This window comes from Rhipicephalus sanguineus, chromosome 1 (genome assembly GCF_013339695.2).
Source record: "Rhipicephalus sanguineus isolate Rsan-2018 chromosome 1, BIME_Rsan_1.4, whole genome shotgun sequence".
In the NCBI taxonomy this organism is placed as follows: Eukaryota; Metazoa; Arthropoda; class Arachnida; order Ixodida; family Ixodidae; genus Rhipicephalus; species Rhipicephalus sanguineus.
In genome coordinates, this window is record NC_051176.1 from 18223330 (window position 1) to 18367508 (window position 144179).

The window sequence follows — 144179 nt, forward strand, 5'->3', positions numbered from 1 at the left end:
CATTGAGACTGCGCCTATGGCGAACACGGCCTCAGAGACCAGCAGTAGGCATTAATCTCAGAGGCTAGGTTGTAAGCGGCTACCAGCGCAGCGAGGAGGAGGGAGCTGGGAAGCAGCTGCTCGGCTCAGATAATAACTGCTGAGGTTTGACGACGTCCCAAAAGCACGATATGATTTTGAGAGACGCCGTAGTGTGGGGGCTCCGGAAATTTCGACCACTTGGGGCTCTTTACGTGCGCCAAAATCTAAGTATACGGCTGTGCTTTGCACCTTGCCCCCGTCAAAATGAGGTTCTCGGCTCAAGCCGCAAATTGTTTTTGCAATACAGTACATTGTCAATCTGTTTACGCGAGGTGATTCGGTTGCAGCATGCATTTCACGGACCTTTTTTCAACATTTACATCCGTAGCGCACATGATGTTGATGTTTACTTCCAGCCTTATAAATGTGAGCGAGCAGCAAATTCAGCGCGAATGTTAAAGCGCAACAGGCGTGGTCTCGGGTAGGTACATCCCACGGAAGTCCAAAAATTAACTGCTATCCAGTGATCACTAATTTTGCTTTTTCTTCGTGCTCGAATCAATATTCTCAGCCAAGAAAATCGTATTAAAATTTACGAATAATCAGGCAATACACTCTTGAGCATTTTTTCGCGATCAATAAAATAGGCACTGCAAACAAATGTAACATTGAAAACGAAAGCTCAAGGGGCTCGACCACTCACCACAAAAATATAGATTTATTTTATGTCAGTCAATAAGAAATAAAAAAATGCATGCTCACAAGGGGTACATTACAAATACAAAACAAGTTCGATATCCTGTCTATTAAGTTTTACATTGCTCCATTAGGCATTACCAACTCGCTCAAAATGCTGTTCATTTGCACTGCAATGATATTTCACATTATACTCATCATAGTTGCCACTGCTTTCGAGTATAATGACGGTGTTTGGTGCAGCTTCTCCAGCATGGTGCAGCATGGTACACCATCATTTTCCTCACCCACCATTCCCTCGCTGCTTTCCACCATTCGCGCCATAGTGGGCGCTGTCTCCTGCCCCTACCCAGTATTTTGCTACTCTCCACCATCGTCCACCATCCTTTCCACCTTACCCAGCTAACGTACACCTTGCCACCCACCACTGTCCACTATAACACCATGATTTACAGCATACCCAGCATTATTTCCACCATATCCACCACCTTTTCCAGTATCCACCATGGTAGTTTTTCCGATAGGGCGTGTGCACATTTTGGGTGAAATTGCCCTTCTGGAAGAAGTGAAACAGATCCTAGGACTTGGACCAAAATTTGCTGTGGAGCCTCGAAAAACGCCACATGAACTGCTTACGCGTGTTAGGCAAGTTGCTCAACGCATGCCGGAGCACGAATCGAATAGGTATGTTTCGGAAGGTGTGGACATTTTGTTCCGTCAAAAACCACGTCACAGTGCCGTGCAGACCAAGTCTGTAGCCTCCTTCTTGAAAGCGCAATCCCCAATGCTTTTACCTGCTGATAAAAAAGGAGGTTTTGCTGTTTTACGTTCGGGTACATTTAACGACAAAGCCACTCTGGCTATCGGCTCTGTATTCAGAAGTGACTACGGTATCTCTTTGAAGAAAGTAAAATCAGGGGGATGAAACTTCGCGGTTTTTCTGTCCCGTGACCGCAGCGATCCTAATGTTTGGGGGCTGTACTACATACGAACATGAATGAACGTTGTTGTTCCATTTTATATTAATTACAAGGTTACTTATTAACTCCCGAGTTTTTAATACGCAAATGAACCTAACGGTTGCAGTTCGAGGTTGCGAAAATACGAGCGCCACCCGGATTGTAAAACGGGAACTGCACCGTCCTATCTCTCACGGCGAAAAAGGGGTGTTTCTTGTCGCGCGCCCATGTGTGCTACGGCCTACGGTCCTTTACCATGGTAAGGTTTGTTTCAAGTAAACTAGCGAAAGCTTTGCAAGCTTCAACGAAACAGACGCATGAATGGATTCGCGCCGTTATCACAAATCGTGCTGCGCTGAGAGTGTCGAAATTCTTCAGGCCACACCGGCATAAAATTCTTTAGGATCCCGGCGGACGAAAGGTACGATATGCATGCTGCTCTCTTTGTTTTTATACGCTTGTACGGCATATCAGGATGCAGTTGCAGCAGTAGCATAAAATATTCAAGTTGTGCTTTTACTGTATGAATGCTATGTTTAGGCAATAAATCATTCAAACAAACTCTGCTCTTTATTGTCTAATTTATGTGTAGACGTAAACAAAGACATTCTTATTTAGAATAAGTGGTGCAAAAATAGGTGGATGGGTAAACCTTCATGCATCAGAACGCAACGATTGCCGTTGTGATCATGTCGCGGGTTGCGCAACAGGAAGAAGGTCACGCGCTCGCCATCTGAATACCTTCCACTCGCTCAATTTGGCTTCCTGGTGCATCCCAATTGAATTTGGTGCTAAATCAACCCCCCCCCCCCCCCACTACTCCGATCCTCAGTCCACATCAAGATGGCGTCCCCAGTGCGTGTCAGCAATGCGCCGCCATGTTTTAGTACCACCCCCAAACACCAGGCGTTCGTCCGGCGCTGCCAGCGAATATTGCGTTCCATGGATGGTATAGGAAGTTTCACCCCCCTGGTAAAATCCGAGACCAAGAGGCTTATTACTTGTCTAAACTTCGACAAGTTAGCCACGTCTGTCGAAAAATCGACAAAGCTTAGCTTAGATTTCCTTTTTACAGCTAAAACTCGCAAAGATGACTGCCCGCTGCGAGTAATCGTAACTGAAAGAGGGACCTGGCATAAATCTGTCGCCTTAAAGCAAGCTCAATCTACTAACAGTTGACGACCCCTTTCTAGTAAATAACTCGGACGTGGTAGTCAGGTTTTTAAAGCAAAACAGAAATGGCCTCGGTGCGTTTTCTGTAGACGTCAAGGATTTATATTATTCTCTGCCACATGACGACATGTTAAAATGTGTAGAAGATGCTATTCACAGTTTCAGGCCAACAGCTTTCCAGAACGCCACAGGGATCGCAAGGAGCGGATTTATGGATTTGATGACAATGTACCTAAAATCAACGGTTGTTTCGTGGGAAGGTTGCCAGTACGTACAAAAAAGCGGCGTTTGCATCGGGTCGTGCCTCGCGCCTATCCTAAGCAATATCTACCTTGCCCAAAAAGATCGCAATAGTCCGTCCAACCTTGATGTGTTCGTTGTAGAAAAAGTGTGCAGATATGTAGATGATTGTTGATTTTCATTGATTGTCCGAAAGAGTCATTTGAACAAGGTGCAGAAGAAGTCTTGAATGCCTTTAGGCAGAACCTACATCCGCTGAAGTTGACGCACGAATTCCCGAATATGGTTGCTTAAGGTTCCTGGACATCAAACTGTGCCTCTCTAGCGAACATGTATGTTGGTCTTTTGAACCGAGGAGCGGAAAACCACTTCTGCCCTCCCATTCCGCTCATTCAAAGCTAGTAAAAAGGGGAATAGCGAATGTGTGCCTGGTCAGTGCTCTTAGAAGATCGTATCCGCATTCCATGCAAAAAAGTTTTGACGCCCAGGTTAGCCGCTTGTTATCTGCAGGGTTTCGGCTGTTGCGGAAAAGCTGTTAAAACATATCAGACGTGGTGGAAATGACCATGTACCAGATGCGCCTTTTGAAAAAAAAAACTTTCCATACTTGCGTACATACGTGCTCTGTCCCATAAACTCAAGAGGGTAGAGCAACGTGCTGGTGTTAAGGTAGTGTTCTCCGCAAGTTTGCTCCAAGTGGCAGCCGTAATGGCTGTTCTATGAAACACAAAAAGCAGTTTGTGCCCTGTACGACTGGCGTGGTGTACATGATTCCTCTGTCTTGTGGGAAGAAATACGTGGGACAGACTGGTAGGTGCTTAAACGACCGTCTAAGAGAGCACCACAACAATGAGTACAACACGTTTCAAGGCCACTTGGGCATTCATTGTCGTCACTGTGGTTGCGCACCTTTCTTTAAATAAAAAGAGGTCCTGCCTAGACATAATTTGCAGTTGACACGCGAAATCCTCGAGGCAGACTTCATCAGAAAGTTAGATAGCAGATGCATCAGTTGTTCGATAGCACTTTCATCACATGAAATATATCTAACAGACTATGAATGACACGCCTTTGTGCAAAGTCGTGGTTAATGTTAAGAAAGGGAAAATAGACAGCCACCCATTTGTAGCAAGAAGCCACAAGGAAATCCACACGGATTTCGCAGAAATAAAGCCTCTTAGTTGCCCAAAACTTCGTCCTGGTCCTGGGATCGAACCCGGGACGAAGGCCTTTCCGGGGCGGTCGCTCTACCAATTGAGCTAACCAGGAAGCTAGCAATTGGCAGCGCGAGGGCGAATTCATCGACAACTCGAAGCAACTGGACACATATTGCAAATCAGTTCTGCGGAATCCCGCAAGGTGGCGGAAGGGTTCGTGCTACAAACGGGTGGTTGTCTATTTTCCGTTTCTTAACTCTTGCGCCACCTTGCGGGATTCCGCAGAACAGATTTGCAATATGTATAATGTTCGTCATTTTCCCCGGTGGTGGCTCATGTCAGCGAAGTATGTATAAATGTTCATCCCTACCTTTCTACCAATGAAGTGTTGTAAGTCAGCGCTGTGTGTGCGTCGCCCTTCCCCTTCCATGTCTTATTCCCTCCGACGTCTAACCAACAGGCCCAAGCTTCGATACTAAGGAACATTTATGCGCATAGGTGTTTAATGCGGGATTATACAGGGTGTTTCAAGAAATGTGTCCAACCTTCTCAAAAAATCAGGAAAATGCGATATTTGATTGCTGCCTTCAGAATTGGTTTTTCTGTAGTGGCAGGGGTTTTAAGATGGTTAAAGGATTTATTTGGGACTGTACTTAAAAAAGTTAAATTAATTAACTTTTTATTATTGGAGTTAGGTGGTTGTGTCAAATGGGAGAAATGAAGTTCTTCATGCCAGAAACCCAACCCAACTTTGAGATTTCGAAAAAGTAACATCTGGTAATAATTACGAAGTAATGAAATTCAACCAAATTCAATGGCGAAACCTAAACAGAAATACGGAAGAACGCAACTGCCACATTCTTCTGAGACGTGCAAAATGAGTGAATGACATTTTCTGTAGCGCTAGGCATCTTAAGATGGTTAGGGACATGATTTCAGACAGTAATTAAGAAAGTTAAATTAATTACCTTTTTAATTAGTGGAGCTAGGTGGCTGTGTCATATTGGGGAATTGAAGTTCTTCGTGCCAGAAACCCATCCCAACAATGAGATTTCGAAAAAGCGGCCTCGAGTAATAATTACAAAATGATAAAATTCAACCGAATTCGATGGCTTTCACTGTTGAAAGCCGTTGCATTTCGTTGAATTTCATTACGCCACAACAATTACTAGAGGACGCTTTTTCGAATTCTCAAAGCACGGATGGATTCCTCGCATGAACAACTTCAATTCTCCCATTTGACACAATCACCTAACTCCACTAATTAAAAAGGTAATTAATGTAACTTTCTTAATTACTGTCCTAAATGATGTCCTTAACTACCTTGAGATTCCTGCCGCTACAGAAAAAGCAATTCTGAAAACCCCGTGCCAATATCGCATTTTCCTGATTTTTTGAGAAGGTTGGACACATTTCTTGAAACACTCTGTATAGATATACATTACCAAATTCCAGAATGTATCGAGGTATCTTAAGATACAACAGGAATGTATCGTATCGCGATACAATTTCAAAGTATCTTTGCGCAGCCCTGTGTAACAGTACGCAAAGATGGAAATATACATATTGTAACGACGTGGGATCGACGAGGACACGGAGAACGATAGGCAAACACGCTTTATCTTTCAGAAACACGCTTTATCATTCATCCCCGCGATGGGCCAAAAACACTCGCGCTGCTTCGTTGCCGTCGCCACTGGCACATACGCGCGGCATTATTCCCCCTTTAAAAATAAACATCGCCCCGATGTTCAACGTTCAGAAAGCAAGGTAAAAAAAAAAGAAACTGCGCAGTTAGTCACTGCAAGTATGGCTTCATCCGAAGCACGTGAACAATTTCAAGCGAATGCTTTCGGCGCTTTGAGCTCTGAGAGCCGTCCGGAACAACCTCGTAGTTGACCTCACTGATGCGTCGGATAACTGTGTAAGGTCCGAAGTATCTTCGCAATAGCTTTTCGGAGAGCCCACGCCGACGAATAGGTGTCCAGACCCACACTTTGTCGCCCACGCTGTATGTGACGGGTCTGTGTCGGAGATTGTACTGTCTGGCGTCATAGCCTTGTTGTTGGTTGATTCGCAACCGGGCAAGTTGTCTAGCTTCTTCTGCTCGCTGTGTAAACTCTTCGGCGTCCATCTCATTATCATCATTTTCGTGAGGGAGCATTGCGTCTAATGTTGTCGTAACTTCACGGCCGTAAACGAGACTGAAGGGTGTCTTCCGAGTGGTCTCCTGACGTGCCGTGTTGTACGCGAACGTGACGTAAGGTAGAATGTCGTCCCAGTTCTTGTGCTCTACATCTACGTACATGCTTATCATGTCAGCCAGGGTCCTATTGAGACGTTCAGTCAACCCGTTGGTCTGGGGATGATACGCCGTTGTTTTCCTGTGAGCGGTACCACTGAGTCGAAAAATGGTGTCCAAAAGCTCGGCCATGAACGCAGTACCTCTGTCGCTGATAACTACTGCAGGAGCACCGTGCCTTAAAACGATGGCTTCGATAAAAAATCGCGCCGCTTCATGTGCTGTTGCCCGTCGCAAAGCGCCCGTCTCTGCGTATCGGGTGAGGTAATCTGTGGCGACGATTATCCACCTATTTTCGGCAGCAGACGTTGGGAAGGGGCCCAGAAAATCTATGCCGATTTGTGCAAATGGTGTTGTCGGCACTTGGACAGGCTGCAACAGACCGGCTGGCTTGACGGATGGCGGTTTGCGACGCTGGCAATCGAGACATGTCTGCACGTAAGTTTTTACGGCCGCAGCAAGTCTCGGCCAGTAATAGTGTTGCCCAATCCTCGCCAATGTCCGGGTGTAGCCCAAGTGACCAGCGGTCGGTTCGTTGTGGCAGGCGTGTAGGACCTCACGTCGAAGCGACGAGGGAACGACGAGTAAGTAGCTGCTGCCAGTAGGTGAGAAGTTCTTCCTATAAAGTACGTCATTGCGCAAGCAGTACGACGTCAGCCCCCTTGCGAATAATTTCGGCACGCTACTGGTTCGTCCTTCCAGGTAATGAATAAGCGGTAGCAGTTCAGGATCGTCCCGCTGCTGTTGTGAAAAAGCGGCAGTGTCAACGACGCCCAAGAAGGCCGTGTCGTCGTCGTCTTGGGCTGCTGTCTCAACAGGAGACCGAGAAAGACAGTCGGCATCGGCGTGTCGTTTTCCTGATTTGTAAGCAACAGTGAAGTCGAATTCTCGGAGCCGGAGACTCCATCGTGCGAGACGGCCGGATGGATCTTTTAGATTAATTAACCAACAGAGTGAATGGTGATCGCTGAGAACGGTGAACGAGCGGCCGTACAAATACGGACGGAATTTCAGAACTGCCCATACCATAGCGAGGCATTCTTTCTCGGTCGTAGCGTAGTTGGCTTCTGCTCGGGACAGCGTCCTACTGGCATAGGCGATCACCTTTTCACTGTTGTCCTGCCATTGTACGAGCACTGCTCCAAGACCCACGTTACTAGCGTCGGTGTGCAATATCGTCGGCGCGTCTTCATCGAAGTGGGCGAGCACGGGAGGCGTTTGCATGCGTTGACGAAGCTCGTGAAATGCCCGTTGCTGGTCTTCGCCCCATGCGAAGGGGACGTCTTCCCTGGTGAGCTGTGTCAATGGCCATGCGATGCGCGAAAAATTGGCAATAAACCGCCGATAGTAGGCACATAGTCCCAAAAAACGTCGCACTGATTTTTTGTCTGATGGGGTAGGAAATTTCGCCACGGCAGCAATCTTATTCGGATCGGGTCGGATCCCCTGGCTGCTGACGACGTGTCCGAGGAATTGAAGTTCGTGAAAGCCAAAGCGGCATTTTTCAGGTTTCAATGTAAGACCGGCAACGCGTATTGCTTCGAAAACTGCTTCCAGTCTTCTTAAGTGTTCATTGAACGTAGCAGAAAAGACAATCACGTCATCGAGGTACACCAGGCAGGTTTGCCACTTAAGTCCTGATAGTACAGTGTCCATTAGACGCTGAAACGTTGCTGGCGCCGAACACAAACCGAAAGGAAGAACCTGAAATTCATAAAGTCCGTCGGGCGTGACAAAGGCGGTCTTCTCACGGTCTCTCTCATCCACTTCAATCTGCCAGTAGCCGCTTTTCAAGTCCATTGACGAAAAGTAGCGTGCGTTTCGTAGTCTGTCCAGGGAATCATCAATGCGCGGCAGCGGATACACATCCTTCTTTGTGATCTGGTTGAGCTTCCGGTAGTCGACGCAGAAACGCAAGCTGCCGTCCTTCTTTTTTACGAGTACTACAGGCGATGCCCAAGGACTGTTAGATGGCCGAATAACGCCATCTTCCAGCATCGTTTTCACCTGCTTTTGAATTGCATCACTCTCCTTTGGGACAACACGATAAGGATTTTGCCTGATGGGTCTGGCGTCAGAATCTGTGATGATGCGGTGTTTTGTGAGCGGCGTTTGACCAACTCTTGAAGTTGATGAGAAGCAGCCGTGGAACTTGTGGATCAGCGCAAGAAGGCGGTCTCGCTCGACGGTCGATAACGTCGGACTAACGTCAACAGGTGTCGGTGTAGTGATAGGAGACGCTGCCACCTCCTCCACTAGATGGCAATCTTCAATTTGCGCGAGTTCGTCGAAATAGGCAATGGCAGTGCCTCTAACAATGTGTCGGCGTTCCTTGCTGAAATTCGTCAACAAGAGGTCAGCGCGTCCATCGATCACATTGATGACACCCCTGGCAATAGAAATGCCGCAAGTGAATGCTAGCTCATTGATGTGTTCAGCGATGCCAGTGCCGCTCTGCAGGCTCTCGCAGTGCACGGGTACGAGGCAGCAACTCCGCGGCAGCAGTATGACGTCGTCGCCGGCGATACGTAATCGAGGTCGTTGGTTTTCCTCATCATTAGCAGTGCCCCAGGTTGTAGCGAACGTTACGCTCCTGTCGCGGATGTTAATGACAGCCCCGTATTCGCGCAAGAAATCCATTCCCAATATGAGCTGTTTACAGCACTCATGAAGGATGACGAGGGTGGCGACGAAGGTGGAACCAGCGATTAAGAGTCGGGCCGTGCACTTTCCAACAGGTGTCATTAACTGACCTCCGGCAGTTCTAATATTGGGTCCGTACCATGGCATCTTTACCTTCCTTAGTCTGTCGGCTAGCTGTAGGCTTATTATGGAAAAGTGAGAGCCAGTGTCAACAAGAGCTGTCACTTGATGGCCGTCAATGTGGACGACGAGGTCAGCGCTGACGACGTCGGTTACATCGGCAGTTGGCGCATTCGTCGTATTCGTCGGTGTGCTCGTCGTCTTCGGCTTCGGCGACTTCGAGTCGTTCGACTGTAATGGGGGCTGTTCGGAATTTCGATGATTGGCAACCCCACCCCCGGAGGTCGCTGCGTCTAGTTTCCCCGTCGCGGGCTACGGGACCTGCCCCTAGTGACGTCGGCAAAACTGCGACGATTCGGTGAACTGTACCGCGCAGGAGATGGAGAACGTGATCGGGGTGTCGCTGGATTTTGTGGCGGTATGTCGAGAGGAGCATCGTTGTACGTGCGTCGACCGTCATGCGTCGCGTAATCAGGGTGGGGAGGAAATCTCGAGTATTGAGCGTCGCGATAACGGCAAACTCGATAGACGTGCCCTGCTTCGCCGCAATGGAAGCACACCGGTCGACGGTCAGCGGTACGCCACAAATCGGTTTTGCGACGCTGGTAGTTCAGTGAGGATTCTCCATTGAACCACGTTGCGGTGTTTGGATGTCGGCCATACGGCATTCTTCGTGGCGGCGAGATCGGCGAGGTTGGGAGAGTCGCCGGCGATGAGATCGGCTGTGCGAGGGTTGGTGGTGGTCTAGGCATTGGAGCCGGCGGCGTCGAAGGTGCGATGACTGGGCGTCGGACAGCATCAGCGTAAGTAAGATGCCGCGGCACATCACAATAGCCGGGCGATGAAAGAGCCTGACGGACCTCATCCCGGACAACATCAGCGACAAAAGACAATGCCGGCGCCGGTTCTGGTGGAATTAAACCAAGCTGCCGAAGCTCCTCTCGCAGAATCTCCCGGATGACTTCACGTAGAGGCTTCTCTTTGCTCGCAGTCATAAGAGAAGTACTCGCTACAGAGTTGATCATGTTGTCATGCAGGCGATACCGTTGCTGTAGAGCCCGTTCGATCGCTGTGGCTTCTTTGGTGAATTCAGCTACTGTCGTTGGTGGATTTCTCACAAGCCCAGCAAACAGTTGCTCCTTTACTCCTCGCATGAGATACCGTAACTTTCTCTCTTCCGGCATCTCGGGGTCTGCCCTACGGAAAAGACGGGCCATGTCTTCGGCGAACATAGCCACGCTCTCGTTTGGTTTTTGGATGCGGGTTTCCAGGAGACGTTGTGCACTCTCCCTTCTGTCGACACTAGTAAAAGTGTCAAGCAGCTGGGCGCGGAAGTCGTCCCAAGTAGCCAAGCTTCTTTCCCGGTTGATGTACCACGTCTGAGCGTTGTCCTTCAGGTAGAAGTAGACATTCGAAAGCTTGGCTTCTGGGGTGGCGCATTGGTTGTATTTCGCACAACGCTCGAACTGGTCCAGCCAGTCTTGGGCGTCTTCATAGGCTTCACCATGAAAGCACTCAGGAATCATAGGATTCTGCAGTGTCAGGTGCGATGGAGCTGCAGTGGCCATGGTTGAAGGAGGCAAGCGATTGCTGGAATTTTCTGACAGGGGGTTGAGCTCGGGCGCCAGGCCTAACAGACGGCGACTGAATCGGTGGACCGGTGTTTCGACGCGTGGTGGCGATTCCGGGCTCGATTGTCGGCTCCGCGAAGGAGTGCCAAGCATGAAGCTTACCCAGCACCTCCACCAGTGTAACGACGTGGGATCGACGAGGACACGGAGAACGATAGGCAAACACGCTTTATCATTCAGAGAAAACTGCCACGTCTTCTCCGTCCCCGCGATGGGCCAAAAACACTCGCGCTGCTTCGTTGCCGTCGCCACTGGCACATACGCGCGGCAATATCCTTACACTGGCATGAGAACTGCTATATTTTGATTTTAATAAAATAGTGCAAACACTGTTTCCTGTATCTCTTGAGGCATAACTATTTGTCGTGCATGAAAATCGAAGAAATTACCTTCTGCATGTAACACATATTGGTGAAAAACTGCTTGCTCAATGTAACGGCTTCTGTTTTATTATCAAAAAAAAGGTCACAGTTTCGCCGCAAGGGCGAAGCAATGAATGCGATAGCAAGAAAAGTGGCCCGTGATGGACGCGCTGCAACTACCGTGCGTCCATCACTACCCGGCAGCTACTAGACAGCTTTAATTTCACGTGCGTACGGACTTCTCATACGCAAACGTGAAAAGTACACGTAATTTACGTGCACGACATCTGAAACGCTTTTAGCTACACGTACGCGACGCGCAGTGAAAGCTACCACATAGCTCCATCTGCTGAGAATCATGAACACTGCGGTAGCTTGTTCGAGCGCCCGCGCGAGCAGACAGCGCAAGGGCAAGGCTCTCGCTGCGCAAGAAGAAGCGAGAGAGCTGGCCGACGCCTTTAAGAGCGCCCTTCGCGCTCCTAACGCCATCTCGCTGGTAATGAAGAAACGCTGATAAGCGTCTCCGTCTCGGAGGACTGCAAACGGTAAATGGTGTGTATATAACGCTCGCCGTTAGCTACCTGAGGGATGAACGCTTTATGGAGTAGTGCTTAGCGCACCGCGGTGCGCCTTCAGAGGTGGCTAGTTCGATTCCGCGCTTCGGAGGCATTTTTCTGGTTTATTTTTTTGGGGGGATATTGATGTATATATACATACTTATACATATACGCAGCATGACGGCGGCGACGGCGACAGCGACGGCAAAAATCAGCCGAGACTGTCCATATAATTGCTATCGCAATAAAAAGAGCAGATGATTTACACATTAGGACACAATGTGGAAGAGGTGACGGGCAGTTAGGCAACAAGTCATCACTCTGTTCTAACGACGATTTTGTGATATTTCATCAATCGTAGCGTAATTGAAGGTGCGTATTGTATAGGCGAACTTCAACATAATGTGCGGGTGCAAGAGGGAGTGCTACGACCAAGTTTTTCCAGCTTTGTGCCTATTTGCTATAGTCCTCATGTTTCTGTGCTATGTATGTAAAATTCTGAACCTCGAACAAGCCAAACTGTCTATGCTGTGAATATAGTATACTAGCAATTGAAACGATCCATTATTTTCTGAAGAACAGCTGTTTCATTGAGGAGGAGAGTAATACATATTTTTAAAAAATTCGTACTGCGTCATCTGTGGAAGAGGAGTGCGAAGTACATATGGAATTAACTTTTTTATTTTGTGGGACAGATGTGACTAGAATATTTGTGGATGTTGTGCTTGTCCAACGTTACTAGATTAGCCTGACATCGGGGCACGCTTTTGGCGTTCGCTTTAACGCGGTGGCGTGATGCTTAACAATAACGGTTAATTAGTAAGACAGCAGGAAGTCTGCGAGTATGAAAGCAACTAAATACAAAATATCAGCTATAGCGAACCCCTGTATGCCACGCTAAAGCACGAATTGCAAACAAGTGCTAATTGCGGAAATATATTATCCTTCAGCTGCTCAGAAGGCACTGCTGCCCCTGCGTGCAGTTAGCGACAGCAGGCACGCTTTAAATGCACCTAATGTAGGCGCGTTACAATATCCTTGTAACTGTGGCGTCTGCGTATGTAACTTTCATATGTTATGGGAGTGGCAGCCGCGCCGATACATAGAAGTGAACGATGGACACGAGCGCGCTCGCGTCTCGCGCTCAGTCGGCGTTGACACTGAGTCACTGCCGAGTCTTGTAATAAAAGACGTGTTGCTGAGTGTCTCGTCCTCGTCTCTGAGGGGTTCTGCGCGGAGGCTGGCCCAGACCCCTACAGTGCAAACACAGGCAGTCTTAGAACAGCTCAGAGCACGCTGCTGCACTGGATGCGTGCAGCCGGCGGCAGCAACTACTAAAATTTCCCCACAGCATACGCCCATGGAATGCCATGCGTTCGGCCAACTGAGGATGCCTTTGTCACGCTGGTATCCACGATTTTCGGGCGAGCGAAGCATTGTCAATATATGGAGAAGCATTCAAGAGGGTACAGGTTTATCATTTTTATAACGGCACCACATGACGAACCGAAGAATTGGGAGCCGAAGGTGTTCACTTTGGCCTGCATGACGCCCTACAATTTATGTAGTGACCTTACGTAAGCTTAAGCACAGGCCGTTGGTTCTTCTTTGAAGACGACTGGAAGCAAAAGTACTCTCAGTGAGTGGACAGTGGAATTCAGGTTGAATTATTTCGACCTTACCGCTAAATCCATCTTCGGGATGTCTGTGACTTGGAGTGATCGTGTGCATTCTCTGTCAAAAGAATAATAGTGTTAAAACCCTCAGCTATTATCTAACCCTCATGGTTGACGAGGGGCCGCTCTCCGGCCTGTTAAGAACCTGCTTGGAACTAGATCTCTGCGCGCAATGATCAAGTCAGCACGAGATCCGTGGCGTTAAAACTCAACGCCACGCACAAGTTTTGTAAAGTTTGAGGCTATCTATGACATTCAAAACTCATTGAAACAAGCGATCGAGGCACAAGAGGCTGCGATCCCGAAAATGCAGTGTGGCCAAATTTAGGTTACGCTCGAACGTGCGCGGGCGCGCTGACTTCCGCAGACGATAGTTAGCCTCTACCGGAAGTGAGTCATCTTTTTGAAATGTCGCAACAAACTTTTTCCATACTTCAGCCTGTTTATTTAACTATAGCAACTATAACACACAGTGTCAACGGGAACAAGCGCATCTGATCCAAACACCGCTCTTGATTTACGTCGGCTATTGGCCAATAAGGATTCTATGTCTCTTGCGACTCGGAAAAACAGATCCGTGACGTCAACTGACAGGCGCCCCACCGACCGACGAGAGTGAGAACCGCCCTCTGTTTAAAGAGAGGGCGCCTGAGAAAACAGCAACTTCGCGCTACGCTTGTAGCCTTTACGCGGCGCGCACGACTGCAATATTTGGCTGAGCAGATCATAGCCGTGTCAGCTTTCCGTTGGATGTGTTTTTTCAACAAGCCCAAGGGGTGCTTTATGACCCCTTTAATGCGGTCTTCTAATCAAGCTTTTTATATAGCACCAAGAGCACACAGCAACCTCGAACGCGGCCTCCGTTAGCAACACCGCGTATCGTCACGTTCGAACATTTGTGTTCTGTACATGCGAATGGCAGCAGATGGAGAGATGAGACTCGCACAGGTCACGTTTATACTACTGGCCTCGAGATTGAACAGTCGGCATCTAGCGGCGATAGCTCCGTGTGTCGTCTGCTGGCCACAACATTTCTGCATGTGTCGTCATGCACGCCTTCTAAGGGCAGCTTGTACTGTGTGTTAGCAAAGTGTCAAATGCTTGCACGTATGCCTACACGATATACACGAAGATTTCGGCTTCCGTGGCTTACATGCACTCTAAAAAGATAAGTGAGCGCAACCACGTGTCGATAGCCGTAGGCGTGATCATTGTACCGTCAATTTGCCAAAATCAGTTCGATGCGGGTGCCACTATGCCGTTGAAGTGCAGCACATGTTGCACTTGGCGTCGTTCTAAACAAAAGAAGTAACAAACGTCGATATGTGAATGCACAATTTTAGCGACCCCATCTCGTGAAAGGCTGCCGTTTTCGAAATCCTTGCAATATCGCGAAACATCAACTAGCGTCTGCAAAGGCCGATTAGAGGTACAAACAAAAATACAGGCCAAGCACAGCGGAGTGCACAAAGTTCTGCTTCCACGCAGAAATATAGTAGGCTTGCTTCTTTGTTTTTCTTTTGTAGCCGCGCGAGTGAGAAGTAAATACTTAGTTGGTTCAGGTGCTCAACAGCATTCCTATCGTAGTATGCGTACAAATTAAACAAGAAAAACATCGTGCACAGTACGAAAACGCGCGACTCTCACCAGCACCCCATTCATTGGCAGATTCTCTCACAGGTAACAGGAGTGGTAATCCGGCTTCGTGAATTAACATGGCAATGGAGAGCGTATATATTACCAATAAGCTGCAGTAAACGCCATTTAGTCGCCGACAATGTGCTCAAACCGCTCACAGCGCAGCGCGGTGTGTACATTTGCATACCCGACGGCGGCCGCCATCCACACTAACGCGGCGTAGGTGCTGCCACCCGTAGCTCGATCTTGCGGCGAATAGTCTGTTCAAATCAAAGAATCAATGCAATCTGCGCATCCAGAAGTGCGGCGCGCCTATGACTCACCTGTGCATGAGAGTCGTGCTAGGTGGCTTCCGCTCTAACCATGAGCACTTTTTCGCTGCTAATGTAAACAGTGCATATATTAGGAATTAAAAGCTCGTTCTCCTTCAACACCGTTTGACTGACCCGTAATGTCGGAATAATTGCTGAAATTTTGCCAGAAAGTTCAAGTTTTCGACCGAAAACCAGGGGGACTATTATGTGTCTATACGGGAAAGTGTGATATGCGCGGGAGAAGCTTCTCGTCACCTGAATGACCTAATGCAGTTTGGCTCGGGTGTCCATGCAATACCTCTAGAGCTGGGACAGCGTCGCCTCTTGACAGAGCTTACATTTATTCAGAAATGATCAGCAACCGTAGTGCTGCAGTCGAGAGGTATACAATGTATAGCAGGGCTCTCTAGCACGCGGCCCACGGACCTTTCGTTAGCGGCCCGGGGCTTCACACGAAATTAAAGTTTTGTGAGTTTGGCAAATAGTACTCGCATTATTATCAGGCATTTCGCAGTTATTAGGGCTTTATTCGGGTAAGAGACGGGGCTGGCATTACTTTTCTTTTTTCCGTGAGGCAGCGGATGATCACCGGGGAACGAAAAATCCGTATTTCAAAATGGGCCTCCAAATTTTAGTCATTGTTGAAATCAGTATCGATATGTTTTTCGAAACCTAACGTCAAATCCCCTTCACAAATGACCCATATGCAACGTGAGGGGAATTTTGTCCAAACACCCCCTCTTCCCCCGTCTTCACTGGCCCTTGTGGGACTAAATTTCGTGGCTACGGAGAGATCCCTGGGGTGGTAAGCTCGGTGACTTACGTAAAGCACGGACACTCCCGTAGGGCCCTAATCGATGTCTTCCGAGATTTGGGACCATAATCGCCATTAAGAAATAAATGGATAAAACTAGCAATATTTTCTTTCCGGTGCTATGATTTGAACCCACCTCCTCATGCTCCACAGGCGAGTGTCTTTACCGCTGGGCTACACTCCCATACTTGACGAATGTGAATACGCGTATATCTATTTTCAATGACAGGTTGTGCAAACACGGACACAAGAAACAAGTCAAGGCACCGCAAACGCCGACTAACAACTGCAAAGGCGGAAAAGAGAGAAGGACTGACATGACATGGAGGATTGTAAAAATGAGTAAAATTTTCGCTTGGCAAAAATTCCATGCCAAACTTCTTGGATGTGGGCGCGAAAAGACAAGGACATAGGGAACACACAATGGCGCTGCTAACACCAAAAACGTTTATTTTCATTCACCAACACGACTGATACACCCATTTTTGCACACGACATCCATGTGACCACTTGCATAAAACATGAAGAAACCAACAAAACAATCAACGGCATTACAGGGCTGATAACTTCCTATGACGAAATTGACCGCTTCTGGATCGCCGGCAACAAGACAGGCCTTAGCACATGCGCAAGCACATAGCACATGCGTGAGCCGGCGCATGCGCTGCTATGGCGCTCGACTGCTGACGCGAAGATCGCGGGATCCAATCCCGGCCGTGGCGGCTGCATTTTCGATGGAGACGAAAATGTTTGAGGCCCGTGTACTTAGATATAGGTGCACGTTCAAGAACCCCAGGTGGTCAATATTTCCGAAGCCGTCCACTACGGCATCTCTCATAATCATATCGTGGGTTTGGGACGTTAAACCCCCGATATTATTATTATTATTATTATTATTATTATTATTATTATTATTATTATTATTATTATTATTATTATTATTATTATTATTTGTAGCGGTGGTTGCATACATTCACCAAGTCTCGCCTAACCTTAAGGGAATTGCAGGCGAATCTAACACTCGTGCTAGGCTTCCCGCCGCATATAAACTGGGTCACTTTTGCAAGAAAACTAATAAGAAGTTTGTGTAGTATGCCCAAAGAAGCACGGTAAGCCATTTGTTCCATGCAAAACATGCGTCATCTACCGGATTCCTTTGTCATGCGGCCGGTTTTACATTAGGCAGACCGGCCGCTGCCTCAATGATAGGCTCAGAGAGCACAGCACAAAGTGGGCAAAAGCCCCCTCAGGGGTTCTTGGCGCTACACTGCCATAAATGCAGTGCCGACCCAATTTTGTAAAGACTGTCTTCGTCAACGTCCTCTGCTAAGTTGCACGTATCCCAACTCTGCATGTACATTAATATATGCGAAATGTGTTGTCTTGAGGTGATTCGATAGATGCAGAAGTGCGATATTTGTTTTTGGTGTAGAATTATAGCTTTCATAAACACCTTGCTTACATTGCCACGCTCGCTTCATTTGCTATGTTTGTGTGACTGGTCCGTTGCAGGTGTGATCGCTGTCTTGCGCAGGAAGCGCCAAAATGTCTGGGAACATTCCAAATTGTAGTAGGTCATTTTGTCAAGATTGTGCACATGACACGAATCGTCAAGTATATTCCAGAGCTTGTGCAACCACCAGTGATAAGCCTAGAAAGTTCGATGCATGATGTATAAAAGACGGTGCGTCCCAGCCATGATCAGTTTTATTGACGGCCGACGCTCTGCTCGCCGCTATCAGTGTACGGTGTGTATTCCTGTAGTTTGACTTTCCGTTTCCCGGCCACAAGTTCGGCCAAATAAAGAGTTTCATCTCGGGCCTGCTGCCTTCGTCGACGTCACGACCCCGTGACAATATTTTCTTTTAACATACCGGATTTCCTCTAGCCCCTTTCGAGCTGAAATTTCTGCTTGTCACAAGAAGGTAACATTTCCTTTGAAATAAATTCCAGTGGCTGCCTGATAAAAGCATTTCTGCATTTTACATGTGCTTGGAGCGAGAGATTACGCAGGTTAAGTAGACTTTGTCCAGCTTGTTGCCATACATGTAGGGAAGGGAAAGAGGGTTCCAGCTAAATCTTCCTATTACACGAGCCGTGGAGCTAAAGCTTCCTGTTAGCTACTCCTGCCAACACTGGCACTAGTTGTGAAGCTGCATTAAATGTAACCATTCATTAGCCCTAATCTCATTGTACGAGCGTCTTTGCGTTTCACACCTACTCAAGTGCGGCTGGCGTGGGCGCAATGAAACGCGGGACCTCGAGCTCATCGCGATACCTTAGCAGATCATACAAGACAAAACTGTTGAACCAGACTGCGAGCCCAGTTCATCCAACGGTATAGTTTCGACCAATGTGATTACTCACGTAATTATACGCACGATCAAACAATGGATTGAGACCACCCTCTGTTGAATATAATGGTGTGTCATTTGCCATTTAGATGGGAACTTGTCAGCTTACATTGTCGCATGTTAGTCATATACTAATTAACGATAGTTCAAGGGCTCGTTTCTTTGTTTGATACAACCTCAAAGAAAACCTTAATCGTACTGTTTTAGCTGCGTTGTAGTAGTTATGATATAATCACTAGAGTTAAGGTCCCCTATATACCTTCCCTGGCTTCATTACCTGTTGGTTTTCATATAGAAATTGTCCTTTACAATGGTTATTTAAAAGCATTGTATTGCCTTTTACTTATGTTACTCGTATCGATGTTACACACTCTGGAATAAATGGCATACAAGGAAAACAACAAAGAAGAAGTGTTTGAGTGGTGGTATCCTTGCGGGACATGGTTTGCTTTTTTGTTTCTTTTCAAACAAATTCTGGCTGGGTGTTTTGGCACACACGTGATGGACACCGGCGGAAATATGAAAATCACTGTTGAAGCTAGTAAGCACGCAAGCAGCTATGAACAGCGATGAGCTGCGCTTATAAATGTATGCAATGCGACCAGGTCGGTACCCGGATTGACCGTGCGAGTAAGACGTTTGCGCACAGCTGCACTAGTCGTTCGTGCAACTCTCCGGTGAGCCACGCATGATTATTCAACGTCCTTTTTGACGCTGCGTTCATGCAGAGACGCGTATTCTTGCAAATATCCGTAGAAATTCATGCCAAGTGCGGCTCCGTATGCCTGCAGGCTGCATGATGGGACATTGCCACTGTCTCCTTCAAGCTGAATCACGGACGCTGTGTTTACGACAGCTTGAGTCCACAGGATCAGTTTTCGTATCAGTTCATGAATGTCAGTGAAAGGGGCCTATGCATGCTGTCATCAGTTCGGTGAAAGTTATTTTTACTTAATAGTAAACAAGGACAACTTCGAGCACTGGAAGTTATTCTCAGAAGCTTACCTTTTAACAGTTACGCGTAAGAACTCGAAGATTGGATGTCTCAAGTTTACTCTAGAAGGTGCCTGTAAGTATGCACAAGGCACTGGGCGTGCTTTCAAAAATTCAACTCATTTTAGCAGAAACCGTTGTACGCTACTTTTAAGAGCATCTGACCTGCTTCTGAATGGCTAAATATGAATGTCACTTTTCTATGCTTCCTGGATGGGCGAAAAGAATCAAAAGCATAATCGATTAACAATAAACTGTGCAGGCCTTTTGTTTACCTTACAAGCCAATATTTTTCAAACACAGTAACAAGATTTGCGCAAATGTGGCATCACTACCCTGTTCATATCACGCTGCTCGAAGACTACGCTGCTATGAGAGCCCCAGTCTGTTCAGTGCTCTTGCCGTCTAAAGCGGGAACACTGAACATATATTTCGAACCCACAATATTTCGCGCTATTGCGTCTCTGGACTTGGATGCGCCGACGCACTTGATGTCAACCAATGAATCAACTAAAACCAGGGAGCAGTACAGAACCAGGAAAGGGTCCCGTGCGCTGTTACCACCTGGATGAAATCGCCTCCTCAAAAGCTGACCAAAACTGATTTATTCATGAAACAGTTGTCTGTCGATAAGTGGGCTCTCAAATGACTGTTGAAAACGCGTTTTACATCGAGAGCTTTTCGTTATGCCGTGCAGAGCCAACAGAAAACCATGAACCGGCACGCACTCTCTTCGTTTTCTCCTTCATCTTCTGCTTCGCTTTCAGAATACGTGCGCTGATTTGTTTGGCGAGGGATTCGATAACTCTGATGGTCGACAGAACGAGTACAGAGAGAGAGAATAAGAGACAACCGACTCTCACAAGTGAGGCGGTAAGCCAAAATCCGCTCCTCGTGACATTCTTACTGTGCGGCGAATTGCTGGTGGTTGTACAGTCGGTTTTGCACTCTATGGATTTCGCACCTTACGGCAGCTGGGTATTTGCGCTCTGCAAGTTGGACTTGCCACTTGAGGTGAGAGCTGTAGCTTCCTCGATGATGCCTGGGAAAATTGAGTTCTTTAAGAGGAAAGTCGTGTGTAGGAATTTGCAGCGGAAAGTAAAATTGTAGCGCTTTGCAGACGTGATCGCTCTAGCTGCGTGTTTGCGACGATAAAACCTGGTCCGGTGTAATGCACATTCATTTCGCAGTATTCTTTTTCTTTGTTATCATGTGCCAGTTGTGATCGTCTGATACCAATGATAACTTGCCGAACCACTGGGGAAGGGCCCTGAAAGCTTTTTCCTTTCTCATATATAAGCCGCTGCTCTGACAACGAAAGACGCCCTATGTGCATGATACGGGCCACAGTTTTCATCGCTATCTGTACTTGTGTCGCGGCACGTTCAGGTAAGCTGCTTTCGCGGCGATCAGAGATGAACCGTACACGACTCGCTCTGAAAGACGGGTGTCGTCGTCCCAGTGGGCGATTGCTTGGCGAATATTCGGCAACCGGAGAGCTTGCTCGCGATGCTGGCAACTGACGGGCCCCGGCGTCTCGTTTCACTTAAGACGTCGCTTCTGCCGCCTCGATTGTTGCTACGTCCGTCTGGATTTGAGGGTTTGTGGTTTCGCGGTCCCATGATGAGACCCACGGCAAGGTCTTTCGCGGCCACCAGGGGCCTCTCAATGAAGATGGACGCTCCAAGAGCCACGAAGAAGGAAAGAACGAGGGTACCCATGGCGTTGTAGAACTGCGCAGGACAAGCAGGCAATTGTTATGCACTGTGGTCTTGGATAGACCAACTGTGAAGCAAGATAGAAAGGAAGACATCATCATAAAACAACACACGCACACGAATACAAAAGAAAAAGGAAGAACCGACGACACGAGCGCTGCTCAAGAAAAGAAGATATGCTTGGAAATGACCGCCAGGTTTCTGTTCTTAGACGGGGGGAAGGAGATGAATGAAAAGAAGCAACGGAGGGGACAGGTGTCCACTTTAACAAGAGTTTACACTTTAACAGCAAGCTCGGCCGACGTTCCAGAAAACTCGGCGAGTATGCGCCGCATAAAGTGGGTATACGCTTAAGGAGCTCCTAGCATAGCATAGCCTTGCATAGTATGGTATAGCAAGGTGGAAGAGGGCAAACGAGAGTCTTGTATGGGAAAGGCGAATGAGGGTGAGGAGGAGGGCCACCAGCTTCCTTCGCACCACTAGTGCGGCCCAGTTACTTAGGAAACACAAGCCCTCATTCCAGTAACAGCATGCAGCAATAATTTGTCGGCTCTCGATACACTTGGCCGTAAGACCCGTGAATGTACGGGCACCTAGTTCACGCCGTTGCTGCAATTTGTAATTATTTGAACAGAACGTAGTCGTTATAGTTCAATAATTATTAAACTGCACTTTACACTATTGAAGTATCTTAATGCTGTCCAAGGGGTTGGGGTGATATGAAGAGAAATCCCGTGAAAAAATGTTAAAAGTGCCGCACAGCTTGTTTTCTTCGGGCTCCAATTATTTTTCATACAATCCTTTACGTTTCATCTCATTTTTAGAGGAAAGGCTAGACGCCGCATATTCAATTTCATTTTGTTCCTATTGGCTGAGAGTAGTGAAACACCGAGGCCTACTTTGTCAATCAAGAAGAAATAACCTTTTCTTCTTGCGAACGTGAATTACGCTTTCTCTTCCTAAAAGACAAATACGCCTAAAAGACAAAACGTCGTCAACAAGTAGACGCTTCTGCGCGAGCTTGCACCCCGCTGTGCATGTTTAAATTGCGCGGACGATTTGGCAGTGCCTCCGAGCGTACATGTCGACATTGAGTGTTCGCCTAATGTCAACTGCGACAAGTGCTGAGCGCTCACCATGGGCAGGAACCAGATGAGAATGCGCTCTCGTATTGTCCAGAGACGGAACCAGACGATGGGCACGTGCAGCACGTACACCGCATACGAGAGCCGACTGAGCGGGACCAGGTGGGGACTGGACAGCACGCTGTTCACCAATCCTGCGACAGGAAAATATCGGTTAGGTGACGAGAAGAAAGAACATACTAAGCGCGCACGTTAATTTTCATCAGCAAAGCATGCGCAAGGAAAAATTTAGATTTTTTGTAATAGAGGTATGGCAGCAAATAAAAAAAAGAAGAGGCAGACAGCCCCATAGTACCGCTGTAACTTTCGAGAGTTTTGTTCAGCAATGACACCTAGGACTTCTTTTAGCGACATTTATTTGACGCAACTTCTTCGCTAGACCCCAACACATGTACGAATCCTCATTTATTTGCGCAAGCGGGCAAACGGCGTTCTGTAACATTGCCATATTTCTTTCTTGTATTGATATCTCTAAATCTTATATGTATAATTTTTCTGTCTCTTAAAGTTTATGAGCAGTTGGTACAACGTGTTTGCAAAAATTATGTGAATATTGTTTTATATACGCTTATATGTGTAATTAAGGCGCCTTTTATGTTATGTAATGAGTCTTATGTTTGATTTGTACTTACTGTCGTCTTTGTGATTGCCATTGTAAAAAGACTGCTGGTCTGAACGGTTCCTTGGGCATTCTGAAGATGTCTGGAAAATCTTAGGACCCCTTAGCCTTAGCACCTCTGACTTTATAAATTATGACTTGAATTTATCTGTGAAATGGAATGCCATTACAAATTACAGATCACTTTAGAAATAAGTAGGGGGTGGCGAGATGATGCCAGGGGGGGGGGGGGTCAATGCTTACGCGTACAGCGTATCAGCCTTCATGCGACGGTGTCCTAAATGAGTTGGCGGCAGTTTTCAGAGAGCGTGCTTCGGAATCTAATGCCCCGCGGCGAACTCCACATGTGTCGTGTCTGTTCTCTCTTCCCGCAAGTGGTTTAGGTGAACTTCAATAGACCGAATCTATCAGGAAACCTTAATGTAGAGCGTTTAGGTGGCGCGTCTTCCTATTAATCAGCCCCGAAGAAGGAAAGGAAGTACACCGGCCCAAAAAAAGGTTTAAAAGAAACGACGTTTCGGCTTCCCCTTGTTCACAATGAGGCCAAACGACAAAAAGTGTCTCCTATGACACGAGTCGTGATGACACGAGTCGTGACTATTTACAAGTGTATTTACACTGATGCGTACAGCATCGATCAAGATGGAAGACAGCAGGCACAGCGGACAGGCCAGTCCTCTTCTTTGTCGTCTTCGCTCTGACCTTTGATGTGCTAGCTATGTAGCATTGCCCCCGGCGGTAAAAGCGCCGTCACTTTAAACATGGTCTTCAGAAGGCGGGCAGTATGGTTTTAGCCTAATAACGTGCACTACGTCACTGGGCGTGGTTGCCGGCAGGTTAGCCTCAGAGACGGAAACGATCTCAAGGGTGGCGTCCGTTACCTGTCGGACGATACGGTAAGGACCCAAGTACCGAGGTAACAACTTCTCGGATAAGCCAGCACGACGAATTGGGCACCACAGGTTACCTTGGGAACCGAGTGAGAAGCGTACGTCGACATGCCGGCTGTCGTAGAGGGTCTTCTGGGTTTCTTGTGAAGCCGACAGCCTAGAGCGGGCGATCTGACGCGCGTGGTCGGCACGAGCAATAGCGTCATGTGCGTACTCGCTAAGTGGGGATGCAGTAGCTGGAAGTAGGGTGTCCAGGGGTAACGTCGGATCACGGCCATAGAGCACACAAAATGGTGAATAACCGGCAGTGCCATAACGCGATGAATTGTAGGACAGTCACGTGGGGTAGCGCCAGGTTCCAGTCATGTTGGTTAGAGGAAACATACATTGCGAGCATGTCCGTGAGGGTGCGATTTAGGCACTCGGTGAGGCCGTTTGTTTGGGGATGGTAGGAAGTAGTCAACTTGTGCTCCGTTGAGGAAGAGCGCAAAATATGATCGATTACGCGTGACAAAAATGCGCGGCCGCGATCCATGAGCAATTGGCGAGGAGCTCCATGGTGTCGGATGACATCGGGGAGCAAAAAGTCGGCAACGTCTGTAGCAGTGCTGGGGAGTGCTCCAGTGATGGCATACCTGATCGCAAGGTCTACAGCGACGGCGACCCACTTGTTGCCACAGTTTGACTCGGGACAAGGACCGAGAGGGTCTACACCAACATGGAAGAAAGGTTCGGTAGGGATGGAGATCGGTTGAAGAAGTCCAGCAGAGGCTGCGGCAGGTCGCTTTTGACGTTGATATTTATCGCAGGAGGACACGTAAAGTCGAACGGACCGGGCAAGACCTTGCCAAAAGAAGCGGCGCCGAACACGGTCGTAAGTGCGAGTAAGTGCGTAAGAGGACGAGCATGCGGAGTGATGCGCCGTTAGGTTCGAGCAGTTAATGAGTGATCACAAGGAAGCATCACGACGTTGTTCGTCACCAATTTGAACTGACACATGGACATGACGCTGGGGCTAGGCTCGACGACCGATCCGTCTGGTTGGTCAACAGGGTAGCGGGACAAGCAATCGGCGTCCAGATGGAGTCGTCCAGACTTGTAGGCAACTGAGTAGGAGTACTCTTGAAGACGCAATGTCCAACGACCAACGCGTCCAGTAGGGTCCTTCAGTGAAGAAAGCCAAAAAAGCGCGTGATGATCTGTGACGACATGGAAAGTGCGGCCACGCAAGTAAGGACGGACTTTTGAAGCTACCCAGACAAGGGCAAGAGATCCGTGTTCTGTTATAGAGTAACTGCGTTCAGACTTGGAAAGAAGATGACTTGCGTGCGCAATGACACGATCAGTGCCCCGCTGAGTTCGGGCCTAAACTGCACCAATGCCGTGACCACAAGCGTCTGTACGCACTTAGGCAGGAGCGTCGGGGTCAAAATGTGCAAGTATAGGTGGCGTCGCTAAAGCGGTGAATAGCTGAGGAAAGGCGTCAGCTTGGAGAGGACCCCAACAAAACAGGACGTCTTGTTTGAGAAGGTCAGTGAGTGGGTGTGCGAACGCCGCAAAGTTCTTCACGAACCGGCGAAAGTAGGAGCACAGGCCCACGAAACTGCGAACAACCTGGACAGAGCGCCGAGCGGGGAAGTTCGGACAGCGGAAGCGTCCACACAGTAATTGGACGAAGAGCGAAGTGGCACTTGGAGGAAATGAGCTGAAGGCCAGCCCATCGGAATACTGATAGAACGGTCGAAAGGTAGGTCACAAGATTACCACGTCGTCTAAGTAGCACAAGCATGTCGACCATTTAAATCCTTGAAGCAGCGTGTCCATCATTATCTCGAAGGTTGCTGGAGCGTTGCAGAGACCGAAGGACATGACCTTGAATTGGTAAAGGCTGTCAGGGGTAACAAAGGCGGTCTTCTCACGATCGATGTTGTCTACAGCAATTTCACCTCTCGATCTCCTATCCTACGGATACGAGATCGAGAGGTGAAAAGAAGCTGGCGCCATGGAGACAGTCGAGTGCATCGTAAATGCGTGGTAGAGGGTACACGTCTGTCTTGGTAATTTTTTTCAGGTGCCGATAATCAATGCAGAAACGCCAGGAGCCGTCTTTCTTCTTTACTAATACTACGGGGGAAGCCCAAGGGCTAGATGATGGTTCGATGACGTTTTTCGTAAGCATTTTGGCCAGTTCTTGAATTACTTCTCGCTTGGCCGTGGACACGCGGCACGGTCGACGGTGAATGGGCGCAGAATCACCAGGGTTGATTCGGTGAGTGACAATCTAAGTCTGGCCCAAGGGACGATCTTGGATGTCGAAAATGTCACTCTATGAGGCCAAAACATGGCAGAGGGCATCGGCTTGGTCAGGCGAAAGGTCTGATCCAATCATATTTCGAAAAATAGCGTCGTCAGAACTGGGTAACCGTGACAATGCAGCTTGCCAGGAGTAGCAACGGCGACAACGTTGACGTCATCTGTTATGGCAGTGAGTTGGGCAAGCGACATCTGGTAGGGCAACACTGGGGGGTGAGGCCAAAATTTAGGAGCGGAAGGAACACGTAGTTATCCGCTACGGTGGGGATATAATGCGGCACAGTAACATTGCGCGTCAATTGTACTTCACTTATCAGTGTAACGGTGTAGTCGCTGTGAGGAACGGAAGGGGCCGATGACAAACACACGTCCGTGACGGCTCGAGGTGGCAGGCGTACAAAAGTGGTTGGGCTCAAGCGGCTGACGGGCTTTTCACAGTAATCTGAGAGGAGGGGAAGATCGAGGCTGACTGTACCAGAAGAACAGTTAATTAAGGCCGAGTGTGCCGAAAGGAAATGAAGGCGAAGTATGAGGTCATGAGGGCAACGAGCTAGAACGGCAAAATGAGCACGGTGTGACGACCGGAAAAGCTGACACGAGCAGTGCACATTCCGATGACTTCTACAGTACCGCCATCGGCAACACGTATTGCCTGTATTGTAGACGGCGTTATAATCTTCTGCAAACGGCGGCGTAGAGGAGCGCTCATAACAGACAGGTGCGCGCCTGTATCAACAAGGGCAGTCACAGGAACATTGTCGACTTTTACTTCAAGCAGGCTGTGGTGTGTGGGAAGCTTCAGTAGAGGATTTGCAGGCGTCAATGGTATTGCAGCTTCACCTCCATAAGCTGCAATATCTAGGTTTCCTGCCGCGAGCGTCCAGAGAAGGTTGGCGAGGAAAAGCGTCGAGGCTGCGGAGAGCGGGATTGGCGGCGTTGCGGCGACGGGAGTAGCGGCGAACGGGCGTCATTGGTCAGAGGCTAGGCTCGTGATTGGACGACGAGTAGAAATAGGAGGGTGCAACGGCTGGGCGTCTAGAGGTCGTAGGGTGCATGTAGGTAGGGAAGGTCTGGCGTGGTGGGTTTGACCAACAGCGACGGCAATAGCGAGAAACGTGCCCAGGCTGATGACAAGAAAACCAGACTGGCGGGTCGTCGGGTGTTCGCAATTCCAGAGCGTTGCGGAAGGTCAATGTAGGGGAGGATCGACGAGCGTGTCGTGGGGAGTAGGGCCGTACTTCAGGGTGAGTCAGGGAACACGCTGACGGAAGGCCGAGGTTTGCTAACTCCTGCCTCACCACAGCTTGAATGAAGGCTATCAATGGCTGTGATGGGTCAGAGGCGTGTGCTGTGAAAACCGGTGATTGAATAGGATTAGGACAGGCAGCTTCGATCGCCCGACGAGCATAGCGCGTGACGTTGTCATACGTGGGCGGCTGGCGAGCAGCTTCACACGGTGACGTTGCGGCCCTGTTGGGAAGCCGTGTGAATCTTTGAGTCATACGGCGGCTCTTGGCTTCTTCAAACCACCGGCACTCTTTGATGATTGCATCGATGGTGGCAACGTTGTTATTTACTAGAAGATTGAATGCATCGCCTGCAATGCCTTTCAGCACATGCAGTACCCGCTCGGACTCAGACATGTGCTCGGCAACCAGGCGGAAAAGGGCGATGACGTCGTGAATGCACGCGGCCTACGACTCGGTAGATGTCTCAGCTCGAGCTGCCAGTTTATTCCGCGCAGCCATCTGCCGTCCAATGGTTTTGCCAAAAAGCTCGCGTATCCTCTCTTTGAAAGATGCCCAGCTTGTAATCTCAGCTTCGTGCGTCTCGAACCACACCCGTGGCGGGCCATCGAGGTAGAACAGCACGTTGGTGAGCATGAGGTCGGGTCCCACCTATAGCTGGCGCTGATCCGTTCATAAAGATTGATTCATTTGTCGATGTCAATGCCATCCTCACCGGAAAACACACCAAGATAACGAGCAAGAGGTAGGACTACGTAGGTCGAAGTCACGGCAGGCGGCGAAGACGATGTTCCTTCAACCTGTGACATGGTCGGACCGGCGATGATACGGCCGTTTCGGAGCTTCGTGATGGGTACAGGGAACAACCAGCACCTCCACCACAAAGATGTTACCTGAAATGACAATAGGCGTGACTATTTACAAGTGTATTTACACTGATGCGTACAGCATCGATCAAGATGGAGGACAGCACGCACAGCGCGGACAGGCCAGTCCTCTTCTTTGTCCTATTCTGTACGCTCTAACAACTGATGTGCTAGCCAAGCAGCAATATGTTTCAGCACGTGACGCAAGCACTGCGCGTAGGACGACGGAAGGTTTCATCATTGCGATTCAGTGTTCGCCTTGTAGATTGTATCTCGAGCGACTCGATATACACGCGTGATTTCCACTTTCTTTCCCTCCCGATATTACTCGCATTTATCCAGTAAATGGTGTGATCAGTCATAGCTGCAGGTTCCGCCAGTGCATAAGACACCACTTTCTTCTTTTCCCCATCGTTCTGATGCTGGCGCAGGCGCTGTCTGAAGTTGCCGGTCTCTCCCATATAAACACTTTCGCAATCCGCACAGGGGATCTTGTACACAACACCAGGAAAGGCTTCCTTCGGTAGCTTGTCCTTTCCACTTACAAGTGCTTGCCTTAACTTGCGTACAGGCACGTGGGAAACTTCAACGTCGTAGCTACGCAACACGCGTGATAAGGTCTCACTTATCCCAGGCACGTAAGGAACAGGAGCGCGTTTCTTCTGTCTGACACTGCCAGGCTGGGAGGGAGCAGACAAACGATGTTCCATCGCATTAATGAGCGCTGGTGGTAACCGCACGTTGAAAGGTCCTCCCGAACTGTCTTCACATCAGCAGTCCAGTCTTCCAGATTCGTGCAAATGCGATTCGCACGGCCTAACAATGAGTCGTTGCCTCATTTTTAGGCTCATAAGTCGTCAGGATGGACAGACCTGAAGTACCTGCCAGTATGCATGCCTTTCCTACAAACGCGGAAAGATAGCACCTTATCGTTCCTTTTAACGAGAACGTCCGAGTACGGTAGCCTCTGGTCAGTTTCCAATTCTACGGTGAACTGAATGGATCTCGCTTGATTGTTTACATGTGCTGTGAATGCTTCCAAAGCAGATCGCTGGATGACACAAAAGCAATCATCAACGTAATGAAGGAAAATTTTGGACAAGGGCTGAAAGAAGCGAGAGCCCTATTTTCCAGCCATTCCATTGTCAGATTCGCCGCGGTAACCGAGACCGAGGAACCCATAGGTGAACTTGCTTGCAGGTGACCTTCTCAAAACAGAAGTAGGTGTCGGCCAGGAAAACACTGAGTAGCTTTCTCAAATCGGGGACATCAAAAGGCGATCTTTCCGCTAATTGCGGATCAGCGTGCCGAGCAGCAGCACACAACTCAACGGCGAGATCAGTGGGAATGGAAGTAAACAGGGCAACCAGGTCGAATCAAATCTCGTCTTCCTCTACGACCAGACATCTGACTTTTTGTACTTCCTCTCCTTGATAATCGCGACCAGACGGGTTTCCGTCCAACTCTCGATTTCATTTATCAGTCCTCTTTTATGGCGTGGAAATGATGACCGTCGAAAAGACGGCCGCTGATTCCCAACAACTCGGCTAAGACAACAGTCGGTTACAAGCTAAGAATACTGTCACGCGGCCATGACGGCGACAAACTGCAACCGGGATGTTAAAGAGAAAAAATTGGGCGAACTTGTGCCCCAAACCGCGGCATGGCTTGCGCCAAGCGGTGGTCACACGCGTAACAAGCCGGTAATAAACAAAAATACAAAAAGTATCCCGCGTGCAATACCTACAAGCTCCACCCGAAAATCCGCAGCGCGCTTGCCAATTGTTTATGTACGAGAGCCGTGCCAGCTGGTTTCATTTCGAACCGTAAGTATTTTGTCTCTGCTTATGTAAATACCATGCATATTGAAAACTAAAATTTGCTTGTTCCTACCTAAAACGTTACATTTGGCTAAGCAGTGATGTCAGAATCTCTGATGAAATTTCCCAGGACGTTCAAGCTTTCGAACAGCCACGCGAACGTATGTCTGCATGGGAAAATGAATCATCTGAAACACACGATAAGTGCTTGACGTAACAAAATATGCAAATGTAAGTAGATGGAGAGTCTGTGGGATGGACATCGATGGCTGTGAGTGCAGCTGCTACTTACTCCTGCGTTGCAGTGGACTATCGTTGTGTTGATATGTGTCAGCAGTATACGCAACGCGGGAGAAGAAAAAAAAGCTGTCCGTCGACTCTTCTTTGCTGCACATGTGCTTTCCCATGTAGAACTCTCTTTATAGAGTCACGGTGAATCTTTTTAGGAGAGCGTCCCAGGACTCTCCAAAGAAGAGTCAAAAGACGCCATTTTTTTTACAGTGAACGGTGACGCTTAAACAACGTGTTCGTTCAGCGAGCGATTCTGAGGGGCTTTCGACTGGTCACCCACCAAAGATTAAATGAGACGTCATTTCATGCCGCCATTATTGAATGACAGTTATAGGACCACACCTCCACGGTCGGAGATACAGGCGAACACGAGCCATGCGATGCAGATTGCCCACACGAGGCGGTGGCAAGATGCGTAGGCGGCTGACATCCACGGCGGCGGCAGGTGGTCCCCGTCGCCCCACTGTTTGGTGCAAAACAGCACAGTGGCTCCCGCTACGAACACTGCAATCCACGCGGCTCCCTGACACGCCTGCGGTATCGGAATAAACGAAAGCAGTTAGATCTCTCACAAACTAAACGTCTCTAGACGTCTCCCTTAACGACTTCTTTTTCTACACGAACGCATATATGCCTATCCTAGATATACACTCATCGAGCATTGTCCGTCTTTCAAGTAGCATGATTTGAGACAGAATATTCAAGCATTGCAAAAAGTTTTGCTGCGCTTACAATGGCATTCACACTTAGGATGCAGGATGTGAGAAGAAAATTTGTATTGGCACTAACAAGGCGCTTTGTTGGGCTAGTTGGTTATGATCCATGAGACTGTTTGGCGTAGCGCACACCCACAAGGACAAAGAAGGACACACACACACACAGCGCTAACTTTCAACTAATGGTTTTATTTTTGATCACACGTGTCCTTTTTATACAGCAAACAGGCGATCGATAAAACCAAGAAAACATGTATTAGTACAGCATTGACCGCGTGCACGTCATCACTGATCACATCTGCACCCACCTTCTTCAAAGCGACATTTCAAGATACCTCTTTTCTTTATCGGACAAACCTAAAGAAGGCGCACTCACGCATTTTTCTTTCACTTTTTCAATTTCAAATGCCTCGATTATTTCCCGGGTTGTTTTGTCTCGAGCCCTATATAGAATACGAGTGTTCGCAAACTCTGGAACGCAACCACACCTTTGGCAGTGAATGCCCAGGTGGCCAGACACAGCTTTGTTGACATTATACGAGTGTTCTCTGAGTCTCTGGTTTACACACCTTCCGGTTTGGCCAATATAGACGCGTTCACACGTGAGAGGAATAGAATACACTACTCTTTCACTGCAATTTACAAACTTTTCGCGGTGCTTGATTGTGCACTCGCGCTTCTCTTTGCTGTCCGCATTAACCTTTTTGCACATCCTTTGCAGACGTTCGGGGGCGGAAAAAACTACGTCCGCACCGGACTTTCTCGCTATCCTGCGCAAATTATGCGATATGGCGTGCATGTAGGGCACCACCGCAACCTTGGTTGCCTTAGTGGCGGCTGTCTGATTACTGGTGTTCGCTCTTTCTTTTTTTCTGATATTTTCGGCGACGGCGGTTAACAGGCGCAGGGGATAGCCAGAATCAATTAAACGTTTAGCCTGGGCCCACAAGCTCGCTTCAAGCTTGTGCCGGCACGATTTCATCAGTGAACTCTGAAAACATGAACTTATAACAGCACGCTTTACCAACTTTGAGTGCGCAGATGTAAACGAAAGTACAGGCTTATTTCCTCGCGGTTCATAACCCCAACACACACCTGTTGACGAAAAATACAACCCGAGGTCTAAAAATCTTATGAAGTTGTCTTTTGGTACTTCATGCGTCAAGGCCAGAGGAGATAACTCAGTCGTGAACATGTTAAGCGTTCCTGAAACGACCGCGTCAAAACTGTTAGGTTCATTATTACAAACGATTAAGTAGTCATCTACATATCTAAAAACAGCAACAACATCCGTGTGCTTTACACGTGCGTCGAGAACTTGGTTACGCTTTGCTAAAAACAGATCACTCAAATATGGAGCGATGCAGGAACCTATACAAATGCCATTTCTTTGTTTCACAATGTTTCCATCCCACGTCGCATATGTCGAGTTTAGATAAAAGGAAAGAAGTTCTAAAAACTGTTCACACGACACCCCGGCAGCATTTTGGAATTGAATAGCTCCTAGTCTGTCGATACCCTCGGACACACACGCCACCAAATCGGTCTGAGGAAGGCTGTAATAAAGATCCTTAACGTCGATGGAAAATGCCAAAAGGTTTGCGCTTTGCTTGTCTTTGAAAAAATCTAACACTTGTTCCGATTTGTTTACCAAAAATGGGTCGTTAAGGGGTATCAACTTCAAGTACTTTTGTAAAAACACTGCTAAGCACTTCTGCCAGGATTCATTCTCGGAGATGATCACTCGGAATGGGCAAGCAAGTTTATGCGTTTTGGCACTGAAGAAGATTTCTAGTTCCGTTTTTTTCTTCTTCTCCATCAACTTGGCAATGCCATCAAGACTAAAACTCTTGCATAGCTTTTTAGCGGCCGACCGCACTTTTTCCAAAGAAACATCACTGTGAATATCAAAAACAGAACCAATGGCATCCGACGCTTTCTCCTGATACATAGATTTAGGCATCACCGCAAAACCGCCGTCTTTATCGGCCGGTAACAATGCAAGCGAGTTGTCCTTCAAGTACTTCACTGTCCCCGATACGGAAAACTTCCCGCGCGGAGGGCGGCCACGCATCAGTACGTCGACACCTTCGGATACACACCTGTCAACGTCGTCTTCAGGGACCTGTTTCGACACCTGCCGAACCATCCCCAAAAGTTCCGGGCCGGACTTGCGTGGCTCGACGGCGAACTTCGGTCCACACTTCAGCACCTGCTGCACCTTCTCTGGTAAGGTCACGTCACCCACAAGGTGAAGAGGGTTCGATGGAACAGCTGACTTCTTCTGTACTTGTAGCCTTAGCCCCGGTAGGACTTGCTGCCAAAGGAATTCTGTCGTTCGGTCAGCCAGTCTTGAATATTCTCGCCCGTCCTTGCAAGTTGCTCGTGGCCCCAGCAGTAGTCTCAGCTGATCTCTGTACAAGCGAGTTTGCCTTTGCCACTCGGATCGCATAACTTTGCAAATCCGAACACCGTGGTTGAGAGAGGGTAAGCAGTAGCCGAATAGTGCCATCACTTCAGGGGGTAACACTTTGCGCCGTATGCAGAAACCAAGCGTCCGGGCTCTGCAGGCCGCAATCGCGATCAGCGGGACGATGCGGCATGGGTCGGTGCTGTACCACAACCATGGGTCGGTGCTGTAGAGCCCGGACGCTTGGTTTCTGCATACGGCGCAAAGTGTTACCCCCTGAAGTGATGGCACTATTCGGCTACTGCTTACCCTCTCTCAACCACGGTGTTCGGATTTGCAAAGTTATGCGATCCGAGTGGCAAAGGCAAACTCGCTTGTACAGAGATCAGCTGAGACTACTGCTGGGGCCACGAGCAACTTGCAAGGACGGGCGAGAATATTCAAGACTGGCTGACCGAACGACAGAATTCCTTTGGCAGCAAGTCCTACCGGGGCTAAGGCTACAAGTACAGAAGAAGTCAGCTGTTCCATCGAACCCTCTTCACCTTGTGGGTGACGTGACCTTACCAGAGAAGGTGCAGCAGGTGCTGAAGTGTGGACCGAAGTTCGCCGTCGAGCCACGCAAGTCCGGCCCGGAACTTTTGGGGATGGTTCGGCAGGTGTCGAAACAGGTCCCTGAAGACGACGTTGACAGGTGTGTATCCGAAGGCGTCGACGTACTGATGCGTGGCCGCCCTCCGCGCGGGAAGTTTTCCGTATCGGGGACAGTGAAGTACTTGAAGGACAACTCGCTTGCATTGTTACCGGCCGATAAAGACGGCGGTTTTGCGGTGATGCCTAAATCTATGTATCAGGAGAAAGCGTCGGATGCCATTGGTTCTGTTTTTGATATTCACAGTGATGTTTCTTTGGAAAAAGTGCGGTCGGCCGCTAAAAAGCTATGCAAGAGTTTTAGTCTTGATGGCATTGCCAAGTTGATGGAGAAGAAGAAAAAAACGGAACTAGAAATCTTCTTCAGTGCCAAAACGCATAAACTTGCTTGCCCATTCCGAGTGATCATCTCCGAGAATGAATCCTGGCAGAAGTGCTTAGCAGTGTTTTTACAAAAGTACTTGAAGTTGATACCCCTTAACGACCCATTTTTGGTAAACAAATCGGAACAAGTGTTAGATTTTTTCAAAGACAAGCAAAGCGCAAACCTTTTGGCATTTTCCATCGACGTTAAGGATCTTTATTACAGCCTTCCTCAGACCGATTTGGTGGCGTGTGTGTCCGAGGGTATCGACAGACTAGGAGCTATTCAATTCCAAAATGCTGCCGGGGTGTCGTGTGAACAGTTTTTAGAACTTCTTTCCTTTTATCTAAACTCGACATATGCGACGTGGGATGGAAACATTGTGAAACAAAGAAATGGCATTTGTATAGGTTCCTGCATCGCTCCATATTTGAGTGATCTGTTTTTAGCAAAGCGTAACCAAGTTCTCGACGCACGTGTAAAGCACACGGATGTTGTTGCTGTTTTTAGATATGTAGATGACTACCTAATCGTTTGTAATAATGAACCTAACAGTTTTGACGCGGTCGTTTCAGGAACGCTTAACATGTTCACGACTGAGTTATCTCCTCTGGCCTTGACGCATGAAGTACCAAAAGACAACTTCATAAGATTTTTAGACCTCGGGTTGTATTTTTCGTCAACAGGTGTGTGTTGGGGTTATGAACCGCGAGGAAATAAGCCTGTACTTTCGTTTACATCTGCGCACTCAAAGTTGGTAAAGCGTGCTGTTATAAGTTCATGTTTTCAGAGTTCACTGATGAAATCGTGCCGGCACAAGCTTGAAGCGAGCTTGTGGGCCCAGGCTAAACGTTTAATTGATTCTGGCTATCCCCTGCGCCTGTTAACCGCCGTCGCCGAAAATATCAGAAAAAAAGAAAGAGCGAACACCAGTAATCAGACAGCCGCCACTAAGGCAACCAAGGTTGCGGTGGTGCCCTACATGCACGCCATATCGCATAATTTGCGCAGGATAGCGAGAAAGTCCGGTGCGGACGTAGTTTTTTCCGCTCCCGAACGTCTGCAAAGGATGTGCAAAAAGGTTAATGCGGACAGCAAAGAGAAGCGCGAGTGCACAATCAAGCACCGCGAAAAGTTTGTAAATTGCAGTGAAAGAGTAGTGTATTCTATTCCTCTCACGTGTGAACGCGTCTATATTGGCCAAACCGGAAGGTGTGTAAACCAGAGACTCAGAGAACACTCGTATAATGTCAACAAAGCTGTGTCTGGCCACCTGGGCATTCACTGCCAAAGGTGTGGTTGCGTTCCAGAGTTTGCGAACACTCGTATTCTATATAGGGCTCGAGACAAAACAACCCGGGAAATAATCGAGGCATTTGAAATTGAAAAAGTGAAAGAAAAATGCGTGAGTGCGCCTTCTTTAGGTTTGTCCGATAAAGAAAAGAGGTATCTTGAAATGTCGCTTTGAAGAAGGTGGGTGCAGATGTGATCAGTGATGACGTGCACGCGGTCAATGCTGTACTAATACATGTTTTCTTGGTTTTATCGATCGCCTGTTTGCTGTATAAAAAGGACACGTGTGATCAAAAATAAAACCATTAGTTGAAAGTTAGCGCTGTGTGTGTGTGTGTCCTTCTTTGTCCTTGTGGGTGTGCGCTACGCCAAACAGTCTCATGGCACTAACAAGTTTTTAGGCCGAGTAGATTGTGTTTCGGCTACGACAGTGATACGCCTGCTTGTTAAGGTGGTGGTTCCACTACCACCATCTTGCCAATAGTTCGAAAAACGACAACAGACGACGCCACTCATCCACGTTTGCAGAAAGCGAGAAAATTGCGCGCGCAAGTATGGTCAGCGTCGCCTCGCGCGTGTTTTATATGTTATATGTCGCGCTAGGTGACGGAAATCGGCCAACAAAAAGCAAGGAGCACAAACGCGGACGGCGTCTTTCACCTACAATCGGGGCCAACTGTTGGCGTCGTTTCAATGACATGACGATAAGTGCCCCAGTTTGTAAGGACAAACGCTCGCTTCCTATTGCAGGCCTTGAGAAAGGACAGCGCAGCGTCTAAATACAATCGCTTGAGAATAAAAGAAAAAAAAAACACGCACACACACGCACACTGGTGCGTACAACAGCGTGCACTCACACACGCACACACACACGCTCTCACCCACACGCACGCGCTACGCTCTCACTAACGCACTCACTCACATAATATAATGTGCCTCAGTGAAATAGTATTGAACAAAACATCAATGAAACGCTTCGCAGCGTTTCAGTGGAAGTGCACGGCCGCTCCTAAAACAATCATTTTGGTTCATTTTAGCGACCGTGCCAGTGACTTTTATAGCATCGCGCGAGCGCATGTCTTTTGTGTGTGTGTGTGTGGGGGGGGGGGGGGGGGCGTGCTTTTGCTTATTACAATTGGAGGAGGAAAAAATGGACAGACAGATTTCAGCAAATTATAATTCGAGAGTTATCTGCGAAATTTCATCCTCTCAAACTGCAATAAACGGTTACCAAAATAAAGTACATCTTGATGATCAGTTGAACACATGAATACCACTAATTACCGGAGTTAGAACCTCCTAGAACACATGCTTCTGCCAGCGAGACGTCTGACAATGAATGCGTTTGCGTGAGGAAGAAGACAATGATTTTTCCATGTGAGTCATGATTTTTTTTCTCTTGGGAACAGTAATAAACCAAGATGGTTTGTGCGTTGGAGGGCAAGACACCCCGTTATTTTCGTCTCTTTGTTCTCATTTGTAACCTTTCGCGACGCTGTGCAGGCGCGTTCGTGGTCGTCTCGCACGAGCGTTTACAACGATGAAAGCCAGGCGCAAGACGCGCATAGTCACACATACTGCTGACTGAACTTCTTGTACAGCTTCCACAGCGTTGCATATATTTTATGAAACTGAGTATAGGTACATCGGCCAGCGTAGGCGTGCACACGAGGGGGCTGGGCGCCCCCCCCCCCCTTGGGAGGGAGAGAATACAACATTTATTGGTAGAAATAAGTCGCTATTGGGGGTGGGCCTCCTAGTCCGGAAGACCATTGGCTCTTGCCGCCGCCCGGGCACGACGGTCGACCAGGGCTTGTTGCTGCACTGGGTCAGAGCTGGACAGGGTCGCCTTGGGGGCTTAAATGACCGGTCATGTAGGCTTTTACAGAATCCAGTTTTTATTTATGCTTGTTCTATAAAAGCATGAATACACTTATTTGTTGTGGAAAGCTGTGGTTTTCCTTTATTTTGACTTACAGGCACCATCGACAAGTTTTCCATTTAGGTTGCCGCAAAAGTTTTTCAACAAAATGTTCGTCAGTAGCATATGTATCGGCACTGTTTTGTTCATGTGGCCAATCTCACGTGCGTCTAAGTCAGGTTATTCTTCGTTGACCAGACATTGCACTGTCCGCCTTGTACTTTGCTACGAACTAGTTATTCCGATCATTAGTAGTAGTTCTGGCTACGCAGCAAGCCGCTTTACGACAAAGTAGCAGTGCCCAACAGCGTTATCACTAGGTAGAGTAGTCCTCCTCAGTCGAACTGTTTCCTGACACCGTAGCGCTCATTAGTGGCAAAGACAGTATCCGAAGTGAGTGCGTCTTTTCACAAAGCACAATATAACTTTTCCAGGGTCCCGTACATTGAATATTCTGCCACGTTGACTAGAACGTTCTACATCTTCAACAAAGTCTCGCTTCTGTCGCATCGTTGCAACTAGGATGTAATTACCTGATTGGGTACAACTTACCACTACTGGTCAGTGGAAGTTGTCGGCACAGTGCTCGACAGGCATACTTTGAAAATTCCGGCAATGACAAGCTTTCATACGTTCACCATCGTGTCCCCTTTGAAGCGGCGCTACATACGTATCATTCACACGGCATGTCAGCGTCCTTCCTTTCACAATTTCGAACCTCACAGGCACGAAAACACTCAAAGGAACGCGCAAAACACGAGCAGCTGAACCACAGAGAGATGCACATTACTAAAGACGTGCCGGGGAACACTGGTTCTAAGAACGCGTGACGAACGCGCAATCTTCCTGCATACCGAAACCATTTGCCGCTTGATGAGACCGCCCCACCTGCTGACGTGGGGCGAGTGGAAAGGGTTTATCACTAAGCCCTCCTCCTTTTACGGTTGGCGTTTGTTACGCGCGGCGACTAGACTTAGCTAGTGAAGCAAACTATGAGGCCTGGAGATATAATTCATGCCTGTTCTACCCGTTTTATTATGTTTAATTGCGCCACTTTTGGCGAACGCTTGAACTCGCATAAAGCAACTTGATGTTTCATTTCATAGATGGAGCTACCACCAAAAAACGCCTGTGAGACTTATGATTCATTGAAAATATTTGTTTGAAGCACTGAGTGGTCAAGTTAGTGAGCACAAGTAGATAAAAGACACAATATGCATCTACTAATGTGCAATACTCGTTGGCAATTAGCGTCTAAAAGAAAAAAAAAGCGAGTTTCTACGGGACTGGTCAGCCCGACAATTACGTAAATTCACTGCTGTCTTGCAGGTTCCCTAATAAAGATAAAGGAATTTTCTCTTCATAGAATCATAGAAAGGGCCTTGCTTCTTCATTATGTAGAAGTTCACAGTATCAGCTTGTATAGTTTTGTCGCTTCATCGGTAATGCGTGACCAAGTACAGCCATAAACTGCCGCATTGACACAATAATAATTCATCAAGTTTTCGTCAGACCACAAAGCAACTTCGCATGCAAAATAAGTGTAATGTAGTCTACGTAGCTACTAAATATTATCGTTCTGCTTTGAAAAGTAAAAAAGATATTCTCACAAAAACTTTTAATATTTTGCCCATTTTCATTGGAGCGTAAATAAATTACTAATTATTTTATGGCTAATATCTCTTCATAAAAACCTTAAACAGCACTTCTTCTAAAGGCACGGTAAATTTGGTCTTGTTATGTTGAACAGTTTCGCCGTACTGGCAGTACAACGGCGGCTTGTACAACGAAAATGCCTTTTGTTGCTCACACTATTTTCATTGCTATTAGGTAACGCTTCCGAACAGGCATTAACACCAGGTGTCATTAGAAAGCGGAGATCATAAGCTTTCTGAATTATTACAATTAATATTTATTTGTCAAGCGCAGCGAGCACAGTGCATCCGCAAACAATGCGTAAAATGCGGAGGGGGGTTCGCCGGAGTGGGACCGCCACCTTAAGTAGTTTTCGACTTTTGATGTCAGCCTTTAGCGAACGGTGTTATAGCAGGGGGTGGAAACTCCCTATACCTCCCATGGGACGCGCTCTCGCATGCTGATACGCTGCGGCAGCGCCGCTTCCACTATTGGCGGCTGCCGGGTATCCAACTAATATAATTCACAAACAAACCATTTCTTTCATAAAGTCACTGGTGAGGTCCTCAAATAGAGGGAAATGGGGCGAATCCCACAGGAGGAGGGTTGCCGCGGAAGCTCTCCTTTCCCACTTCGCATGCAAGCGGAATGTGTTCGTGCTCTTTTGCAGGCCCGCTGGCCGCTTAGGCGACGCGGCCATTCATTAAATTTAGTTACCTATGTTTTAATTTGCTCATGTGTTGAAAAGTAGATAAACTAAAGCCGACCGATTTCTCAATAAAACAAAGCTCGATCAACAAAAGTAAAATTTAAATACGTTTTTTTCTTTGTTAGTCGCTCGTTTCGTATTAAAAAAGAGACATACAGGTAGCGTGGAAGTGTCAATCTGAAAAAGCAGCTTTAATTGACAACTGAAATATGCACATAATGAGCAAACATTGAACCGAGAATATTGGAACCAATGTGAAAATTAATAACAGTCACGAGCTGCCCACCTGGTTCTTGACTCTATCCCGTCGGTTATGACGGTGCACACATTTTTCTTACAGAACTTGAGTACCAAACAAAAAAGAAGTTCAGGGGAAGATGAAGGCGTGAAGAGATGAGAAATCGTTGAACTGGAAATGTCGCTGGAGGCAATGTTTCGGCAAGTTGACTTGTCTTCGTCAGAGCAGCAGCATTGCCTTCACGAAGAAGAAAAGTCCGCTTGTCGAAACGTTGGCTCCAGCGACATTCCCTGTTAAACGATTTCTTAAAGCATCAGTGAGTCCATCACATGTATTTCACTGACAGTATTATAAGTAAAGGCCCACAAAGGTTTAAACTGACTACATGCATTTACATGAACAGGAAGGAACTACATTTATCAGTAAAAGATCAACAAACTGTGTAGGCTAACCAACACGCATTCAAGCCTTTCATTAAACGTATTTTCCCGCAGCAGTTAGGCTGTCGTGATTACGAATTAGTCTAGCCACACTGCGCTTATATCAGTCCACTCAGGCATTCAGAGTTTACTCATGTACTCACGTAAAATGAATACCTGCTTAAATAATAGACCCAAATACTTGTGCTCACCCATTGTCTCTAGGAGACCTGAAAAACCTTCGCGGAACTGGGAATACCTCGGTTAACACACCACAGACCGCGCAAAACATGTGATCCCCAGATTCGCCTAATGCATGGCTCACAACGCGGCTTCCGTTCGCTGCTAGCCACATCAGGCCTCGGAAAGTCTCAAGTTCCAGCCATTGCCGAAGGGGGGCGAAAAAATCGACCCCGTCGCAGCTAAAAAAAAACCATACTGGCTCCGTTGAAATCTGCCCTCTGGGACGCCAAAAAATCCGCCAGAGGCGCCGTAATAAAAGCTATATTTAAGAGAAATACAGCTATCATTTCCGCATAAAAGTTCTTTTTCATGCGTAACTGAATGTAATGTTTAAATTTCTTGCACGCTCTTGTGAGGAGTAAATTTGTTGTTTAGTTATTGCAAACATGGACTGCCACTGGCTTCCACCCTGGATTTCTCGATTCAAACGTTTTGGCTCGAGATTTTCGGTCCCGGTGACACGTTCGGCCACGACTTTGTAAGCTGCGGTGCAAACTTTGTAAGCCGTGGTCCAATGCTTATGGTGTTCGCCAGCTGACCCGAAAGTCGTGACTTAATAGCGTCTGAGGAGACCGCAGTTAGATGAAGGCGAAAATCTGCAGGTCCATGTATACTCTAAAGGTACACACTGAAGACCTCCAGGTGGTCGAAATTGCCAGAGCCCTCAACTACGGTGTCCCCTATAATGACATCGTGGTTTTGGAACGTAAAACCCTAGAAATTATTACTTTACTTTATTAGCTGCAACACTGCAGTGTGAGCAGCATTGTAGGGCAACATGAGTTTAAGTGTTATTGAAGCGGTAGGTTGAAGTTGAGAGAGAGTGACGTTCGCTGTGAATGGCATTAAATTTGCCGAGCGACAGGCGTACAAGTTTCTGAGGTCTTACGAGCCAAAACATAGCCGCTGTAGTGGAAGGCTCCCAAAATTTTCACCATATTGGGTTTTTTTGCCGTGCACTAGCGCATGCGCAAGTGTCTCTGACGTTTCGCCTCCATCGTAATGCGAAGGCTTAGTAGTGTGGTAAACTCTAGGTAGAGTTGGGTCGGTCAACACGGCAGCTCTTGGCTGAGCCCCACAGCAACGCTGTCGTCTTCATCCAATCGGCGTAATTTCGTTGCCCGCGCCAGAGCGACATTCCCATACTCGTGACCATATCAAAATGGCGCTGGCTCTGCTACACACACGCTCATTAATGAAAACGTAGAAATTTGCAAAAACGTCTCTGGTGGTCGGCAACACCCGGCTGTCCCACCCCTACTATCAGGCACCTGAATGCTTGCTTCACTCCACTAGGGGTAATTTTGTATATTTAATGACTGGCACGTATGTATGCCATGTTAGGGAAGATCAAATGTAGCCTAATGTGGGTTATGTCTTGATACGAATGATGGAATAATAAATATAACCGTGGTTAATAAACTTCGCCATGTGTTCTTGAATATTACGAAAGTTTGCGTGCCGTTTTTATTTTTGAGGTTAAGTAGTGTATCGGTGGTGTGTCCATGTACAGCAGACGTTCCGCAAGGTAGAGGTACAGCGGCAGCCGTGAATTGGCATATTTGCCAATGTGACCGCCGTTGAATACTGGGCATCGCCATGGCAGCGCTGACTATCTCTGCCTTGTCGCTTACCGCTGACGGCCAGCGCGCGGTAACGAGAAAGCGGTCCGCCGCTGTGACTAGTGACGAAGCGCAAAAAGTGCGCCGCTGCGCTTCGCGTGCTGCAGATAACGCGCAGCATGTGCGCAGTTATCGTCCGATGGTTGGCAGCTGGTTTGATGCTCCCCGTTTTCTTGCAAATTCTATTGTTAATGTTGTGTAAAATACGCATGAAGGTTTTTTAATTCACCGATGTAATCAAATTGCAATTATGGTGGGCAGTCGCTATGGTGCTGTATGGTGCCGCAGGAGCTCTGACACCGGTGAAGGCATCTGTTTCCACAGGTTCCCCGACGATGGCAGGTACACATACTTTCAAGCTCAGCGTTTTTCTTTCTGCTGTGTGACCGTAACATATCACACTTCGGTGTTCTCGCTTTTGAGTTGTACGTGGACCTAGCTGCGTGTGTTTCCCGAGTATTTTCGAGTTCCTGTATGTGTTAACGAGCACGGGCCATTTTTTTTTCTAATAAGCGGCTCAGCCTTGTGTGACAGTCTGAAGTGATAATATTTCTCTTTGCTATCCCACTCCTTCTTGATCTGCTTGTCATGTGGTGAATGCCGTGGGAATAGCCTTTTGACATGACCATTCCCTTCTCAAGTTATGAGAGGATAGGTAGCCTATTTACGCACTCCGAAACAGGCGCGTCTAGTAGGATTTCCCACAGCACCTCTTGCAGATGTTGCACTGGTGTGTTTATCAGCTGTGGTTTTCTCCTTTGTGCACTGGAACCGAGACCAGCACACACGCTTAGATAGTCAAAAGTGTGTAAATTTAATTGCCGCGTGAACGAAAACACCCTCAGACGTTGCAGGCGTAACGTGAACCTCATGAAATGGGCCATGCTTGTTTGCTAAAACGTCAGCCAAGCAGGAGAGATTCATCAGTGGTCCCCAAAATAAAACAAATGTGAGCATTTTCAGCGCATAGTATATTTCCTTTTTTTATGCGTAGACATTTATTTGTTGAAACTTGCATTCTGATGTTTTCATCCATATCCAATGTTTTGCAGTTATGTACGTTAGCATAAATCCTGCACATGTGCTAGGGCTCGTGCTTTCTGTGCGCACATTGTTTTTCGTCACTAATTGTGTGCTGATGCTTTTGCGATCACTGTGGTCTATTTCTGTATATTTGTATTTATCGTGCACGTGTTAAAATGCTCATGTTTTCTGCCACTGTGTAGACATCCGCTTTATTGTGATTTCTTTGCGTGAACCCGCTTAGTGTTCTCAGCCTGACCGCAATATGTTGTAATAACAACAAACCCAGGGGTTTTCAGGCGTATTCGCTGAAAACAAGTACTGAAGCTGCAGCAAAAAAAAAATTCTCGGGCTTTACGTTTGTCCTACAATACAAGTTGGTTACTGTGAGCGCTAGCTGATGGTGGAAACGGGCAACACACGCCGTCTAATTTGTTTTGTCTCTTATTTGAAGTACGGCGAAGGCTAGTCGTTTACGAGCTCACGATGTCTCAACAAGGGACTTTTACCGCTTGCTCACTGTCAATAAAGATTATCGTTCATTCTCACTCGTGAATGGTTCTTACTGGTGCCAGTTGCCAATGTATGCCTTTCGGTTCCATGTAACCTTCGTACTCACAGGTACTGCGTTCCGAAGGGCGCTTTGTCGTGCGGCTGGGCGTATGGACGCGCTTAAAACAAGCGGGCGAAAGATAACGAGACATCCGTAGCCCTACGCGAGTCCCGGCCTCTTTCTTCCACTTCTGTTTAAAAAAGATAGCTGCAGAATAAAGAACAAGCCGAGGTACCCGCGTATGCGCATACGCACCCGGTACGGAATAAAAAAGGCAGCCATTTGCTTTTTTCTACCTAAAAAAACAATAAATTTTGTTATCCGCTTCCTGTTTACGCAGCGCCATCTCTTGGGTGCCCTCGGTAGTTCCATGCGCTACCGCTGCTTATCTGTCGTACCGTTGTCAAGGCTACAGTTTCCCTTCTCTAAAGTGGTTCTTTATTCTATGGCCACATCACATGTCTTATCTTTCTCTTATTCATTCTTGGCACGCCAACCAAGCGAGAAAACCCAGCGCGATCCAACTTGTGATATCGCTAAGGGCGAGTGGAGTCGAACTCAAGTCAACCAGTTTTCGCGCCTCGCCCGCTTTAAAATTCACTATTTAAGAAATAAGAGCGAAAATAAACAAAAAACGAGTTCTTTAAAGTTCAATCAAATTTCTCTATTTGTAAAAACTCGTGAAACACTATAAATTGGAACATCCACTTCGTTCAACCAGCACGCTTGTTCCTTGAAACAGAAGCAGGTGCTCAGTTTCCCGGGCATGGTTATAGCGCGAATGCGTAGGGGACGCCTTCTTTGTACACACCGCAACGTCTCCTATTCAGGCAACAGAACGATCTTTCGGCCTCGTTTTCACGCATGAATCTGCATTAGCTCATCTTGTTATGATTATACGTGACGGGGGAAACGAGGGTTCGCATGTTCCCTGAGGTGCGAAATGCTCACCTTACGTATGGCGTGTATCGATAAGCGTGTATTGTTAGAATATGAGCGTAGCGTGCCTTATAATTACTGCTGTTTGCTTTGGCGTGAGGGTCCACAGTTTCTTTCGTACGATTTCTACGCAGCTTCCCAAAGAGGCTGCTGTCTCACATGCGTCACGCAGTTCCTACGATCAAGGCCAGCAGGTGGCAAGAAAATTATTTCTCACTATAGCGAAACCACGACGGTATTACATTCTATTAGAACAAGCGGCGAGAGCGGGATTGAAAAGATTAGAGAGGGACTGTTCACCAATCGCATTTTAACGCGATGGCGTTAGAGAGCTCGTTTCGCAGAAATGCCACCGTCGGTGTCGGCGTCGCTTGTGAGCGAAAAATCGTCCGCGACCGAAGAATCGAGAGATGCAAATAAAATAAACAATAAAAATATTCGGTCCCATTGAGGATCGAACCCTGGCCAATTGCGTGGCAAGCAGGTGTCCTACCACAAAGCCACGATGTTATTTATGAGCGAATATGCAGGCATATACAGAAAGCGCCCATTCAATGCTTCTGGGTGATTCCACGTAAGATCGAACAAATGATGGCTGGTGGACCTCATAATTTATTTGAAAATTTTATATATTATTGCCTGATGAGTGGACAGAAGAGATCCGCAATTTGTTTTGCCGCCAAAAATTTTTTCGAAGCACATGAAATCAATAATAACGAAGAGGTGGAGTGGAGCGCTCATCCGCTCTGCTGTTTTGGCCAAATTTCATCATAAATTGCACAAAGTATAATAAAGTTAGGCAGCTAAAATTTTTTTACTTGAATATATGCATGCTTTTGCTTCTGCTCAGGTATTTTTAGTTTTTAAATGTAGTGTAGATGTTTCTATAACAAACCTCACAATTGGCCCAGGAGACGTTAATTTCCTTATTTCGAAGGTCTTTATCTCAAAAATGCCTTGTGGCAGAACGACAAAAGTTCCGCATTACGTTCTTCGCATGCTTATGTACCAAACTGCCGAACCTTATATTTACGTAACTTTTTAGTAAAGAGATTCTTGGACTTAGGCTTTCCTTTTCGAGTAACCATATATGTTGGAGATATGAGCCTCGTGCGGAAAAATCTTTGCTGCCTTTTGCCTCTGCACACAGCAAGCTTGTCAAGCGCGGAATTGCTCGTGCCTGTCTACACAACGCCTTGACCAAGTCCTGCTACCATTCGATGCAAGAAAGCTTCTGCGGGCAGATTGCTCTCTTGAAGGCAGCTGGTTATCCACGTCAGCTGCTGGTATCTGTTTCAGAGAAGCTCCGAAAGTGTTCGAAGAACAGTGACCCGTGCACTGATTCGCAGGCAGCAGTTCGTAAGAAGGTGGCTGTGATTCCATACCTGCATGGTATATCGCACAATCTGAAAAAGATTGGTCAAAGAGCGGGGATAACAGTTGTGTTTTCAGCGCCTAATAAGTTGTCGCAGTTATGTGCCAGAACGAGTCCGGTAGGAGGGCTTTCCAACAGCTGCAAAATTAGGCACCGAAGTGAACTGGTCGAATGTCTGAAAGGCGTAGTGTATCACATACCTTTGTCTTGTGGTCAAAGTTACGTCGGACAGACAGGCAGATGCCTGAATGTGAGATTGCTCGAGCACAATCATAAAGTGAAAAAAGGTGGTGATGGTTTCTTGGCGGCTCATTGCACGGAATGTACATGCGTGCCTTTATATGACAGTACAACAGTGTTGGCATCTCACCCTAAGGATAGCACCAGGCTCATCATTGAGGCGGCAGCGATTGCTAATGGAAGCTGCATCAGCAAGCCATCCATCGCACTAACAAAAAAGGAACTAGATTACCTAAATTCACCCGCACGTGTAGGTCCTGCGTAGTTTTGCTGCTTTTTATTTATTTAAGTGGCCCCTTTTGCGTTGACTGATATCTGTGTAATCACATGTGACAGGTAAAAATGAGTGTGTTGCTTTAATAAACGATAGTTGGAAGTTAGCGCTTGTCCTCGTCGTTTCTTTGTCCGCTGTGCTCGTTTTGCGCTAAAGTTTTAGCATTCTGGCTACGACCATGCTGGGAATGATTGGAAAATGATCGAATCCTGTTAACAGCGTCAGCAGGCCTAGCAACGTAATCGTGGCTTCTCTAGAGCCGAATTCATACTCTAGATGATTTTCCATGGCACATTAATATGACAATGTTTTGCTGTAGTTAGGTTCAATAGTCGCTGCCATCCTGTAGCTATCGAAGCGCTATTGATAAGTATATTAATTTAGAACATTAATGTACTTATGCAAAGTTAAGTGTACCGGAAATGAAATTACCAGCACTCATCGACATACGCGTTCGAAGGTGCAGACATTTTCATAATTATTATACACATGTTCGGAATGCAAATACACGAACTGGATGCAAGTAACGTTGCGTTGCAAGAACACGTCACACTTGAGCCGCCTGGAACCAAAACGGAAGCCACGCTCCAATATATTGACACGGGGTCGTTGAAACCCTTTATTTGGCCGCTGTCTGAGATCATACCCTTTATTTGGCAGAACTTCTGGCCGGGAAACGGAAAGTCAAACAACAGCAATACACACTGTACTACACTGATAGCGGGGAACAGAGCGCCGGCCGTCCATTATACTGCTCTGCGGTAAGGCGCGTCGGTATTCGTACATGCAGCAGCATCGAACATTCGAGCCTTATCGCAGGTGGCCGCGTTAGTTCGAGAATAATCTCAACTGTTCGCGTTTGCGCGCTCAAGCCATAAGAAGATTCTAAGATAATTTGGAAGGTTCCCAGACATACGGGCGTAGCTTCAGGAAGACGGCGGCTTCGCGTGCAACGGACTAGTTACATAAAAATGACAAAAAGAAGCACGCGTGGCATTGCCCCCTCTGAAACAGGATCAGTCGCGATGCTCGTAACAGAACATGAAAGGGGGGAAAACAAGTGCATACACAAATAAAGCACAATGATAAAGAAAAAAGAAGTCCTAAGGTTCGCTAACGCGCATAAAAGGCTTAAGTCGCACGACATGCACGACTTCGGGAGGTGCGCGGCGCCGCTGAGAATTCGTGATGCTGTCCGGGATGACCTCGTAGTCTAGAGCGCCGAGATGTCGAAGAATCTTGTATGGTCCGAAGTATCGCCTAAGAAGTTTTTCACCAAGTCCACGTCGGCGTATCGGCGTCCAGACCCAAACCCGGTCGCCGGGCTGGTATTCAACGAAGCATCGTCAAAGATTGTAACGGCGGCTGTCGGTCGCCTGCTGATTCTTGATGCGTAGGCGGGCGAGTTGTCGCGCTTCTTCGGCGCGCTGAAGGTAGGCAGTCACGTCGACGTTTTCTTCGTCGGTGACGTTGCGTAGCATGGCATCGAGCGTCGTTGCCGGGTTCCTTCCGTATACCAACTCATATGGCGTCATCTGCGTCGTTTCTTGCACTGCCGTGTTGTATGCGAAGTTCACGTACGGAAGGATGGCATCCCACGCCTTGCGTTCGACGTCGACGAACGTGGCCAGCATGTCGGCAATGGCCTTATAAAACGCTCGGTGAAGCCATTGGTCTGTGGGTCCGCTGTATTTCAAGATCGCCTGAGTAAGGTCAGCGGTAAAGGCCGTACCTCTGTCGGTGATGACGCCTTCTGGGGCACCATGACGCAGGACGATGCTCTCAACGAAAAACTTGGCTACCCCGGTGGCGCTGCCTTTGAGCAGGGCCCTTTTTTCGGCGTAGCGGGTGAGGTAGTCGGTAGCTGCGACGATCCACTTGTTTCCGACAGTCGACGTCGGGAACGGCCCCACTAAGTCCATAGATATCTGCTTGAATGGTCGGCGAGGTGGTGGTTGCAGAAGTCCTGCTGGCCTTGTCGGCGGTGTCTTGCGTCGCTGACAGTCCCGGCAAGTCCTCACGTAGCGAGCGACGTCGGCAGTAAGGCGTGGCCAGTAGCACTTGTATCCTCGCGAGCGTGCGCGAAAAGCAGAGGTGGCCAGCCGTCGGGTCATCGTGCAGGGCCTGCGGAACCTCTGGTCGCAGTGCCGAAGGTACAACGATTAGGTAGTTGGCCCCGGCAGGAGACAAGTCCTTATTTATGAGGACGTAATTTTTCAAGAGAAATGACGAGAAACTTTGCCGGAATACTTTCGGAACAACGGCGGTCCTTCCTTTGAGGTATTCCACAAGGCCCCTGAGATACGGGTCGGCTTGCTGTCCTTCAGCGAAGTCGTCGGCACTTATGGTTGCCAAGAAACAGTCATCATCGTGGTCGTCCTGCGGCGGTGAGTCGACGGGGGCACGAGACAGAAAGTCGGCGCAGGAGGGTTTTCCTCCGGACTTGTAAACGACGGTAACGTCGAATTCTTGAAGCCTTAGGCTCCACCGTGCGAGGCGACCTGAAGGATCGTTCAAGTTAGCTAGCCAACACAAGGCGTGATGGTCGCTCACAGCGTTGAAGGGCCTGCCTTAGAGGTAAGGGCGAAACTTGGATGTAGCCCAGATGATGGCAAGGCACTGCTTTTCTGTTGTTGAAAAGTTGGCTTCCGCCTTGGATAGCGACCGGCTAGCATAATCGATACCCCTTTCCAGTCCGGCCGTCCTCTGCACAAGGACGGCGCCGAGTCGTGTGCTGCTTGCGTCGGTCTGTCTTTCTGTGTTGGCGTTATCATCGAAATGCGCAAGTATCGGATGCTTCAGCAGGCGTCGTTTCAGTTCTTGAAATGCCTTGACTTGCGCCGTTTCGAACTTGAACTCCACGTAGCTCTTCGTGAGATGAGTTAGTGTCTCCCCAATCCGTGAAAATTGATGATGAAGCGTCTGTAATAGGCGCACAATCCGAGAAATTGGCGTACGGCCTTGTTGTCGGTGGGCGCCGGGAAGGCAGCGATGGCAGTCTTTTTCCGCGGGTCGGGGCCAACTCCACATTTGCTAATGACGTGGGCCAGGAACAGGAGCTCCTCGTACACGAAACGGCACTTTTCTGGCTTCAGGGTGAGTTCGGACGTCTTGATTGCTTGAAGAACAGCTTCAAGGCGCCGGAGCTGTTCGTCGAAGTTTGAGGCAAACAAAACGACGTCGTCCAAGTACACAAGGCACGTCTGCCACTTCAAGCCAGCCAGTATTGTATCCATAAGGCGTTGGAAAGTAGCAGGTGCCGTGCAAAGACCAAAAGGCATGACCTTGAACTCGAACAGGCCGTCCGGTGTTATAAAGGCAGTCTTTTTTCGGTGTCTCTCATCGACATCCATTTGCCAGTAGCCGGTCTTGAGGTCCATCGACGAAAAATACTTCGCGTTGTGGAGTCGATCCAGGGCGTCGTCTATCCGTGGGAGAGGGTACACGTCCTTCTTTGTGATTTTGCTCAGGCGAGGATAATCGACGCAGAAACGTAGGGTCTCATCCGTCTTCTTCAATAACACCACGGGAGACGCCCGCGGACTCTTGGACGCCTGGATGATGTCGTCGCGTAGCATTTCGTCGACTTCTTTCTTAAAGGCTTCCCGTTCCCGCGTCGAAACCTGGTAGGGACTCTGACGGAGAGGTAGAGCGTTTTCTTCTGTTATAATGCGGTGCTTAGTAAGGGGCATTTGTCGGACCCTCGATGACGACGAGAAACAGTCCTTGTATTCCTGCATAATGCGTCGAAGCTGTCGCTGTTGGCGAGCGGGAAGACTTGGGTTTACGTCGAATGGTGGCTCAGGTATTGCGGTCGTCGTCGTAGCTTCGTCAGAATCTGAAAAGGCAAACGCATCGCTGGCGGCCAAGATTCCTTCGATGTATGCAATCGTCGTGCCCCTGCTAAAGTGTCTGTATTCTTGGCTGAAGTTCGGTAGCATCACGCTTCCTTTTCCTTCATGCAACCGAGCAATGCCTCTTGCGACGCAAATATCACGGTCTAGCAGCAAACGCTGATCGCTCTCGATGACACCTTCTGTGTCTTCAGCTTTTACGTTGCTGACCGTAATTATGACGCTGGAGCGAGGAGGAATGGTAACTTGATCCTCCAGCATGTTCAGCGCATCTTGACATGGATTCGTATACGGCGGTGTCGTTTTCTCCGACGATAGGGTTATCGACTAGGTTCTTACGTCGATGACAGTGCCAAGATTCTTTAAGAAGTCCATGCCAAGTATGACATCCCTGGAACAGTGTTGCAAGATTACAAAACTCGCAGTGTACGTGCGATTATTGATTGTGACTCTTGCTGTGGAGACTCCAGACGGCGTTATTAGATGGCCTCCAGCGGCATGGATTTAGAGGCCTTCCCAAGCAGTCTTAACTTTCTTCAACTTCGCGGCGAAGGGCCCACTGACGACGGAATATTCGGCTCTAGTATTGACGAGAGCTGTGACTCTGTGGCCGTCGATAAGAAAGTCGAGGTCGCTAGTTCGTCGTCTTGCGTTGCGGTTAGATTGTGGCGTCCGATCACAGCTGCGTCGGTTTGTTCCGCTGCTTCCATGTCGCGTCGTCAGATATTCGGTGCGCGAGGTTTCATCGTCAGGAGTCTGTCTGGTTCGCGTCGTCTTCTGAAGGTTTCGTCGCGGCGCCATCGTCGTCGGCGGAGGATCTTCGGTAGTTCGTCGTACAGCAACCGCACGTACATCGGTTACTGCTCTTAGTTTTCCGGATATGGGCTCGCGGAACGGCCCCGGTTAGGGCCGCTGTGCTGCTGTCGTGACCGATGGGACCGGTAGCGTCCAGGCAACGGCAAACGCGACGTACGTCGAGGTGCCCATTAGTTGGCGCCAAGTAGTCGGTGATGTCGCGTGGCAGCTAACCACGCTGTGGAGGCGGTGCGTTGACGGCGAAGCCACGTAGTCCCATCTGACGGTACTGGCAGTGGCGGTAGGTGTGGCCGGCTTCCCCGCAGTGATGGCAGAGTGGTCGGTTGTCAGGGGCACGCCAAACTTCAGTTGTCCTCGGCGTGTAGCGTTGGCCGACAGGCGGGTCGTATGGCGTCGGTGTTGGCGGCGGCATCTGGCGACGGTGCTGCGGCTGTGCGGCGTGTTGAGGTGGGCGTGGAGGGGGGCGGTGCGTCGGGCTGTAGCAGTGTAGCTCAAGGCTTGCGGCTGAGGCTGTGGTGGTTCGGGGACCCTAAGTGACTGCTGAAGTTCTTCACAAACGATTTCGGCTATCGAATCCACCTGAGGTAGCGATCTGGGGAACATCTTATGCAGCTCCTCACGCACGAACGCTCTGATCGTCTCGCGGAGGTCGTTGGTTCCCAGCGCTTGAACATACCCGCAGCTCGACGTGGGCATGCGGCGTTAACATTGCCCACTGCGGATTTCTAGTGCCTTTTCAATTGTGGTGGCCTCCGAAAGGAATTCCGAGACCGTCTTCGGCGGGTTGCGCACAAGTCCGGCGAAAAGTTCTTCCTTCACTCCCCGCATCAGGAAGGGAACTTTCTTTTCTTCGGACATGGCGGGGTCGGCATGGCAAAATATGAGAGTCATTTCTTCGGTGTGCAGTCCGATGTTGTCATTGGGTAGCTGCACACGGGACTCCAGAAGGGGTTGAGCCCTTTCTTTCCGGATGACGCTCGCGAAGGTGTTCAGAAATACGGTGCGGAAGAAGTCCCGTGATGTTATCGTGGACTCTCGATTCTCGAACCAGGTCCTTCCGCCATCTTCAAGGGCCAAGTAGACATGGCGTAGCTTCTCGTCGCAGTCCCATTTGTTGAACGTGGAGACCCGGTCGTATGCCTCCAGCCAGCTTTCTGGATCCTCGCATGGTGATCCGCGGAATGTCGGCGGCTCCCTCGATTGATGCATGACGACCGCTGTAGGCACCACAGCAGCTCTCATTGTGGCTGTTGTCTTCTTCGTTGTGATCCTGGTCTTGTGCGGTAGGGGTCCGTATTTGGGGGGGGGGTGTAGTCCTTTCAGTCTGTGGCTGGCTCGATCAACTGTCGATGATGGTGTCGGTGTCTTCTTCGCTACGTGGGCTGGGTTCACGGCTTATGGGGGCGTCCGGAACATGAACGAGCCGCACCTCCACCAGATGTCACGGGGTCGTGACGACGACAAAGGCGGCAGCTGGTGTGTCTCAGATGAAACCCATCATTTGGCCGAACTTGTGGCCGGGAAACAGCAATACACACTACACTGATAGCGGCGAACAGAGCGCTGGCCGTCGATATACTGCTCTGCGGTAAGGCGCGTCGGCATTTTTACATACAGCATCGAACATTCGAACATTATCGCTGGTGGCCGCGTAAGTTCGAGAATAATCTCAACTGTTCTCATTTGCGCGCTCAAGCCATAAGGAGATTCTAAGATAATCTGGAAGGTTCCCAGACATAAGGGCGCGGCTTGCGCAAGGCGGCGGCTACGCATGCAACGAACTAGTTACATAAAAACGACAAAAAGGAGCGCGCGAGGCAATATCAATGTAGAACGAGGCAATCATCGAAATATTTTAGCATCACATTTCACTGTAGTAGCTTGAGAATAAACTCTCATTGGTTAGAAACTCTCTCGACTTCAGACTGTTCGCATCTAGGTGAGCGTGTGCGGGCCTGTAGTGATGCGAGATGCAAGCCACCACAGTCCATAATAAGAAATGGCGAGTTTCTTCGAACGCGACGCGGAAGAGGAGGAGAAGGATGCTCGCCTTGTTCGAGTGGATAGCAACTACTTTAATCCATGCGGTTCCTTGTGTACAGAGTTTGCAATCCGAATCCTGAAAGCTTCTTCATCTCAATTGACTTTTTTAGGCGAACATATTCCTTGGTGCTTCCAACATCGCACGCTGATCGGAGGGCTTCAAACACTAAAAGCTTATTTAACATTTTTTGACCTAGTTCAAGCTGTAAAGGGGAAGGCCGGAAGTTCATGTGCGTTCAGCCGATGGTGAAAACGGGACGTGAAAATATTCTGTGTTGAATTCGGCATACTAAGTTTGCTGTTTCATCTCGAATATCTGTATTTGATTCAGTTAATAAATTTCACTATTCGCACACTCCTACCTCATGTTTTCAAGCGGGACGCAACACAGGTCAAAAAGGAAGGAAAACGCATAAATTCACGTGTTCGTTCTTGCATGTTTTGTTCGCTGTATGAATCCTGCTACACCTCAGCAGCTGCGGTCGCATAATACCGTTTGGCTCTACGTCAACTTTCTTCCTGACCAGAGCGAACAGTACTTAGCAGAGCAGGCATTTCCAGTGTTTAGCCAAAAACAAATATATCAAACAACACTTGAGTCAATACAACAATGTCTAAGATGCCAAACTTAGAACATATCCAACAGACAATACCTAAGGCAAGTAAAATGCTGTTTTTTTATTCGCAGAAATTATAAATCAGCGTCCAAAGATGTTAAAGAAACACTATACTTTTTACATGTTAGGTCTATCCTTGATTACGCCTCTATGATTTGGGACGCTTATCAGGACTATTGGATGCAGGTTATAGAAAAACTTCACTTCAAAATCAGGCTGCACAATTCGTCTCCAGTAACTACAGCCCTTTTCGAAGTGTCACTAAATTAAAGGCATCGCTGGGCTCGGAAACGTCGACAAGAAGAAGAAAAAACTTAAGACTCAAATTCTTTCGCCGTATCTTTTATGTTCAAACAGGCATTGACAGTTGCACCTACCTGGCAGAACCGTCCTATGTTTCGACTAGGCACGAGCACTCCAAGAAAGTACGCACATACAACTGTAATACAAACCATTTTCCCAAATCTTTTTTCCCACAAACTGTACGAGACTGGAACGTGTTACCGGAAGAGTGTGTTTTTGTATTCCCTATTGTGATTGTGTTTAGAACAATGTATATTGCCCTAGTTCTGTCTGAGCTTTCTTTTATCTTTCAAAATGTTAACCTACTGTCTCATTCATCTTGTTTACCTTGATGTTAACCATGTTTTGTATATTTTTTCTTTATCACTGCAAAACGTGTAGCACATGGTACTCAAACTGTCTCCCCTGCAATAATGCCTACGAGGCAACGCAGCCATTCTGCAAATAAAAAAAACTGTCCCATCTTTCTGTATAAATATCGGAAGTATCGCACAACCTTCTCCGGTATGGTCTTGTGGGAACAAAAGGCTAGAAGCAAGCAAACATTTATTTGCAGGGTAACTAAGCTGATGTCGTAGCCATGATACCCAAGATTTTCTGTCTCTACGTCTTTTTCTGCGGACCGAAGCCCACTGTCCACTACAGCGCTATCGCATGTCCGATGTCCACTACATGGCTCCCCCCCCCCTAGCGATGAAAGGCACTGCCGTCGAGTGGTTTAGTTGCTTGAGATGGCGTTGCCAGCGTCCACGTGAGCTGGCTTCAAACGGTCTACAGAGACCGTCTCTTCGCGTTCGTTAAGAAGGATAGTGAAGTACTTAGGCTCGCGCTTGAGGAATTTAAAAGAACCGTCGTAAGGTGTCTGTAACGGAGCATGAGTAGCACCGTGACGGATGAAGACATGGCTGGTATGGAGTAATGATGGCCTCATATAAACGGCCTGGCAATGATGACGCAACGGCGGTGGTACAACAGTAGCCATAGTAGTTCTCAGGCGGTCGGCGTAAAAGTGTAGCTCAGCTGATGTCGGTTCTGCCGCAAAGAATTCGCCGGGTACGCGAAGTGTCGTGCCGAAAACCAGCTCTGCGGATGAGCACTGTGTGCCTTCTTTCACTGCAGTGCGAATACCTAGAAGAACCAGAGGCAGCCGCTTTGTCTATGAAATTGTTGAGTCTTGCGCACGCAGTGATGCCTCCAGTTAACGGTAGAAGCGTTCCACCATGGCGTTCGACCTGCGTGGGAAGGTGTAGTTCGTATGTGTGTTACGCATAGAAGGCGGGAGAGAGCCTGGAAAAGGGACGATTCCAATTGTCTCCCTCGGTCTGTCGTTTTGGTGAGTGGCACGCCATAACGAGCGACCCAGGTGTACACAAGAGTCTGTGCAACAGATTCTGCAGCGACGTTGCTTAGCGGCGTTGCTTCCGTCCAGCGGGTAAAGCGGTCGATAAAAGTGAGTATGTAACGTTGGTTCGCGGAAGGTGGTAGCGGACCTACAATCTCGACGTGAACATGGACAAAACGAACGTCTGGTGGTGGAAAATGACCCCGCGCGCTCATGGTGTGTCTGTTGACCTTGGCACGCTGGCACTGGATGCACGACCGCGCCCAGCAACGGACATCAGCATTCATACGGGGCCAAAGGTAGCGGGAGGTGACAATATATTGTGTAGCTCGCACTCCTGGGTGTGGTAATGAGTGTAGAGCGTCGAAAACTTGTCGTCGGAATTGTTGCGGGACGAACGGTCGAGGCCGTCTTGTAGACACGTCGCAACTCACGGTATAGTCACAGCCAGGTAGTAAGACCTCTTCGAAGCGCAGGGAGTTGTTCGCAGTTCGGAGGGCCGGAAGTTCGGGGTCTGTGCATTGAGCAGCAGTTATGCGCATGAAATCGATGCCTGAACGAGGTGCTGAAGTTGCGTTGATGTGAATCCGTGACAGGGCGTCAGCCACGGGATTGTTGGAACCACTGATATGTCGAATGTCGGTAGTGAACTCGGCAATATAGGCAAGCTGGCGAATTTCGCTTGGCCTGTGAGAGGAACTGTTGGAAGTAATAGCATAAATCAGTGGCTTCTCGTCGGTGAGAATAAAGAACCGGCGATCTTCGAGCTTGTGATAGAAGTGGCGGACTGCGAGGTAGATTGCCAGGAGTTCGCGTCCGAAAGTGCTGTAGCGAGTTTTTTGGACGGCCAACTTCCTCGTGAAGAAATATATGGGCTGCCAAGCCTTGTCGACCAGCTGTTGCAGAACAGCGCCAAGAGCAACGTCGGAAATTAGCGCATCTGGTTTCGGGTGCACGCGAAGAGTGGCGAAAGCACTTCCGGCAGCACTCGTCTATAGCATAGACGTGTTGGCTTGGGGTTTTCCAGAGAGCAGACTATGCAGTGGCTGCAAGATTGAAGCACAATGGGGAATGAAAAGGCGGTAGTAATTGATGAGGCCAAGGAATTCCCGCAATTTATTTGTGGTCGACGGTTGTGGGTAATCTTTAATGACTTGAACGCAGAGTGAGACGGGCTGAATGCCACGTTGATCAAATCGATGCCTGAGGAAATCAAGGGAACCGACGCCAAACTCGCTCTTCGAGACGTTGATAACGAGCCGTATTGACGGAGACGTTCGAAGGCCTTACGCAGGTCCGATTCATGTTCGGCAACAGATCGGCTGAAAACGAGGATGTCGTCTAAATAGACGAAACAACAAGTCAGCCCACGTAATACTTGGTCAACGAATATCTGAAATGTTTAGGTAGCATTCCGGAGGCCGACTGGCATGCGGACGTATTCAAACATGCCTAATGGTGCGATGATTGCGGGTTTAGGAATGTCAGAAGGCTCTACAGGAATCTGATGGTGAGCGTTAACTAGATCCACTTTGCTGAATATGCAGCAACCATGAAGCGAAGCGGTGAAGTCGTGAATGTGGGGAATAGGGTACCTGTCGGGAATCGTAACTTTGTTTAACACGCGGTAATCCCCGCATGGCCTCCAATCGCCTGTCTTCTTTGGAACCATGTGTAAAGCGGACGCCCAAGAGCTAGCGGAAGGACTAACGAAACCCAACTCGAACATGTGATCGAATTCCTGTTTTGCAATATTCAGGTGGTCAGGTGCTAAGCGGCGGGGTCGGGCATATACTGTTGGTCCTTTAGTGAGAATGAGGTGCTTGACAGCGGCCCGTGCAGGATTTTGCAATCTGGTGATGGGGGTTGACATAGCTCTGGGAATTCTTGTAGGATGGTAGACCAAGGTGCCGTGGGCTTGTAGGAGACGCAAGGGCGGTGCAGTTGTGGTGATGCCTTTTACCGACAGGTTGGTCGTGCAGTCGAGAAGGCGGCATTGGCGTAAGTTGACAACCAAGTTTAACTTGCACAACAAATCGGCACCGATGATCGGCCCGCGGACGTCAGCGACGGTGAATAGCCATCGAAAGGGACTCTGCAGCACGAGATGAAGAGTCACTGATTTCTGGCTATACGTTCTAATAACATAACCATTGACCGCAGTGAGAAAGGATGTGTCGTGGCGATGTCGTCTTCGGTCTTCGAAGGTAGGCGGAAGCACACAAATTTCTGCGCCATTGTCTACAAGGTAGGGAACTTTCGTTAAGCGGCCGGTGACACAAAAGACGGCTTGACGTAGGGCCGGCAGCACTTGCCGTGATCAGTGACTGGCCCGACCGTTTCCCGAAAAGTTCCATGGTGGACGGCAATGACGTGCACGAGTGCCGTATCTGGCGTGTTAACAACAAATGGAGGCATCTGAATAGCGGGAGTTGCTTTGATTGGGCGTGCGATGACGTGACTGGTCTCTACCCGCAGAGAAGCGCAAGGCTCAGTAGTGAGGTGATCCACTTGCGAAACGCACAGCTTGCGAAGCAAGCTGTGCGTTTGAGGCGCTGAGTTCGTCAAACTGTAAGTGCGACTGACTCGAGACTGGCGCATTACCACGGTCGACGGCAGGCACGAGAGGATGGGGAGTATCCATGATCTGGTCTGCCGTTGTTGCTAAGTCCTCAGTGGACGTTGTCGCAGGTGAGACGCCTAAAATCATTCGCACCTGATTCGGTAGACGCTGGAGGAAGAGCTCGCGGACGATTTTCGAGTCCGTCTAAGTTGGAGGGCCGCCGAGTAGCTGGGTCATGCGGCGGAGCAGCTCGGTCGGCTTTCTGTCGCCAAGTTCCTCCGATGGTAGGAGCTGCGTCGCGTCTCGGAGTCCGTCATGCGTCGTAGTATATCCCATTTCAGGGTGTCGTACGGGTCGTCGGAACTTGGGGCTAGCAAAACGTCGCGGATAAAGCTGTGGTGGTCGGTCTGAGGTCACTCACGACATAATCGTTCTTGGCCGTCTGCGAAGCGATGCGGTGGCGGCGGAACTGCGCTTCGATGTGGATAAACCAGAGCTCACTATCTGCGGGCCAGAACTCGGGAAGCTTGAGTGTGGTGATGGAAGGTGTTGCATTTTCTTGGAATTCTTGGGAGTTCGGATCCATGGCGTCGAAGAGAAGCACCGGGACGGCGATGCGTGAAGCGTCCGGGTCACCAACTTGTGGGAAAGAAAGGCTTGAAGCAAGCAAACATTTATTTGCAGGGTAACTAAGCTGATGTCACAGCCACGATGCTCGAGCTGTTGTTGTTGTGCCCTCTGCCACATTGCTCATACCCACTCCGGTGGATTGGCCAAGAATTGATAAAAATTATTTTCAGTATTGAATGCTCATGGCAATAAAAATAAATAAATAAATAAATAAATAAATAAATAAATAAACAAACGTACGCAACAAGGAAAGAGTGCAATAATTGTTTTCCAAACATTCAGATGAGACACAATAACCGTTGTCCAGAATAGAAATTAGAATAAGAATAGTAATAATAACAGTAATAATAAAAATAATAATAAAAAGAAAACTTTTGCTCTTTCTATTATGAGACCTGTTATAAAAGTGGCAATTTTAAGTGTAATCGTTTTGTTTTTTGACGCTGTTTCCACACGGCCCCAACGTGTTCCTGTGGCTGAAGCCCAGAGCTGAAGTACCGAAGGTAAGCGCATTGTCATCATATCCAGCTTTTGTGGACACATCACAGCCAGCGCCCCTGGCGGCCCCGGCGCGAAGCTAGCGCGTTTTCAATGGAACTGGCGAGTTTTTCCCGAATAATTAAGTGTAGAGGGTGAATGGTGAAAAACGCAGACCACAGGGCGCTTCTGGGAACCTAAACGCACGAGAGGACTGCAGCGATCACGTTGCAGTAAGCTTCAATGTTGTTCCCAGAGCAGTTAAAAATTGTACAATGGGAGTCTATGGAAACGGCGAAAAATGTGGCCTATTTTTCGAGACAAAAACGGTCACTGTCGTAAAGCTAAGCAAGTTATGTTAATGGTCAGGAAATCACATGTAGTCCTGACACTCAGCTTTCGTTTCAAGCCATTCTCAACTTGCCGCAATTGGCATAACATTGTTCCCTAACGCGTTTTTTGAAGCGCGGTCGTTCAAATGTTTGTGGTAAATTGATAAACCCTTGCTTACCACAGGCGAGAAGGTGTCCACCGTGGGCGAGCGAGCTAATCGCTCAAGTTCAGAGCGCGGCATCACCACGCCGTCATCGGTTCGATTCCGGGCGACGGATCAGCATTTTTTTTTTTCAGCCCGTGACTTAGTTCCACAGCTTCGCACAGGATGTCACCGCCGAATAAAAAAAAAAGCTTTCGTTTCGGTTTCTGTTCTTGACTGTAATCTTGAGCTGCCGTTTCTTTTTCTCTTTATTATATGAGTTTTTTAGTGTATGTTTAAACACTCCACGCGTATCACATCGTTCTGATCTACATTTGTAATTCATACTTTATTCTTTTATAAACGTCCTAAGGAACAGAACGCCCGATCAAGTTATGGTGAACAAAGCTCTTTCGAACTTTTGTACGCGTATTGTGGTGGAAACTTATTTCTCCCTTCTCCTGATGTCGTTACGATCTTCTCAGGTACCTACAATTCACCAACGTAAAGGAAGCGAGCTAAAGTTTGACAAGCGAGGCATAGTAATTAAATGACAAAGTTAGACGTTTTTGCAGTTGCTTTTTACTTTAGGGCTAACGCAAGCGTCTGTCGTAATCTTAACGAACGAAGGGGAATTTTTCGAGGGGTTCTTTTTTTTTTGTTAGACACTACTAATGAAACCAACAGATAATTAAACCAATCAAAGAATAGGAAAAAATTATTTGTTCGTTTTCAAACACCAGTGCAATGATTTCGCCCTAACTTAAATGAAATCAAAATCGCTATCTCGACAAGCATCAGCGGACGGCTCATATACCCTTCTACATGCTGCGCTCTCAACTCGAAGAGACTGTGCGAAATCCCCTTTCCTACCTGGAGTGGCTGTGTTCTCTTACAGCACCATTTTGTAGAGTTACGCGAGACTGGATCTAGAAGAGTTAGCTGCCAGCTTTACTTCATTTGTTGCTATCGCACTCATTGCATCGCCCTTGTGGTGAAACTGGGATTTTTATTCATCTCTTGTCATATCTATCGCCCTACGTGAACAGAAAAAAACCAGCATGCCTTCTCCTTTAACATCACAAAGCACTGTGCGCTGCATCGGATAGGTCCGTATGATATGACGTGTGTGGATCAAAGCTTTCCGGAAGTCCAGGGACTGGTGCTCCCAGTTACAAAACGAAAATCCTGTGATTCAGCAGCTTTTCGCATGCACTCGGAGCCCACCTCAACGTACCGCAATAATATGCCATTTTAAACATCTGTAAATGAAAATGTGCGCAGCATGTACTGGTTTCGCAAGGCAGGAACCGAAAGTGGAGCTAGCGTTCGACCTAGCTTCTTCTAAGGTTTTGCTAGTAATACCAAGCTATTGCTAGAGGTGCAAAGTTTTTGCTAGTATAGTATTATAGGATATGGCTAGGCTTGGATTATCTATTCTTCTCAGGTTTCGGTCGGTTCCCCAGACTACGCACTTGTTGCGTGGTTCTGAAGGGGAAATGTCGCGTCACTAGTAGTTCCGTGATGGGATATTCGACATGTGAGAGAGAAAGTACACCTTTATTAGAGTCCAGTGCAGACGCTGAGGTTGCCCCGCGCCACCCGGTTGTTCCGAAGTTCTTGGCACCAACACGTCACGTCAATAGTTACGTGACGTTACGAGAATTTAGTGGCGAGACTAATTACGTGATTTTACGTGATTTTAGTCACGTGGCTCGTTGTTACGTGATTGTAGTCACATAAGTAGATGTGCGATGTTACGTGATTTTGGTCACGCGAGAATTGCAGGCCTGGTGTACAAAAAATTCGGACGAAACAACATCCCATCATGGATATCACATATATTTTACGATCACAAGAAATTCACTTTCGTTGCTCGAAAGAGCAAGCGAAGCTGCACTCGTGCACTTTTTATCACGTTTCAAAATTGTTTGGGCTTCTACGATGTTTTCAGGAATTTTGTATGCTTCATTTGCTCTATTCTTTTTTATTTCCTGAAGAGTGCATATATATTGCTGTAAGTTTGAAAATATAGTCAGTTGTAAGTTCAGCGCTGTGTGTGTTTTCCAATGTCGTCCTCGTTCCTTGCGCTGTGAAACATCGAATTATGGTCTACAGCGCATTTTTGCAAACAGAAGGCAGCTGTTTTCACTTTTGCATTCCGTTCCTGCTCTTTGGAAGGTGGGGACAGTTGCAAGGAGCGTTGCAAGGAGAGTTTGACCGTAGTAGCTTTATAATAGCTATCCTATCACGGGCTAGCCGACGCGCGCTGTGGCTGAATGCGTTGATCATCCGTGCTGGCTGTTTGCGCGCAATCGCTGGGGCCTGGGTTCGAATCCCAATGCGTTTTTTTCTTCTCTTTTTTCGTCTCTTTCAGAATTGCTTATGTTTGCCGCGGTGGTACAGCGGTTAGGGTGCTCGGCTGCTGACCCAAAGGGCACAGGTTTGACGGCGGCTCCAGCATTTTTGAACAAGGCGAAAATGCTAGAGGCTCGTGTACTTGGTTTTAGATGCACGTTACGAACCTGAAGTGGTCGAAATTTCCGCAGCCCTCCTCTACGGCACGCCTCATAAACATATTATGGTTTGGGCACGTAGAACTCAAGCAATTATTATTACTAGTACAACGCTGCTGAAGATTTAGTTGCTTGTTTTTTCGCTGGAGCATTGTACCCAAGATATTTGCTGCAGTTTCGGTTTCGCTTTTGGAAATGGAGCAAGTAAACTTCTAATGTTTTATTTTTTATTACCACGCAACCCATTACTTAATAACGAAGAAAAGGAACCCAGATTTTAGTTAACCTGAACCGTAAGAAGGCAATAAAAAACGAAACCAAGGCAAGCATGAGGGCAGTCATTTGTAATATAATGAAGCGTTTTAAAGAAGTACTCTACTATAAGAAACGACGCAGAAACGTAACCAGTAATAGTAGACCCAACGCAAAGCTTGTATTGTTGAATCGTCGCCTTTTTTCTACAGGAGCAGCGTTCTCTGCTTCTGCAAGTAGTGCCGCTCTCTTGCATTACATTTACTTCCCCTCCGAAAAAGAGCCGTCCCTGGCTAATTACGGACAGCTGCACAGTGACAATGAGGCTTTAGCAGGTCCATATGCACAACCTCACGACTCGACATTGTTTGATTACAATAAGTCTCAAGCGACTTGACGCTTGCTTGTTCGCCTCAGGTTTATGACTAACGTGTCGGTAATGCACTATATATATATATATATATATATATATATATATATATATATATATATATATATGGGTCATTCCATATCAAGTGTACTTGGTAAATTTTCGACCATATCCGATCATGCTGAAATAAATTGGGCTGGTATGTGTGAACGTCAGAAGTAGTTATTGCGGCGTTATATTTCGGGAAAAAAGTTTGTGTTGCCTAGAGGGCGCTTCGAACTTGGGGCAGGGTAGTGAAACTGTGTCGTACATAACAATTTATATAAAATTACTGGTTTGAGGTATTACGACGAAACAACATTTTTCTTAACTTCAAGGCGCTGCTCTTTCATGACTATGATAGTTTATTTCTTTTTGTTTCAACTTTCATTATTTTTGGCCTTGACGAAAAGTGGCAAGATGCTCCATGCTTAGCATGTTTTAGAAAGAGCACCAATTTTTCCGCGAGTAATATATTCACATTGCGGGCTTTGTAGGTTCATGTAGTAAGGGATAAAAATACTGCGGGATCGAAAGAAGAAGAAACCTTGCCACAATATTGTCACGTGGTCGTGACGTCGACGAAGACAGCAGTCGGCGTTTGCAGAATGAAACTGTTTATTTGGCCGAACTTGTGGCCGGGAAAATGAGAACCGGAACTACAGCAATACACGCTGTACAATGATAGCGGCGAACAGGACGTCGTCCGTCGATCAACTGACAAGCGGTCAAACGCGTCGGCTTTTATACAGGCGCTATGGAACTTTCCAGCAATATCTCTGGTGGCGGCGTTATCTCTCGACAAAGCTGGAACATTCGCGTGCGGCGCGCAATCTTAACAAAACGATCTACCAAAATCGTGAAGCTTCTCGAACACTGCTTCGGGGCCAGCGTCGAGCGTTGATAACCGTCCTTGCTGGTCAAACTCGAACACATCAAAATAAAAGAAGAAGCGGGCGTGGCAATATTGTGACAAATTTGGGAAAAATAGCGTTCAGACCCATAATGCGGCTTCATTTTCACAATGTAGCGGTTCAAGTAAAAATGTAACTTTTACATCGTTGTGTAGTATGCTTTGTGGGTGACGTACAGGAAGTTTGAAAAGAGTAGTTTTTGTTTTAGGCGAGAAAAAATTTTTTTAGCTGAACAACCACATGGTCGTACGAAGTTTTCCTTTGCCTGGCCTTCACTGCACAGCACGTCAGCGCAGGGTTCCAGCAGGTGCTTTTTCGCAGCAAATAATGCAAGTCATACAATTGCTTGCCACTTGTTTTAGTAATACTGCTCTATGTAACGTAAAAATGGCAATAGTGCTAAAATTATGGAATGGTACTGCCCCCTTGGACCAGCAAAGGGCAGGTAATATTCAACCGCTTCACCGTCCAAAGGGGCAGAATTATAAGGATGTCAATGGCCTGCAGAGAAGTTCTAGGGCGTCGTGTTTGGCTTCTGGTAATTAAGATACATGGTCTTACGTAATAATTAACGGCATAATTAAGCTAGAGTTTACTAAAGTTTTTTATGATCTTTCAGGTATAGGGCACGCGTTGCCTTATATCTGAAAGATCATAAAAACAACTGAAGTAAGCTATAGCTTTGTTATGCCGTTAATTGTTACGTAAGACCATGTATTTTAATTACCAGAAGCCAAACACGACGCCATAGTCATGGAGTAGCAGCGCCTTGAAATGAAGAAAAAAGTTGTTTGGTCGTAATTACTCAAACCAGTAATTTTATATAAATTGTTATGTACGACACAGTTTCACTTCCGTGCCCCAAGTTCGAAGCGCCCTCTAGGCAACACAAAATTTTTCCCCGAAATATAACGCTGCAATAAATAATTCTGACGTTCACACATACCAGCCCAATTTATTTCAGCATGATCGGAGATGGTCGGAAATTTAAGAGGTACACTTGATATAGAATGACCGATATATATATATATATATATATATATATATATATATATATATATATATATATATATAGATATATATATATATATATATATATATGCACGCGCTGCTCCTAAGATCATCACGGTCTTTTGTACCTCTGTGCTCATTAAACACCTCCTTTAAACCTTTCCTGCGCTCGCAACTATATATATATATATACATATATATATATATATATATATATATATATATATATATATATATTATTCTCTCTACACACACACACACACACACACATATATATATATATATATATATATATATATATATATATATATATATATATATATAATGTGTGTGTGTGCGTGTGTGTGTGTGTGTGTGTGTGTGTGTGTGTGTGTGTGTGTGTGTGTGTGTGTAGAGAGAATAATGCCTTGCGGGTAGCACTCATTAAAAAAAGAAAAGATGCCTTTACTAACGTTTCAGCCGTGACACCGCCTACGTAGGTCAGTGTCTTGCGAAGCCCATGCCACAGCCCAAACGTTATGGAATGGATTTTTTCCGGTTTTTGATGTGTGCTACCTGGAAGTTCATTCAATGTAGAAAGCGCCGCGCGCATGCGCCGTTGCTCGACATGCGTTCACTAGTAGTCGCGAAGGCAACGCCACCTCTCAACGTCAACTCCTTTTACTCTTTTATAAGCACAGAACAAATCGAGAATGCCTAATAACGTGCGGATTAATTTTAAACGCATTTTTTTCTTTAGTAAATAGCAGCGGACTGCGTACAGCATTCTGCACATCTCATTCGTGCACTATGAAGGCTTGCCCGTCAGGCAACGCGACATGCCGTTGTGACTTTCAAAGAGCAATTCAACAATACAAATCCTAATCATATGGGGAAAAAAAGCTCGTTTATGTCACTGTAATTCACAGCCAGGGTCTTGTGACACATTTCGATCGGTTGTCAGTCCCTTTAAGAAAGCACATTGCGAATATATGATTGACTAAGTATTTACTCTAAAAAGGGGTGACCTCACTAATGCTCACCCCATGTTCCACGATCCCAAATATTTGTCCATAAGTAAATATTGAGAAGGTTATTGTGTACACATATTGCAACTTCCTCACTATCAAGGAGGTAATTTCCGCGTCACTACAAAATCTGCCCTAAATGGTGGCTCTGCGCTGTACAGAACACGTGTGTGCTGTACAGCGCAGAGCCACCATTTAGGGCAGATTTAGGGCCTAATCTAAGAAAAAAAAAATAACATGTTATCAGATTGACAGGAATTCAATTCTTCGACCTATTTCCACTCAGACAAAGTTGAGAGGGAATACCACGTCTAGAGGGTGTTTTCTAAAACGCGTGCATCTATGATAGCACTGTGCTATCGATGCGCATTAACCAGACTTCACATCTCTCTGCACATATCCCTATTATTAAACTCGAGGCTACATGCCAGTTATCGTGTCTTCTGAAATATTATTAATTTTTCCTAGTCGCTTTTGCGCGTATTTCTATTGCAACTTTTAGGTTGCATTATATATTTCTTGAATTATGTATTTCTTACTATCCATTTTACTATGATTTCCTTATCTACAACAGAGACAAAACTACCCGATACAGTGGAAGGGACTTTCAAGGTGGGCCTACACGTTTGAGCCAAAAAAGAATCCTAACCAGGAATGTCCTCGCAGCTTTGACATTCCTATCAAGCCAGAAGATTCCAGGATTCACCACGCGGCTGATATTTTGCATCATGTAGTACAAAAAAAAAGCTCCGGTTTTGAAGACCCTCGAGCGGAGCTGTAATCATTCTATTCGACATGGGTCATTTTCCGTTGGGCTTTCAGAGGAAGAAGACTACTGCTTGAAAAGCAGTAGATATTAAGGGAAAAAGCAGATTTCGCTAGGCTTTATCTGGCTGAAGGCTGGTATTTGTCAGTCATTGCTACGAGCGAAAAACTACTAATCAAAATTCCTGTGCACATAAACACCATCGTTCTCTTAAGGGAACCTCCTAGAAAGAAAGGCTTAAGATTTCCTTTGGAACGCCTGCACATCTTCGTGGCAACAGAAGGAGCACCACTCACAACTGAAGGAATTTTCATATGCTGGGTAAACGAAAGAAGGGGGAATTAAAGGGTTCGCTTTTCTCTGATGTGTCTTGTGACCCGTTGTTGAGCAAGTCAAATGCGTTTTGTATTCTACATCAGGAGTGATACAGAATAAAAAAGTGATTTTGAGAGATTGTAGGAATAGTTACTATATTATGTTGCAATAACAATCGTTGTTGTCAGCTCAAAAACGCCAAACTTCGCTCTTCTGAATTTCTTCGTGCTGATCAAAGTGGACGATTGGCCCAGTAGGTGATTCATGATCGGCTTTGTGCTTGCTGTAGTGCAAAGTTGAAAGAGACTGCGCCTACAGAACATGAAAGGAGAGCTTCAGGAGAACTTCCAGCCCATTAGAGTAACCTATTGGTGTATCTGCGCCAACAGGATTCAAGACAATCACCTGCAGCATATGAGTCAGTCGACCGTGAGAAAAAAAGAAAAAAAGAAAGAAAAAGAAGAAATGCAATTAGGATAGATAAGTGCCTTTTTTAGCGGGATAGACGGCAGATCTAGAGATTATTACACAACACGTCAGTCGGATATGTTCTACTATACTTTCATACCTAACAAAAAAACTAACCAAGTTCACATTTTCCGGTGTACAAGATCATCTTTCAACAACTGTATCATTTTTGGACACCCGCTTACACGGCTCCAAGCCTGCGGTGGCAGCCACAGTTCAATAAGAGCTAAATGAAAACAAATAAAAACTACCTTTAACTTCCTTCTTTTTACTCTCATTCCTAGCGTTCTCAAACTTATCCAGTTCTAATTTGAGGTAACGCAAGGTGCAAACGAGCATCACCCAAGTGGTACACCAAAGGAAATTCGGTTTATTATGCAACCACAATATCCTGTTCGTACCCAAACATAATGGTTCCCGCTAGCTGAAAAAAGCAACTCGGAAAGCAGCATGCTGCTCCAATATCCCACCGGTACGGCAGCGCAAGAAGCTAAACAAACAAACAAACAAACAAACAAACAAACAAATAAAAACACTATTCTCTTCATGCATCGCGGGCGCGCCTATAACGGCCAGACATTTGGCATGGCACGTCTAGAAAAACTGCCAATTCATTGCCAGGCGTCGCCGTCGAGATAACGCCGACAAACAGCGCTCTTTTCTGCGCAACGAGGTGAAGCGACAGTCTCGGGGCGTGTGTACCGTTTCTTTTGATTCTCTTTCATTTAGTGCCACGTCACTGCATACGTCTTGGCGGGACTTTTGAATTCTTTAAGGTCGATACGCCACGTGGTGTCGTTCACGCGAACTAGGCCGCTGGTGTCCAGGGCCCGTATTCTCAAACGATCGCAAAAGGCGATAGTATCGCGTTTGGTGACGTAGAATTTGATGCGTTCAATAAGTAAAAAAAAAAGACTTGCCCGTGACGTCATTGTTGCAACTGGCCGTTGGTAGTACGAATGTCTCACAACACGGGAGTGAGCGCACTGTACGAGTGCAGAGCAACCCGAGTACGGCGTTTTCGAGCGTGTGCTGCTGCTTCTACGCAGTGGCCAGGCTTGGCCGGCTTGGCTGTGGCTACTTGAAGTGTAAGACGTGTTGAAAGTGCTTTCAACGTTTTTTTGTTCGATTATTTAATGCACAGTATAATATTTAAAGAATGCAACTTTGCGTGAAACGTATTTTCGTTGAGAGTTTAACACGGCGTACTCGGAGAGTTCAGCTGTAGCGTGCCGCCGCAGCGACATCGTCTCAAGATCTCAACATGTTGCCGGCTCGCGATAAGCCACGCGATCAACGCACGTTTCATGCTCCTGGGACGTTCAAACCACGAAAAAACACGCGCTGGCAAAGAACGAGCGCTGATGACACCGCAAGGTAATGCTCGATGAAAGCTTCAGCGTAAAAAATGCTGCGTATATCCACCGAGGATTGAATACTAGAAGCTACCGCCTACGTCACTGAAATGCTAGACTTCACCATGAACCGACGGTTGACGGTGCCTTCGCTTATTGCAAATATGTCGAGAGCACCGTCGAGCACCATGACGCAAAATTGACGTCGGCGGAATTACCAGATGGCGCCCTAACTTTTCCGGTTTGCTCAATAGCCAATCAGCGCGCACCAAAGGCGATACTTTTGCGATTGTCGCCTTTTGGGAATACGGGCCCAGAAAAGCTGCATATGTTGTGAAGTTCAGCCCCACGTTAGCGCATGGCATAACAAGAAGTCCTTTTCTTAGCAATGTGTATCAGCGACATGATAAAAAATAGTGCTCTACTGATTCCGTGCTTCTCTGTCTGTTCTTTTTTTGCGGACCGAAGCACACTGTCCAGTACAGCGCTATCACATGCCCGATGCCCACTACAGTCTCAAAGCCTTTCCAGTTTTCATGACACAACCGTGCCTAATTGAACCTCTCGAATGAAATCAAATTTTCCGACACAGTGTCACAAAGAATTATTAGGCGTTCTTTAAAAAGCGTGTACATACCAATCCCAATTCAAAGCGCGGTTTCTTTGTGAGGAACGCGTAGGCAGTGATGATACCCAAGCAGAAAGGGCCAAAGTGTGTGTATGGTCTGAAGTAAATTTGCTCAAGGACCTCCTTAGCGAACCTGCAACCAAGTAAAAAAGCAACATAATGCTCCAGTACCACATCAGGTTTCACGCGCTCATCTATTTCTATCCCGTGTAAAAAATGCGTTCCACTGACAATCAAGCCCTTTGGCAAAGCGAAACTTTCCTACGCTTATAACTGTGATTGGTGGCATCCACTGCCAGTGAAGTTTGTGGTTTGAGCATTTTGCTTGAGCACGATTTTTCATCTCACGTGGACTGTATTCACCCCTCGGTGGTACATTTAAGGACTTTACGCTTTTAGAAATATTGCCACGCGTGTTTTATTTTTACGTACTCAGGTCTCATCCGCAAAGACTATTAGCATTGCTCGGCGCTCACCACGCCGCAATGTTTGAGAAGCTTCGCGATTGTTTGAGATCATCCTGTTATGATAGCTCGAAGGACGCGAACACAAAAAATAGCTTACGCGAGCATCAGCGAACACGCTGGAAGGTACGATGACTGCTTTGCCAAAGACGACGTGTTCTGCCGATGATCAGATTATCCGACGACCGACGACAGTGCTTGGCCGTGTCACTGTAGAGCGTGTATTGCTTGTCAACACTCATGTCTAGAACGAAGGCGTGCTTGCCCGGGGCGCGATCTTGTATGCGTTCTTAAAACGAACGCAGGCGGTCCGTTCTATCCAGCCGCATGCGAATGGTCAATGTGAAATGTGACAGACGTCACCGCCCTACAATGACCAATCGCGTGCGGCCGGATAGAACGGACCGCCTCGGTTCGTTTAAGAATGCGTACAAGATCGCGCCACCGGTACAGCGCGAGCAATATGTACTGGTTGAAACGGGCCACATCTGAGCATGCGCGGCGTCAACGACCTGCCTGCCTAGCAGTTTCCGTCCTTGTGTATCGCAGAGGCCCCGACAACTGCTTTGACCGGCAGAAGCGCCGAAAAAAAAGGTGTGCAATCGGTGCAATTGGCGTCTTTTATACTGCGCTTATTCGCGGTATCATGTAATACCGCGAACGGTTCCCTTCAATTTCTTTTGCTTGTTTTTTTTTCGCGCTAAACTGTTGGAGAGCTTTCGAGGGCCAAAGCCGCTGTTACATCCGCAATGATAAACAACAATAAAAAATGCCAGCGAGGCGCGCCATTGGCGCCGCGCATGCTCAGATGTGACTTATCCACGACTGCAGACGTCTCTCGTGCATTTCCGAGCAGGACGCTCCATCGCTCTAGACAAGAGCGTTCACCAATGTACGTGAAATTTTCATTTTCTGTGCACAAGTTCGCCCGAATAAAGAGTTTCGTCTTGAGCACGCCGACTGCTGCATTCGTCAACGACACGACCACGTTACAATATGTTTCATACTTTCAATTGGCAAGGGCCCCGGATGTGCCATTATTTAATGTAACTGATCAAGTGACATGCAACATCCTATGCATACCTAGTCAAGAAAAGAAACAGTAACAATATTATTACCATAGGCAGGGTGACATATCTGGATTTGAAAAAAAAGGACATCTTGTGTCATAGAGCAATATGTCTGTCAGAAAGAGTAATATCCCCAATATCCACTATCGTAGCATTCAATTTAGAATAAGACGTTTCAAAGTAGCTGCAGGCCTGTACGTCATCTTTGGTCGACCTTAGCTCGTCAACTACAGCTATACACACGCGAAAAAACAGTGAGGAAACAGCTGTTGCACTCACATTGCATCTCCGGCGACAAACAGCGCTGTGGGCGTGTAGTTGTGGACCAACGTCTGGCACGCGACCACAATGGTGCTTGTGATGACCAAGAAAAGCATCGCGGTAGCGGAAAGGTAAAAATTCCTAGAAGGTCAGAAGGGGCAACACAAACAATTGAAGCCAGTTCCAGGTCTGTGCAATGTGAGTGAACAGTGCAGCTGGCAACCACCAGCTGGCGAATGAGTTGGTCTTTCATCTTTCGTTATTTCTTTCTACAGGGTGTTTCAGATAAAAAGCACCAAGTATTAAAAAATTAAGCATAGACGCAACGCGTATCCAATTAGCGCAGTGTTGTTCTGAGCCATATAGAATCGAATTCTTCGAATTATTCAATCTATGGTAAGATAACTCCCCTGTTTAATTTTGTTCGGCCTTTCTTTAAAGCGCGCGAATTTTTAAAACAAATACCACGTGACTGCCGCCTAACGCGCGGTGGTTTTAGTGCTCTCACATGTGAGTTAAACGATTTATCAAAGGCTGCTCAGCTCACGAAGGTCGATTTTGAGCAGGCTGTGAATGATTGCAATGGACGCTAAATAATGTGCATACCGACTAAAAAAAAATGTACGGCGGCCGCCAGTGAATCTGTAATCTCGGTCCTATCAACACGCTGTCACCCTCGCCCTTTCCAATGGCTTTCTTCATTGGTGCGAAAAGAAAAGGAAAAATGACTACGCTGCATCAAATGCTGCCTACGGTCTGCCGCTGTTTCGTTGAAGAATTTTCATTGTTGTCGTTGAAACCGTATGCTCCTTTTATCGCTTAACGTCCATCGCAGTAACCGACAGCCGCTTCAATCGATATCCGTGCGAGAAGCAGCCTTTGATAATTCATTCAACTTCCATTTGTAGGCGCTAAAAGTGCCGCACGTTAGGCTGCAGTCACGCGGTATTTTTTACAAATTCGCGTGCTTTAAAGAAAGGCCAGAAAAAAATAAGCGGGGGAATTATCTGCCTCGATTTTAAAATTTCTTTGCATCTGGACAAGCGCCACTATTTTGCTTTGAAAAATGTTTTCTAGAGTTCCTATTTAAAAAGTTCATTAAGCAATCTTTGTTAAGTGCCGGACATTGCGGATTAGAAAAATATTCTGAGGGCTCAAAGCAATACTGCGCGAATTGGAAGCGCGTAGCACATAATGTTTTGACGCTTGGTGCCTGAAACACCCTCGACAATGCTAGCGACACACGCACTGCAGAGGAGCCCAGCTAAAGGAACTCTTGCCATGCTAAACTGTACTCTCCTCCCCTCGGTATGCATGGCTGCGCTGTTCAAAGGAAGGCTCGCATGAATGGGACTTTTTAAGAGGGTCTGTGACACACAATACGTTTTGTTACAGGCCACCTTTTACTTCGTGGCTGAAGCTGAAGGATATCTATCGGTCGGCAATTAGGTAGAGAAAGCGCAAATAAAAAACGAAAACAAAATAGTGGCCGGGGGGTTCTGGGTTGGAAACCATCATCTCTTAGCTCCGAAGCCGGCATCGTGAAACACTCGGCCGCAGTACTCATACTGCTTGGACAGAAAATCTTTTTCTTTCCCGCACTTAATATATACCGCTGATAAGCGACGTGCATGATAGCGATTGTTTCGAACCATGGCTAATTGAAGAGCATGTTATCGCTATTGCACAATATTTTTTGGATGCCACATCAACAGTTAGCGCGCGAATATGGTTACAAGAAACACAAGTGAGTATCTGGTGAGGAATTTGAGCTGCAGCAAACATTACCTCAGCAACTCACCTGTACAATAGAATTGCAAATCCTATGAACAAAATGTGCAGCTGTGTGTCTACGGATATGTACCAGTAGGGTACAAGGCACTGGAATAAAAAATAAGCTTCGTTGCGATTACACATTTAACGGAGAAGTTAACGAGAGATTGAAGGGGCTAACGTTTGAATTTACTTCTCTGCATACGCTGCGATGAATTTGAATGTTCTCTAGCGAAGAAAATGCTAGCTTAAGTGTTACTCTGTCCACTTCGTTATACACGCCAATGTCAATGAACAGTAATTATTTATACTGAGTACAACAATGTTCTGGCCGTTGTAATCTGTACTGGCACGAATTACTGTTCTTAAACAAAGAGCAGACAAAATGTTAGAGGTACAGAGACTGGCACTTCGTGAGAGACAAGTTACAAACAAGTAAATTTTGATAGAAAATCAAAATGAATTTATCGTGCTTATATTTACACTTTTCTTTCATTCTTGACTCTCAATAAAAACCCCTCGGTCCTTACCAGTTCATCATGCTTGAGAAAGTTCTGAACATTGAGCAGTAGAAGCCACCAGTTGTTGTTGCATTTCTCGATCTCAGCACCAATGTACTCGTTCCACAAAGGCCCCTCGCCGAAGTGTCGTATCAATGTGAGCATGAATATTCCCACACAAGCCATTGGAATTAGCCTGCAAAAGGTCATCATCATCATCAGCCTGTCTACGCCCACTGCAGGGCAAAGGCCTCTCCCATGTTCCGCCAATCAACCCGGTCCTGTGTTTTCTGCTGCCACGTAATACCTGCAAACTTCTTAATCTCATCTACCCACCTAATTTTCTGTCTCCCCCTCACGCGTTTGCGATCTCTTGGAATCCAGTCAGTTACCCTTAATGACCACCGGTTATCCTGCCGACGTGCTACGTGCCCGGCCCATATCCATTTCTTCTTCTTGATTTCAACTATGATGTCCTTAACCCCCGATTGTTGCCTGACCCACTCTGCTCTCTTCCTGTCTCTTAAGGTTACACCTATCATATTCGTTTCCATCGCTCGCTGCGTCGTCCTCAATTTAAGTTGAACCCTCTTTGTAAGCCTCCAGGTTTCTGCTCCGTAGGTAAGTACCGGTAAGATGCAGCTGTTATATACCTTCCTCTTGAGGGATAGTGGTAGATTACCATTCATGATTTGATAATGCTTGCCGAATGAGAATAACTGCAATAACTGCAAAAGGTACAACGCAGTTATTCGAGTTAGAAAGCCCACTCTTTATCAGCTCCTGATTAAATTCTTGCTATATCCAGGAAACTAGACGAAAAATGTCCGGCTATTCCTAGCAGTTCAAGCGGGATCTGATTAGGAGTGTAGCACTTGCGCGAAATGGAACGCGTTTTGTTTATGATTACTCGGTATGTATCCCTCATTTCGCACCCTTGAGCTTTCCGCAAAAAATGAATAAATGTCATTATAATTTCACCAACTTTCAGAAATCGTCTGTGTATGTCGCGAGAAATAAGAACTGGGCGGCTACAAAAGGTTACGACGTTGGTCAAGTTTGAAGTGAACGACAGCGCGTAAAACAAGGACGAAGAGAGGACGCTCGTTCGCTCTCTCTCTTGGTTCACGCGCTGTCGATCACCGGGTAGCTGAGGAGGAAAGGTGCCCAGAATGTCCCATCGTCGCTCTTCACCCTTTCCTCTTTAGCGCCCCTTGGTGCTATAGAAGGCATGGCTGTGCCCTCACTTCCTTGTCCCACCCCTTCGTGGCTATACCGTGATTCTACCCTCTCCCTTCCTCACCCCCTTGCAATACGGTACTATGCATTTGCGCTCCTCCACTGCATAGCTGTACTCGGCTTTCCACCTCTCACCGGCATTGCCAGTTTTGTGCGGTCGACAAGCGGCGCTACTCCGGTATTAAAAAATAATAAAAAGAAAGATGCAATGTCCGAACAATTCTCTGCAGAAATTAGGCTCGAAATTACTGCGTTTTCATGTTGCTACTTAGCAGTTTTTCCTTGTCGATAACTCGAGGTATGCGCCCATTCACTAAGATTCCTTATAACAGCACCAATTTAAAAAAAAAAAAAAAACCTCCATTCAATGTGGCGAAATATCCACCTAAAATGGGGGGACGTACTGAGGCTTCGTAATCTTACCTCCACCACCGTACTACGATGTACAGCAAGACTTGACCCAGGCCAGCCGACTTCATCTGCTTGTTTATTGCGTACAGCAGAAAGAAGCCACTGTAAAGACGAAAGCTGTCAAGTTCTTTTTCTAGAAGTATAATGCTAACGCGTATGAATTAGAACGCAGCTGCCCATTTAATCGACTGTTTCTACAGTTTAAAGTTGTGAACATTCCTCAAATAGAATTCAATCTAGAAAAGATCCCGAATGGAGCAACTTGTTACCCGACTGTCGACTTCGCCGAACAAGGAGAACAAAGGCTACGTGGACGAGGCTCTTCCGTCCATTTACTTTCGGAATGTGCACTCAGATTTTATACATGCAGGCACGTGGCCATCTTAAGGACAACTATTCTTCTGCCCATATAATTATTACTTCACATGCAAACCAAAAGAATAGGAAATAGGTAGGAAGAAGGCCGACAACTGCCACCGAGCGTGACGCCTGCATGAAAGAAGGAAGGAAGAGAAACACAAGTTGAAAAAAAAGCAGGAAATAAATAAAGAACTGGGGTGAAACCCAAAAATCACAAAGAAATGCTTAACGAACGGGAGGTCACGAAAACCATGAAACAGGAGCGTTCCGAATTATCGTCTCTCGAATCAGCGATGTCGATATTGGGAGCAGAGAAACACAATTCGAGAAATGTCTGAATGTGGGTGTTCTTGGCTATTTATCTATCCGACTTTGTTTCAGCGAACATAGCCCAATTATTCGGGGATGCTCGCGCAGCTGTAAATATGTGCTGTATAACCTACAGCACATATTTAGGTTTTTCGGTATTAAAATACACTTTCGATGTTTGTGTGCTTAGATTTAGGTGCACTTTAGGGACCCCAGATTGCCGAAATTTCCGGAACCCTCCACTACGGCGTCCCTCATAATCATATCGTGGTTTTGGGACGTTAACCCCCGAACAATTATTAGAGTAATCTTTTCGTCCGCTTTACTTTTTTCAGATTTACATTGTATATACTACAAATGACATGCCCTATACTTTCCTTAGCTCTGTCCTCTGTTAGGTAATTAATGTTGTGCCTAACAATTACTATTATTATTACACTAAAATAATGCCTGTTTTTGCTGACGTGCGCTCGACCAGATTTAGCTGAACTCTGTAGATTACCTGTTCTGCTGCACTAAGAGTGACAAGGTAAGTGTGTCTCAGCATAAAAATCACTATTTCGCTGGTTAACAACAAGAACGACTTGAGTATTTTGTACTAACAACAAGCACACGATGATAAATGGCGCTTCTCGATTTTGAATGGCGTGCGAGTCCCAAGGTATCACGGGTGTAATCAAGATGTTTCTTCTTTCTTGTTTAAGAATATTCAGTGGTGTTGATGCATTCATTATCATCGATTGAGACAGGAATATGCTATGATTATTAATCGCAGACGCTGGAAAAAACGTTGTGCCAATTTGTTTTTTTTTTTAGCAACGGCTGCGCAGGCGGTCAGCAATGCATTATGTATGTTGCTAGTCCGTGCAATAATACGTGACGCTCTATAGTTACCTGATAAAGAAGAACGTATCCACTGCCAACCAAGCGTTGTTGAATGGCTGCGTATTGTACTGCACCACCAGTTTCTTGGCTATCTTAGCACCGGCTGAATGGAAAGAAAAAAATGGCACATTTTGCTTTACACTGTTGTGGGAATCAGTGCTTTGTTAGTTTTGCTGTATGGTAATTTCAATACGTACTTTAAATTGTATTGTGCTAGGCAGTGACCGAAGGAGACGATTGAGCCGATACAGTGTTACGAGCCTATACACATTTTTAGTTGGCGCCGCCATAGTGTCCAGCGGGTGGCGCCATGTCTAGTGTTTGGCTTGCATGGCAGCTATACGCGCGGTAAGAAGCGAATATGTGAGACGCCCTGAAAAGATTTAATTATTTCGTGGTCAATGATGCTCATGTGTCGCCAGTTGGTAATGTCATACACATTGCGGCCTTTCCGCTGGGAAAACTCGCAAATATTTCGACTGGTTCTTGCAGGCCAAGTGAGGGCATCCTTCGGGGGATATTTTTTCTGGGACTTGAATCTTTTAGTTTGTTTTTCTTCACGGTTTGTTTGTGCTGTGACACCAGCTACCGCTCGGTCGTGCGTGGCCAGTCTTGATTTCGTGGCGACGACAGCATCATCTTCATGCTCTGAAGCTGTTTCTCGCTCTCTATCTTGTTTCGAAACTGAAACTATGAAGAAGTGACCATTTAACACTCGCTCGTTTATTGCCCACAGGTGTGGATGAAATCAGAGCTTTTCGTAGGCGGGTTCTTGTACATAAAAACAATATTGATATTGACATGCCGGTGCATTTTCTATGTTTATTTTTTTTACAATAGCGATATTTGATCGGCTCTCGGCGGGAATAAGATCAAGAGGATTAGAGAGGCTCTTCTGGCGTTGAGGCAAAGAGCGCGCTCGATCATCTTGGGAGGTGATTTCTTTTTTTTTGTATAACTTCAAAAATTCTCGCTGTCGTTCGCAAAGCTAAGCAGCAAAGTTAGCCGTTGATGAAACACAAGACAAGCGTAACAACGTTGTGTTTGCTTTGTTACTTCGACGAGAATGACGTATATGCCGTATGCGGGACTGGTCGGGCATGGTTCTGCACCACGTAAAAATTCTCTTCCCTAAGCAGTAAAAGAAAGCTGCCCTGCACACGAAGCGACGAGAACCGTTTCTGTTTTCTTTCCTCTTCAGCTTTTATATAGCCAGTAATATACCCCTCTGTTTTAACTTCATCACAAGGATCCCGCCGCGTCCTTTTGATGTAATGTTCATTCGGGATTTACAGGGCTGGTGCGGAGCACGAATTATACGTACGATGTCGGTTACCCCGCTGCGAAGTGAGGGATTTCTAATCCGTGCGAATAACGCTACATCAACTGCAGTGATCGCAATGCTGAGCAGAGCTACGAGGCTATTCAATAGACCAAACACACATATTAAAATATATCAATAAAACGAAGCGAAAAGAAGTGGCTAACGCAGGTTCATTATTGGCGCTTAGGTGTCGTATGGGCAGGGCCGTACCTGACCACTTCGCCAATCCCATCTATTACCATTAGACTGCATGGGTATCCTGGATATATTGCACCATTTTGCGATTTATAAACTGTAACGTAACACAAGCGGTGCAACTTAAAGAGTCCACAGCTACAAGCACTCCGCATTTGGTTACGCGCGTCGCGCACTTCTGACAGCAGTTTCCTTTTTCTGTGGTTGTTAGTACAACCAAAAACGACACCGTGGTTTCCTGTTGACCTGTCGCTGGTTGACATCGCAATAAAAGGGGGGAAAATACGCAGGTCGACGTAAAACACTAAAAAATTGTTCGACAATGCACTCATTCAAGCACCAGCACGCACAACCAAAGGCGCCGCTCACATTCCAGAGAGAAGGAATACGATGGTTGCCGCCTCGCCCGATGCAATAAGACTGATGTGTACCGTTCTACTCACTGAGTGTCGAGCCAACTTCGTTATGCGTGATCTGAAAAGAAGTGGGTTACTTTTGAATGTACGAAGCTAGGTTCTTGTTCTCCTTACACCGAAAGCCGAAAAAAAAGGTGGCGCCGCCTCAACCTGCAAAAGACCCATGATCCGGCGTTTTTTCGTGTGTTTCGAGAGCTTGCGCTCCACACACCTAACGTCCATTAAACTTGGTATAATGGCATACATTTTAAATACGCAGCCATATTTATGCCGATCTAACAAGTAAATCTGTCCTTGCTTGTGCCAAGTAGGACGAATCGCCGTAAAGAAATTAATGATAACTTCGAAAGGAATAAAGAGAAAAAAGAAACGTTGCTCAGGCCAGCGTTTGAACTTGCCCAGCCAGGCTCCGAAGTAGAGTGTGGAGACCATAGGGGTAAACACGAAACCTCATAGGCTTATTGAAGTCATGCGGTCATCGGCTCACTCGTAAATCAAGGAAATGAGGATAAGATATCCCGAGGACCTATTATCCGGGCAAATGGCGGCCCCAGCCGAGATTTCTCGAGACACACGTAATCTGGAATCACCCAGCAAGCAAGCCTTGCCCTCTAACCCCGTCCGCACCCCCCCGCCTTTGCCACGCCCGACAAAGCATGTGGACAGACCCGAACTCTTCCCACTCCTCAGGCCCTCTACACTCTAAGAAAAAAAAACCGGCTGAAGGGGCAGGGGCGTAGCCAGAAATTTTTTTCGGGGGGGGTTCAACCATACTTTATGTATGTTCGTGCGTGCGTTTGTATGTGCGCGTGTATATATACGCAAGCAAAATTGAAAAGTTTCGGGGGGGGGGTTTGAACCCCCCCAACCCCCCCCTTGGCTACGCCCCTGTCAAGGGGGGAGTAACGACAGCTTTAGTCCTCAAATCGTGTAACTGCGGCAAATTGCGTGTCGCGTGCAAATTCGGAAGACTAGACGTACCTCGGAAAAGACTAATGGGAGGGCTCATCTACTCCCTCGGGTAGAGGTTGAAGGGAAGAAAAGACGTTTTTTCTGTGGCCCTTGTTTGGTGCACGCGAAGCAGTGATGCCTCTTTGAAATGCCTCTTTGGAAGGTCATGAGCTTCGCTCTCGGCCAGGTGCGCCCCATTGCTCCGAAACTCTCATTTCCATTCCGTCGTGGTTGCACGCGGCGGTGACCTGAGGGTTGAGAGGAATTCGGCGAACGCATGTTGCACAGATAACAAGAAGGCTGCGGCGCGTCGACCCGCTTACTGCTGTTATCAAGAAAATAACACGAGAAAATATTAAATTGTAGGGTGTTAATTTTGTGCTATCAATTATGAGGACTTGAAACTTAGTTCACGAATAAGCTTCACAATATTTACTGGCGGTGACAATCGTGTAAATCTTACGGCCGTTTCAGCGCTTAGATTGGGTATCCTTCCGCGCCGCCCTTTCTTCTTCAGTATCGCTCACCGGAGTGTCGAGTGCGGGTCGTGTTCGTCACTTATGATCGCTCTTGCTCTTAGTTCGGCGGGGTCAGCGCCGCTATTTACACAGACTATGAACGCAGCTGTGAAGAACATACTTCGCTGCATGTGTTGCAACTGTGGACGTGCATGCGCGTTTGTTTCTGCGCACCAGCTGCTCATAGGGCCCAGTATCGTAACTTTCCTGCGGAAAAATACACCCCTCAGCTTACCTGCACGCAAGACTCCGTCGCAGCCTCCTTTCTGCAAAGCTTCAGAGATGGACGCCGTCACCTCGAGATGTGATCAACATTTTATGGATTTGCTGGCTCTGCAAACAACGTGCCTCTGCTAATTTTGAAGGTAAGTTTATCATTTTCATTGCCTTGGTACATTGTATTACAAAGAACATGAAGATTAAAAAAGCATTGTGCGTCGCATGTTTCTTGAGCATGCGACTGCGCAATTATTGGGGAATATGTGATTAAGCAGTCCTCTTCTAGCTACTTTATTTATAACAAAATTTTCTTTTTTGTATTTCTTCCATGTAGGACTCGCCCTAGTTATTGGGAAACCGGCGCTACACCAACTAAATGATGGCATTCGTCTCTCTTGGTGTTTTCGTAAAAATAAAAATAGATGTTAACAGAACTGTGTTTTTTCTTTGTCCTTCATTACTTGATAGAACACCGTAGGTCATCTGCAACAATTGAGAGTAAGATGATTGGCCCATAATTTTTTCTTGACATCTTCGCATCAATGAAGATGATGTGAGTGGTCCTAATAGATTCTCGAACATTTGGGGGTCATGAGGGCCTCTACTGGGCCTTCAATACTGTATTTACGAGCATGGCTCGCTGGTCTTTTCATCAGCTGTGCTGCCTAATCAAGGTGGACAGCGGTCTACGGCCAACACCACTTGTGGACAGTTTCGGGAAAATAAATGATTCCAGCCCTGACTTGAACTCTTTCATTTCTCGTTCCTACACACATTCATGGATGCAGTGCTGAATAAAGCACAACAGTTTGGCCAGATCCTCCAGAGGCGAATGATTGGCGGGTTAATGGTTAGTCCCTTTAAATATTGCTCAAATGGATCAACAGTTAATCCCGAAGGAGTAAAATTCACTGTCCCAGGGATGATTTCTCAGGATAAACAGTTAATCCTCAGGGATTTCCTCTCTCAATGGATTTCCTCTCTCACATTTCCTCTCTCAAGGATAATTTCTGAGGATCAACTATTAGCCCTTTCAGGAGTAACATTTGCTCCTTCAGGAGCAACCGTCAGTCCTCTTGCAGTTAATCCTTCGAAGACTAACTATTTAATCCCTTGCAGTTCACCCGCAAAATGACTATTGCTTGTGGCAAATCAGTTGATCCCCAAAAGAACTAACCTCCCTACCCCTTTCAGTTCCTTTTTGTTTAGTGTGTAGCACCCTATTTCTCCGGAGTGCAGTTTCTGTGGAGAGTCGCCCGCCACCTTACACTCTTTGGCTGCCCTGCCGATCCTCAGAACATGGGAAGACCCTTGCGTCGCAGGACAACGGGGGGGGGGGGGGGGGGGCATGGCCCCGCGTGGTCTGGCGACATAAGCACGACGTGAGGGCGGTGCGGTGGCCGTAAAGGGCCTCAACTCGCTCATCCAATATCCTTCCTTCCCTCACAGGAGGTTCATATATCTGAGCGACGTCAGCGTGTTCTGGGGCGTGGCAAAACAAATGCAAAAGGAGAAAAATCTTTATGAATGTTTAGCTGAATGTTGCGTGATTGTGCAATACAGACCATCTCTAGAACAACATGCAAAGCGTACATGGAGCATTGTGCACATCAGGAAAATTCCGGCTTGGCGAAAATAGCGCGCGTTTCGGCATGCGCCTTCTTTCCAGTCGCTGACGAACGCTTCAAAGATGAACGACACTGTGCCAATGCCGCCGGACGTTCCAAGGAGTCGATGAAGTGGATGCGCTTGAAAGACGAGGACGAAGAAGAGACGGGACACACAGTGCGCTGTGTGTCCCGTCTCTTCTTCGTCCTCGTCTTTCAAGCGCATCCACTTCATCGACATGCAGAACCAACTGGCCCAACTAAGTGCACTGACAAGTTCCAAGGAGGGCCGCCACCACACGCTGCATTAACACTCTTAGGCGCAAAAAGTACAAGCGCGTACGAAAAATCCGGCAGATTTAACGTACTGTGGGAATCAATGTCATGCGAAGCAGTAAGTGTGCAGCGGCCTTTACCGGATTTTCGGCACTGAGCAAAGCGTTACGACGGGTATTGACGTCTCTCTGTGTAAATTCAGTTTTGCACTTATTGTGGACTTACCAGGAACGCCGAGTACACCGGCGTATAAAGGGTAGCTCATGGTCCGCCTAACGTCGGCACTCATGTTTGAGTGCTTGACGAGACTGACCGCTTAACGACTGTCGCAAACTTTCACCGATACTACGCTGCTGTCGCCGAAAAGTGGAAACAAACATCTGAGAGGAACCTGGGCGATCAACTCTAGTACACCAAAGAATCGTTTTGGTACTGTGTTCAAATTGTGCATCCAAACGTGAAGCATGAGCTGCCCTGCGCGTTCAAAACCTGTGCGCCTATTTTTCAATTACTGCTGCTTGAAACTGACGACATGAGCCAGCTCCTGAGTGACTTTGCGAACTATCAGTGCTACGAAATGTGTAACATTTTTGAACCCCTGTCGTTTTGGAGACTTCACAGTGTCCAGCGGCCAGTACTTACTCGCTGCGCGCTGCGTCTTCTGGCGCTTCCTGTTTCTAGCGCTAACGTTGAAAGGGCATTTTCAAAGCTGAGAGTCTTCAATCGAAAGGAGCGCGCTTCGATCACTGACAGCAACTTCGCAAAGTATGCTTGCGTGTTTTACAATAAGTTTTAAGCATAAGGTTGTTATACGCACAAATACAGATGTTTTGTGTTCAAGTATTTCGCTTGTGCGTATATGTTTTTCTGCATTCAAACCTTCTAGAAAAAAAATGTCCTTCATGTGTTTTCATGTTTTAGTATTCAGATATGAGTTTATCTAAGGTTTTGAGGTTTTGAGAGTAATGCAAAGCTCCGAATTTCGGAGAATTGAAGATTTTTGAGAAATAAACTCCGATAAACGCCGAATTGGCGCCAAAAATATAAACTCCGATAAACACCCGCCGATTTTTGACAAAAATAAACACCGAAAACACAAAGCCCTATCCAAAATTCATCCTTTTGCGAATCAACGAATGGCCTACTACGGGTCCGTAAGGCAACACGCGAACCGATGGAGCTGCTCACTTTGTTGGTGCTTTTGCGGCTGATGATGATTACATATGTCTGAACGCTTTGTAATGGGTTGGCCTTTAAAACATCCACTCGTTGCGCCATCCACATGTTTCGACGCGTGGCGTGATTCTACGCTTCTATGCGTTAAGGACTCATAGAATAACAGAGACCTGAGCTAGTTGGTAAGTATTCATTCTAAAAAGACGTCAAAGAAGTCAAAGAAGTCAGGACACCACAAACGCCGACTAACAACTGAAGAGACGCACAACGGCGGAAAAGAACGAAGGCACGAAAACATATCTGCGCATGCTCATTCAACAGGCGAACCTATCAATCCGGCACGCGTGGGGGGGTCTACGTGGGAGATAACTGTTAAGGCATTGGATTTCATCTTTATGCAAGTTAATAGATGGTTGTCTCACGAATGCGCTACCACTATTCTCGATATGCCACGCTTCAATCATCAGGTGCGTTTCTTCATTTTTATGTCGGTACAATACTGCGCAGTCATCGAATTTTGGCGTGCACTTACAATCTCGACAATGTAAAGACAGATTAGAAGGTGAGCCTTCTGTTAGCGATCTCTTATGTTCCAACAATCTCTGATAAATGCATCGGCCCGTCTGTCCTACGTAGAAGCGCCCGCAGCTGAAAGGGACCTTATACACCACACTTGTACGGCATTAAGTGAATTTGTTGGTGTGTTTTACGAAACACATATCGGTCCGCTTCTTGTCATTTATTGGCTCATTCTTCCTCTGCACAGCGGCACATATCTTACCTAGCGTATTGGCAGCCGTGAAAACAACATTAACGCCTTATCTACTTCCGACTTCCTTTAGCCTGTGGGATACGCAATGAATGTACGGCACACCTACGACACGTTTCTTCCTATCACTTTCTGCAACCATGCTCAGATTTAACATAATCGACTTCTTTAAACGTTCAGCGACAGTGGCCACTGCATCCCGAGGATATCCTACATCTAAAAGACGCGTAACCTGTGCGTTAAAGCTATCACTCATTTTGTGCTGACACAATTTGGTCAGGGCTGATTTAAGGCAAGACATGGTGATGCCGTTTTTTACAACCTTCGAGGGCTTCGACGAAAAATTTAACGGTGGTTTCGAAGATCTAGGAGAATACTGCCAGCACACGTGGTTTTTCTGAAACGTTAAGGAAATGTCTAAAAATTGTATTTTATTATTCTGAGGCACCTATTTAGTAAAGCTCAGCCCTCCTCCGTTTAATTCAAATTTTTCGTTCACTGAGGTTACCACCGTTTCAAAGTTCTCACCACTACAAAAAATCAAGTAATCGTCCACATAACGAAACACCTTAATAACCGAATTACCTAAGGCGCCTTCCAAAAGTTTGTCAATGTTGCTAAGGTATAAATCACTCATAACCGGAGCAACCAATACATATCCCTGATTTCTGCGCATAAACGCCTGTGCGTCTCTTCAGTTGTTAGTCGGCGTTTGTGGAGTCCTGACTTGTTTCTTGTGTCCGTGTTTGCACGCCCTGTCTTTTTAGAATGAAGGAGACTCCTTCCACTACATGACATTCATATAGTGTTTCTTTTTCGAAGCAGTTTCAAGCAATAGGGTTGCTCTGTGCTGGAACACGTGCTTGCCACTCAAACGGCCTGTGTTCGATTTTCACTCGAACCTTCAATTTTTATTTATTGTATTTGCATCTTTCTCAATTTTTCAGTCATGGACAAGATGCTGATTTTTTGCTGATAACGAACGACGCCGATACCGGAATTTCTGCGAAACGAGCTCTTTAACGCTGCCACGTTATTACGCGACAGAAAAGTTTACCTTTCTCCGCCCAGGCGAACGTGCCAAAAGTGTGGCGTGGAAACGAACTAACCGGCATACGTCATCATCGGTACGTTCGGCAGATCGGCGCTGCCCTCCGATGGAAGGTTCCCGGATTGATTCGTACTGGGTCATTCCACGCCATGTGTCCCACCCAACCATCTGCGATTTGCTTGAAAAATACTGAGGACCTAAAGAGAGGAGCCTTCCCCCAGAATATTTTTTGCGAAAAATTTGTTTTTCAGTAGCGCAAGCCTCATGTGAAGTTTTTGGAGGAGCTGGATAGTACGGCTCGGAAAACAAATCATTAAAAAAGTTGTTCTTTCTAAATTTGGTTGGGACACAATTTTCCCTACAGAATGATGATAGGCTTTACACTTAAAAATATTTTGTCAATTTTTACGCTTCCGTGCCCTTTTTATACGGGCATAAATATGAGAATTATGGTCCATATTCGGAATCTTTTGTACGAATAATAACTTGCTACTTGTTTTAAGTTGTCTGAAGCAATGCGCCTGCTGTTTGTTCAAGGAATGGTGGCCTTTCAGTTCCTTCAACATGTCCGTGAACTTTCCAAGGAACTCATCATGTGAAATAAGGAGTGACTTGAGGCTACACCCACTTTTTAGCCAAGAAGCTTTTGTTGCCTCAATATTTGGACTATTTGGCAGTGGTGCATGGCTCACTGTTAAGTTGGCTTACCATCGTCCCCAGTATCCCTTCGAACTCAGTCCAGAAATGTGGAGCTTAAAAGTTTGGTACTGCATACACACCCAGATGGTGTGGGAGCCACTTCCTGCTGCTAACATGCTATGTGCAGGGCTGGCAAACGTCGTTTCGACAAGCGAAGCTGTGAAAAGTCATTTTAACAAGCGAAGCTGTTTAGCATTGTGACTCGATGCAGAAAACTATCATCATATAAACAGGCATGTGCTAAAGGAATTGGGTAAATCCAACTACTCACCGCTGGTCCACGAAAAATGAAGAAGGCAACAGGTAGCCCAACAAATGGCTGCGAAAAAACGGGTATGTGCCACAGAAATTTGGTGAATCTCACTACTCACCACTGCTCCACTGAACATGAAGGCAGCAGGTAGCCCAACAAATGGCTGCGAAGCGACGGCGGCAAGCCCAAGACCCCGAATACGTACAACGAGAGAATACTAGCGAACGGGAAAGGCACGACGGCTGCGAGAAGACCTTCAAGCGTTGGAAGGCCTACGCCAACGAGGACATGCTCAGGCTTGCTTTGGCATGATAGAATCGCGTCTGTTAGGACGTCTGCCTGAAAACGCGTCATCCTTTTTCGTCTGCTAGATGTTTAAAGCAGAAAAAACATGGTCGCTTGAACGCGATTGTGTTGGTGCAACTTTGCAGCATATCCGCCATCCTACGCGACTGATGCTTGCCATAATCACGGCGTATTTTCCTATTTCTGAATCCTATCGTAAGTAACGCATATCGCAGGTGTCATATCGCAGGTATCGGGATAATCATATGGCTGGTATCCCAGGTAACGGCCTATTGAACACAACGGCGTCATATGCCTGTGGTGCACGAGAACGCTATATGAAGGCCCACATCAGATATATATTTTTTAATATTTGGGGTTTAACGTCCCGAAACTACGACATGCTTATGAGAGACACCTTAGTGAAGGTCTCCGGAAATTTCGACCACCTGGGGTTTTTTAACGTGCACCTAAATCTAAGCACACGGGCCTCAAGCATTTTCGCCTCCATCGAAAATGCGGCCGCCGCGGCAGGGATTCCATCATGCGACCTGCGTCAGCAGATATTGACATCCGATCAAATGCACTCTACTAATGTCCGCGTTTCTAATACTGACTACTAAAGCGTATAAACAAACACGCGAAAAAGCTGATTACGTTGACTAGATGTCCTCCCATCAACAGAGGAAGCATCACGCCCGCGCAAGTCGTAGTTCCTGTTTGGACGCTCTCCTATCCTTACAAAAATATGATTAGTCAGCCTATAGACACTCTAAAAATGGGTTTAAACAGACTGTCTAAATGAATTTTTGTAAGGGATAGGAAGACAACATGTGTGCAAGCACAGACACAAGTGGAAGCCAACTTCAATTTTTTTTCTAGCTTAAAAAAGCTTTCTGATTTTGTGTTGAGTGAACGTTGCTAATAAATGCGCTATTTGTAGCATTTTTGCCAGGCCCACCGCGATGTTCAGTTTACGACTGAACATGGGCCAAAACTAACTTTTTTGCACGTTTGTCGCCGACTGTACGCACTAGTTTGCGCTATATGCGGCTGAAACTGTTTTTCGCGTATAGTACGACTTCATGACAATCATTAATATAAAATGTTCGGTTTCATAGAAGTAATTTATCTACAAAAAATCACTATATGGATCATAATTCTCATATCTAAGCTCTTAATAAAAGGGCACGGAAGCGTAAAAATAGACGAAAGACTTTTAAGTGTAAAGCCTAACATCATTCTGTAGGAAAAATGGTATCCCAACCTAATTTATGAAGAACAACTTTTTGAATAATTTGTTTTCCGAGCCATACTTTAGAGCTCCCCGAAAAACTTCGCATGAAGCGTAAGCTACTGAAAAAATATTTTTTCGCAAAAAATATTTTGGGGAGAGACTTCTCTCTTTAGATAGATAATCCTCAATTTTTTCAAGCAAATCACCGGTGGTCGAGCGTCAAGGTTCAACTATGTGCCAGAGCGCTGTTTTTGTACCCGAGGTTCAAGTAAGTACAGAGACGCTGAAAGTTCTGCAGCTCAATTACAATATCTGCCATGAGGACAATGAAAGGGGTGCCCGAGCTAATGCGAACCACCACAACCACCATATACGCCACAAAAATATCTCATGTAAGAGGACACAGTTACCCCTTGCGCCAGCAAACGCGATAACTATATTAAGTCACAAAGGGCCACATACGCCCTGGTAGTCTACGGATACGATAAGCGCCAATCACTGAAGTTGGTCTACGTCGCCCTCTCCAGGGTACCAGCCTCGACGGCCTATACCTCACCAACGTAGAAGGTGATTTCAGGTTCCCACATGTCGCCGGCTCTATCGACCGACTGTCTGTCGACGACATGACCCGGCTAGCAAACAGCTCTCTAGACGTTATCTTGTACCTGGCTACCACCTTCATTCTATGCCACAACCACAACAATCCCATCAAGCTCGCCGCTCTAAAGTACAGTCTGTGCACGCACACGTGCACGACCTCGAAAAAGGCGCTCTGCTCACAGAAACTGGCGTGTTAGCACTTTCTGAAAGAGTGATGAGAGTGATGAGAGCGATGAGCCTACTGTGTCGTCCACAGCGAGCGGCTACATTGCAGGTGCGGAGGCGTGGGCACATATAAGAACACGGCGATGCGCAACTTGAACATAGGCTGCATCCCACTTTGCCGGCCGCCAGACACAGAACACACACGCAGACAAGCAGCGGCATCGGCGATGTCTGAGTTGCGCACCATCAGTTATAATAAAGACAATCCGCTCGCCGCCATCTCCCTCAGAACTCTCAAGAACCTCTTCCACACATGCACACGGGTTCGTGAAACGTGCGTGCGTTCTCCTTCATGACGGACAGGTATAAGCATTATATATTGGCTTACCGCGCCTGGCGTTGTTGTGGCACAAATTACAGCCGACGCGGACTTAGAAGCTCAAACAGACGTTTATTAGCGTCCGCATGATCCCAGAACGTAAAGATGGCTTCTACGTTCCTGGTTAGAATGAGCTCAGGAGCACAGCCGCATGCTGTTTTTCTTCTTCTTCTTGTGGGATGAGCACGGGAAATTGAACATTCCCGGCCGCGCAGTAGTCACGCCTGAAGTTCTAGGGGGTACAGTCTCTGTATGGGCCTTGTAGTCACAAGGCCCTCTTGTCGGTTTATCTTGCACGACCGAACGTAATCATCGTCTCCTTCGTAGACCTCAATCACCCTTGCGAGTTGCCGCACTTGAGGTGGAAGGTTTTCAGCATGTAGGAGTACAACAACGCCTTCCTTAACTTTCTTCTTATCCCCGTTGTCGCAGAAGTGCGCTGATCCCAGTTGGAGCAAGTACTCTTTGGCCCATCGTTTCCAGAAGTTTTCTGTCAGGCGCATTCTGTACAGAAGTCTCCGGGTGGCCTCCTTACGCGTGGAGATGTCCGTTCCTCGATGCTGCCTTATGGTATCGCCGTGAATCTTCTGCCAATTAACAGCTCAGCCGGAGTCAAAGTGCATGGTTCGCTGTCTTCCGACTCAATAGATGTGAGAGGTCTTGAAGTGACGACGGCTTCAACTTCTGCAGTTACTGTCATAAGTTCTTCGGAGTCGAAGGAGGCGCGTCAGAGAATCTTGCGAAGCGGTGTCTTCACAGTTCTTACCAGCCGCTTTCACCATCCATCCCACCATGGAACGTTGGGCACAATAAACTTTCATTTCATGCCTTTACTGGTCAGGTGTCTGGCGACATCATCTTGTAACGGCATGCTGCAAAGCTTTCGCAAATCCCCTGAAGTTTTCTTAAAGGCCCTCGCATTATCTGAATAAATGACTTGGGGAAGTCCTCTTCTGGCACAGAATCGACGTAAGGCCATCAATAATGCCTCAGATGTCATGCTGGACACAAGTTCTAGGTGGATCGCTCTTGAAACTGCACACGTGAATAGAGAAATGTAGTTTTTCGCCTCTCCTAACGGCGTCTTCACGAAGAGAGGTCCCACGAAATCCACTCCAACCACTTTAAATGCGTGCGTTGGTGTCACCCTATGTTTCGCGAGAGGAGCTATTGGAGCATGTCCTGGTGGAATGGTATAACGCTTGCACAAGTAACATTTGCTGGTCACTTTCTTCACCAGGCTTTGTGCTTTGCACACCCAGAAGCTCTCTCCTAACTGAGTCAGGATATCACGCACACCTCCGTGCAGCACTGCGCAGTGGGCTCAGATTAAAAGTAGCCTTTAAAAGTGATGGTCGCTTGTCAATATAATTGGGTGCTTGACATCTTGAGGAGATTCCATCCGCATTAAGCGCCCTCCAACCCGAAGTATCCGATCTTCATCCTGGAATGGGTTGATGCCTGTGATGGGTGACGTTATGTCGACAGAACGCTCTCCTGCGATAGCTTTGATTTCTGCGCTGAAAAATGCGTCCTGTACGTGTCGAACCCAGTACTGCTCCGCACTCGATAGCTCCTCTGCCGTGAGGGGACCAATTTGTTCATCGCTGCCATGATGCCTCCAGCGATTGACGCACCTCTGCACCCATGCTGTAACTCTCAACAGCTTGTCAAGTCTGCTGTAACGCTCCACTTCAAGTAGCGCAAGCGAGATGTGAGTGGTAAGGGACACTTGAACGGCGACGCTTTCACAATAGGCAAGTTTGTCATTATCCGCTGTATGTACTGGCTATGATGCCCACAGGTGCTCAGGTTCCTGAAGCCAGCGAGGTCCAAGCCACCACAATATGCTCGTAGCTACATCGTCTAAAGATACGCCTCGTGTCAACAGGTCTGCCGGATTGTCGCTACCAGGGCAATACTTCCAAGCGGAAGGCTCGGTTCGCCCTTGTATCTCAGTGACTCTGTTGCGAACAAACTGTGTCCACTTCTGTACATCACCCTTAAGCCATGATAACGTTATTGCCGAATCCGTCCACATCGTGTAACGTACCTGGAAGCCCGTAAGTGCGCTGGATATGAAGCTCAGCAAACTTGCACCAATCAACGCTCCTAGAAATTCTAGACAAGGCAAAGTTATCGTCTTGATGGGAGCAACACGTGACTTTGCTATTAGAAAGCGAGGTCGTCTTGTTCTGTCAGACACAATATAGACCACTGCGCCGTATGCTAACGGACTTGCATCGCAAAGAACGTGCAGTTCTAGTTCGCGGGGCAGCTTCCCTTCGTTGCTGTTGATGTAGCGCAGTATACTAATTGACTGAAGCTTTGTCAACTGGTTCACCCAGTCCTGCCATTCTTCTCGTAAATCGTGAGGCAAGCACTCGTACCAGTTGATTCAGCGGGCACAGATTTTCTGAAACAGCATTCGTACAGACACCCTATAAGGCGCGATGAATCCAATCGGGTCGAACACTCTTGACGCTGCTTGCAGAACAAGCATTTTCGTGTCTGATTTTGCTTTAATAAATGCAAGAAGATTTGCCATTGAGAAGCTGAATTCATCGCTCTGGGGACTCCAGGCAATTGCAAGTACTTTTACTGAAGCTTCATGAAGTACAACCATCTCTTCGCTGGTTGATCGGTGCTCGCCTTCTAACAGGTTCATAAGCACTCTGGAATTTGTCGTCCACTTGCGAACATTCATGCCGGCAGAGAGCATGAGCTGTTCCGCATCTTTACAAAACGTGGCAGCTTCGGCGTCCGTATCAGCTCCTGTCACTAAGTCGTCGACGTAGAACGATTCGCCCAAGGTCTTCGCGGTCGAGGTCATACTTGGTGGCGCTCTTGTTATGTGATGAAGAATGGTTGCCGTCAGCAGAAATGGGCTGCGTGTCGCTCCAAAAGGTACTCTGGTCATCCTCCATTCCTGCACTTGCTTCTGCAGGAACTCAGCAACATCGCCTTCTTCCAACCACAGAATTCGAAAGGCATCTCTGTCCTCTTCTTTTATCGAAATCAGTAGAAAGGTCTTCTCGATATCTGCCATTATGGCGATGGGGTGCGTTTGAAAGCGTAGTAATATCTTTACGAGGTCCTGGTATAAGTCGCCCTTCTCTAAGCACTCGTTGAGCGACTTGCGTCCTCGTGCTCTTGACGACGCGTCGAAAACAACTCGCACCTTTGTTGTCAGCGCTTGTTACCGGATCACTTCTTTATGTGGCATGTAGTAAACCTTCGCCGGATTTCGAGGTGTAATCTTTACTACTTCTGCATGTCCGGCTAGTAGGTAGTTGCGGATCGTGGCGTCGTAAGTTTGCAGAAGACCATCTTTGCTGGATAAGCGGCTCAAAAGTTTCTTTAGTCTGGTAGTGGCGACTTCCTTGTTGTCACATAATTCAAACCCAGTTTTCCAGGGCAATGACACTTCGTATCTGTCTCCCCGCAGTTCTATTGTTTCCTCGAAGTGTTGCATAGTCGAGCTCATCTCAATTTCCTTGTTTTTCGTATCAGATATGCCTATACTGTCTAGTTCCCAAAATGACCGGATTAGCACTTCAACCTCGACTTGAGTCTTTAACACGCATACCATGACTCGGCAGTCAACTGCCTTTGACGACCAGTGTTGGTGCTCCCTTGGAATGTCCATCCGAACTTTGAGTTCATGGTAATGAGTTTTTCGTCGCTTTCAGGTCTGTAAATTTGACCTGTCATCGCCGTCCACATCTGGTCTGAGCCAATCAGCACACTTATTCCACTTTCTTTCTCAAAGGATGAGTGAAGCAGCTCATCGGCGATATCGTGTCCGGTTTTCAGGAATTCGGCGACGAACACCGAAGTCATCGCGCTGTCTGAGATGTCTTGGCAAATGTGGGGTATCTCGATGGCTCTCAGTGCGACTTTTCGGTGTGCAACTGCTGACGTTAGCGAAAGTGTTGATAGTTATAGTAGCAAAGCCAAGACACTTCTACTTCAAACGCCTTGAAAGTGCTTCGGTTACGAATGTGCGTTCACTTCCTCCATCGAACACGCCTCTGACATAGCGGCACGAATAATCGGTCACTGCCCATGCGCGGAAGGTTTGTAGGAGCACGCACGTCAGAGGGCCACCCCTTGCGTTGTTCTGGGTTGTAGCTGCGCATACGGTCGTACTGCTGCCTTTGACGTCTTCCCGCGCTCTTCGGCTCAGCTTCTCTGGGTCGCACATACTGGATGCATGACGACCTCCGCAGCCCGAGCAAGCAATTCTACGCCTGCAATCCCTTGCTCGATGACCTTTACAGGTGCATCGAAAGCACCGCATGTCGGCGGAGAGAAGCTTCTTCTTCTGTAATAGCGGTAGGTCTCTACGACAGGACTGCGTGAAATGCTGCGTAGACTTGCAAAAGGTGCAGCCCGTATCCGAAGATGGTTTTGAAGCTTGGTTGTGAAGCACCGATGACGTTCGGGTCGCGCTGTGAAAGCGACGGCTCTTGCCTCTAGGATAAGCCGCCTCATCGCATCCTTTCTGTTCTCCACAGTCACTTTTTTCGAGGCTCTCCAGTTCAATAGAGACAAAGTGAAGAACACCCTCTAGTTCCGTGTCATGTTGAACGTTGTTGGAGCTTTCAGGTTGTGTCGCACAGGATCGATGATATGCTACGACGATATCATGAGGCAATGCCCTCAGCAGCACGTCGCAAAGCATCGATGAGAAGGACGACTTGGTGACACAAAGCGCCTCTAGACCCCGCGTATTATTCAGCACGTGGTCATATAACTTGTCTATTTTCTCTTTCATAACTTGCAGAGTTTGGCCACCTCGTTAGAAGAAGGTACAAGAGTTAGCCTTCAAAGTCTTGAGAAATACTCCTGCTCCAAGCACTTTTTTCGCCGAAACGTCTTTTCAGAATGTCTAACGCGTCTTCTTAACATGTTTCGGTGGTAGGAAGCCCCGCTATAGCTGCCGCTGCGTCTCCTTTTATGAACAGCCTCAGGTAGTTAAATTTGTCGCTAGTTGTAAGATTGCCGTTCTGATTAACGACCTCATCGAATTGCTCCCAGAACTCGTTCCACTTGCACAAGACACCAGCGAAAGAATTAATCGCCAGCTTCGGTAACTTGGCTCATGGGCTTTCAGCAGGTCCAATAGCCGCCGGCACGTCGCGAACTTCGATAGGCGACGCAACCGCAGATGTTTCACTATGCTGGCGGCGTTTGCTCTGGAGTTCCGCTAAGATACGGGTCGCGTTGTCCTCATATTCAATTACGGTAGCGTACTCCGCCTCGAATGCTTCGTCACCTATGTGGCTCTCCATCTCATCATTATTTCTCTTCAGCTCCTCGTTATTGCTCTTCAGACTCTCATAAATCGAGTCGATGTGTTGCATTGTCGCGTTATCACGCTCAAGTAAGGCACTTGCCTCTTGAATGAGTGTGGTGTTCTGGGCCCTTCCCGTGGTCCTCTTAGTCTTGAGCCTGTCCATGGTGGTCAGCTGATCGGTAGGCCTCCGTAGGCTGTTGTTCCAGTCGGTAGCCACCAGCGATGTCCCTTGACGGTAGCTCCCGGCTGTTGGCTCCCGGGTTTAACGGCACCAAATGTAAAATATGTGGGACAAATAACAGCCGACGCGGACTTGAAACTCAAACAGACGTTTATTAGCGTCCGCATGAGCCCACAACGTAGATGGCTTCTACGTTCCCGGTTAGAACGAGCTCACGAGGACAGCCGCATGCTGTTTTTCTTCTTCCTCTTGTGGGATTAGCGCGGGAAATTCAACACCCATGTTGCTCTTGCTATTGCTAGAGAACTGTAAACAACTGGTTATATAGCACATGTGCGACTCTTCAACATACGTTTGTTCGTATACCATTTGCACATACCTTTAGCGTAATTTCGTAACGTTTCGCTCCATGTAAAAAATTACGCCGCAGTCACCCTCCCGCCGCATGTTTCGCATAACATCGATTCCCATGGTACGTGGGATCGGCCGAATTTTTAAAACCAAAAGTGTTTTATGCCGGGGTCCACGAAGACTTCACTGACGTATTTCTGTCACGGATATGACATTGTACAATGTACACTGACAAATGACAAGGGAAAAACTAGAAGAAAAAGTTCCGCATCTGGGAATGGAACCAACGACCCCTAGCTCCACAGCGCTCTGCGCTACACGACTCGGCCACAAAGAGTACGTTCATCAGCACACTAATGGCCAGCTACTTATATACACCATTTACCGCTGGCGGTACTCCGAGTTCGGTGGCTGTTCAAAGTGTTCTAAATATCAACAGCGAGATGGCGCGCAGGGCGCGCTTTAAAGGTCGTCGTCCCGCTCGTTGCGATGCACGCGCGCCACTACGAGCACTTTGCCCTACAGGGCGGGGTCGCCCGTGCGCGCGCGCTTAACTCGTGATGGGGGCGGTTTGTACGTCTTGTGCGTTCGCCGGAAAGGTTGCGTTGAAGTTACAGAGCGCATGAAGGTCACTTCGCTGGCTACAGCGGCCGCGTTTGCGAAAGGAGCGCGCTGCTCAAACACAAAAATGTAACAACGGTGACAGTTGTTTGTTTGCGCTCGTCCTGAGTATATTTGTGCGTTCGTTTCGTGCGTCCTTTGTGTTTGACGGTGCTATAGCTGCCAAACGTTAATCGACATTGTACAAGCTCTCACATATCAATGCACAATAAATGCTCAACTACCTATCTGAAGACACCTCTCACTTTCGTGCTATACCGATTCCTATGACGGCGGGATCAGCCACATTTTTTTTCCTTTCCTGCCTTCTTCCTGTCCTGAGTCCCCCATACAGAGTAGCATATAGGCGCCTTTATATACGCCGGCAGAATTTCCTACGAGACCGTCAGGTAACGTTCTACCCTTCGTCATATCAAGGTATCGTTTGCATAATGCGGATATATCGAACACCGGCTGCACAAAACAAATGTACAAAAACAGCACTTCTTGTGCTTGCTTTGTTAAAATATTTATTGAGGACGAAATAAAAGCCCTCTCTGTGCAAACATCTAAAGCCCACCTGAAGCACTCACTCTTCCTTTTGCGAAAATTAAATGTTATGCAGCGCTCATCCCTTGAACGCTTTGGTGGTCGCGGGATGTGCCTTCAGTTGGGTCTTCAGAGGAATCGGAGTAGCCCTACGCATATCCGTGCTCTTCAAGCGGGCGATAGGCGCACGTTTATAGGAAAGAGATTGTGAATTGTCTATTTTAGGGAGCAAGTATTTCATACAGCGACGTAGCCTTGAAAGACATACTCTGAAACGAAAATATCGGTGATAATTTGTTTCCCCCGTAACAAGTATTGTTGCACGCTCACTCCGCAGGTGGCTTACCTTCCTGCTTTCGTGAGTGAGACAAATTCTAAGCTCTTCTGGACAAATTCTAAGTTGCTTGCGTTTTCGTCAGAGCCTCCACAATGCGCGGGTACTATACGCGACGCTAAAATGTGGAGGTGTGGGCATCCGAGCCGTTGGACGTAAGAAATGGGCCCACAGCATCACAAGGATATGATATCCCAAACAAAGCCAGCAGTATATACATGTATAGAGCTTTAGGACACGAGACCATCGTTAAGTGTCGAGGCTTACAATATACGGATGTGTCGTTGTACGCGTAGTGGTGCACCCAGACTATCCACACGATGCTCAGTGCTCGAAGGCCATGGAACACTTGAAGCCGCCTCGCCTCGTCGTCCGCCGGCTGCTTGACGACCAAGATTTTGCGCGCCGTTTCGTAGGCCGACAGGTCGGCGAGTCGCTCGAACACGGGACCTGAAATCCGGGTGAAGCGTTAGTGCATCCCAAATGTTGATTTCCTATGCGGAGCGTTAGCGTGTAATAATGCATGAGTGCTAACTAAAAGTAATACCGTTCATCTGAACACTGCCACAAAAAGCCCGGACTCTTGCGTCTCTTGCGTAAGGGCCTCAAATTATTGGTAATCGTAAAGCCTTTCGTCGCTCGTTATCATGCCGACTGCCACAATGCGGTAGGGGCTCAGGCACCGCTTCAGTAGCTTTCCAAACGCTTCAGTAGCTTTCCAAACGCTTCAGTACAAACAAACGCTTCAGTAGCTTTCCTTCTAGGGCACATAAAAGACAGGACAAAAATATTGTCACGTGGTCGTGACGCTGACGAAGGTAGCAGACGGCGTGTTTAAGACGAAACTCTATTTGGGCGAACCTGTGCCCGCAGAATGAAAGGAGCAAAGTACAAGCAATTCAAGCTGTACACTGATAGCGGCGCGAACAGCTTCAGCCGTCGAGTGAACTGATCTGCGGTTAGGCGCGTCGGCATTTGTACATGCTGCATCGAACATTCGAGTGTTATCGCTGGTGGCCGCACTAGCTCTAGAATAAACTAATCTGTTGACGTTTGCGCGCTCAAGCCTATCAGAAAATTCTGAAATAATCTGCAAGTCTCCCAGACATTCGGGCGTGGTTTGCGCAAGACAGTGGTTACACGTGTAACGGACCGGTTACATAAAAATTGCAAAAGAAGAGTGCGTGGCATTGCCCCCCCCCCCCTCTGGAAAAGCATCGTTCCGATGCGTGTGACACTACATGGAAGGGCGAAAAAAGCGCAGGCACAGATATACGCCTTGTGCACCGCCTATAGAGGCGCCACTGATAGCCACCTAGCGGGCGCCGCCGACAGTACGTGCGGGAAGCCGAGCAGACGACAGCGCTTTGCACAGCTTTGCTGTGAGGAGATGAATGAAGTTCGCGGCTGCTATTCCCCCTTCGTGCGGGCGTCAGACAACTAATTCTGCACTGGCAGCTGCAGGAAAGGCGCGGGCCTCTACGAAAATGGACTTGTGCACGATGTTTGTCACAAATGAGCGCTTAACTAAGCGCACGTCGCCGATTTCGAATGACAGCATGAAAGCCTGGCGCCGACGGTTCGCGCGCGACAGAGCGCGCACATCGAAAAAAACAACTATAAAAAGGCGCCGAGAGCGCGCCCCTTACCCTCTCCGCAGAAGGCGCCACCGACACAGTCAACGCACGCGAAAGATCGGGATATTCGAGAAAGCAAAGCAGAGCCAGCGGCGCCGTCTCATTCCGCAGACGAATAGGCGAGAGGATCTCGCCCTTTCCCTAGCTTTCGCTGTGCTACGCACAGACGAATCATACGCACCTTCCCGAACCCAGGCGCGAGCCGATAAAGCAATGCAAGCGCGCGGCGACGGAGAGTCAGTCAGCCAAGAAGTTATGTCGTTCTGGGATAGTATCGTTCGCTCGACCGCAGAAGACGTGTTGTTTGATGAGCTAGTGCTGTGAGTAAAGTATCAAGAGATGACGCCGCGGGAGCAGTGACAAGTTTTGAAGAGGGTCGCCGAGGAGACTTGTGATGACCGACTGCGGAGGAGAACGAACGTCCGCGTGGAGTAAATCGTCATGCCGGTGAATATGAAAGGTGCGTCGCGCAGACCAGCGTAACAAGACCCAGGTATGAGGTGCAGCTCGCCGTGAACATCCGTTTTGTTTTGTTTACAAAGGTGACGTCTCAATCACTTCTTGTTCTTTATGAAGTCAACCATTGCTGCATTTCTGTTTCTGTAAATAATAAATATAGAACTTAGCTTGTAATAGCGCGGTACATGTACCGCGCTAGTACAAGCTAAGTTCATGGATGACCAACTGAGAAATATAGAACGTTTGAGCGAAGTGCCCTTGGTGGGCACGGCGGTCGCACTGAACCAACTCATGCTCAGGCTGATAACTTTGGTCGTCTACCAGTGTCAACATGATCGAGTGCATCCAGCGAGCACCGATATGGCAGAACGAAAGCATTAGAACAAGAAGCAACGTGTTAACTCGCACAATGACGAAGCGGCTCGCCTTTGCCAACGAACAGCGGCGATCCATTGCTTCCGTCGCTCTAGCGTGTTTGAGTACTCCACTGCACAGCAATTGTTATTCGACATCCCTTCAAGTTTCGGCCACAACTATACGACGAACGTTGCTTATTTCACTACGCAAACGTGAACAACGCGGAAACACACGTACAACGACGTAGGAAACCACGGCGGCCGTCTGCTTGCTTTCCCGAGAGTAATGACCGAGTTCGCCGCCTATGGCGCTTCCGTCGGCGCGCACTAGGCGTATAATACTAAAGCAAACAGTACAGTCCTCAAGTTCGCTAACGAGTATAAAACGGTTTAAGGCGCGCGACATGGACGACGTTAGGTCGTCCGCGGCACGCTGAGTTCGAAATGCCGTCCGCGATGACCTCGTAGTCCAAACCACCGAGACTTCGAAGTACCTCGTATGGGCCGAAGTATAACCGAAGAAGTTTTTCGCAAAGTTGACGTCGGCGTATTGGTGTCCAGACCCATACAAGGTCGCCGGGTTGGTATTCCATGTGGCGTCGTCGAAGATTGTAGTGACGGCTGTCGTTATTTTGTGGGTAGTTGATGCTCAGACGGGCGAGCTGTCTGGCTTTTTCGGCGCGCTGAAGCTAGACGGTGACGTCTAGGTTTTGCTCGTCGGTGATGTTGGGTAGCATGGCGTCGAGCGCCGTTGCCGGGCTCGTTTCGTAGACCACTTCGTTAGGCGTCATCTGTGTCGTTTCTTGCACTGCAGTGTTGTATGCGAAAGTTACGTACGGATGGATGGCATCCCACGCTGTGTGTTCGACGTCGACAAAGTACATGGCCAGCATGTCGGCGATGGTCTCATTTAGACGCTCGGTGAGCCCATTGGCCTGCGAATTGTAGGCTGTGGACGAGCGGTGGCTTGTCTGGCTGTATCCCAAGTTCGCCTGAGTTAGGTCAGCAGTAAAGGCCGTAGCTCTGCCGGTGATGAGGACCTCTGCGGCGCATTGACGAAGGACGATGTGTTAAATAAGGAACTTGGCTACCTCGGCGGCACTGCGTTTGGGCAGGGCTCTTGTTTCGGCGTTGCGGGTGAGGTTGTCGATAGCTACGACGATCCGCTTATTTCCGCAAGTCGAAGTCGCGAACTGCCTGAGTAGGTCCATCTCGATTTCCTGGAACTGTCGCCGAGGTGGCTCGGTCGGGTTAAGAAAGCCTCCTGGCCTTGTTGGCGGTGTTTCGCGTCGCAGACAGTCTCGGCATATCCTCACGTCACGAGTGACGTCGGCGACAAGGCGCGGACAGTAATACTTTTCCTGTATCCTTGCGAGCGTTCCCAAAAATCCAAGGTTTCCAGCCATCGGGTCGTCATGCAAAGCTCCGATAACCACTGGACATAGTACTGAAGGTATAACAAGGAGGTAGTCGGCTCAAAGTGGCGAGAAGTTCTTCTTTAGGAGAACGCCATTTCGCAAGAAAAGCTACGCCAGTCCTCGCTGAAGAGCTCCAAAGAGCTCCTTCGGAACATCTGTGGTCCTGCCCTCGAGGTATTCCACAAGGCTCCTGAGTTCCGGGTCGGCTCACTGTCGTTCAGCGAAGTCCTCTGCACTTGTGGTTTCCAAGAAGGAGTCATAATCCTGGTCGTCCTGCGGCGGTGAGTCGTTGGGGGAACGAGACAGGCAGTCGGCGTCGAAGTGTTCCCTTTCGGATTTGCAAACGACGGTAACGTCGAATTCGTGAAGCCTTAGGCTCCGCCGTGGGAGGCCACCTGAAGGGTCCTTCAAGTGAGCTAGCCAAGGCAAGGCGTGGTGGTCGCTCACAACTTTGAAGGGCCTGCCGTAGAGGTAGGGATGAAATTTTGAGGTAGCCCACATAATGGCAATGTGCTCCTTTTCTGTTGTGCAATAGATGGCTTCCGCCTTGATTAGCGGCCGACTAGAATAACTGATAACCCTTTCCTACGCTGCTTGCGTCGGTGTGAATGTCCGTATCGGCGTATTCGTCGAAATGCGCTAGTATCAGAGGCGTATGCAGACGCTGTTTTAGTTCTTAAATGCTTCGACTTGCGCCGTTTCCCACCTGGATTCGACATCGCTCTTCGTGAGTTCTGTTAGTGGCGTGGCGATCCGTGAAAATTTCTTGACGAAGCATCTGTAATAGGCGCACAACCCCGCAAAACGGCGTACGGCCGTCTTGTCGGTGGGTGGAGGGAAGTCAAGTGATGGGAGCTGTCTTCCGCGGGTTTGGGCTAACTCCAGACTTGATAATCACATCACCCAAAAACAAGAGCTTCTCGTACGCCAAGCGGCCGTTTTCAGGCTTCAAGGTGAGGCCGGAGGTCCTGATTGCTTGAAGTACAGCTTCAAGGCGCCGAAGGCGCTCGTCGAAGTGTGAGGCAAACAAAATGACATTGTCCAAGTATACGAGGCAAGTCTTCCACTTCAATCCTGTCAGTACTTTATCCACAAAGCGGTGGAAAGTCGCAGGTGCCGAACAAAGACCAAAGGGCATGGCCTTGAAATCGAAGAGGCCGTATGGTGTTATAACGGCAATCTTCCATAGGTGTCTCTGTCGACTTCGATTTGCCAACATCCGGTGCTGAGGTTCATCAACGAAAATTACCTCGCGTTGTGTAGTCGATTCAGCGCGTCGTCTATTCGTGGCAGAGGGTGCACATCCTTCTTCGTGACTTTGTTCAGACAAGGATAGTCGGCACAGAAACGTAGGGCTCGATCCTTCTTCCTCACTAACATCACAGGTGACGCCCATGGACTCTTGGACGGCTGGATGATGTCATCGTGTAGCATTTCGCGAACTTGTTTCTTTTATGGCCTCGCGTTCTCGCGTCGAAACTGTATGGGCTTTGACGGAGTGGCTTGGCACTTTTGCTTGTTATGTTGCGGTGTTTGGCGACTGGGATCTGCCGAATTTTTGACGACGACAAAAAAGTACTTGCATTGCAGGAGCAGTGTATTGAGCTGTCCTTGCTTATGCTTCGGGAGGCTCGGATTCACGTCGAAGGCTGCTTCAGGGGCTTGGTTCATTGGAATAGAGTCGGTAACATCGGTGAGGACGAAAGCATTGGTGGCTTCCCCAATTTTTTCGATGCAGATGACCGTCGTGCCTTTGTTCAGATGCTTGCACTCGTTGCTGAAATTTGTGAGCATCGCTGTTGCTTTTCCTCCTCGCAGCTTGGCTATTCCTCTTGCGACGCAAATCTCGCGGTTAATCAATTGGTGCTTGTCGCTTTCAACGACGCCTTCTAGGTCTGCTGGTTTCTGAGTGCCGACGGAAATGATGATACTGGAGCGAGGGGGGATGGTGACTTGGTCTTGCAGCACATTCAAGGCGCGCTTTCCTGGTAGCGTGTCTGGTGGTAGTGCTTTTTTGTTGATAGTGTCATCGACTCGGATCTCAGGTTGATGACTGCACTATGTAAGCTTAAGAAGTCTGGACCAAGGATGACATCTCTCTAGCAACCGCGTAGGACCACGAAGCTCGCAGGATAAATCCGGTTGTTAATGGCGACTCTCGCTCTGCAGATTCCGGCGGGCGCTTCTAGGTGACCTCGAGTGGTCCGGTTTTTGGGGACTTCCCAGGTGGTCTTGACTTTCTTCAAATTCATGGCGAACGATCCGCTGATCAAAGAGTAATCTTCTCCGGTGTCGACTAGATCCACGACACTGTGGCCGTCGATGAGCAAGTCGAAGTCAGTGGTTCGTCGTCTTGCCTTACGGTTAGGTCGTGGTGTCGGACCACTGCTGCGTTGACTTGCTCCGATGCTGCTGTGTCATGGTGTTGGTCTTGTTTGGGTGAAGTCCTCTCATGAAGGCTCTGTCTGCTAGGCGGCGAGCAGATGTCTGATGATTTCCTGTATTGCCGTCGTCGGCGGCGGAGGTATTCGCCATTTCTTCGTACAGCATTCGCGCCTCCATCGGTTGCTTCCCTTAGATTTCCGGATAATTGGTCGGGGATCGGCCCCGAGTAGGGCCGGTGTACTGGCGGGGCTGAGGTGAGATGTCGAGGCCCAGAGACGACGATCGGGAACGTCTTCGGGGTGTCCACTGCGCTCCTGCGTGGTAGTCGGTGATGTCGTGTGGTCGTTCGCCCCGCTGTGGACACGACGCGTTGATGGGGAAACTGCGTAACCCCATCCATCGGTACTGGCAGCGGCGGTAGGTGTAGCCGGCTTCCCAGCAGTGATACCAGATCGGAGGGTGGTCAGGGGTGCGCCAAACGTCAGTCTTCCTCCGGGCGAAGCGCTGACTGATAGGCGGATGGTAGGGCGGCGGTGTCTGGCGAGGGAACTGCGGCGGTGCCGCGTCTTGGCGTGGGCGCAGAGGAGGAGCGTGACGGCGAACTGCGGCAGCGTAACTCATAGCCTGTAGCTGCGGCTTTGCTAGCTGAGTAACGCCCAGGGATTGCTGGATCTCCTGGCGCACGACGTCAGCAATGCAATAGACTTGAGTTTGCAATTCAGGCCAGAATTTTTGCAGCTTCTGCTGCACGCAGGTCGACAGAACAGAGCCCTTGGATTTCGGTGAAGTGTGGCGTTGGTCGACGATTGTACGGCCGTTCCCGCATGTCCAGCGTCTTCTCAACAGTCGTCGCTTCAGAGACAAAATCTTGGAAACTGTTTGGTGGGTTCCGCATCAGTCCCTCGAAGTGCTCCTGCTTAACTCCTCACATGAACCGGCGAACTTTCTTCTGTTCGGGCATGGCAGGGTCTTCCGTGAAGAGCGCCACGCTTCCATTTGGCAGCTGCACACGGGTTTCGAGCAGAGGCCCTCTCCTTGCGGCTCTCTCCTTGCAGACGACGCTTGTACATACACAGTTATAGTTTAGCGTTAGCGTGATAGCGGGGGTTAAGGGAATAGCGTAACCGCGCCGCAAACGTTGGTTGCCGACAGCGCGTTTTAGTTTAGCGGGATAGCGTTTACGTGCCCAAGCTGTGACGGTGGCGTCATCAAGCGGAGGGTGAATGCGTTCAAAAAAGTGAAAAGAAAAAAAAACTGAGAATGCTCGCCTGTATACGCATCAATATTACTATTTTTAGCAACAATAAAAATAAATAATTATGAACCACGCACCAAAAGCGAAAATTCTTACGTTGCAGATTTGCTTCCATCGATCTCCTAGTTAGGCCTAAGGACGTTCGAAATGGGAACCGATCTCAAAAAGTACGCCAAGTTATCCGTAGTACTCGGGCATCGCAGCTACCTGAAGGTAAGCGAAGCCATTCTACACCGCCATTTGTTGTGAAAGAAGTGAATCCGTCCTCATCAGCGCTAAATTCAGTTCGAAGCGGGCGTCCAAAACCGCCACCATGTTTTACGTACACTACGGTAACCACGCAAACACGGTAACGCTAAATCTAAAAAGATAGACAGTTTTAGTTTCACGTACGTGGAGGCTTTGCGTACGTAGAGCTTCTATGTGTAAGCAGTGCGCATGCGCAGAACACAGCGGCCGCGCGCTGGTCTCACGGACGTACGTGAGATTCGATTCTTTGTGTGCGTTTCTTGCGCACGTAGACAGCTTCGCGCTGAGTTTTCGTGAGATCACCAACAAGCAATATCTTGTCCGTCATCTCGCGATATATGGAGTTACGTGGTCCCTTCTCGAGCGCGTCGCGTGTGTGTAGGTAAAAGCGTTTCAGATAGCGTGCACGTAACGTACGTGGACTTTTCACGTTTGCGTACGTGAAGTCCCTACGTATGTGAAACTAAAACTGTCTAATAGCGTGCGCAGGGTAAACGCTACGGGTCGTTTAGCGTACTGCGCATGCGCATTTCGATTCCGCTATTTCGTTACACCCGGTATTCCCTTAAGCCCGCTAAACTATAACTGTCTAATGTGACTAGGAACCTGGTGCGAAAAATGTCCCACGTTGTCAGGTTTCCCTCTTGGTTCTCGAACCAGGTTCGAGTGGCCGTCTTCAAAAGTACACCAATATATAAAAAGACTGACAGTCTCAACATTCAAAACTATCGACCTATTGGCCGCGAGATCGAGCGGAGTCGCCGCCTGGCGGCTTCTGGCTGAACCGCGCTTAGTGTGGATTGCTCCATGCGTCGTCTGCTAGCCACGTTGTGTTCGCGTGTGCGCGTACGTCATGCAGGTGCTCAAAAGGCAGTTTGTTCCGTTGCGTTAGTGCAACTTTAACCGCTCGTACGTATGCTGTTACGACCGTCCCCAGCATTGGGGTTCTTCCAACGTTTGCGAACCCGTCAAGGAGATCGTCGACGCATTCCAGGGGCAGCATGCACTTGAGACGACCTCGCAGGCAAGCGAGAACAAAGGTCAACGGACCGGTCTTGCGCGCAGAGGACCGAGTAGTCGTCGACCCCTCCCCATCTCCCCATTCAGGCTCTTCCCCCTCGCCGGGAGAATTCTGGAATCTGCCGTGTGCAAGGTCTTGGTGCTGTGAGCTCGTGACCATATTTGGGCATCGTTTGAGGTTTTGTGACCATATTTGGGCATCGTGTTAGTTTGTGCCCTCTGCAAGTGTGGTGTCTTTCCCCTCCCTCGTGGGCAAGGCGCCGAGACGACCGTATTGGCTGAAGATGCGGCCAATGCGCCCACGGTTGACGACGCGGCGCTATAAAAGGCCGAAGACTTTCTGTATGTGTCACTTGTCACTGGTCACTCGTCGCTTGTCGCTTGGCTCTTGATCATTTCTAACATGTAAATAAATCTCTTTCGTTCGTACGAGCGCCTCTTCTCTCTGAATTGGCGGGACGAAGGGTCCGATGACGGGGGCCAGCTACCAATGATGAGACCCGCAGGACCCGGAGTCCCAACAATGCCGAACACGACGTAAAGAAGCATTTGGCCTTGATCGGCTATGCATTAGTGTAATAAGATCAGTGAGTGCATTTGTCGAGAGTGCTGTGTGTGGTCGTCGTACCCTCCGTTCACGAGAGTCATATCAGTGTATAGGTTCCGCGCTGTGGTCCAAGCGCATTTCAAAGTGCACTTGGCGTTGTCATAAAGATGGGAAGTATTAAATCTCATATGAATACAGCCTTTTAGCGGCTTGGTGGTAAATAAAAAGAGGCCCTGATACACTTGCGCGTTTTGGATAGGTGTATAACTTTGGGACTGTCGTTTAAAGGTTACGCGACCGCGACGAGCTTTAGTTGTGTACGGTCCTGGTCCCACTACAGAGAACCATTTCTGTGAAGTCACGTCTGACACTTCGGTACTTAAATTGTCCCCTAAAAACAACAGAAAATGAAATGACACGGAAATCGCAAAACTGAGTTGCCTTGCGCAATTTTAAGTAGTTTACATTTATGTCGTAAAATTTCACGCGAAGCCACATCTCTTTTTCTTTACATTATCTTGAGCGTTTGTGTTGCGTTGTTTAGATTGACGGAAGGCAGCGGACAACATTCGCATGAAAAAACGTACTTTGGTCCCCTGAAATAACCGAGCCTTTGTTCCATTACTGTCGTGCAAGTAATCATTCGAAGAAAGTTCCGTGCTGTACCTTTGTATACTGTTACTGGAATAAAAACAAACGTGTGCGTGTTAAACGTTTCCGTAGCGCTAAAGCGCTGTCAGCCACTATAGCTTTCCTCAGTAATGCTATCAACTGTCCTACATTTCATGGAGAACTGTATAAGAAATGCAAATGAATATTTGAGCACGCAGTGCACGAAGTGCTATTTGAAATCTTCGTGCAGGAATACGGGCTTTCTTTTTGTTGGGGGGCATCCAGATGAACAAGAAGTAAATAGTTCATGCAGTCGCGCTATACAGCAGTGCGTAGTAGGTGGAACACAAGCTAAAAATGTACAAGTAAAACAACAAGAAAACGTCATCCATTGCGATAACGCCGACTGTTGCCGAAGGCGAGCAACCTGTTCGTGGGCAGAATGCGCTGCTCCCACAAGTAATAGTAACGTTCGGCGCGCTTCGTGCATTATTTCGGGAATGAAGAGCGCACATATTACCAGAAAGCTGCAGTCAACACATTTTGTTTGCCGGAAATCGGGTCAAATCGCTCACAACGAAGCGATGATGTGCGCGCTTGTATACGCGCCGACAACCGCCTATCCACACTAGCGCGGCGACGGTGCTGCCACCTGTAGCCCGATCTCGCGGCGAATAGGCGGTGAGCAAAGCGCCGACAACGCCGCCTGTCGCCACGGCTCGGAAGTGTTGGTGGGCTCGGGCGAACAGTGTTCCCGTGAGCGTCAAGGCGAGCGCTGCACCTTCTGTGGTAGTGGTGTTTTCCATGACAATTTAACGCTTCTGTCAGCCTTCAGCGATGCCTAGAAACAACTGCTGCGTAGTTAGCTGCTCGAAAACGTACAAAAACTCGCCAGGAACACACTTATACAAGTTTCTGGTGCTGCTTCACGAGCAAGAGCGACTTTCGCAGTGGATTGCCGCTGTTCGACACAGAAAAGCAATCGCGCTTTGTTTACAGCAGTGTTGGAACAATTATCGTGTTTTTATTTCTCCATTTACGTCGCTACGCCTTTCCATTTATTATTTCATCATTTACGTCGCTACGCTACGCCTAACCTGGCACCTGTGAGCATTGAAGGCTTTGGACAAGACGTTAAACCTCGTTTTGAATGCCTCTTAACATGACTTCATGATATTGGGAAACGCCCAAACTTTAAACCCTGATGTTTGCCACTAACGCACATTCACTTTACACAAGTTGTGTAAAGCGTCGGGTTGATTCTGAAACCTTCAAGGTTTTTCTTTATTCTTGCTAGTGGTGCTAGCTACTGCGGTTTTTTTTTTTTCATTTGCACGAACCTGGTGAGTATATGTTCATGTTGCTTCATTGTAGTTTTGTATCTCGTTTGAAAGTGATTGCAACGATGCTCGTTGTTTACTAGCAAAATTTATGACCACTCTTTGCATTTGGTTTCAAACTGTGAATATTGCAAATATGTACTTGTAACTAATTGCTTGCTTTTTCCACTTTTCTGTACCCTAATGGACCTTTTAGAGAGGATGGGAGCCCCTGGGAGCCTACGAGCAACACTAGGATCTGCAGCCAGCTTTTTCTGAACCGCGGAAGATCAAATGATCCAGTAAACCCAACGGGCGTAATTATTGCCGGAGTCCTATATGTGCTATTTTTATCAAGTTTATAGGGCTGGTTTGGAAGTTGTAACAACGCTGACATTCCATGTAGCGGTGCCTGTACAAGCCATTCGCCAGCGCGGCAGGGCTCCCTCAAAATCTACTCTAAAACACACGGCATGTAAACGAAGCTAGAGTGTCCACAGAAAACTATGGTTCACGCGCGAAAAATGAAGCCGCTGGGGTTCGGGAGGTTATAAAGAAAGCGGGTATTTACGATGAGCGCTACTTCGTAGGAAAGCTTGCTGATGCTCATCTGTGCATGGCCTCTGAGATTGCGCACCGCATCTCGGAGGCCATGGTTCGTGGCGAACACTTGGCGTGTATCGTGACAATGTCGTCCCATAAAGCTGTGAAATCGGACGCATGTCTACTATTATACGGTGCGGTTCCTTTGCGCACATTGTTCCCGCAGTAGTAAATATTTGGAGCGCGCACAAGCGGCAAATCACTCGCGCACACATCACCCATTCTTGCAGTGAAAGCAGCGCCTTCGGCACGAAGCCCGCCTGCGGTTCCAACGGCCGCCGTTACACGGCTTTCGGTGGCGCCCCTATAGGCGCTGCGCATAGCCTATATCAATTTTGCAGCATTTGTCCAAAGGTGTAGAAAAAAATTATTTTAGCTCAAATGTCATCATTTTGTGAAAAGCATTGTATTATCACGAAAGCTCAATGTGGATTTCAAAAAAAACCAGTCCACGCAATTAGCACTTTTAAATTATTTTAAATATTATTAGGAAAGCAGGCGACCTACTGCATCAGTAGTATTCCATTACAGTTCATTAGGTCCTATTTAAATCAAATAAAGTAATATGTACACACAAATAACTTCATGTCATCAACTGATAATATAAAAACAGGCGTTCCTTAAGGTAGTGCCCTAGGTCCCCTGCTCTTTAATTTATATAAAAATGACGTTGTCCTAATTTACAACAATGCTATGTATAGCATATATGCAGACTACCCGAGTGTTTTCATTTCATCTCCATGTTACACTGCACTAATGAAGAGCGCCAATGAGGTTCTTCGGAAGATGATGACTAGGTAAAAAAATAATCTAAAAATAAATTGCGACAATACTAAAGCCGTAGTTTTTCACGTCAAAGGAACAAAAATTCCACAAAATCACATCTTGGTGATGGACAACAGAAACATAGAAATAGTTAACGAAATGCAAGTGTTAGGAACATATTTTTGCAGCACATTAAACTGGGATCAACACATCGACTATGTTACAAAAAAACGCCTGGCCTGCGCGGCAAGCGCAGCACAGTCACAGCGAAAGCTCGAAGAACGGCATTTTTAGAGCCCGTTATAAACTCTCTCGTGGCTACTAATACAAGTACATTAGCAACGTACCCACTACGCCACAAATCATAATTTTTGTGGAGTTGGGAAGCACCCACCACGACATTACTCGTCATTCTGCGGAAAAGCGAGGTACTATCTGTAAGGCATTATGCGCAGCTTCTTGATGCGACGGCTGATGACGATGAGGAATTATGACTGAGCCTTGAAATGGGTTGGAAGCTTTAAATGACCCACTAGTTACGTAATTCGCATTGTGTGACGCCCGGTCGTTATTTCACTCTCCCACCACGGTTTATAACACACGCTAACGTGAGAAAGAGATTGAGAGAGCGGAATTTATTGAGACCCTTAGGAAATGGATCATGGGAGCCTTCCTTGGCAACCAATAGAGGTGCACTGGAGAGGAACCCACTACGCTATAAATCATAATTTTTGTGAAGTAAGGAAGCAGCCACTACGCAATTTTTCGTTATTCTGCGCCGAACCGTGGTACCTGCTAAACACCTGTAAGGTGTTATGTTCACTTTGTTGATGATGTGGCTTATTACGATGAAGAATTAACGCTGAGCCCTTTGTAATGGGTTAGAAGCATTCAAGAACTCACTATGTAGGAAAATTTGCGCTGAACTAGAAAGGACAACACAAAGAAGGAACACTTCAACAGATCGAGCGCACACTACCAACTGTTTTTATTGAACGTAGAGCATCGGTTAAATAGGGAAACCCTAACTGTGCAGACACCCCGTGGCTGCGCATAGCTGCACATACACATCGTAGAACATCACGTGCTAACGCACCTTATTCATCAAAAAAGACACTTCTGCACCGTAGAGCGATACCGAGGCCTCACTTACACAGCTATCTCTTTTCCCATTGATGAAGAACGCTTCCAAAACCTCCCGAGCACACGTGTTTTTGCTATGTCCCAGTATGTTAGTCTGTTGGAATCGTGCTTCGCATCCACAGGCAGCGCAGTGAGCTGGCAAATTCGCCATTTCTTTATTTTTGATCGACAGCTGGTGTTCACGTGCGCGGTCATTTACGCAGCGGCTTGTTTGGCCCACATAAGACCTGCCGCAGGAAAGCGGAATCTCGTACACCACTCCTACACCGCATTGCACAACCGGGTTGGCATGCTTTTTGCTACACAGGCTACCGCGCTCTTCGCCGCTCGAAATGCGCGCGCACAGCTTCGAAAGCTTCTTAGGCGCAGAGAACACCATGCCGACTCCGTGGCGATTGGCAACCTTTTTCAGGTTGTGTATCACCCGGTGTATATAGGGTAACACAATCGGCTTATCACGCCCATTGGACGAGTCCCCCAGCTGCGGTTTTCGCGAACGCCCTTTTAGCTTTTTTAGGAGGGTTTCAGCCAGGTTTCAGCCACCGCCGTCAGCACAGACTGCGGGAACCCAGCTGCCTTCAGTCGTCCAATCTGAGCACGGAAGCTGGCCAGCCTCTCATGCGGGCACGACCTCACCAGTGCAGACTCCAAACACAGTGACACGATCGCCCTCTTTACTACCTTGGAGTGTGATGAAGTGTATGGTAAAGGCTTCTTCCTAGCCCGCGGACAGTACAATTACCATGTATGGTTATGCTTGAAAACGAGCTTAAGATCTAAAAACTGAAGCGTTCCCTCCTGCGGTAGCTCGTACGTAAAACGTAGACCCCTCCCATACTTGTTAAACTTCATTAACACGTTGTCCACACAATCGCTTGTGCTTGATGTTTGTCCAACACTACCAGGAAGTCGTCCACGTACCTGAATATCTATAACACACCGTCACTTCAAGCAGATCGCGGTCAATGTAGGCTAAAAAAAATGATGCGCAATTCGCACTGTGTGACGCCTCGTTACAGAATTCGCGTTGTGTGACACTTGGTTGTTATTTTACTCTTCTACCACGCTACATTGCATATGTTAATGTGGTTCCTTCCCGACATGAAGCCTGTATAGGGTCTCTTTGCAAAGCAGCTCAAGCACCGGCATGGCTCTGAGGTAGGACACTGGGCTCCCACACAGAGAGCCCAGGTTCGAACCTCATTCCATCCTAGAAATTTTTTCTTATTTCGTTTTTTTCTTATTTCGAGCGATAGTGGTTACGGACACCGGCGGCGGCAGACAACTACGGCGCCAAAAATGGCCCTTGTGATCTCATAACAGCTTTCGCTGTAAAACTTAGCTGTATCATAGGAATGCTTAATAGAAATAGATATCATCTAACAACATCTGTAAAACTACTTATCTATCACTCGCTATTTGCAACCCACAACTGAAACTAACTTTTAAAAACAAATCTATTACAAAACAAGATAATACGTATAATAGCAAATCTATAATCACACTGAGTGCAGTACAACTTCGCCACCATATATACAATCGTTTCCGGCTTCGCATATGGCACTCCAATATAAACTCGGATAATAGCGTATTTAACGAAATAGCCTGCCTACATAAAAATGCAGCTACCTACACTACCCGTTACGGTGAGCTATGGTTTATACCCAAATCAAGAACAAATTATGACATGAAATTGATAAAAAAATATATTACCGAGATTGCTGAATTCACTTTAAAATGCCGGCTTTCGAACCTCAAGCATAACACGGTCTCAACTGGTCTCGCTTATTCGATCACTTTCATAGATTTTTTTTCGTTGGACATATTTTGTTGAACATTGTTTGTTGAGCATTTGTGTTAAAATGCCGGTCATTTTTTGTTGTTCGAAGCGACCTCTAAGGAGTGTGTGATCGTGCTGTCAAATCTCGTTGTCCGACAAGCGACTCTTTCCTCACCAGTACTAGCGACTATGTGCGTTACATTATTTCGTAATTTTTTCCTTGTACTGTGTAACTGAAGTCACTCACTGTCCATTAAATCGTGATTCTTAAAACTCAATCACGTTACCTATGCCATATCCGCCACCTGCTGCCGCCATACAGCACCGGGGGCTAAGAGCTTCTCAAGCTGTGTATAGCAGCTTTTATCTTAGCCCCTGGCATTGTGTAACGACATTTACAATGGAAAGAGAGAAAGAAAGAAAGAGAGAAAAAATTAGAGATGCCATTGCTTGTCGTCGTTGCTGCAGTTGGGTAGCAATGACGCGCTCGTATGCTTCCAACCAGGTTTCCGGATCTTCGAATGATGATCCGTGGCCCCGGAGCACCAGCGTTGTAGGCGGCACAGTCATCGTGCCTGCGGACGAGGTCTTGGACTGCCTGGCGTTTTTGTGAGAAGCGCGTCCTCTGGCCCCTCTGCCTGCAGCTAGTTCGACGATCCGGGTTGTCCTTTGGGTCGCCTTCTTCGCCGCTTGGGTCAGCACTTCGCGGGGGCGTCCGGATCATGAACGAAGCAGAATCTCCACCAGATGTCACGTGGTCGTGACGCTGACGAAGGCAGCAGTCGGCGTGTTTAAGACAAGACTCTATTTGGGCGAACCTGTGCCCAGAAAATGAAAGCAGTAAAGTACAAGCAGTTGAAGCTGTACACTGATAGCGGCGAGAACAGCGTCGGCCGTCGAGTGAACTGATCTGCAGTTAGGCGTGTGGGCATTTATAGATGCTGCATCGAGGATTCGAGTGTTATCGCTGGTGGCCGCGCTAGTTCTAGAATAGACTAAACTGCTCGCGTTTTCGCACCCAAGCCTATCAGCAGATTCTGCGATAATCTGGAAAGTTCCCAAACATTCGGGAGCGGTTTACGCAAGACAGTTATTATACGTGTAACGGACCAGTTACATAAATAAAGCGCAAGAATCCTGCGTGGCAACATAGGGACACACACAGCGCTCTCTTCTATGCGCGCCGCGAGGAAACCTACTGAAGATGTCTTACCAACAAGTCCGCATCGCATCCCTAGTGTCGCGCCTAATTAATATAATTTTCGGGAATAATGCTTGCTGTCTTGTATCACTGGACTTCATATCTTCTTATCACTGGACTCCATAGGAAAAAGACACCTTAGGCATACTTGAACTTCATTTTAGTGTATATTTTACAGAGTATCTTCTATTTTTGTATTTTAATTCATAATACTGGATCAGTGTTTAGATAAGAACGATGAGCTGCACTGGAAATTGCTTGTATGAACTGAGCGCGCATAACACATGTACCAATGTGTATGCAATGTGAACTTGTCACCGACACAAGCTCACTGGACAAGCATACGTCGCCTACTATCCCTGCTATTCCAGATTCCTGATTTCGAGAACAATAAATCGCTGGTCCTGTCCCAGCTACTTAATAATGATATCTGGGGTTTTACGTGCCAAAACCACCACATGACCATGAGGCACAGTGCCGGGAAATGTCGACCATGTGGTGTTCTTTAAACCTGCGCCGCACAGTGCACGCATTTCGCCTCTATCGAAATGTGACCGGGATTGAAACCTTCAGGTCAGTAGCCGAGCACTGCAACCACCGGAGCGGATTTCTTGATTCCAGAATTGTGGCTATGGCTGAAAAAAAGGCTTCGTAACATGTCTGCAAAGAGCAAAAAAATGTAGTAACCGAAAAACAATGGCAACGAACCGCGGTCATCCCCTATATCCACGAAATATCACATAGATAAACGAAAATCGCCAATAGACACGACGTGCCAGTTTCATTTTCAGCCCCTCAAAATTGATAGGGTTGTGTAAAAATGTTAATAACACACATGAAACGCAAGAAGGACAGATATGTAAAATAGGCCACAGACGAAGCTTCGTTCAGTGTGACGTAGCAGTTCTATACAGTTTGCCATTAACATGCTGGAAAAAAAGTATATCGGGAGACCTCAAGATGTATTAGCACTTGGCTTAGAGAACACCGGTATAACAGTCAGCAGGTTACCCATACCGGGAATTTAGGTACTCACTGTAACCAATGCGCATGCGTACCCCAGTTCGAAAAAACAACTATTGTAAAGTAGATGAAAGACAGGGAGAGAATAGTTTACGAAGCTGCTGTCATGGCATCTCTGGGCGCCAAAACATGCGTCTGCGAGCCACCTCCTGCTGAAATCGAGTTCGTGATGGACGTTACAAAGGCGGGGTCAAGTGTACTATATCTTTGGACATGCTTTTGTGAACTTGTATTTATATGTCTACGCATGAATAATGAAAACCAGCTCAAGTTTATGCTCGTCCTGTTAACACTGTGTCCTGTGTACTTTGCCGCGTCTCCCTACCGTATGCGCACCAATAAGCCATATATTTGAATTGCTTGAAAGTTAAGTATAGTGCAATCAACTTTTTTTGTTAATGCCTGTTTATTTTGTAGTGCTTGTTGACCTGCGTTCCATACCCTTCAGCTATGTGAGACTATTGAAGTCGCAAGTGCCGCTTGACCGCTTTCGGAGAAGACTCAATAGAATAATGCAACTACATGAGCTGGGAACCCATGCCCGGCTTTTTAAATTTTATGCCAAAGCACGATTCTAATATATAGATAAATAAAATAACAACGAAATATGCCAAGATGTGTGTCCCTCCTTGTGATTTAACTGGATTTATGCCACTGCTTTGTAGACTACCAGGAGTACATCAAAATTTCCTTTCTTGTCGTTTACAATTTGTTGTTATAGCTAACGACTCCACATTTAACACGGCTCCAGTTGAATGAGGCGTACCACTGGTGTACCAATATCGTCGCTTGCGCGAGGAAACTACTCGGTATGAATTCATGTAGGCGCGTGTTTATCGAACGAGTCATCATAAAGCTTCTGTACACGTTGACCATTAGCAAGGGCGAGAAACGACTATTAAAAATCGGCAGTAACAGCCGTCAAACTCTGCCCTGCTCCTCGATCCATTTGCTATTTTTCGGAGTTAAGGCGGGCATTCTTAAAGAAATTTAGCGCTCTTCCCATTTTGGGCATTTCATTCGTTGCCGGCAACCCTTCGTTTGCGTCTAATAAAGAAGCAAGGTTTATGTGGAAAGGAAAATCGCGTCTTCCTTGAATACGTCACAACAAAATATGAAACGAAACGCTGTCTTACCGTATTGACTAGCCCTTTTACAACGATGTCGACAAGTTTGAGCGTGGCGCAGTGGTAGAGTAATCCTGTTTTCTGTGTTTCCTTCTTCGGCAAAGCCACTTTTCCTCATGCTGAAACTGAGCTGCGCTTTACCAGTACGACATCATAATGCACCAACTTGCCCAATCTACAGTACTTGTAGAGTACTCGCTTGGAGATTGAGAGGTGGCAAGTTCGAATCGTCATGGTGGAGCTTTTTTTTCCATACGGCTTTTTTTTTATCGCACTAATGCTTTCTATATGACTTTGTCTACTAATATGTTTATGTAGGGCACGTAGGCACCGCCGTTTTAACGCTGTAGAGCCGTTTTGCGCTTGAGTACCCAGCGCCCCCCCAGCAAAATGCCGCTCCAGCGGCCCAGTATCCAGCGCGATGCTGGGCCCATAATCCAGCATGACACTGGACGCTGGTACCCAGTGGCGCTGGGTTTTGCAATAGGGTCGTGTTTACGCAGCCGACGTGGGACGCCGGTCAATTTTCGCTTTTGATGACTCATCGAAGGCTTTCGGCTGAATAAATAAATAAAACATTGTGAGCCAGTGCCGGGAATGGCAGAAACACCATGACACCAAGAAGTATTTATACTTCGTTAAAGGCGCAAACGACAGAGACAAAGACTAGAGGAAACACAATCGCACCACAGGCGTTCACTGGTTTTCTCTGCACCAAGAGCAACCGCATAGGAGGCTAGAGCGATGCGTTCTTGCTTGATGGCTGTAAGCGTGTTTCCATACAACCTAAAAAGCACAGCAACGGAACATGCGGTAGAGTCACGTGACCTGAGCGTACGACGTCATACCATGGCCAAGGCTCTGCCTCGCGTTGGAGAACATTCGTTATTGCGCCGGTGTAGGGCCAGTAAGCGCTAACACACACGGACGAGATAGATACAACAGGACAGGCGCACACTTCCAACTGTGTGCCCCATTCTATGCCACATTTTGAATCATATAACCAACTATCCCCAAAAGCCCCGTTGGCGTAATCTATGTGAGCCGAGATTCCGGAAGCGCTAAGCATACAGCATCGAATATTTGAGTACGGCTCTCGGAAACGTGCCGAATGAACACGAATGCTTTGCTGTCGAAGCTTTCAGGGCTTCCATATAATGCAAATAAAATCTTCAGTTCGGAGATAACGAGCTACAGAGCGCACGATGGCCTCTTCATAGATTCGAGGTGGATCGCAACGGCTTTCGGCGGTGCGGCCACGTTTTTCGGGTGTTTCAAGTAAGGCACGCGCATGCACAGTTCACATCCGGTATTCCGCTATGCGCATAATGCTTTGCACATACCGGAATGCCGGACATGCTAAAACGTTCTATTATATCTGCTTCGTGATTTTAGTTTGGGGCGCCACTGTCTCGGCAGCCGAGTAGGTCGTGCTCTACATGGGCTCCGTACGTTTTCACGCGCATCCCCGGAAATTCTAATCTTAGCGAATTTGCACCAATACCAGCGGATTCCTGACGTCTCCGGGAATCTCTGGACACCTTCCTCGACGTAAGTCGACCGTTTTCAAGTCTTTTACGGCAAGTTTTCCGTCCCGCCACGCCCCCGGCCAGTTAAGCCTAACGCGCCGTGTCGCGCTCGTAATCTGTCGACGCGGCCTCGCCGCCCGCTTTGTTGGGCGTCGATCGCGCTCGCGGGCTGCCGGCGTACAATGAAGGAGACCGTCGCGGGCACGGAAATTACCCCAGAAGAATTTGAAGCCAGCGAATGGCTCACGCAAGTCAACAAGAGCCGTGAAGCCCGCACATCGAAAGGGACCACCATCCCTCCGGCTTCCGACACCCAGGACGGACGATCTACGTCCCATAAGACCTCAAATGCCTCGAATGATGATATCGCAGCGACCGATCGTTCGCTCACACCACGCCAACGTGGGCGGCGACTAGCTCTCAACTCGGTGGCCTCAAAGCAGCCTCGACTGCCCAGCGATGCCCTCAAGCTCATCGTCCGCCCCAGGGGAGGACTCCTACTCTCCAAGATTACCAACTTTATACTATTCGAAGCGGTTTGCACTGCAGCAAACTACCCCAAGTCCTCAGTTCGCGGCGAAGACCTCATTCAAGTAAACCCCAAGCAGAACACGTTCGCCTATTGCACCCCGGCCGTCGAACGAGCCGAACGGGTGCTGCGACTTAAGGAATTGGTGATTGGCACCCAAACATACGAAATTTCCGTGTACTGCGCACCCGATGAAAGTCAAGGACGCGGTGTGATCCGGGGCGTTGACCTCCGCCTAGACCGCCAAGGTATCCAAGAAGAATTAGAAGACCCCCGTAACCCTCCCATCGTTGACTTTCGCCGTCTGGGGAACACCACCGCCGTGCTGTTGACCTTCAAGGAACCTCGTGTTCCCATGTGGATCTACCTCTGCAATGCCCGTCACCGTTGCAACCTGTACAAGAAGAAGTTCGAAGTATGTTACCGGTGCAGTGAACTTGGCCACAGAGCTGACGTGTGTGCCAGTACAGTGATCAAGTGCAGCGGCTGCGCCATCCCCGACCCACCCAGTGATCACGTGTGAGTCCCGACGTGCCGCCTTTGCGGAAAACAGCATATCACCGGCGACAGCCGTTGTAAGGAAATCTACAGGACCCCGTATATCATAAAGCGGCGCCAATGGGAGGCCCTCCAGCAGGAAGAAGTCTCCAAGCAACAAGATCAAGCGACCCAACGGCGGGTCGCCCTTAAACGCTCCAGTCGCTGGGACCGTCAACGGTCTGGTAGTACCCAGCGCAAGCACAGGGACCGTTCTGCCTTGTTCCCACCACTTGAGGCCGACTCTTCCCACAAGTCATCACGGCCATCGTCCAGCTCGAGGGCGCCTACCTCTGCTACTACTCCGCCAGGTCTACCGGCGGGGAAGCCACATGGATCCACAGTTCCCTGAACTCCTTCTGCGGCGCCGCCGGTGAGTACGCAGGGAGGGACTACCAACACTACACTTGAAAAAGCCATTACTCACCTCACTGCGGTAGTCACACAGCTAGTGCACAGGGTTACAACAATAGAACAGCGCATAGGGTCCAGCGCTTTTTCACATCCACCTTCCATGACAAAAACATCCACATCCACCCCCATGGACACTGAATCGTTGGCAGGCACAGCTACAAAACGAAAGGCCTAGGAGGTGGGCGGTTCACAACCGGGTGACACTCAGGCCCAAATTGAACGCCTTACGTCAGCTCTGACTATGAGTGAAACACGCACAGACCAACGCTTCGCGGCTCTGGAAGCCACTATGGAGAAATATTTCGAAACACTCACAGCGCAGTTCACCCAGCAACTTGACTCGTTGAGTAAAGCACTAGACGCTCGGTGCAAATCTTATGACGCTGCCCTTGGCCCCGCTTCGTCCTCGGTGACAGGCGGCACAAACTCTCATCCTAATCATGGCGGGCCGCTCGCGTAACACCACCATCTGGCAGTGGAACTGTCGGGGCTTCGCGCGTAAGCGTCCTGTTCTCCAGCAGTTTCTTGCCTCCCGCGATCGTCCAGAAATCATAGCGCTTCAAGAGGGTGGCAAGCACGCTCAGTTAGCCGTATACAAGACATAGACGTCGGGGCGCGCCAACTCTCATGTGGCAACTCTAGTGAAACGCAACATGAATGTCATCCCCCATGACATTGGCTCTAATTTCCCCGATCACGTACTTTTAGAAATTTTGCCCCGCCCTTCTCGTAAACCTGGTCACTGTCTTTTTGTGCTCAACGTCTATAGTCCTCCCCGGGACCGCCGTGTCGAATTCGGCCCCCTATTTCTCCACGTTCAACAACTAGCCCAGCACCAGCCGCATATCATAATGGGGGACTTCAATGCTCCCCAGCCATCGTGGGGTTACCACTACGACTCTCCCAAAGGCCGTTCTCTATGGGAAAGTGGCACTCGCTACACCTAAATCTTCTTACCGACCCAGCACATCCCACGCGTAGAGGGGTGGGAGTGGCCCGTGACACCACACCGGATCTCACCTTCGTGGGGCCCGGAGTAAATGCCACCTGGTGCAATACACTAGAAACTTTCGGCAGTGACCATTATGTTCTGGAAATAGTCATCCAGGAGCCCACGCGTGAGCGTCTTTGTTCAGCTAGACTGACCGACTGGGACCGCTTTCGTACCCAACAACAAGCATCGGGGACCTCTCAGCTGGTCCGCTACCCTCCTTCAGGACGTCGCGGACGCCACAACGGACATCGAAGTCGAGAAGTCGGTGTCTAGCTGTGACCGACACTACGCCAAGCTTTGGGCGAGGAAACGCAAACTTGAGACCCTTCTGCAGACCCGAAAATTGGATAAAGACATCCGCCGCCGGTTGGCTCGAGTGCACACAGACATTGAAAACTATGCCATAGACCTCACCCGTCAGAACTGGAATGATATTTGTTCCCAAATGGATAAAGCTCCTAACTCTAAGAACACATGGCAACTGCTCCGTCACTTGCTGGATCCTGATGGTGGCAAGCTGCAAGCTAAATATCAACTTGAACGTATCTTTCGTGAATATTCCGGCTCGTCCGCTTCCCTGCGTCAAGAGCTCATCAACACCTACATCCGTCCTGCACCCGTCATCCCTCTACCTGCATATCAGGGGGTAGGTAACCCGCTCCTTGATGCCCCCATAACTAGAGCAGAGGTGCGGGCGGAACTAAATCGTCTCAAGACAAATTCTGCAACTGGTCCCGATCGAGTCACCAATCGCATGCTCCGAAACCTGGACGATTCTTCTATCCAAGCCCTCACGGACTATATGCAGCAATGTTGGGAGCAAGGCACCATTCCCCAGAGCTGGAAACTTGCCAACCTCATTCTGATTCCCAAACCGGGAAAGAGCCCCACGCTAGCCAATTTGCGTCCCATCTCCCTCACATCTTGTGTGGGCAAACTGATGGAACATGTTGTCCAGACCCGTCTTATCCGCTACTTGGAGGATCATCATCTACTTCCCGATACCATGTTCGGCTTCCGCCCACACCTGGCGGCGCCGGATATTATGCTCCTACTCAAACACCAAGTGCTCTACAACCGCACTCTAGACACCCAAGACATTGTTGGTCTTGATGTTTCCAAAGCCTTTGATAATGTACATCACATCGCCATCCTGCAGAATTTACAGGCTTTAGGAGTGGGGAACAGGACGTATACGTATGTGAGGGATTTCCTTACCAATCGCCAAGTGCAACTTGACACCGGCGAAGGAGAGCTTTCCACCATCACGCCCGGCAGCCGTAGAACACCTCAAGGCTCCGTGCTATCCCCACTCCTCTTCAATGTTGCACTGTTAGGACTTCCCGAACTTCTGGCTGACATCCCAAATCTGCATCACGCACTCTATGCAGATGACCTCACGCTGTGGGTTACACGAGGTAGCGATGGCCAAATCGAAGAAACCCTACATACAGCCATCGACCGCGTGGGCAGCTATATCTCTACGGTTGGCCTGTCCTGCTCGGCAACCAAATCCGAGTACATTGTTATTCCATCACAGGGACGCAAACCTAAACAGGTCTCTTTCCATCTCCAAGTACAGGGGATGCAAATCCCTCAAACAGATCACATCCGCATCCTAGGACTGCACCTACAGGCCAATGGTGGCAACTCCACCGCTCTTCAGCGAATCGACCAATCTGCCATCCAAATTGGTCGCCTTCTCAAGCGGGTTGCCAACAAGGACGCAGGCATGCGCGAATCTAACCTTCTTCGGCTGGTTCAGGCATTTGTCTGCACAGGCGTCACCTACGTGGCCCCCTACCTCCGCCTTACGCGCGCTGATCTCGATCGCCTCGATGCTTCGCTTCGCAAGGCATACAAGACCGCCTTAGGACTCCCAATGTCCACTTCTACCTCCAAACTTATGGCCCTTGGGGTGTCGAACACGGTCAACGAGCTTATCGAAGCTACCCTCACGTCCCAGTACCAGCGACTCTCACTCACGCATGCGGGACGTGCTGTATTGCACCAAATTGGACTCATCCCCACGCGGGCGGCCACCACTTACCAAGTCATACCGACAGCTCAACGACTCAGCCTCTGTATTCCTCCACTCCCCAAACACATGCACCCCGAACATCACGCGGATCGCAGGGCCGACCGTGCGCGCCAACTACAGAAACGTTTCGCAAGTCGCCCGGATGTCACCTACACAGACGCCTCCCGGCAGCCACATCGTTAAACAATGGTGGCTGTCGCCCTGGCCCCACACCGCGGTTGGAGCACGGCATGCAGTGTAATTCACTCCACCGATATAACAGTTGCTGAAGAGGTTGCCATTGCTTTGGCAATGACCGACCGTACAACCAAGGTGATCGTAAGCGATTCCCAACTCGCCATCCGAAATTTTGACGCGGGCCGTATATCTACACAGGCATACTCAATCATAAAGGACCACACCCCACCTACCTCACCTCGCCTTCTTATCTGGGCCCCGGCCCATGAATCTCTTAGTGGAAATGTGCAGGCATACACTCTCGCCCGAGATCTCAACTACCGGGTGGAGTTCCTTACGCCTCACACTTCCCATTCTTCGCCCTCGCAGGCCTGCGAAAAACAAACTCCTTTGTTTACTTACACAGACATTTTACAGCGCTACAGACTAGGCCGTCTCCACTACCCTCCAGCTCATAAAGACCTCCCCCGACGTGATGCCGTCCTGTGGCGCAAGCTTCAGACGGGCGTCTTTCCCAACCCCTGGCTTTATAGCAAGGTATACCCACACCTCGTGACACCACACTGCAGATACTGCTCACAGTCAGCCACCCTCATACACATGGCGTGGACGTGCCCACAGTACGCTGACGCTTCACACACAGAAGATACGTGGGAGTCCCTTCTGCGTACCACCGACTCGGCACAGCAACGCCGGGTAATCTCACGCGCATTGGAGGCCGCGGCGTCCCAAGGCATTCCCGCTGACGTTCTCTAAGCAGCGTAACCGATCTTTGGGTCGGTCCTCTCTTTTAGGTGAAATAAAGTTTTGATCATCATCATCATCTGCTTCGTTAACTCGTCGTGTAACGTGCTAAACGTCCGCGCATAAAAAGGCAGGCGTTTGTGCAAGTAAAGCAATTTCTTAACAACTATTTGCGTTGTAGCTTCCATTCCCTCTCAGTATGAACTAACTCGTCCAAATCGAAGCCCCACTGCAAGTATGTATAGCTACAGCAAGAAATGTTACTTGCTTTGTTGCGGGATGCGAACGTGGTGCCGAAACTCACGAATAAAGATTATTAAGTTGAGGTTCTCTGTGTCATGCAGCATTCTTACGCCCGTGCTTTACTATTTTAACAGCCCAGCTGTTAAAGCCGGGCGTAAGGTGTAATTCGTGGACAAGAAAAATATTAATAATTTAACGTCCCAAAACCACGATATGATTATGAGAGACGCCATAGTAGAGAGCCCCGGAAATTTCGACCGTCTCGTGTTCTTTAAAGGGGTCATGAAGCACCGCTTGGGCTTGTCAAAAAAACACATCCTGCGGAAAGCTGACACGGCTATGCACTGCTCAGCCAAATATTGCAGTCGTGCGCACCGCGCAAAGGCCACACGGCTGTTGGGTATCGGGTGTCTCAGCTTGCGGCTGCATCTGCGCAGAGCTGATAGACGAAGCGATCAAGGCGACGGTGAGCTAGGGCAAATTTATATACATATAAATTGAGGCGTTACATATTCGGCACTGGGGCCGACAGCTTATTGGGCTCGCACTGAGGTGCGATGACGACCCGGGATTTCTTCGTTCGCTGTTCCTGTTTCCCCGCGCAGCTTGGTTCTTTTATCGCCCTGGCCCCTGGCCGATTCCTTCCATCAGCCAGTAGTTCGAAGCCTCCAATCAGAAACCGCCGTTGGTCGCTGGCTGGAATCGGATTCGTGGATCAGAGGGCTTGCCGCACGTTGCGTGAGGAAATGCCGTCGGTTGCGTCAGGCGCATCGCATGAGTTGCCGGGGGTTGCATGAGACTCCCGCCTTGGTTGGCACCCGTTGCATCAGGCACCTCGCTGGCGTTGACGCTGGTTGCATCAGACAGTCTATCGATGTTGACGCCACTTGCGTCAGACGTTCTACCAGGTTGAATTCCTTGCCAAAGCAAGGAAGTTTGGGTTGGGAGCCCTGACATAACAGCACCCCCGCCGCCAGAGAGTGCGCCGGAAAGACGAGATGCTTCCACGTGGCTCGGATGCCGGGCGCGCTCGTTCGCCAGGTCCATCCAGGTTCACCTCCAATACCATGGGGGACATGTGGCTCTATGCTTCGTTTCGTGAACCGATCCGATTTCTCAGGCCGAGTCCGACTAGCTTTGCTCGTCTCTTCTGATGATCTTTGGTCTCAATACTTGTTGATCGTTCTACAACTTGTCAAGAACGGTCCGACAACAGACAACACACGACACAAGCAAGTGCCCTCGGTCACCCGACAGAACACCAGACCTAAATAGCATTATATATTCCTAGCTGCGTGTCTGTCCAAATTTTGTTTCCTCTATTTCAAGAGGCACATGTTGAACACAAAACTCTTAAAAGCAGAACTCAAAATATTACACGTGTAACAAACGAAATGAAACAGAATTCAAAAGAATGTTGGCCCCTTGAGATCACTCAGGACGGAAGTGCTCAGCTGAGGCTGCAATGAGGACAAAATTTTGCCCCCATCTGCCCGCGAAAAACCGAAAGGATAGCCGAAGACGGCACAGATTAGAACGCGCGACTCAGCACGTCTGCGATCGCGTTTAGCTTTCCTTTCTTGTCACGAACGTTCAAGTTGTGCTGTTGAAGTATCATGCTCCACCTCAGTAACCGGCCGCTTTTGGACGACATGTTATTCAACCAGGTTAGAGGACAGTGGTCCGTTTCGACCACAAACTTGGAACCGGAGACGTAATAGGCCAGCTTTTGAACGCCCCACACGAGGTAGGCACATTCCTTTTCAGAGGTACTATACGCCTCTTCCCTGCAGCTCAGTTTTCAGCTTAAATACAAAACTGGTCTTTCGTGACCACTGCCATCTTCTTGGCACAATATAGCTCCCATGCCGCGATCACTCGCGTCGCATTGAATGATAAAGCCCTTGCAAAAGTCGGGCGCCATGAGAACGGGCTTTTCGCTTAAGGCTTGTTTAAGCTCTCAAAACGCATTCTTTTTCTCTGAGTCCCATGTCACTTTAACCGGCTCCGGCTTCCGAAGTGCGTCAGTTAGAGCGCTGGCAATTGTAGAGTAGTTTTGCACATAATGTTGATAGTATCCCGCTAGCCCTAAGAGAGCCCTTATCTTAGACTTTGCGGTTGGTCGTGGATATTTCACGGTGGCGGCTACCTTGATCTCTGAAGGCCTACGCCGGCCACGCCCCACAACGTGTCCTAGGTAAACACCTCGCCGCATCCTAGGTGACATTTAGCAGGTTTCGGTGTAAGACCCGCTTCTTTCAACTTGTTCAGCATGACTCGTAAATTTCGACATGTTCTTCCCAGGTGTTCAAGAAGACGGCGACATCGTCGAGATACGGCAGTGCGAACTCGGACAGCTCATTAAGAACACGGTCCACTAGACCCGAAAAGCAATAAGGCGCATTTTTCAGTCCTAGAGTCTGCATAAATGGACGATACATTCCGAATGGAGAAACGAACGCGGCGTATCGGCTAGCACGCTCGGTAAGGGGGACCTGCCAATAACCTCGCACGAGGTCTAGCGTGGAAATGTAGTTTGACACTGTTTCTACCATTTCCTCTAGATTTCGTATCGGATAAGTCTGTTCTCGAGTTATAGCGTTAAGGCGCCGATAATCGATGCATGGCCTAGGATCCTTTCCCAGGACTTGAACCAATATTAGAGAAGATGTATAGTCACTCTCACCCGGTACTATGACTCCCAGCTCAAGCATTTTATCGATCTCATCTTTCATGACCTGCTTCTACATAGGGGAACATCAATATGGCTTACTACGGATTGGTTCCTCACTTGTTAGCTCGGTGTTGTGCTTAAAAGCGTGGCTTTTCCGGGACGGTCCGAAAACACGTCTTTAAACTGAGAAACAATCCTTCTCAAGTCCTCCTTCTGGACTTGACTTAACCTTGGCTCCAGGTTCAACGGTTCCAAAATTACCTCCGAACCCCTTTCGATAGCATCACTAGAAGTCAGAATTCCTCCTTTGAAGCATTCAAAAGCAGATTTTCCACCGCCTGACGTTGAAAGTACGGTTTCATCAAGTTGCTGTGCTAAATTTTGTTAGACCACTTTCCTAATTTCACTTCGTACTTGGTATCGGTAAGCTTCGATATTCCTTCCCAATGAACCTCCAGCTTGTTCTTCTTGGAAGGCCGCAGCAACATTACCTGATTGCCCACTTCAAAGGTACCTTTTTTCGCCGATTTGTCGTAGTATCTATTCGACAATGCTTGCGCGGCCTTCATGTGGCTCTCCGTAAGATCTGTTGTTTTTCCGAGCCTCAGAAGGAGGTCGAGAACATAAGCAACTACATTCGGGTCCTCATCACATCCCTCCCAGGATTGGCGTAACATTCGCAATGGTGTTCTTAGTAAGCTCCGGCCATATACAAGCTCTGCGGGGCTAAAGCCAGTGCTCTCATGACGAGCAGGTCTCAAAGCAAACATAGCGGGAGGAATACATGCTTCCCAGTCGAATTTGTGCTCATAACAAAGAGCTCTCAGTAGATTCTCCGCTCTACTGGAGTAGATTGCGGGTGATGGATCAAGCTGTGCGCCACCTTGATTCCACATTTATCTAAAAAGATAGAGGTAAGGCAACTGGTGAAGACGCTGGCGTTGTCGCATTGAATTTCAAAAGGAAATCCGACACGAGCGAATATCGAGAGCAGAGCGTCCACGACGTGAGGAGAATTGAGCTCCCTAAGTGGTACCGCTTCTAGAAATTTTGTTGCTATACAGACGGCCGTCAGGATGTATCGACAACCTTGCTGTGACTCCGGTAATTGCTCCACAATGTCGATTACGAGGCGCCGAAAAGGTTCACTTATAACTGGCACAAGCTTCATGGGCGCCTTGCACTTGTCCGCGGATTTCCCCACCCTCTGACAAGTGTCGCAAGAGCGCACAAAGTCTTCGGTGTCTTTCCAGCATTTCGGCCAGTAAAACGCAAGGGAAATCCTAGCTTTGGTCTTTTTCAAGCCTAGAGGCCCTGCCCACGCGTTTTCGTGCACAAGTTCCAATAGCTGGCGACGATACTTTAGCGGTATCAAGAGTTGCTCATACTTGCGACCTGGTACATCTGTGTAGCTATGGTACAATAGCTAAGATTTCTCATAAAAAAGAAACATTCTTTTTCTTTAGTCCCAATTGTACGCTTTCTATTAGCGCTTTTATCGAGATGTATTCACGCTGCTCTCGGATGAGCGTCGCTCGATCAACCCTCGACAGCTCACACCAACTTTGAGCTATAGGCTCGAGCGTACTGCCCGCCTCGCCCAACGGCGCCACTTCAGTTTCTCCGCCGACAGAGACGACGGTACCCGCTCAGCTGCAGGCGGCTCGAGTAACCCACCCCGAGGGTTTTCTGTCCGAGGCTCGGTCGACCCGCTGCCAAGGTCACGCAGCTCGGCCGCTTTTGCAGGTGGTGTTGTACTGCATGGAACGAGATCAATTTCGTGTGAGAGCTTCCGCGCTTGCGATCACGTGAGGGCCATGTACGCAACGCTGAAAAAGAACGATTTATCCTGCTCTTTGAGAAGCTGCTCCGAGTTGTTCGAAAAAAGATAAGGAAAACAGTCTGGAATTGCGGCAGACACAGCCGCTTCGGTGTAAAGCTTACGAAAAGAGCCTTCAATGATCACCGTAGCGAACGGTAAGCAAGTGCTCTGCTCCTCGGCGACTTGCCTGATCTATGCGCATTCTCCTGTCAAGTCGTTCGGAGACACAAATGAAGAATGGACAACGTCCATAGTTGCCGCTGAGTCTCGAAGTGCTCGACACGTTTTCCCATTGACGCTAATCTCCTGAATATACGGTTCTAACAACCGCATGTTCTTTTCTGATTTCCGAATTGCTGCAAAAGCAACCTTTTGATTACGATTTACCGCGATGTGCCCTTCTTTTTTGCAATTGTAACAGATTAGCGGCTTCCGTGACTTAAACGCCCGTGTAGTATCAGTGCGCTCTTTGGGAAGCTCACTAGATTTCTGCGCTTTCGTTTGCCGTTTCCTCACAGTCTTATTCGTATAAGACGGGTCTTTTTTTTGAAATTACGGCGCGGAACAGGTTTCCGGTTGTCCGGTTTTTTTGAAAAGCTCTCTTTTCTCTCAGCTTTTTCAACACGCACTGCCCTACTGTGGCAGTTTCGACGAGTGCAGTACACTTCAGCTAACGCTGGTGCCTTGTTTCGCTGTACTTCTCCAAGCTTAACCTGCAGCCAAAGCTTGACGTCATCCTCGATACAGCGGTAGAATTGCTCCAATGTTATGCACTCTACCACTTTATTGCGATCGTCATAAGCTTCTTCGCCCTTGAGCCATTCAATTAGATCGGCTTTAAAGGGACACTAAAGGCAAACATTAGGTCGACGTTGATTGTTGAAATAGCGGTCCAGAAATGTCGTAGTGCTACTTTTATGTCAAGGAAGTGCCTATTTTGAAATAAAAGCACGTTTCAGTGGTCCGCATCGTTTTAGCGCACTTCAAATCACCCTCCTGAAAGCGGTATTTCGCACGTCCTGTTGCCGTGCCCACAGTTGCCCGCCTTTAGTGTGCGGCGGCGTGCACTGGGGGTGCGCACCATTCGGGCATCCGGCAAAACCACATGCATGCGGTATTTTGTCGAATTTCCTGCCAGAGCGACTTTCACTAGCGTGCAAAACACACGCGGGACTATGCGATACCGAAACTACCACTCAGACGCGACGGCGTGAGCGAAGCAGGGCAGTTGGGCGAAAACGTAACTTTTGAACCACGCGCGCCGTTCCCCATGGCAACGCCAAAGAAGTTCTTTTATCCATGAATCAAACAGAAACGAACAAGCAGCATTTTTTACGTGTCTTGATGGGCGGAAGGTTCTTTTTTTTATTGCAGCTAGTTTGACTACTAATGATTAATTGTATTCGGGCTCTCCGACGTCATCGGGATCACTTCCAAAATGTCCCACTCGTGGCGCTCATCGTATGATACATTTACATACGTTTAGCTTAATTTCTCGGTAAGTAGGGCACTGCCGTTTTAGACGTTGTCATACATTGAGCTTTCACTCTGACATAAATTGCTATTTGCCTTTAGTGTCCCTTTAAGACGAAACGCGAAGTCAACATGTGACTCATTACCCGTTTTTGCATACCGGAACCATTGCCGGAATGCCTCGGGTGACAATTTATATCTTCTCAAGAGAGCCTCCTTAGCCTCGTCATAGCTCTCAAACGCCTCCATCGACAAGCACGTTATCACGTCGAATACTTCTCCGGGAAGCAGAGCTAACAGGTTCTGTGCCCAAAGAGACCGCTCGATGACAATTCTATCGCAGACGTGTTCGAACTTTACGAGATACTTCGCCATGTCCTCGCCCACTACGAACAGTGGAAGTTGGTCCGGAATTCTATGAACGCTGGCCTGAACCGTCGCAAAAGCTACGCTAGGCACCTGCGAACCTTGTCGAAGCGCCATTTCTATTCGTTTCATCTCGAGACGCTCTTCGCGCTTTTCACACTCGCGGCGTTCTCGTCTTTCAGCCTCCTCGCGCTCACGGAGTTCTCGCCTTTCCGCCTCCTCGCACTGCCGGAGTTCTCGTTTTCCGGCCTCCTCGCGCTCACGGCGTTCTTTGATATCGGCGCGGACCTCATCGGCTTCCTCAGCCGTTACTCCCTCCTTCTGCATGATCTCAAGGATTGCTTGCTTTCGTTTTGCACGGCCCAGAGTAAGGCGGAGTCGTTCAGAAATTTCGATGAGTTCCATCTCTTCAAGATTCTCCATTGTTCACACTAGCCTCTTGCTATTTGCCCTCGTCAGAATCTACTTGCCGTACCCCCATAAGTCTACTAGAAAGACACGCAAGCATTTCTTAACCTGCCGTGTTTACACCCTCCGCATTACCTTGGTTTCAAAGCGCTCCTTCTTGGCTCGAAACAATCAAAGCTCACTCCAATGCTGCACACAACCGTTTCTAAACTATGATAACCTGTGCTAGAAAGTCTGCTGATCTGAGGGGAAAACATCAGGCACTCACCGCATTGAGATAGCTGACGCCGGCCCATCCCGCAGCTGCCATCCACTGTTGGGTATCAGGTGTCTCAGCTTGCGGCTGCATTTGCGCAGAGCTGATAGACAAAGCGATCAAGGTGACGGTGAGTTAATGCAAATTTATATACATATAAATTGAGGCGTTACATATTTGGCACTGGGGCCGACAGCTTATTGGGCTCGCACTGAGGTGCGACGACGACCCGGGATTTCTTCGTTTGCTGTTCCTGTTTCCCCGCAAAGCTTGGTTCTTTTATAGCCCTGGCCGATTCCTTGCATCAGCCAGTAGTTCGAAGCCTCCAGTCAGGAACCGCCGTTGGTGGCTGGCTGGAATCGGATCCGTGGATGAGAAGGCTTGCCGTACGTTGCGTCAGGAATTGCCGTCGGTGGCGTCAGGCGCATCGCAGGAGTTGCCGGGGGTTGCATGAGGCTCCCGCCTTGGTTGGCACCCGTTGCATCAGGCACCTCGCTGGCGTTGACGCTGGTTGCATCAGACAGTCCATCGATGTTGACGCCACTTGCGTCAGATGTTCTACCAGCTTGAATGCCTTACCGAAGGAAGGAAGTTTGCGTTGGGAGCCCTGACATAACAACGCGGAGCGCGGAGTTGCTGTTTGCTCAGGCTCCCTCTTTTCAAACAGAGGCCGGTTCTCACTATCGTTGGTGGGCGGGGCGCCTGTCAGTTGACGTCACGCATCTGTTTCTGCGTGCCGCAAGAGACACAGCATCCTTATGGGTCAATAACCGACATAAATCAAGAGCGGCATTTTGATCAGGTGCGCTTGTTCCCGTAGACACTGTCAATAATATAGTTTGCTGAGGGCAGCGCGACCCGGACTGAGGACTGAGAGACACGTGCACAAACAAGCGCTGACTGCCAACTGATTTATTTCATCACACATGCAGTAAATAAGTACACACAAAAGAAATGATCACGTGGCGCGTGTCTGTCATGATAGGGATTCATTTGATTACATGCTTCAAAAACTGCACTTCTTTATCAAGCAGAGCAACCGAAGTCTGGCTGACGCATGCGCTCTGATTTATATGTATGTGGTATGCTTCCACAATTTCGCGAAAGGTTTCGTTAAAATTTCTGTATATTACCTGTGTTTCATAAAACATTGGCTCACAATGGCACGTTCTACAATGCATAGCTAAGTTCGTGCTGGCGTGATTCTTGACCGCTGTGTGGTGCTCCCTGAGACGAACATTAATGCACCGTCCCGTCTGCCCAAAATACTTCTTTCCACATGTCATTGTAATTGCATAAACTACCCCCATCGTGCATGGCACGAACTGCATTTTCTGCTTCATAGTGCATGTATCTTTGCACGCCGATCTAGGTTTATTTACTAGATTACATATCTTATTCAACGCTTTGTTTGCGGAAAAGACCACCCGCACGCCGTATCGTCCTGCTGTCTTTTTTATTCCATGGGCGACCTGATGAACGTAAGGGATTACTGCAAACTTCTCGTCTGTTTGAATCTGTGGCTGATGAAGTACTACTTTCTTAATCTTTTTTACAAGCTGTTTGCATACCGAGATAAGTGTGCTTTGCGGAAAACCGGCGTTCTTAAGACGGTCGAGCTGTTGCGAAAAGCTCAGACTGGCAAGGTGGGGGCATGACGTTTTGATAGCGGATCCTAAACATGTCGTAGCTATGCCTCTTTTCACCAGCTTCGAATGCGCCGAAGCGTAACTCAAAACCGGTTTGTTCGATCTGGGTTGATACTGCCAGCGTATGTGATGATTTGTGAAGGTTAACTGCAAGTCTAAAAACTGTATTCTTTGGTTAGTCGGCATCTCATGTGTGAAGCTGAGACCCATTGCTTCTTTTTCGAACGAGGCGAGAATATCGGTAACTTTCCTAAGGACTGCCTGCGACCTGATGAATATCAGGTAGTCGTCAACATACCTGAAGCACTTAACCACGGTTGTTGCCAAAGTTCCCTCGAGTGCTCGGTCAACCCGGTCAAGAAAAATCTCACTAAGTATTGGGGCGACCTGGGAACCAATGCACACCCCCTGTTTCTGAATCATGACGTCCCCATCCCAGACAATAAAAGTAGAGCGTAGGTAAAAAAAACAACAGTTCGAGAATGCTTTCAACAGAAATTCCGCTCGTATTTCTAAACTGTAGCTCATCGTTATCCATGATACATTATTTCACAACGTTCATCAGTTGATCTTGCGGAAGAGAATAATATAAATCCTTAACATCGACACTGAACCCTGTGCATGATTGAAGTTCACCTGTGCGTAGATAATCTACGACGTCTTCCGAGTTTCTTACTTTGAAGGGATCCACTATACGGAGCCCTGTTAAGCTCTTCTGTGCTGATCGTGTCTCTCAGTCCTCAGTCCGGGTCGCGCTGCCCTCAGCAAACTATGTTTAACTACCAACTCGCCCAACTTGCCGTTTTGATTCTGTAAATAATAGTTGCTGTAGTTAAATAGACATTCTGAAATATGGAAAAAATTGTCGCTAGTTTTCAAAAGATGACTCACTTCAGGCAGAGGCCAACTCTCGTCTGTTGAACTCAGTGCACCCGCGCACGTTCGAGCGTAACCTAAATTTTGCCACACTGCCTTTTCGGTATATCAGCTTCTTGTGCCTCGCTTGTTTCGATTAATTTTGAATGTCATAAATGGCCTCAAATCTAACGAATTTGTGTGTGGCTTTCACTTCTGACGCCACGGATCTCGTGCTGATCAGTGCGTGCGCAGATCGAGTAGCAAGTAGTTTCTTAATTAACAGGCCGGAGATCGGCCTATCGTGAACCATGAGGGTTGGATTTAGCTGAGGGTTTTAACACTATAATTTATTTGACAGAGAATGCGCAAGATCATTTAACCTTTGGATAATACACTTCAGGTCAAAGATATCCCAAAGATGGATTCAGCGGTAAGGCCGAAATTATACAACCTGAATTCCACTGTCAACTCACTGAGAGTAATTTTGCTTCCAGTCGTCTTCAAAGAACCATCGGCCTGTGTTTTAGCTTACGTAAGGCCACTACATAATTTGCGGGGCGTCATGCAGGCCGAAGTGAACACCTTCGGCTCCGAATTCCTAGGTTCGTCGTGCCGTGCCGTTACAAAAATGATAAACGTGTGCCCTCTTGAGTGCTTCTCCATATATCGACAACGCTTCGCTCGCCCGAAATTGGTGGATACCAGCTTGACAAAGGTATCTTCAGTAGGCCGAACGTATGTGCATTCCATGGCCCTAGGCTGTGGGGTAATTTTAGTAACTTCTGCCGCGAGCTGTACGCGTTCGGAGGCAGCAGCGTGTTCTGAGCTGTTCTAAGACCGCCTTTGTTTGCATTGTAGGGGCCTGTGCACACGCAGCGAAGAACCTCTCAGAGACGAGGACGAGATACTGAGCAACACGTCTTTCATTCCAAGACTCGGCCGCGACTCAGTGTCAACGGCCACTGAGCGCGAGACGCGAGCGCGCTCGTGTCCATCGTTCTCTTCTATATTCGCAATGCACACGAACTATAGGTGGCGCGCCCTTCAATTCAGGATGGCGCCCGGAGGAGGGTCAACCCGTTTCTTAGCATGGCAACAGATAGGACGTGTGGACGTACGGCCCGTGCCACTTTCACCGGATGAAGCCTTGAGCTGCACTGAAATGGATTTGAAACCAAAATACTTTCCCAAACCATGGAAAGTGCCAAGTGCTCGCCACCTAATTATTTGCTGCGGTGTGAAAGGTTACATTTCAGCTCCGTTACCGTGCATCAACGTTGCTTTGCGAAATCGTGGGCGTGCTACAGAAAACTGCATGAACTAGAATTGACGTATGAACTGAACGGCACTCCGAGGCAGTACGTACCGAACCTGCCTGACGGATTTGCCGCAGTAGTAGGCCGCTAGCGAGTAGCGCCATCGCTGCCGCACGGGACCACATGTTTAACGTATTGATGCCTTCGAAACATATATTACGCCGTCGTCGTTACTTGCGCAGTCAGGAACGCGGAGTTATTTCTTCAACGGAACACAAGCATTCAACATCCCATTCAGTAGCGCTAGTGTCACAGTCATGCTCAGAATCTCGCCGTTCAATTTACTTCACTCGGATGCTGCAGGTTCGATCAGCACAATCCAAAAAACTAATATCGAAAAGAATGCACACGTATGCTTTTCGCAACATCGAAGAATTCGACGTTGCGAAATTCGTCGAACAACAATGCCGTTCGGAAGGTGTACCGGTGAAATACAGGAGAAGTTAGCCGAGAGGCGTGGATTGTGGCCGTGACTGCACGTTTTATCGCTCGAACCATTTCGCTTCGCTGGTCGAGCTCTAGCGTGTCCGCGGCATGCGGCGCTCCATAATATCCATAATGATTGCGTTACATGCAATGCACAAGAAAAACTATGCTTTTATTTTGATATCGCTCAAAGATATTCTACATTAAATACAATCAAAGTGACTTACGAGCGTGAAAAAAACATTAACGCACGAGGGGACGTGAAGTGCAACTGACTCCTCGTGAGTTAGAGCAGCTAATCGTTCAATGCCTCTGTCACTCTCGGTGCTTTCTCAGCCTTCTATATCCAGTGAAAAATCCTCGTCGTCAAGACGGTTTCTTTCAACATCACTGCTGAAACCAATCTGAAGAATTTCCACCACCGAACGACTTCGACCACTCCGCGTCACCATTTTTACAATTAGAGAGACGTTTGGGCACGGAGAACATATTGCACTCAAACCGGTCAACAAGCAACTTGCTTGCATTGTGCAGCCACCTATCAACAAACGTACAAAAACAAGCAGCGCAGCCGCAGCGCTGGCCATGAAACCAACGAAACCAACACAGTGGTGACGGACGGCGTTGAGAGCGTTCGCTCCACGAAAGGGGCGGAGCGGACGCGTCCTCGAATGACTGAAGCGTCGCTCGCACGATTCATAACAGCGCTTTACTGACAAAGAATAGAGGCCCTATTTTAATGCATCACCAACTTGCTCAGTTATAGAAGAGCACATCGCGAGCCCGTACGTGCGACCTCCCGCGTACAATGTTGTGGGCTTCATGCACTACAAAAACACTGACGAGGGCTATATGCAAGTAAAACAGTTTCAACTGAAAAGGTCAGACGATACATTAAACTAACCTACGTGGCTACAGAAAACTTCGCGAAGCTGATATGTGTACGCTTTGGTCTATCATTGAAAGCGCGAGTTGCCATGTATTTTCACGAAAACTTCGCGTCTCGCAAGAACGAATCAGATTTCTCGTGTCACGGAGGGCCCGGTTTGTTCACTGATGCAGGGAACATGCAAAGTCGTAGTGTTGCTTTCTTGCCAACGCGTTAACACTGAGGCCAGCACAGCCGAACATGGGAGCGACAGCGTAGTGCTGCCATTTTGTCTTCTACTAACCCTCCTCGAGAGGACGTTCCTGAATTCCGCTTGGCGGCGCGACAGTCTATCGGCATCGCGAATATCGGCGCGGCTGCCGGTACCATAACATATGAAAGTTACATACGCACACAGGGCAGCAGCGCCTTCTGAGCAGCTGAACGATAGTATATTTCCGCAATTTGCACTTATTTCCAACCTGCACTTTAGCCTGGTGTACAGTGGTTCTCTATAGCTGATATTTTGCATTTAGTTGCTTTTACACCCGGAGAATACCTGCTATCTTACTAATGAACCGTTATTGTTAAGCATCACGCCACCGCGTTAAAACGAATGCCAAAAGTGTCTCCCGATGTCAACCTAAACTAGTAACGTTGGTCAAGCACAACATCCACGAATTTTCAGTCACATCTCTCCCGCAAAATAAAAAAGGTAATGCACTTGCACTTCTGCCTTGTCAACGTCCATGTGTACTTGGCACTCTTCTTGCACAGATGACGCAGTAGGAATTTTTTAAAAATAAGTATTGCTGTCCTCCTCAATCAAACAGCTGTTCTTCAGAAAATAATGTATTGTTTGAATTGCCGCTATACTATATTCACAGCAGCAACAATGCGGCTTGTTCGCAATTCAGAATTTTACATACATAACACAGAAACACGGGGACTACAGAACTATAGCAAATAGGCACAAAACTGGAAAAACTCGGTCACATATGTACTCCCTCGTCCACTTGCACATTATGTTGAAATTCACGTATGCAACAGGCACCTTCAATTATGCTACGATTGACGAAATGGCACCCAATCTGCGTTAGAACACAGTGCTGACTTGCTGCCTAACGGCCTGTCACCTACTTCTCTTCCACAATGTGTTCTAATGTGTAAATCATCGGTTCTTGTTTAGTAATAAAACATAAGCCATTACATTGAGCGAGCAGTGGATCACGAATTTGTACTGCATGCAGAAGTTGACTTCTTCCATTTGAATGCACGACAAATAGTCATACCGCAACTAATGCAAGAAACAGTGTTTGCACTATTTTATTGGAATCAAAGCAGTAGCAGTTCTCATGTTGGTGTAATCATATGTATATTTCCATCTTTTTGCACAGAACCTGCACCCAATACTGAACCCATGGAACAACATATACAGCACAGCCCAAGCACTGTATATGATTCACAGCAGTAAAGAAACATGAAAGTAGTGTGTAAAATCTCCTCTTAATGCCTACTGGCATGCGCACTTCACAGTACAAGTATCTAAGCACAATCCAAAGAAATGGGATGCACAAGGAACTTGGTGTCAGTCTACACATGAAGGCAACTAAATTAGTACAATAAGGTCAGCTTTACTTTCGAGAAATATGGAACTATGCAGAATGCAGATAGGCATGTTCTAGTTTTTTATTGCATTAGTTTGCACTATGGCATGAAAACATGTCGCACATGATCATACAGTTGAGTTTCCTGCAGAAAAGTCTAAAATTCATTGTAGATCCACTTACCTCGATTTATAAAAGCATTCAGCAATGCCCACAAAATGACAACGCTGCCTTCATGTATTGCTGCACGTATTTAGCCGCAGATATCTGAACACTAACGTAAATTTCTTGAAATATGCTTGGGAACTTGTCGGCGTTATCACATGACTACAATGTACCAGTACTTCTATTATGCGCGTGGGGTGCCGAGTCGAGGGAAGGACGCATCCCAACATAAACATAACGACTCTTTATAACGGCTGTTTATTACCGTAGTAGCAGCAGAGGGGCGAGCATACCGACGCTGCGCTCGAACGGTTAGCGAAGGAATGATAACTTCCGAGCCTGGCAGCTTGGCTTTACAGCCCCCGGGTGTGTCGTAAGCCTGCAGTGACGCTGCGGTGGCGCTGTCCTTATCGGAGGCGTGGTGCAGCATGCAGCCATGTCACGCCGGGCTAGCTAGTGACCAGGCGGAGACTGCGCCGGTTTGTGCGCAGTGTGTCGCCACATCAACCCCCCCCCCCCGCCCGCGGAAGGACGTACAGAGCGTGTTGTGACGGGAGCGGGCTGCGACGTAGGCGGCCGTGGATATATGCCTGTGGATGGATCGGCGCTGCCCGGTTCGTTCGCAGCGATGTATGCGGGCTTGAGCCAGTCAGTCGAGACGCGGACGTCGTTCCCGTTACGGCGCAGGGCGAAGTTTTTGTTGTCGCGAAGGACGACCAGGTATGGTCCGCTGTAGGGCGGCTGGAAATGCCTGCGGACGGCGTCGTCGCGGAGAAAAGCGTGCGTGCAGGATGCTAGCTCCTTGAACACGAAAAATGTAGTGGTGGGCTGCAGGTGACGGGCGTAAGGCGGCGATGGGGCCTCGGAGCCGGGCGACGAAGTCGGTGGGATCTGACGTCGTAGTGTTGGATGGCGTTGCAGCGAGAAATTCACCTGGGAGACGGAGTGGTTCAGCGCAGACGAGCTCTGCTGGTGTAGCGTGGATGTCCGGTTTGAAGGCGGCGCGAAGACCGAGGGTGACGGCTGGGATGGCCTCGAGCCAGGTTGAGTCCGGGTGTCACATAATGGCTGCTTTGAAGTGTCGGCGGAAGCGCTCGATCATTCCGTTGGCACAGGGGTGGTAACTGGTGGTCCTCCAGCGTTCAAAACCGATGGTCAGCTAGAGGAGCCTGAAAAGGTGTGACTCAGACTGTCGTCCTTGGCCGGTGGTTACGCGGTGGAGGCGCCGAAACGAGCAATCTAGCCGGTGAAGAAGGCCGTGGCGACGTCTTCAGCGGTGATTCCCTCGAGGGGCCATGCCTCGGGCCATCGAGTGTACCGGTAGATGGTGGTGAGGCAGAAGCGATAGGGTCTAGCCGGGGTAATTGGTCCTATGATGTCGTGGTGGACGTGCCCAAACGGACCATAGGGCTGAGGTAATATTCCAAGTGGTGACGTGACGTGCCTGGTGACTTTAGGGCGTTCACACTGAATGCAGGAGCGCGCCCAGGTGCGACAATCCCTCTGCATGGAGGGTCAGACATAGCGGTCAGCCACGAGTCGTGTAGAGGCGCGTATGCTGGGATGGCTGATGTTGTGGAGCTAGTTGAAAAGACCACGGCGATGGGAGAGAGGCACATAGGGCCTGCTTCGTCCTGTCGACATGCAGCAACACATTGTGGTTGTCGACCCTGGAATGGGGACTTGTTGGAGCTGCAGTGAGGACCTGCCCTTGAGAAGTTCCTGCAGTCCGGCGTCCGTAGTCTGAGCCTCGGCGAGGACGGCCGCTGTTATCTGCACAGAGCTGATGGCTGCCACACGTGAAAGCGCGTCGGCGACCACGTTGTCTTTCCCGCTAACATGTTGGATGTCGGTGGTGAACTGTGCAATGAACGAGAGTTGGTTCTACTGTACAGGCGGGAGTTTGTCGCGACGTTGAGAGAAGGCGTAGGTAAGATGCTTGTGGTTGGTATAGATGGCGCAGTTCTTTGCTTCGAGAGTATGGCGAAAGTGTTGCACTGCTTCGTATATCGCCAGAAGTTCTCTGTAGTAGGCCGGCAAACTTGTCGGGGCGGTGGTCGTGGTTTCGTCAGTGGAACTGGCGGTTGAAGGGGTCGTATTCCGAGCGGCGAGTTTCTCGGAGAAGAGCGCCAAGGGATGCCAGGTGTTGTCCACGCGTTGCATGAGGGCCGCGCCGATGGCGAAGCTAGATGCGTCCGCGAAGAGTCCCAAGAGAGCGTCTGGCACGGGATGGGTGAAAAGCGTGGCGGTGCAGAGGGCGGCTTTGCATTCTTCGGACGTTTTCGCTAACGTCGGTGTCCACGTGGTGGGTTGGTTTCCTCGTAGACCAGCCAAAGAATCGTGAAGGGGACCTTGGTAGTCGCCTGCGTGTGGCAAGAAACGCCTGTAAAGGTTCAGCATGCCGAGCAAACGACGAAGGTCGTTAACGGTGGTGGGTTGAGTGTAATGTTGCAGGTCCGAGTTGCGTTGGGGCAAGGGGCGAGTTCCCTCAGATGAAACTTCGTGGCCGAAGAAGCGGACGAGGGAAGCGCCTAGCGTGCTTTTTAGATATGGACGAGTAGACCGTGGTCATGGAGGCGTTGGAACAGCAGACGAATGTGCCTGTGGTGCTCTTCGGCGTCGCGGGAAAATATCAGATAAACGAAGCAGAAGTCGAGGCCGCGGACGACTTCGTCGATGAAGCACTGAAAGGTTTTTCCAGCGTTCCTCAGGCCGACGCTCATCAAGGGAAACTTGAACAAGCCAAAGGGAGTGATTAGTGCCGTTTTCCGGATGTCATCCGGATTGAGGGGTATCTGTGTGTAGGGCTTCACCAAGTCTAACACGGAGAACACGTGGCAGCCATGAATGCGATGGGCGAAGTCCTGTATGTGGTAGACGGGCTACCTGTCCGGGATGGTGTGCGCGTTGAGGGCACGGTAGTCCCCACAGGGCCGCCAGCCTTCGGTCTTCTTCGGAACAATGTGGAGTGGCGAGGCCATGAACTGTCAGAGCGGCGGGCGATTCCTTCGCGGAGCATGGCCTCGAACTCTGCTTTGGCTATGCGCATGCGGTCCGGGGCAAGGCGATGGGCGCGGAACAAAACCGAGGGGCCTGAAGTGGTCGGGATGTAGTGCACGGTGGTGTGCTGCACTTTTTGTGGCAGCCCGCTGTGGCTCATCAATCCGGGGATTTCGGCGAGGATGGTATGATACGGCGAATGATTGTCAACGCTGAGTACCTTGATGCTTGGCTGTTGGCGGTCGTTCTCTGACCTGGTGTGGAATGTCCCGTTGTCGCCTTAATGAGGAGGTCGTTGCGGCAGTCCGGAAGGAGGTTGTCGTGGGCCAGAAAGTCTTAGCCGATGATTGGCTCGGCGACGTCGGCGATGAGAAAGTTCCAGTGAAGGTCATCGCGTAAGTTTCTGAACTGGATGTGCAGGTGGAGGGAGCCGCACGTCTTGATTGTGGGGCGTTTTGCCGCACTGAGCTCGAAAGACGTAGGCGGACGAGGACCTTGAAGTTGGGATCGCGGGTAGAAGCAAATGTCAGATCCGCTGTCGACAAGGAGCCGCTGCTTCGTGGTCTGGTCGGTGATGGAGATGCGACGGCCTCCGCGTTGGCAGATTGCGGCTGTCTCTACGAGCTGCCGTTTTCCGCCTGTCCCACGGAACAGGGTGGTCGAAATTGCCGGGCTCTGTCCCCGAAGCGTCAGTGGTAGTAACACGGGCTGTTGTTATCAGGTTGCCGCGATGAAGTGGTGCTATGGTCACGGTTTTGCAAGTGGCGGCGCTGTTGCATCGGAAGACGTTCACCCAGGCGTTGTTGAATGGAGGTGAGCTGTCGATCGATGTCTTTGATACGGCGGGCAAGCTCAGTGGTGTTCAGCGGTGCGGCGACCGCCTGGATGGTGGACGACAACTGCGGCAAGGAGGCCTCGATGACGTGATCAGCCATCTCCGCAAGTTCGTCAAGAGGTAGCCTGACCTGAGCCTGCAGAATTGCCTGAACGTGCGGCGGGAGTCGTTCGAGCCAAAGCGTTCGGAGGAAAGAATCCTGAACTTGCGTGTTGCCCGTGAGGGCACGCATGTGGCGCAGGAGCTGCGAAGGTTTGCGCCAGGAAGCTCTGCGGACTGAAGTTGTCGTATCTTCTGTTCTTCCGAGAGCGACAGGCGGTAGGTAAGTGTAGTCTTCAGGTGTTCATAGAGGTTGGCCGTTGGTGGGTTGGCAAGGATATCCCGTACCTCGTTGGCTTAACGTGCGTCCAGGTGGGCGACGACGTAATCGTAACGGGTTTGGTCTTGCGTGATGTGCGCCAGGGAGAAATCGGTCTCGACCTGGGCGAACCAGACCTCAGGCGAGTCCGCCCAAAACGACGGAAGCTTGACAGCGACACGACAGGTGTCGTGAAGCAGCGTGCGGGATGCCTTCTGTAGAAGCTCTGACGTCCTCAGCGGAGCCGGCAGGCACAGCCTCGGTTGTGGAAGCGTTGCGAGAATGCTGGCGTTGCTGGGTCTGCAGTTCTTGTTCAAGTTGTTTGTAAGCCTCCGGTGACGCTGCGGTGGCGCTGTCCATTATCGGAGGCGTGGTGTAGCATGCAGCGCGTCACGCCGGGCTAGCTAGTGACGAGGCGAAGGCTGTGCCGATTTGTGCGCACTGTGTCGCCATATGCGTAATTAGTACATATATGTTCAGAATATATCCATGCCAGCTAGTGCAATCTGCAACTTAAAGTTCTTTGTCTTTAATTTCTCACTTCACGGCTTATGCATAATTACCACATTGAAAATTAAGCCCAGCAATATGGCTGCAAGGTCAACTTGAAATTAGGCAATCACATGCTTAACATTAAAAATTTCCTATAAATAGTGGCTGATGGCTTGGCACATTGGGTCCTTGGACTTGATATGCGATGAGCTTGAATAAAATTTGACCACGCACGTATAGAGGCTGTAAAGCAGGCAGGACTTTAAGTCCATATTTAAAGAAAGAGGGAAAACAAAACCACAACACACATAGAAATGAAGGGGACAGGACGTAGCGGTCCTAGCAACTGAAGTTTAGCACGTGTTTGGCTTTTCACAGCGAAAGCTGTTATGAGATCACAAGGACTGTTTTTGGCGCCGTACACTGCAAAAAATTTGGCCCCTGTTCACGGAAAAAGCTGAAGGTATAGCGGTGCCGAGCACTATTCCGCAACCCTAAATAAACGATTTCTGTAAAAAGGAGTCTCCTTACGAAGTGCTTTCATGAACACAGATAAGACAAAGCACTCCGTCACTTAGTTTGAATGCGAACACTATTTCGTGACCAGAATACAATTTTCTTCAAAGAAAGTCTTCTTACGTACTTCCTACGTTAAGATACTGCAGAACGGTCTGCCCGTATTGTCCAGTATAATACGGCATATTTGCCTTATTGCAAAATAATGGTTTTGTACCACAGCTGCACCGTAAAATGTGTTTGCAAAATATGAAAATGCTTTGTTTTTATGAACAAAATCACTTAGAAGCTTTGCCACCTATGCAGTTGGCAGTCTCAGTATACACTGGCAACAAGTGAGCGGAGGTCGACCAGTCCACTAGCCACATACGTCCTCGTACACGTCCGGTGTGGGTCTGTGGTTGTTGTTTCAAGCAGATGCTTCGTGACGTATGAACCATAATTACAATAATGTTGCTTTCCCCAACCTTCGTTCCTGAACCAGCATCGCCGCATTGTTTAAGTTGAAGCTATAACCTGTCGTCTGGCAATGTTCAACAAGCTCTCTTAAAATGCGCTGCATGGGTGGCCGCATCATACTCTGTAGATGATCCTGCTCTAATCATCCGCAAGTGTGCGGTCTTTGAGCTCTGTGAACACATGTCCTAAGGACAAGGTATACACAAAAACCACCGAAGATTAGAGCGGGGCCATCCACAAAGTACAATATGGGGATTGCGACACGACTTGCATAGGCGAAACGGGTGGAAGAAGGTCATCGAAGGTTAAAAAACACAAAGACGATGTTGCGAAAACCACCCATGCAACGCGTTCTAAGACGGAGCTTGTTGAACGCTGCTGAATGACAAGGCATAACTTCGACCTAATCAATTCGACGACGCTGCCTCGTGTACAGAAGTGGGAGGAAAAATTCTGGAATGATGGTTCATTCGTTGAAGCGAATTGGCTTGCAAGAACAACGGCGGCCCCCTACGAGATGTTTACAAAAAAATGTGCAACTAGTGGACAGGTCAAACTCCGCTTATTTTTGCTAGGGTACTGAGAATGACGCTTGCATAGGTGGCAAAACGTTCATGTCATTTTGTCAATAATTGTTGTGTTAAGTCAAAGTAAACATTTTACAATCAAGCTACACATCCCGAGCTGGTAGATGGGGCGGGGAGGGGTAGTATGTCATGTGTATATGCACTTTACTGTGTGAACTTGCAAATGAATGAAGCATACATGCTACTTCATGCCAAATAAACAATGAAGTACACTACTACATGCTTCTTTAAATGCCACATTGGCAGATGTATTCAGGAACATAATTGTCAAAGGTGTTGCAAGCCTGCTTATGAAACTGTGCGCACGGCCCATGGACAGCTCCACTTCGCTCATTTCTGTACGTCTGAAAAGGAAGTGAAAGAAAACACAGAGCAACAGCAGTGTTCAGAATTTATACCCATTTAGGCATTGCCATAGTGCATGTGCACATGGCCTTACTTAGCATCACTGTTTTAAAAATAAAAAAAACAGAAACAGTACTTTGCAGATATTTCTGGACTCGTTATGATCATATGAAGAACAAGCAGCATGATTTCACAAATACTTATTGCTACAGTACACAAGAATTCAGGGTAAAACACACTACATTCTAACTGCAAGAGTATTTATGTACGTGCACAACCACTGCGAAGGGCTACTGCTGCAGTGGAAATATAATAAGGCTGATTACAGCGTAAACGTAAAAGATGAGCATTAAATTGAGAATCAAGGCTTGCTGTCAATAGCTCTTGCATTCTATCAGAACACAACGTGACAATTGTACATCCTGCACATCTGAACGCGACAAGTAGAGCTGAAGATGGCGGCTTGAATAAATGTCAAACCATTGAACAAAGCCTGTTGTTGGAGCCAATGTTCCAACGAAATGATGTCTCTAAGTTGTAGCAGCAACCTTGATGCGATCCGCTGCCCCTATAAAGACGAGTCCTCTTGTCGAATGACTAGCTCCAACAACATTCGTTGTTCAACAATTTCTTCATGAGCTGTACATCTCGTTACATTCATTACAAACCTTAACTCTACCAAATGCTACGGTGGCAATGATAGTGGCTGCAATACAAGCAGGACACCGGCCATTCAACCCTTTAAATATACCAGATCCATAACGACTACAATCATTGAGGCAAGCACAACACAAAGAACAAGCATAAGAAAATTGAAAGAGGTTAACTTTAATAAACAAGGTATGAATTGGTCATCCCCATTTTAAATATACATAGTGGCTTTTCAACTAACCCGTTGCCTGTTGAAAAAGATCATGCTGCTAAAAAGCAGCATTCTG

At 48.0% G+C, this 144179-nt stretch overlaps 1 protein-coding gene across 1 annotated transcript; it reads right to left on the bottom strand.

Moving 5' to 3' along the window:
* Positions 1-20629: 20629 nt before the first annotated feature.
* On the bottom strand, positions 20630-102318 carry LOC119380095 (nose resistant to fluoxetine protein 6). The gene is made up of 11 exons (XM_037648994.1): positions 102108-102318; positions 96922-97104; positions 77227-77320; positions 75676-75765; positions 74044-74209; positions 73542-73621; positions 71759-71881; positions 69955-70078; positions 30902-31091; positions 22505-22647; positions 20630-21383 (listed from the first exon to the last, which is right to left on the bottom strand). Exons 1-11 carry the CDS (start codon positions 102316-102318, stop codon positions 21060-21062), a joined length of 1728 nt encoding a protein of 575 aa, XP_037504922.1. The 3' UTR covers positions 20630-21059.
* Positions 102319-144179: the final 41861 nt, after the last annotated feature.

Coding starts and splice junctions, on each gene's coding strand:
- LOC119380095 (XM_037648994.1), bottom strand. CDS start 102,318: ATGCTCACAAATTTCAGCAACGAGTGCAAGCATCTGAACAAAGGCACG. Junction 75,766..77,226: donor GATACGTTCTTCTTTATCAG/GTAACTATAGAG, acceptor TCGTCTTTACAG/TGGCTTCTTTCTGCTGTACG. Junction 70,079..71,758: donor TTTGTCGCCGGAGATGCAAT/GTGAGTGCAACA, acceptor ACTTGGTTGCAG/GTTCGCTAAGGAGGTCCTTG.